Source organism: Dendropsophus ebraccatus, chromosome 2 (genome assembly GCF_027789765.1).
Source record: "Dendropsophus ebraccatus isolate aDenEbr1 chromosome 2, aDenEbr1.pat, whole genome shotgun sequence".
Lineage (NCBI taxonomy): Eukaryota > Metazoa > Chordata > Amphibia > Anura > Hylidae > Dendropsophus > Dendropsophus ebraccatus.
The window spans coordinates 39,246,253-39,390,431 of NC_091455.1; the positions used below are offsets into that span (position 1 = coordinate 39,246,253).

The 144,179-nt window shown below is 44.7% G+C and overlaps 3 protein-coding genes and 1 long non-coding RNA gene across 7 annotated transcripts; 2 read left to right on the forward strand and 2 right to left on the reverse strand.

Annotated features, from left to right (window-relative positions):
* Window positions 1-19,914: 19,914 nt before the first annotated feature.
* On the forward strand, window positions 19,915-35,360 carry LOC138783118 (cytochrome P450 2D15-like). Its single transcript, XM_069957392.1, has 9 exons — window positions 19,915-20,256; window positions 20,920-21,082; window positions 25,788-25,940; window positions 26,062-26,222; window positions 27,310-27,483; window positions 28,861-29,002; window positions 29,966-30,153; window positions 31,844-31,985; window positions 34,314-35,360. Exons 1-9 carry the CDS (start codon window positions 20,053-20,055, stop codon window positions 34,490-34,492), a joined length of 1,506 nt encoding a protein of 501 aa, XP_069813493.1. The 5' UTR covers window positions 19,915-20,052; the 3' UTR covers window positions 34,493-35,360.
* Window positions 35,361-37,358: 1,998 nt separating this feature from the next.
* On the reverse strand, window positions 37,359-63,021 carry LOC138784374 (Y+L amino acid transporter 2-like). 4 transcript variants are annotated; one of them, XM_069959917.1, is made up of 10 exons: window positions 62,938-63,021; window positions 57,775-58,291; window positions 52,863-52,988; window positions 51,358-51,502; window positions 43,688-43,811; window positions 43,487-43,590; window positions 42,444-42,540; window positions 42,201-42,350; window positions 40,282-40,465; window positions 37,359-37,508 (listed from the first exon to the last, which is right to left on the reverse strand). In XM_069959917.1, the coding sequence occupies exons 2-10, from the start codon at window positions 58,265-58,267 to the stop codon at window positions 37,435-37,437; spliced, it is 1,497 nt and encodes a 498-aa protein (XP_069816018.1). In that variant the 5' UTR covers window positions 58,268-58,291; window positions 62,938-63,021; the 3' UTR covers window positions 37,359-37,434. The 4 variants fall into 4 exon arrangements, with proteins under 4 accessions (XP_069816018.1, XP_069816016.1, XP_069816017.1 ...); XM_069959915.1 differs by lacking the exon at window positions 62,938-63,021 and adding an exon at window positions 61,829-61,926; XM_069959916.1 differs by lacking the exon at window positions 62,938-63,021 and adding an exon at window positions 60,800-60,870.
* Window positions 52,636-58,538, forward strand: LOC138784376 (uncharacterized). The gene is made up of 3 exons (XR_011361829.1): window positions 52,636-52,725; window positions 52,795-52,924; window positions 58,240-58,538. It is a non-coding gene; the product is annotated as an uncharacterized lncRNA (long non-coding RNA).
* Window positions 63,022-65,362: 2,341 nt separating the features above from the next.
* On the reverse strand, window positions 65,363-99,200 carry RIPK2 (receptor interacting serine/threonine kinase 2). The gene is made up of 11 exons (XM_069957393.1): window positions 98,867-99,200; window positions 83,572-83,725; window positions 81,735-81,890; window positions 78,414-78,565; window positions 77,146-77,195; window positions 74,574-74,735; window positions 73,365-73,444; window positions 72,301-72,393; window positions 71,242-71,314; window positions 67,104-67,178; window positions 65,363-65,834 (listed from the first exon to the last, which is right to left on the reverse strand). The coding sequence occupies exons 1-11, from the start codon at window positions 99,130-99,132 to the stop codon at window positions 65,542-65,544; spliced, it is 1,554 nt and encodes a 517-aa protein (XP_069813494.1). The 5' UTR covers window positions 99,133-99,200; the 3' UTR covers window positions 65,363-65,541.
* Between the last annotated feature and the right edge of the window lie 44,979 nt (window positions 99,201-144,179).

Genomic DNA, 144,179 nt, shown 5'->3' on the forward strand with positions numbered 1-144,179 from the left:
CGGTGCTGGAGTGACCGGGTCCCGGAGAAATGCTGGTCTCAGGTATGGGCCCCTCATTCTGATCAGCAGAGGCCGGGATGAAGGCCCGGCGAAGACTTCCGTCGTCCGACGGGGCAGCGGCCCAGCTGGTGTCGCTGTAGGATGGGAGCGGTGCTAGCAGGCAGGCAGGATTGCTCTCCAGCAGCTCCGGCATCACTGGTGCTGCGGCTGCAGGCAAACGTTTCTCGGGGGCCGCCATCTTGTCACGCTCTGGCCGGAACTTGTAGCAGGAAGGGGAGGAGCGCCAGGCTGGAGGATCAGGTTCCAGAATCTGCCCAGCAACAGTGACGTCATCTGGCCCAGGCAGCCAATCAGGAGCAGTCAATGGAAAGTCTATGGCGCCGGGCGATTCCCGCGCTTTGGCAGCATGGCTGTTAACCCCCTCCTCACCGGGGTATGGCACAGCCAGAAATTGAAGAAGACGGCGGCCATCTTGTGTACAGTTCAGGGCCCGAAAAACTTCAATCAACCCCATAGCAATCAGCAAAGTCTCTAGGGGGTTTCAGTACAGTTCTGGGGGCACTGACAGTTGGCACAACACAGTCTGAATCCTGTTCGTGACGCCAAAAATGCGATGCCCTGGCCCCTGGGGGCCACTTCCGCAGTGCTGGTGTTATGAGCGGGCAATGACCGGGGCAGCTGCAGGGGTTATACTTGTCACGGTATAGGCCTGAGAGCGGCACAGCTGTAGGGCCGGTCTGTGGAATCTGCGGGTGATGATGGGCATGCGATTCTTCGCTGCACTTAGTCAGGGCACCAGTTAGTGGACACCAATGCCAGGGTTCAGTAACAGCGGTTTTATTATAGATGAGGTAACTAGTAGCAACAGTCTCTCCGGATGCAACCGGGTATATAGCAGGCTTTGACAAATAAAGCAGGAGTGGTGCTGCATAGGCTGTGAGAATACGTGCCGGATGATGGGAGTAGGAGTATGAGAGAAATAGCGTTGCTGGGTGGATTAGCTTGAGAATAATACTTGCTGTGAATCCTTGTAGCGATGAGGAGAGATAACGGAATGACACCCAGATGAGAGAGAAGACTCCGGACACTTGAGCAGGCAGATACAGCCGAAGACTTGAATATAGCAGAGCACCTGATCCACACTTCTAGTGGTGAAGTGGGAGCTGCAGAGAAGAAGCCCAACTCCTCTGAGGCAGGAGAGGGACGACACACATCCTCCTTGCTTGGAAGCAGGGGGAAGACTAACTTGTTAGGAGGAAGTGGGAGGTCACATGGTTGCTCCTGGCCAGAGCTAGTCGGCCATTGGAGGAACCATGGTTACAGGTCACGTGATCAACAGCCTTGCATACCACTGTACAATGCAATAATACACAGGAATACATGAGAATACACATGAGAATGCACACCACCAGAGAACACCAGGGGAAAACCAGCAGCAGCCGCAGCGCACACACCCACCAGAACAGGCACCGACACAGCAAGAGAAATGGCCACAATAGGAGCAGTAGTCTGCATGCTCTGGGACACTGCAGGTGAATCTGCCCAATCTTTAGGGGAGAGAGGACAGTCTCTACATTAGAGCAGGGGAAGTTTTTAAAGGGAAACTATGAGCAGGTAAGACAAATCTAACCTGCTGATTACCCCCTAATGCGCCCAGGGCGCAGAGGAGGAAGGTATGTATATGTATATGGAAGTCAACAGAAAAATGGATCAAAACAAATGCATCCCTTTTTTTTCCACCCATTTTTTTCCCTTTTAATGGATCCGTTAAACAGACAACAAAAAAGACCCCGGCCTTACTTATATTAATATTGTGCATAAAAATAATGGTGAATCCGTTTTTCCTTATGAATATAATTTAGGCTGGGTTCACGTTACATTTTTGCAGTCCATTTAATGGATCCGTTTTTAAATGGTTACTTTTAATGTACACAAAAACGTGGCTAACCGCATTTTTGTAAAAAAAAAAAAAAATTATTTTTATATAATTGAAGTTAATGGAAAAAACTGATTTACACAAATGCACCCATTTTTGCATCTGTTTTTTTTTTTCAGTTTTCTCCATCAACTGGTGTCATAATGTTATATAGGTTTGTAATTGACTTCTGTTTAAAAATCTCAAGTCCTCCCATACTTATCAGCTGCTGTATGTCCTGCAGGAAGAGTGTCCAGTCTGACATAGCGCTCGCTGCTGCCACCTCTGTCCTTTTCAGGAACTGTCCAGAGCAGGAGAGGTTTTCTATGGGGATTTGCTACAACTCTGGACAGTTCCTGTCTCGGCCAGAGATGTCAGCAGAGAGCACTGTGTCAGACTGAAAAGAAAACCACATTTCCTGCAGGACATCCAGCAGCTGATAAGTATGGGAAGACTTGAGATTTTTAACTAGAAGTAAATGACAAATCTATATAACTTTTTGGAACCAGTTGATTTGAAAGAAAAAGATTCTCGCTGGAGTACTCCTTTAATCATGTAGGATGCATGTAGGATGATACTCTTCTAACCAGAAGAAAAACAAGGATTTTTTTTTTTTTTTTTTAATAGAGAACGAGACTGGACATCTGTAACAAACAACTTTATCTGGAATTTCATTGCAGCCAATGGGAGAGCAGACGCATAGACCTCATAGACCTCGGTATCAGTCCTTGGTGCAGCTGGGTGCACTGGAGGAGATTCTGGGGCCTCCTCAGACACGCTGATACCGACCAAGGCCAAATACTCCTCTGCAGACTGATTTATTAATCCCTGATACAAATGTCTGTTATCAGCAGAAAGAAAAATGTTTTCAAATACAGCAACAATTTTATTCTTTAAGAATCTAAATGATGTAAAATATCCCACAGTAAATATAAATGGCAGCTAAGCTGTCCTTGTCTCCTATCTACATGTAGGAAAGAAGAAAAGGAAAATGACTACTGTAAAGGTCATTGTATGTACGAATTATATCGGATAATTGGACAGTAAGAGAGTTTTTTTTTTCAGCAATAAAAGTTTTATATATATTTAGTTTACCTGTCGACCCCAGTAGTCATTTATCTTTTCTTCTTTCCTGTCTGTTATAGACACTGTGGAGACATCATTTATCTTGTATATCTGTGTCTCTGATTGCAATAAGTATACCCTCTCTACATGTGCAAGAAAAAGTAAGAAAAATCTTTTGGAAATTCCTAGATGTCTGCATTGATTGCTTATAAATGTGGACATACACAGTCTAACAAAACTAAAATATCACATTTGTACTGTTTGGGGGGCACTTATTAAGTCCAGGGTTTTTTACGCCGGACTGCCTCTACATAAATCCCGTGTGCGCCGGTGCGCACCGACGAAAACCTGCGCCAGCTGAGGACTGGAGTAGGTTTTCGGCGTACATTTGGGCGGAACGGATGGTAAATCGCGCGGACTCTGAGTCCGCGCCCTCTGTTCCGCCCACTACACGCCCCCTTTCCGCCCCCCTGGCATACTCTGCGGAAAGTGGAGATTTGCGAATATTTTATTCGCAGATCAGCCATTTGCGTATAAAAAAATACGCAAATCGTCACTTTCCGCCGAAAATCATCCGTTCACCGGATGATACATGTGGCCCTTTATGTCTTTTGTTTAGCACAATGAGTAAAAATCCACAGGGCAGAGAGAAAATGTAAGGAAAACATCTGTGTTACTGACTTCACCTCTCCTGCTCTGGACAGTTCCTGACATGGACAGAGGTGGCAGCAGAGAGTGTTGTGTTTGGAAAGAATACACCACTGCAGGACATACAGCAGCTGATAAGTACTGGAAGGCTGGAGATGTTTAAATAGTAGTAAATTATTTATTGTCCAGTGTTAGCATGATCTCCCTGCATGATCTTTGCAGAACAGGTGGGATACAGACGCTGGAAATACACACTATAAAAGACATAAATAGCAAAACTGTTTGTGTGTTTTCACTTTGGTTGTGTTTGTCTATAACTATAACTTAGTTAAAAATCAGATCACATTCGATTAGTTCAGCCTATTAATAATGTATTAAAAGCTTGCAGATAGGAATATGCCATCCCAAAACCCTAATTAAAATCAATGGGGTGAGGATTTTCTTTGGTTTTCAGTAGTAATGTAATAATTACCGTTAACCACTAGATGTCAGTATTAGTAAAATAATCTTCAGCCAGAGGTACCAGAATTGACTTTCTAGTTTGGATCCTCTTTAAAGGGGTTATCCAGTGCTACAAAAACATGGCCACTTTTCCCTCTACTGTTGTCTCCAGGTCAGGTGCGGTTTGCAATTAAGCTCCATTTACTTCAATAGAACTGAGTTTCAAAACCCCACCCAATCTGGAGACAACAGTAGGGGGAAAAGTGGCCATGTTTTTGTAGCGCTGGATAACCCCTTTAACACTTTCATACATAATTTGCATCTTAACCCTTTAAGTAATGTAAACCAAGTTTCCTATTATTCTCATCATTTCATCATGTCTATCATTGCTTATAACACACTGTAGTTAAGGAAATAACACTGGGGCAAGGCTTTTTGGCATAGTTGGAATTTTTCATGTTCTGTTGTTATATATATATATATATATATATATATATATATATATATATATATACATATATATATATATATAGATATATATATATATATATGTATATATATAAAATAAAACGTTCTATACTAGTGATAGTGTTGCAGATACTGCGCTCAATGTTTGGCGGAGTGTAGCTCGCTGCTAATGGATGCAGTCTGGAGATAGACCCGTTCCCTCCAAATGATAGTAATGTTAATCAATATATATGTGTGCATCCAGCGCCACTACTCTAACTCTGTTGATTATACGGCAATACAGTGTAATGGAATAGATGGGACTTACTTAATCCAGTGATTCGTGATGAGAAGATGTCCTCTGTGTAGTTATCCTTGGGTGCGTTGTGTTGATCGTGGCAGTATCTGAGATGATTGGTAGAGGCAACGAATCAGTCTATAGATTGTTATGCCGGGAGTGCGCTCCGGCCGGGAGCGCGATCTCAACCGGCTGCGGCGTTCCGTGTGTGTGAAGTGTGACGTCACAGTAACTCACTACGGAGTCTCAAAGGGACCATCCAACGTTTCAGCGTGACTTACGCCTTCCTCAGGGATAACGGCCCCCCTTTGCTCTCTCCTTTTGAAGATGTCAGCGGAACGTTACCAATCATATAGGTGATCCGTCGTTCATATTCTGTGTTTTCTTCTCCAAAAGTTCTTTTGTTACCATTATGTATTTATAGATTCCATATCCTAATTGCTTTCGTAGTTAATTTAAAAATGCAAAGAGTTCCATGTCTGCGTTCAGTCCATTTGGGATAATAGTGTTAAACTGAAAAATCATTTTGGTTTCAGCGCGTGACATTTGCCCAATAAAATTGCCCCCTCTCCAATGTCGCTTTATTTTCTTCAAACCCCCGAAAGTTGTATTTTTCATTTCTCCCCCATGTTTCTCTGTGTAATGTTTTGATAGCGGATGTCCTTGAAATTTTCTTTCTATATTGTATATGTCTTCCTGTAGTCTCTTACACAGCATACGTTTAGTGCGACCTATGTAGATTTTCTCACATGGGAATTTGGTGAAATAAATTATCCCTTTATCTTTACACAAAATATGTGATTTTATTAAATGGGTGTGTTCTCGATTTTTTAATTCTAATATGGGATTTCTTATTTTGCATTTTTGACAGGCTTTACATTTTTTACATGGGTAGAAACCGGGGGTTGTTCGGATATAATTATCTAAATTATTTTTGCATTCTCTATCGTATTTTATTGTTGGTGCAATCATGTTTCCCACATTTTTTGCTTTCCTGAAGATAAATGTCGGATTTTTGGGGATCTTTTCTCCTATGATTTTATCTCCCCTCAGAATGTCCCAATGTTTTTTTATTATTCTTTTGAGAATATGACTATGGGTGGTGTACGTGGTTACAATAGGTACTTTTATAAGATCGTTTTCATCTTCCCTATCTGTCTTGCTTTTCTCCTGTAATAATGTTCCTCTTTCTATCATGCCTATTGCTCTACATGTTGTTGTCATGTGTTCCTTGTTGTATCCTTCGGCTAATAATTTACTTTGTAATTTGGTTGCTTCTTCTTCATAGTGCTCTATATTCGTACAGTTCCTTCTGAGTCTGGTAAATTGTCCCTTAGGGATGTTGGTTAGCCATAGGGGTAGGTGGCAGCTTTTTCTATCTATGTAACTGTTACTGTCCGTAGGTTTACTATATGTTTTGGTTTGTAAGCAGTTGTTTTTAACATAGATAGTCAGATCTAAAAAATGTATTTCTTCTTTGCTAAAATGTGGTGTAAAGTTCAAATAAAATTCATTTTTATTAATTTCTTCTAAAAACACTTTTAGACTTTCTTCTCCTCCCTTCCAAATAAAAACAATATCGTCTATAAAACGGTGCCATATTAAGAGGTCGGTGATGAGCACTCCATTCGGATGGATGTTGTCATTCTCCCACTGTCCCACATACAGGTTTGAATAACTGGGTGTGAATTTCGTGCCCATCGCCGTGCCCCATGTCTGTCTGTAAAATTGTCCTTCATAAAAGAAATAGTTATGATGTAAAATAAATGAGATGCATTCTCCTAAAAACGTTATTTGCTCTTCTTCATATTTTCCTGATGATCTTAGAAAAAACTCAGTTGCTTCTCTTCCTTTATCATGCTGTATGATCGTATACAGTGAGGTTACATCTAGGGGGCATAGGATGTAACTACTTTCCCATTTAACCCTGATTTATTATTTGTAATATATGTTTTGTATCTTTAAGATACGTTGGAAATGATTGCGCACATCCTTGTAAAAATTGGTTTAAATACCCCGATAGGTTGGATGTTAAACTATCTATCCCCGAGATAATGGGTCTCTTATTATTTGCCCAAGATCCACAAGTCACTGGATAAGCCCCCAGGGAGACCCATTATCATTTTTTAGACATTTTTTAATTAATTTTTTAATACATTTTTTAGATCTGACTATCTATGTTAAAAACAACTGCTTACAAACCAAAACATATAGTAAACCTACGGACAGTAACAGTTACATAGATAGAAAAAGCTGCCACCTACCCCTATGGCTAACCAACATCCCTAAGGGACAATTTACCAGACTCAGAAGGAACTGTACGAATATAGAGCACTATGAATAAGAAGCAACCAAATTACAAAGTAAATTATTAGCCAAAGGATACAACAAGGAACACATGACAACAACATGTAGAGCAATAGGCATGATAGAAAGAGGAACATTATTACAGGAGAAAAGCAAGACAGATAGGGAAGATGAAAACGATCTTATCAAAGTACCTATTGTAACCACGTACACCACCCATAGTCATATTCTAAAAAGAATAATAAAAAAACATTGGGACATTCTGAGGGGAGATAAAATCATAGGAGAAAAAATCCCCAAAAATCCGACATTTATCTTCAGGAAAGCAAAAAATGTGGGAAACATGATTGCACCAACAATAAAATACGATAGAGAATGCAAAAATAATTGAGATAATTATATCCGAACAACCCCCTGTTTCTACCCATGTAAAAAATGTAAAGCCTGTCAAAAATGCAAAATAAGAAATCCCATATTAGAATTAAAAAATCGAGAACACACCCATTTAATAAAATCACATATTTCGTGTAAAGATAAAGAGATAATTTATTTCACCAAATTCCCATGTGAGAAAATCTACATAGGTCGCACTAAACGTATGCTGTGTAAGAGACTACAGGAAGACATATACAATATAGAAAGAAAATTTCAAGGACATCCGCTATCAAAACGAAATTGTTCCACTGAACAAGCGTTCATGAAAGAATGTGATACATTGTATCATAGATTCCTAAGTAAAGGATACCCCAAAAAAGTTCTGCACCGGGCCTTCTATAGAGCCAGAACAACCGACAGGAATAGCCTATTAAATAAAAACAAATATACGACCCCACCATCTACAATCATTAGATGTATCGGAACATTCGACTCTGGACACTACAAAGTTCGACAGACCATACAACAATACTGGCCGGTACTACAAGCCGACCCCGACTTAAAAGATGTACTATCTGCCGCCCCCAGCATTACATACAGACGAGGACGAAACCTCAGAGACCATCTAGTCCACAGCCATTTTTCACACCCACTAAAAAACTCAACCACGACATGGCTAAAGTCGGACATCAAGGGCTCCTACCCCTGCGGGACTTGCAGCTATTGCAAATATCTACCCAAGATCAAGACATTTACAAATCCTGGGGACCAAAAAAGTTACACGATCCGACAATTTATGAACTGCCAGACAAAGGCGATCGTATATGCCGCAAAATGCCCCTGCAACTTACTTTACATCGGTAAAACAGTCCAACAATTCCGCAACCGTATAGGTTCACACCTAAGTAATATACGGACCAGAACTGAAACAAGCATAGCCCGTCATATTAATGAACATCATAATGGTGACCCCAAAGGTCTGACATTCTGGGGAATCGAATCCATACGTCTCGGACCACGCAAAGGCGACCTAGACTTGAAGCTACTTCAAGCCGAAGCACGATGGATTTATCGATTGCGCACTTTGGCCCCGCATGGGCTTAATGAGGGATTTACATTTACTCCATTTCTCTAAAGATTATTGTATTGTAGCTAATTACAGTGGTTTAATGATCTGGGGATATCAAATGCTCCTTATACATCCATCCATCAATGGTCCTAATTTAGAAGAATATCACATAATCAATTTAACTAGAATATCATCTTCAGAATGATTACTCACATATTGGTTCTTCCGAATTTTATCCATCTTCCATAGACCAAGTCCGATGACATGCGCAGAAGATCCGAGATACCCAAATTCATCCCTCACAGACTAAGTCCAGTGACATGCGCAGGAGAGCCAAGATATCCAAATTTGTACTAAGTTCCCACGGATGAACAATGTGGGACGTATCGTCAAATCACTCTAAGTCTAGGAGTTTGCGCACTAGTAGTGTAGACACCTGAAAATGCACTAAGTTCCAACGCATGCGCACTGCGGGGACTTTCAATTACATTATCACTCTAAGTCCATGAGCCTGCGCAGTAGGAGCGCGAACACTTCCATGTACTAAGTCTACACGCATGCGCATTAGTACAGAGTAAATCTAGGCTCTTCTAAGTTCTTGAGTCTGCGCAAGAAACTAACTGCCAAGGAGGTGGAGTCAGTCAAATCCCCGCCAACTTTGAATAGGGATCCATCCCCTCCGAAGCTACGTCATCTGGATTTCACATACATCCGTCCCCTTCTCCACTACTCTGGACCTATGATTGGACCATGACCCCAGGATCAGGGGCGACGCTATCTGGCTGATGCATAAATTACCTGCCAGAGTCCCGCCCGCCAGCGCCAACTTTGATAAAGTCGGAGTATTGCCGACGAAACTAGTCAGCAGGGAGGCTATGGCTATTTTAGACTAGATATAAGCTCACCTATACACTAAAGATATACCTAATGTGAACATGTCTAGAGCGCTGCGCACCCTACAGTACCAAGACTTGGACTGAATAGCGTGTTATTGTCATAGGTGAATCATAGCATATACTGCTTGTTAAGACATATCACAGCCTGTGTGCGGTGCTCTTCTCATGTCACCGATCATCTACATTGCTAAATAGCATGATATCACCGTAACGGGCCGTAACACATACCGCTCGTTGTGACATGCCACGGTTAACGTGCAGTCATCTCCAAATGCTACTGACTACTACTACTATTATTTAATAGAGTGATATTGTCATAGTGAGTTAAGGCATATACTGCCCGTAATGACATATCAGAATCAGCATATAGCGATCCTCTTTTGTGACTGACCCCTATAAATCACCATTACCTGCGGGCCCGCAGATTCTAAAGATTACATGATATGGACAGTGATGTAACTTGTCTATAGTATAGACAGTGTCTCTATTGAACACTGTGAGAAGTCATAAGAGTTGCATACGCTCACCACAGTAGCATCAATTGTTTGGAGAACACTACGTAGCCCAAACTATACGGTATAATTACACTGGTACAGGAGCATATATCTATTTTAGTATACACTGTAAATACACTACCACCTATGTTCATATTTTATTAATAATTAATTAAAAGTTACGTTTTACCTTGGGGCAAGCCGGTATTCAGCCTTTGGGCACACCATTGATCAAAACATTACACAGAGAAACATGGGGGAGAAATGAAAAATACAACTTTTGGGGGTTTGAAGAAAATAAAGCGACATTGGAGAGGGGGCAATTTTATTGAGCAAATGTCACGCGCTGAAACCAAAAAGATTTTTCAGTTTAACACTATTATCCCAAATGGACTGAACGCAGACATGGAACTCTTTGCATTTTTAAATTAACTACGAAAGCAATTAGGATATGGAATCTATAAATACATAATGGTAACAAAAGAACTTTTGGAGAGGAAAACGCAGAATATGAACGACGGATCACCTATACGATTGGTAACGTTCCGCTGACATCTTCAAAAGGAGAGAGCAAAGGGGGGCCGTTAACCCTGAGGAAGGCGTAAGTCACGCTGAAACGTTGGATGGTCCCTTTGAGACTCCGTAGTGAGTTACTGTGACGTCACACTTCACACACACGGAACGCCGCAGCCGGTTGAGATCGCGCTCCCGGCCGGAGCGCGCTCCCGGCATAACAATCTATAGACTGATTCGTTGCCTCTACCAATCATCTCAGATACTGCCACGATCAACACAACGCAACCAAGGATAACTACACAGAGGACATCTTCTCATCACGAATCACTGGATTAAGTAAGTCCCATCTATTCCATTACACTGTATTGCCGTATAATCAACAGAGTTAGAGTAGTGGCGCTGGATGCACACATATATATTGATTAACATTACTATCATTTGGAGGGAACGGGTCTATCTCCAGACTGCATCCATTAGCAGCGAGCTACACTCCGCCAAACATTGAGCGCAGTATCTGCAACACTATCACTAGTATAGAACGTTTTACTACATAAGTTTGCTGGAGTGCATATACAGTACAGTAGTAGTACAGTCAGTGCACCACCATCTCCCATCCTGTACTGTATAAGACTGCCGGAGTGCATATACAGTATAGTAGTAGTACAGTCAGTGCACCACCATCTCCCATCCTGTACTGTATAAGACTGCTGGAGTGCATATACAGCAAAGTAGTAGTACAGGCAGTGCACCACCATCTCCCATGCTGGAGTGCATATACAGTACAGTAGTAGTACAGTCAGTGCACCACCATCTCCCATCCTGTACTGTATAAGACTGCTGGAGTGCATACACCGTACAGTAGTAGTACAGTCAGTGCACCACCATCTCCCATCCTGTACTGTATAAGACTGCTGGAGTACATATACAGTACAGTAGTAGTACAGTCAGTGCACCACCATCTCCCATCCTGTACTGTATAAGACTGCTGGAGTGCATATACAGTACAGTAGTAGTACAGTCAGTGCACCACCATCTCCCATCCCGTACTGTATAAGACTGCCGGAGTGCATATACAGTATAGTAGTAGTACAGTCAGTGCACCACCATCTCCCATCCTGTACTGTATAAGACTGCTGGAGTGCATATACAGCAAAGTAGTAGTACAGGCAGTGCACCACCATCTCCCATGCTGGAGTGCATATACAGTACAGTAGTAGTACAGTCAGTGTACCACCATCTCCCATCCTGTACTGTATAAGACTGCTGGAGTGCATATACCGTACAGTAGTAGTACAGTCAGTGCACCACCATCTCCCATCCTGTACTGTATAAGACTGCTGGAGTGCATATACAGTACAGTAGTAGTACAGTCAGTGCACCACCATCTCCCATCCTGTACTGTATAAGACTGCTGGAGTGCATATACAGTACAGTAGTAGTACAGTCAGTGCACCACCATCTCCCATCCCGTACTGTATAAGACTGCCGGAGTGCATATACAGTATAGTAGTAGTACAGTCAGTGCACCACCATCTCCCATCCTGTACTGTATAAGACTGCTGGCAGTGGCGGAACTACCGCCGTAGCAGCCGTAGCGGCCGCTACGGGGCCCCGCCGTATCGGGGGCTCGTGGCGCGGGCCCCCGGAGCTCACATAGCCTGTAGCACCCGGCGGCCGAGCAGGCCTCCCGGGTGCTACAGCTGTTTGGGGTCCAGGCAGTGGCCACGATCAATCACTTGTGACCGCAAGCATTGTTTTGCTTGCGGTCACAAGAGTCCGGCTCCGTCTTCCCCCGACTGCTGCGCGGCTGCCGGGGGTGTCGCGTCTTATCCCCGGCAGCCGCGCATCCCAGAACTCCCTGCGCGCCTTGGGCCCTGACTTCCGGTTCCGGCGCGCAGGGAGCTCTGGGATGTGCGCTGCCGGGGATAAGACGTGACACCACCGGCAGCCGCGCAGCAGCCGAGGACAGACCGAAGGAGTGAGGATCGATGTGGGAGCGTGTTGTCAGGTGACTTAAATTTTGTTTTTTATCAGCCTGCACGGGGGGTGGGGGGAAGGAGGGGGGCATCTATGAGGGTGGGGGGAAAGAGGGGGGCATCTATGAGGGTGAGGGGAAAGAGGGGGCATCTATGAGGGTGGGGGGGAAAGAGGGGGCATCTATGAGGGTGGGGGGAAGGAGGGGGGCATCTATGAGGGTGGGGGGAAAGAGGGGGCATCTATGAGGGTGGGGGGAAAGAGGGGGGCATCTATGAGGGTGGGGGGAAAGAGGGGGCATCTATGAGGGTGGGGGGGGAAGAGGGGGCATCTATGAGGGTGGGGGGGAAGAGGGGGCATCTATGAGGGTGGGGGGGAAGAGGGGACTATCTATGAGGGTGGGGGGGAAGAAGAGGCATCTATGAGGGTGGGGGGGAAGAAGAGGCATCTATGAGGGTGGGGGGGAAGAAGAGGCATCTATGAGGGTGGGGGGAAAAGGGGGCATCTATGAGGGTGGGGGGGAAGAGGAAGCATCTATGAGGGTGGGGGGGAAGAGGGGGCATCTATGAGGGTGGGGGGAAAGGAGGGGGGCATCTATGAGGGTGGGGGGAGGGGGGCATCTATGAGGGTGGGGAGGGGGTAGGGAGGGGGGCTTCTATGAGGGTAGGGGGAAAGAGGGGGCATCTATGAGGGTGGGGGGGAAGAGGGGGCATCTATGAGGGTGGGGGGGAAAAAGGGACCATCTATAAGGGAGGGGGGAAGGGGACCATCTATAAGGGAGGGTGAGGAGAGAGGGGGCCATCTATAAGGGAGGGGGTAGAGGGGGCCATCTATAAGGAGGGGGGAGAGGAGGCCATCTATAAGGAGGGGGGAGAGGAGGCCATCTATAAGGGAGGGTGGGGGGAAAGGGGGCCATCTATAAGGAGGTGGTAGAGGAGGCCATCTATAAGGGAGGGGGTAGAGGAGGCCATCTATATGCAGGGCCGTCTTAACAGCATTATGGGCCCCTGGGCAGAGGTGCGAATTGGGCCCCCCCCAACCGCCGCCATCAAATCCCCCACATCTTTGCATATAGTGCTCCCCATAGTAGCCAATTCCCCCATATAGTGCCCCCCATAGTAGCCAGTGCCCCCCATAGTAGCCAGTGCCCCCCATAGTAGCCAGTACCCCCATAGTAGCCAGTACCCCCCATAGTAGCCAGTGCCCCCCATAGTAGCCAGTACCCCTAAAGTAGCCAGTGCCCCCCATAGTAGCCAGTACCCCTATAGTACCCAGTGCCCCTATTGTAGCCAGTGCCCCCCATAGTAGCCAGTACCCCTATAGTAGCCAGTGCCCCCCATAATAGCCAGTGCCCCCCCATAGTAGCCAGTACCCCCCATAGTAGCCAGTGCCCCCATAATAGCCAGTACCCCTATAGTAGCCAGTGCCCCACATAGTAACCAGCACCCCTATAGTAGCCAGCACCCCCTATAGTAGCCAGTACCCCAATAGTAGCCAGTGCCCCCCATAGTAGCCGGTGCTCCCCATAGTAGCCAGTACCCCTATAGTAACCAGTGCCCCCCATAGTAGCCAGTGCTCCCCATAGTAGCCAGTGCCCCCCATAGTAGCCAGTGCCCCCCATAGTAGCCAGTACCCCCATAGTAGCCAGTACCCCCCATAGTAGCCAGTGCCCCCCATAGTAGCCAGTACCCCTAAAGTAGCCAGTGCCCCCCATAGTAGCCAGTACCCCTATAGTACCCAGTGCCCCTATTGTAGCCAGTGCCCCCCATAGTAGCCAGTACCCCTATAGTAGCCAGTGCCCCCCATAATAGCCAGTGCCCCCCCATAGTAGCCAGTACCCCCCATAGTAGCCAGTGCCCCCATAATAGCCAGTACCCCTATAGTAGCCAGTGCCCCACATAGTAACCAGCACCCCTATAGTAGCCAGCACCCCCTATAGTAGCCAGTACCCCAATAGTAGCCAGTGCCCCCCATAGTAGCCGGTGCTCCCCATAGTAGCCAGTACCCCTATAGTAACCAGTGCCCCCCATAGTAGCCAGTGCTCCCCATAGTAGCCAGTGCCCCCCATAGTAGCCAGTGCCCCCATAGTAGCCAGTGCTCCCCATAGTAGCCAGTGCCCCCCATAGTAGCCAGTGCTCCCCATAGTAGCCAGTGCCCCCCATAGTAGCCAGTGCCCCCCATAGTAGCCGGTGCTCCCCATAGTAGCCAGTGCTCCCCATAGTAGCCAGTGCTCCCCATAGTAGCCAGTGCCCCCCATAGTAGCCAGTGCTCCCCATAGTAGCCAGTACCCCTATAGTAGCCAGTGCCCCCATAGTAGCCAGTGCTCTCTATAGTAGCCAGTGCCCCCCATAGTAGCCAGTGCCCCCCATAGTAGCCAGTGCCCCCATAGTAGCCTGTGCCCCCCATAGTAGCCAGTGCCCCCATAGTAGCCAGTGACCCCCAAAACAACAAACCAGTTACTCACCCGTCCGGCGGCCCCAGCAGCTGATGTCTCCCGTCAGCGCGCACTCCCGACATCCTCCGGCACAGGCAGCGGGGTACAGAGAGACTGCCTGTGCCAGAAGTGACCTGCTGCACGACACATCCAGGACACAGGCAGCGTCTCTGTACCCCGCTGCCTGTGGCCGGAGGATGACGGGAGTGTGCGCTGCCGGGGCCGCCGGACGGGTGAGTAACTGGACTGCCCGCCCCTTCTATCGCCGCTTAGCTGAGCTGATCAGAAGCCCAGGAAAGTGCTGCTCATTGCACTTTCCTGGGCTTCTGATCGGCTCAGCTGAGAAGTGATAGAAGGGGCGGGCTGGCGGAGGGGGTGGCTCAGGGCTGCTCACTATGCATATGCATAGTGAGCGGCAATAGAAGGGGCGGGGGGGGGGGCTTCCTTGCGGTGCTCAGCCCTGCTTGGAAGCCGTCTTCGCTTTATAGGACGCACTTAGTTTTATAAGTGCGTCTTATAAAGCAAAAAATACAGGTCCCAGAGGGCAGGGGCCCCCTAGGACGCAAGGGCCCCCGGGCAGCCGCCTACCCTGCCCAATGGGTAAGACGGCCCTGTCTATATGGAGGGGGAAGAGGAGGCCATCTATAAGGGAGGGTGGGGGGAGAGGGGGCCATCTATAAGGAGGGCAACATGGGGGGAGAGGGGCCATCTATTTGGGGGGGGGGCAACATAGGGGGAGAGGGAATACACATGATGGTGATGGTTGTGGTGTGGCAGTAATGTTTCCTTCCTATATACTGGTATTACTGGTAATATTGGTCTCAGTATACAGGATTTGGTTGGGGGATATACAGGGGGGACATCTATGGGGGATATACAGGGGGGCCATCTATGGGGGATATACAGGGGGTGCATCTATGGGGGATATACAGGGGGGACATCTATGGGGGATATACAGGGGGCCATCTATGGGGGATATACAGGGGGGACATCTATGGGGGATATACAGGGGGGACATCTATGGGGGATATACAGGGGGGACATCTATGGGGCATATACAGGGGGACATCTATGGGGGATATACAGGGGGGCCATCTATGGGGGATATACAGGGGGTGCATCTATGGGGGATATACAGGGGGGGGCATCTATGGGGGATATACAGGGGGCCATCTATGGGGAATATACAGGGGGGACATCTATGGGGGATATACAGGGGGGTATATATAGGGGGATAATACAGGGGGCCATCTATGGGGGATATACAGGGGGGACATCTATGGGGGATATACAGGGGGGACATCTATGGGGGATAATACAGGGGGCCATCTACGGTGGATATACAGGGGGGACATCTATTGGGAATATACAGGGAGCCATCTATGGGGAATATACAGGGGGCCATCTATGGGGGATATACAGGGGGCCATCTATGGGGGATATACAGGGGGCCATCTATGGGGGATATACAGGGGGCCATCTATGGGGGATTATACAGGGGTGGCAATCTATGGTGGATTATACAGGGAGGTATACATAGGGGGCCAATACAGATGTGCAGTTTGTATAGAGATGAGGATGGTGCCATAGTGAGGAGCCTAATATGTTTCTCTGGCAGATTCTGTGGATTTGTGGCTCGGAGAAGTTCTAATGGCCCAGGAAGGATGAAGAATAAAATGAAGGAAACAACTCCGATCAGAGAAGACGCCCCCTCTGAGTCACTTAATATAACTGTACTGTAATTTATATGGTGTACAGAACCTGTGTAGAGCTGAGTGTGTTGATGGCGTAGTGGTCGATTGAGGGGGTGGGGGCCCCAATCAAAAGTTTGCTATGGGGCCCAGCCATTTCTTACTGCTGGAGTGCATATACAGCAAAGTAGTAGTACAGGCAGTGCACCACCATCTCCCATGCTGGAGTTCATATACAGTACAGGAGTAGTACAGTCAGTGCACCACCATCTCCCATCCTGTAATGTATAAAACTGCTGGAGTGCATATACAGTACAGTAGTAGTACAGTCAGTGCACCACCATCTCCCATCCTGTACTGTATAAGACTGCTGGAGTGCATATACAGTACAGTACAGGAGTAGTACAGTCAGTGCACCACCATCTCCCATCCTGTACTGTATAAGACTGCTGGAGTGCATATACAGTACAGTAGTAGTACAGTCAGTGCACCACCATCTCCCATCCTGTACTGTATAAGACTGGTGGAGTGCATATACAGTACAGTAGTAGTACAGGCAGTGCACCACCATCTCCTATCCTGTACTGTATAAGACTGGTGGAGTGCATATACAGTACAGTAGTAGTACTGTCAGGGCACCACTATCTCCCATCCGTTACAGTGCTGGGGTGGGGACGCTATACAGTAAAGGATGAGTGAGGAGTTAGTGACTACTGTACTATAATTGCTGGTTTTGTTGAACGTTTCTTGTATATAATGTCCTGTACAATATATCTGTTTAACCCTTGGTTAAACCTTGAACCTTCCCACCTGTGTTTGCTTATGGGCTGGGGTCTCAGACCCAGGAGGGAGCCATGTGCCAGTTCTGTAGCTCTGGGATTACAACTGTGTGGTGCTCTGTGTGGATGTGTGAGCTACAGGCAGTGCAGTGTGCTTATAGGAGAGTGTGCACACTGAAGAAAGCACATAATCCGTCTTTGTGACAACAGACTGATAACAGCAGCAAACACAAGACTCGGCTCCTCCAGCAAGTTGTATCCTGTCAGTGTGTGCTCCTCCTCCTCCTGCCTGTGCTGGACTCCAGCCCCTTCATTACTATAGTGTACAGACTGGGGTATAGTGCTGGAGGTGGTGGTATATAGCAGCACATGTGATATATACTGTATATGTACACTGGGGCATAGTGCTGGAGGTGGTGGTATATACTGTATATGTACACTGGGGCATAGTGCTGGAGGTGGTGGTATATAGCAGCACATGTGATATATACTGTATATGTACAGACTGGGGCATAGTGCTGGAGGTGGTAGTATATAGCAGCACATGTGATATATACTGTATATGTACACTGGGGCATAGTGCTGGAGGTGGTGGTATATACTGTATATGTACACTGGGGCATAGTGCTGGAGGTGGTGGTATATACTGTATATGTACACTGGGCATAGTGCTGGAGGTGGTGGTATATAGCAGCACATGTGATATATACTGTATATGTACACTGGGGCATAGTGCTGGAGGTGGTGGTATATACTGTATATGTACTCTGGGGCATAGTGCTGGAGGTGGTAGTATATAGCAGCACATGTGATATATACTGTATATGTACACTGGGGCATAGTGCTGGAGGTGGTGGTATATACTGTATATGTACACTGGGGCATAGTGCTGGAGGTGGTAGTATATAGCAGCACATGTGATATATACTGTATATGTACTTTGGGGCATAGTGCTGGAGGTGGTGGTATATAGCAGCACATGTGATATATACTGTATATGTACACTGGGGCATAGAGCTGGAGGTGGTGGTATATACTGTATATGTACACTGGGGCATAGTGCTGGAGGTGGTGGTATATACTGTATATGTACACTGGGGCATAGTGCTGGAGGTGGTAGTATATAGCAGCACATGTGATATATATTGTATATGTACACTGGGGCATAGTGCTGGAGGTGGTGGTATATAGCAGCACATGTGATATATATTGTATATGTACACTGGAGCATAGTGCTGGAGGTGGTGGTATATAGCAGCACATGTGATATATATTGTATATGTACACTGGGGCATAGTGCTGGAGGTGGTGGTATATAGCAGCACATGTGATATATACTGTATATGTACACTGGGGCATAGTGCAGGAGGTGGTGGTATATAGCAGCACATGTGATATATACTGTATATGTACAGACTGGGGCATAGTGCTGGAGGTGGTGGTATATAGCAGCACATGTGATATATACTGTATATGTACACTGGGGCATAGTGCTGGAGGTGGTGGTATATAGCAACACATGTGATATATACTGTATATGTACACTGGGGCATAGTGCTGGAGGTGGTGGTATATAGCAGCACATGTGATATATACTGTATATGTACAGACTGGGGCATAGTGTACATGTATATCCACTTGTGCTGCTATATATCACCTGAGAAGCTGAGGTGTGTATGATGAGGTCCTGCAGCAGCTGAGGTGTGTATGATGAGGTTCTGCAGCAGCTGAGGTGTGTATGATGAGGTTCTGCAGCAGCTGAGGTGTAGTATGAGGTCCTGCAGCAGATTGGGTGTAGTATGAGGTCCTGCAGCAGATTGGGTGTAGTATGATGTTCTGCAGCAGCTGAGGTGTATCATGATGTTCTGCCGCAGATGGGGTGTATCATGAGGTTCTGCAGACCATCATAATACACAATGTGAAAATAATTAATTTACCAATAGTACACAATTGATGAATTGATGGCGGGGGGAGGGGCACCGTTTATTTTTTTTTTGCCTCAGGCAGCAGAAAAGCTAGAAACGGCCCTGGCTGGGGTACAAAGTCTTATCATCCCTGCTCATGGCATTGCTGTCCAAATGGCATTTAAAATGTATGATTGATTCGCAGAACAGTGCCCCCCTGTCCATAGGCTGCTTCTGGTACTGCAACTTGTGTGCATCCGTTTTTATCCGTTTTTCCACTGACTTCCATAATAAAAGGAACGGATCAAAATGCATCAGTTTTTTTAACGTACACAAAAATAGGGTCAGCTACATTTTTTTGTATGTTAAAAAAGGATGTGTTTTGATCCTTTTTTTTTTTCAAGTCAATGGAAAAAATGGATCAAGGAGGATGCACACAAATGCATCTGTTTTTTTCCAAAAACATATGAGCAGTAGTTGTGGGTAGTATTTGGCAGGTTATGGGCTTGCCATTCACCTATGGTCTACTTTCTGATTTGCTTTATTAGTAATGTAATAGTATCCGTCCTCCAGGAATTTTACAGTTCACCAGCAGACTGAGAGATATAATCCAGTTTACAAGGGCCGGGCTGGGAACAAAGCCAAAAGGGAAGCACTGTGTGCTGTAGTGTTATACGTCACTGCGTCACGGCTGATAATATGCATGGGAGAGACAGGGAAGAATAGGTAATTCCTGCAGTGTTACCTTACACAAGTGTGACTATAAAGTCCTGTAAGAAGGAGCAGCACAGGATCCGACATGGAGCTTCTCTCCGTCCCGTCCTCCTTGCTGTCTGGTGGGAATGCTGCTTGCCTGGGCCTGGCTCTTGCTGTGCTCTGTCTACTGATTTTCTGGGTGAAGAATAAAAAAGGACACAATTACCCTCCGGGACCTTCACCCTTGCCCTTGGTGGGAAATGTCTTCCAACTGGACTTCAAAAACTTTCCCGAAAGCCTAACCCAGGTAAATCTGCTGTAAGAATGACCATGTTTGTGAGCAAAGAAGCAACATTATAGAAATGTTAGAATCCAGATGGGACAGAGCCGGTGGCATGGCTGGGGACAGTGGGTTACAGCTTGTCACATTTATGCTCAGGTTGGCAGGAAGGCTTCCACGTGGCTATCCGACGCTCCTTGGGCTGGTGCAGTAAAGTTGGGATAGGGCTGCACAGCAGATGGGGATGTAATAATTCCCATGTAACTGGCCATATGGATTGTGGGGTGCCCTTAATGTTAAAGCGACTCTGTACCCACAATCTTGGTTGCAGTGACAAGAGCCCAAGAGACCCACAACAAACTCGAAGGTTACCGACCATATGGGGACATAAACCGGCCATATACAAAACAAGTACCAAGCTCAGACCTTTGTGCTGACCTAGCACTGGCGTCGCGACAAATAACATCACCGGCCGAGTAGACCACCACACTTCCTCATTGCAGAAACATACGGATAGGATATTTTGGAATCTAGATTGTGAGCCCCATCGGGAGCAGAGACCATTGTGAGTGTGAGCTCTTGTCTGTGCAGTGGAATATGTTTGTATCATATGAATAAGGAAATTATTTTTAAGGTGGTTTAGAGCCATTGATACCACTTTAACCTCTTGTCATATTTCTCTCATTACAGTTAAGTAAAAAGTATGGAAGTGTATTCAGCCTGCAAATATTCACCGAGAATTGTGTTGTATTAAATGGGTATGAGGCTATAAAAGAAGGACTGGTGACGAAATCAGAGGACACCGCTGACAGACCCTCCATACCTATGTTTGAGCATCTTGGATTGCATAATGGTGGGTGTCCATACTTTTGTACAGGGGGTACCTACCTCTTCTTCCCTATGATAGTTTATTAGATTTGTGTTCATATTTGCCAAGGGGAGGGTGGATACATGACTGAGTCACTCCCAGAATTCTAGGAGTCAGTTTCCTTTAGTTTAATGCACTCCTGTAATAGAGGCTTCTGTCTGTAGCTCAGAGGTCACCGGCCTTTCTTGTATCACTAGTTGAATATGACTACTTAAAATTCGAATTTGAAAAATTTGGTAGGGGCCAAATGATGGCCCCTACCAAAGCACAAAATGCATTCAAATCCCAAATCAGATACAAAAAACCCTTTCATACAAAGCTCCCCATGCCCCCTCATATTGACTTCTGGCTCTCTCTTGCACTTCTTCCTCTGCCTCTTTTACCTAATCTGCCACTTGTGACTCCCCCCTCTCAAATATACTGCAACTCACAGGCCCTCTTGCTCTATCTTACATAGACTGCAACTCATAGTGCCCCCTATCTTGCATAGACTACAACTCAGAGAGCCCCCTATCTTTCATAGCCTGCAACTCTTAGTGCCCCCTCTCACATAGACTGTAACTTATAGTGCCCCCTATCTTATATAGACTGCAACTCATAGTGCCCCCTTTCTTATATAGACTGCAACTCATAGTGCCCCCTATCTTACATGGACTGCAACTCATAGTGCCCCCTCTCTCACATAAACTGCAACTCAATACTCATAGTGCCCCCTCTCTCACAAAGACTGCAACTCATAGTGCCCCCTTTCTCACACAGGCTTGCTTGGGTGGTTTCCTTGATTGGAGACAATTCCTTGGCTTGGTTGTTCCTTCCCGGAGGAAGGTCTGGCTAGTTCACTGACGTAGAGATATGTGATGGTGTCTCTGCAGTGTTCTTTTGCATATTTGATTTCCCAGGGGTCAATGTTCTAGAATACACTGACGTCGAGACACCGGATGGTGTCTCTGCGGTGTTTTGGTTAATCTCCCTGAGGTCAACCAGCGTCCTTTTGCATGCACTTACTAGGCATTGCTCCCACTAGCCAGATTCCTACTCCACACTGATGAGGGGCAAATAACCCGAAACAGCTGTCTGTGGATGGATACCTTGCTTGGGTGGTTTCCTTGACTGGAGACATTCCTTGGCTTGGTTGTTCCTTCCCGGAAGAAGGTCTGGCTAGTTTACTGACGTCAAGACATGTGATGGTGTCTCTGCAGTGTTCTTTTGCATATTCCCCTTCTCACACAGACTGCAACTCATAATGTCCCCTATCTTACATAGACTGCAACTCATAGTGCCCCCTCTCTCAGATAGACTGCAAATCATAGTGCCCCCTCTCTTACATAGACAGCAACTCATAGTGCCCCATATCCTACATAAATTATAACTCATAGTGCCAACTTTCACATAGACTGCAACCAGCGGCGTAACTATAGGGGTTGCAACGGTCGCCAAGGCGACCGGGCCCCTACGCTAGGGGGGCCCACCGCCCCCCCCTCGCCACTTTCTCCTGTGGGCCCCCAGCCCACGCACTATGTCCCCAGCTCCACCGACATAACTGATGGCACTTGCTGTCATCTGACTGGATCTCTTACCTAGTCAGATGACAGAAAGTACCAGTGTCCTCTCCTCCAGATATGGCAGGGGCCTCCTCCATGCAGGCGGCGCTTCATCTGAGAGGAAACTGAGAGGATCGTGCTGCTGCAATCCTCCTCTCATCTCCTCATCACTGTAAGTGGCTCCTGCAGGGTGGAGGCCCCTCCCCCAGGCCAGGTCATAACACTGTGCAGCAGGAAAGGAAGAAATCGGTGAGTATGGGGTCGTGACCTGGTCTGGGGGAGGGGCCTCCACCCTGCAGGAGCCGGTTACAGTGATGAGGAGATGAGAGGAGGATTGCAGCAGCACGATCCACTCAAGTTCCTCTGAGGTGAGGTGCTGACTGCAGGGACGCTGCCATCCTCCTCTCCTCAGTGGTGTATGATGGATCCTGCAGAGCTGAGGGGTATGGGGTTGGGATCCGACCAGGGGGAGGAGCCTCAGCCCTGCAGGATCCTACTTATACCATGGAGGAGAGGAGTGCAGCAGGGTGCACATGGAGGAATACTGGTCTGCTATATACAGGGGGACATGGAGGGATACTGGTCTTCTGTATACAGGGGGACATGGAGAAATACTTGTCTGCTGTATACAGGGGGCACAGGGAGGGATACTGGTCTGCTATATACAGGGGGACATGGAGGGATACTGGTCTGCTGTATACAGGGGACATGGAGAAATACTTGTCTGCTATATACAGGGGGCACAGGGAGGGATACTTGTCTGCTATATACAGGGGGCACAGGGAGGAGTACTGGTCTGCTCTATACAGGGGGACATGGAGGGATACTGGTCTGCTGTATACAGGGGGACATGGAGAAATACTTGTCTACTATATACAGGGGGCACAGGGAGGGATACTGGTCTGCTATATACAGGGGACACATGGAGGAGTACTGGTCTGCTATATACAGGGTGCACAGGGCGGGATACTGGTCTGCTATATACAGGGGGCACATGGAGGAGTACTGGTCTGCTATATACAGGGGGCACATGGAGGGATACTGGTCTGCTATATACAGGGGCACAGGGAGGGATACTTGTCTGCTATATACAGGGGGCACATGGAGGAGTACTGGTCTGTTATATACAGGGGACACAGGAAGGGATACTGATCTGCTATATACAGGGGGCACAGAAAGGGATACTGATCTGCTGTATACAGGGGGCACATGGAGGGATACTGGTCTGCTGTATACAGGGGGCACAGGGAGGAGTACTGGTCTGCTATATACAGGGGACACAGGAATGGATACTGTTCTGCTATATACAGGGCGCACATGGAGGAGTACTGATCTGCTGTATACAGGGGGCACAGGGAGGAGTACTGGTCTGCTATATACAGGGGGCACATGGAGGAGTACTGGTCTGCTATATACAGGGGGCACATGGAGGAGAACTGGTCTGCTATATACAGGGGACACAGGAAGGGATACTGGTCTGCTATATACAGGGTGCACAGGAAGGGATACTGATCTGCTATATACAGGGGACACAGGAAGGGATACTGATCTGCTATATACAGGGGACACAGGGAGGGATACTGATCTGCTATATACAGGGGACACAGGAAGGGATACTGATCTGCTATATACAGGGGACACAGGAAGGGATACTGATCTGCTGTATACAGGGGCACAGGGAGGAGTACTGGTCTGCTATATACAGGGGGACACAGGGAGGAGTACTGGTTTGCTATATATACATTAGGGGGTGCCACCTTAGAGTGACTACGGGGAGGGGGGCCCAAATTAAAATTTTGCACTAGGGCCCATCAGCCCTTAGCTACGCCCCTGACTGCAACTCATAGTGCCCCATATCCTACATAGATTAAAACTCATAGTGCCAACTCTCACATAGACTGCAACTCATATTGCCCCCTTTATTACATAGACTGCTGCTAGCCTATTTGTTGACAGCCCCACAGCAGCATAAGCAAAAAAAAATAAAAATAGCAGCATCTGTTGTTTTTCTGATACCTTTGTCTCTGTTTCCTCCCTATACAATAAACAGCAGGCCGAGCTTGTTAGATCTCCACCTTTTTCAACCCTTAAGACTGTAAATGTAAAACCTAAGCTGAGAGTCTTGTATCGGCACTTGTTTAGTCTGCACACAGGGAATAGCAAACATTATGTCATTCTGATATATTACAGATCGCAGCTCAAAGTTCAGCTCCTAGATCTATGATAAAATGTGCACTCATGCATTACATTACTGCTCAAATATGTATCCGTGACATCATTTCTCTGTTCATAATCTCCATCTCTTTGCTGGAGTAGCTGTCTTTCACTCTGCAGGAGCTATCTTATCCTGCCTTACTCTGTGAGCTGATAGTCCCATCAGAATGACACTTTGTGATCTGTGCATTGTTACGTACTGTAATTCTAATAAAAAAGACATTGTCCAAAGTGGAGAACTCTACTTTGTGTCACCATTTTAAAAAAAAAAACTAGAGATGAAATGGATTTTTATTTTTTTTTATATATTTTTGGAAAAAAAATGTCCCCCCACCCCAAGCTATCAGAAAACACACAAAGAAAGTAAAAACTTTATTTTTTTTTTCACATTTCCCACTCTTGACCAACAGAGGGAGCTAACATGGGAATCTGGAGGAATCAAAGAAAAGCAAACCTGTAACTTGGCTGCTGCAAATCTAGCCTCACCCCTCTCTTTACTGCTGACCACACAACTCAATTCCTCTTGTGACTGTGTGCACAACAGAATGGTGGAATGGTACTGGAGGTTTGGGGGGGGGGGGGATGTAGGGGTAGGTCACTGGTTTGCTTAAACTTTTAAACCTCACCACACTGCCCTGATGTCCTCCTGCAGCATCTCTGGGTCCCCCACTGAACAGTACAATGCTGTGGCCAGTGATTGGTTGAGCAGGCTGTCACTGTTAAGATGAGTTGTTCTCTGAAATGGTGGCAGGAGCATTCAGCGGGGGACCCAGAGACAACGCAGGAGGACATCATGGGAGTGTGGTGAGTTTAGACTTCATAAATCTCCTCCATTGTGTAAAAAGTATTTTTCCTGTGTAATAGGGGGCAGATGTGCTGTGGTCATTACCTGTGCACGTAGCAGAAGCTTCTGATAAGCAGTTGTTCTTCCTCAGGGATCGCCTTCACTGGCTATGGTCAACACTGGAAGGAGCAAAGGCGATTTGCCCTACACACTTTGAGAAACTTTGGTATGGGAAAGAAATCTATGGAAGAGCGTATCCGTGAAGAAGCCAGACACCTGTGCTCTACTTTTCAGGCCGCTGATGGTAACGGAAATACATATACAAACTATCATTCTAGTATTAGTATCAGTGTAACTAGAAGAGAAAAGCTAAGTGCAAAATATACTGTATCATGTGTGCCTGTTGTGGTTATGTCTCTTTCCAGCACATCCCTTTGATCCCTTTATGATGATTACTAATTCCATCAGTAATGTCATCTGCTCCATTATGTTTGGAGACCGATTTGAATACAGCGACTTGTCATTTCAGAAGATGATTTATCTATTGAAAGAACTGGCCGAGCTTCAAACCAAACCCATCACTCAGGTGAATATCTATCTCTCTATCAATCTATCTATCTATCTATCTATCTATCTATCTATCTATCTATCTCCTATCTATCTATCTATCTATCTATCTATCTATCTATCTATCTATCTATCTGTCTATCTATTTATTATCTATCTATCTATCATCTATCTATTTATAGTCTATAATCTATCTATCTATCTATCTATCTATCTATCTATCTATCTATCTATCTATCTATCTATCTATCTATTTACCTATCTATGTGCTGCCTAAGGGGAATTGACCTATGTTTTTATGGTGAATCTACTCAGCCATTGGACCCCCAGTTGTCATATAGTTATCCCTTATCCTGTGGATTGGAGATAACTTTTAATCTTGATATAACCCCTTTAACGGTGATGTTCAGTGAAAATCTTTTTCTTTTAAGTTAACTGGTGTCAGAAACTTATATAGATTTGTAATTTACTTCTATTAAAAAAATTCAAGTCTTCACATACTTAGTAGCTGCTGTATGTCCTGCAGGAAATGACTTTTTATTTCCAGTCTAATATAGTGCTCTCTGCTGCCAGCTTTGTCCATGCCAGGAACTGTCCAGAGCAGGAGAGGTTTTCAATGGGGATTTGATACTGCTCTGGACAGTTCCTGACATGGACAGAGGTGGCAGCAGAGAGCACTGTGTCAGACTGAAAATATAAAGACATTTCCTGCATGACATACAGCAGCTAATAAGTATGGGAAGACTTGAGATTTTTTTATTAGAAGTAAGTTAGAGATCTAAATAATTTTATGACACCAGTTGATCTGAAAGAAAAAGATTTTCGCTGCAGTACCCCTTTAAGTTCATCACTCCGTGCTGTATAGATCTGTGGGAGAACCAAACCAGTAGATGTCAGTGAGCAGGGAAATAAAACATAAGATGCCTTGTACTAAACCACTTGAAAAACATTTTTCAGCCAAGTTAAAGTGTTTGGAGGTAAAGAAATGTTGTACACGGTATTGTATGAGTTGTGCTCTTCATATACACATCAATCTGTCTATTGCACTGAATCTTCTAAAAGGTAATTTCATAATTCTAGATCTTCACAAAATGTCTCCTCTTTAGTTGTATAAACTCTTCCCGTGGCTCATGAAGGTGCCCGGACCCCATCAGAAGCTTTTTAGCATCCAGCGTACTTATCTAGACTTCCTAAGAGACATCATCCAGAAGCACAGAGACACTTGGGATCCTGCCATCAGGAGAGACTTCATTGATACCTATTTTGAGGAAATTGAAAAGGTAACTAAATGTCTCCTGTACTATAGATATACGACTGTGTACACATCCTTGTCACTTTATTGGTAGAGTTCAATCAAGTCTGTTGGTAGAGTTCAAAACTCTATTGGTAAAGTAGAGGTTTAGTTAACCTCCAATGTTTTCCATTGCTCATACACTAAGTATCTCTTTATCACAATTTCCTATACCTCTCCCCACCTCTTGTTGCACTCCCCCATTGTACTGGCTTCCCTTAAGTGTCAAATCTAAGGAATCCCCTGGTTTTAACCCCAACTTCTGTAAGGAAGTCTTTGCTGCAGGGTAATCCTCAATTTATCCTTAGGATTTAGCAATAGCTTCACAGCAGCCCCCATGGACACTGTAAACAATAAACTAGAGCTGACCCAATTTAATTCTATGGGAGTTTTCTATTAGTCATACTATAAAATCTGTGCAGAGAGGGGGAGGCTGAGCATTGAGCATTACCTATTGTGAATGTCCCGATCCTGTTTTATGTATACATATAGGTGTCGTTTTTCATTGTAATCCTACCTATGGAAGGAAGGGGATACTGCTGGAAAGTTTTCTCAGAACGGGATGTGTCAGGACATTATTAGCCTTAGTGGCCAGGCTGAAAAGGATTATTTGATCATACGCTCTCGCTGAATTTGTAACACCAAGAAGGAAGAATTGTGGAATTATAGAAATCACCGGATTAATAGATATAACAACCCTTTCCTGACCCCTCCTTTTTTGCACATTGGTTCATAATATTGTGAATCCAAAAGGTCTTCAATATTAAAGGAAAAATCCAGTGATAATGTTTATTAGAGTATTGTATTGCCCCCCCCCCCCCCCAAGGTTATAAATCACCAATATACACTTATTACGGGAAATGCTTATAAAGCGCTTTTTTTCCCTGCACTTACTACTGCATCAAGGCGTCACTTCCTGGATAACATGGTGATATCACTTCCTGAATAACATGGTCATATCACTTCCTGGATAACATGGTGATGTCACGACCTGACTCCCAAAGCTGTGGCTGCTGGAGAGGATGATGGCAGGTGGACACTGAGGGACACAGGGCACTGGAGGGACACTGAACATCCCCCTGCCATCATCCTCTCCAGCAGCCACAGTCCACACAGCTCTGGGAGTCGGGTCGTGACATCACCATTTTATCCAGGAAGTGACATCACCATGTTATGCAGGAAGTGACATGAGCATGTTATCCAGGAAGGGAAGTCTTGATGCAGTAGTAAGTGCAGGGAAAAAAGCACTTTATATGCATTTCCTGTAATGTGTATATTGGTGATTTGTAAAACATTTTGGGGACAATACAATACTTTAATTAAAATTTTCGGACTTCTCCTTTGACTATATTTCCTGTAATCTTAGAATAAGGATAATCCAAGCAGCAGTTTCACTGAAGACACACTTCTTGTTGTCTTGGCGGATTTCTTCGTAGCTGGGACGGATACGACATCTAACACTTTGCGTTGGTCTATCTTGATGATGTTGCTTCACCCACATATCCAGAGTAAGTATCGACTTGTCATCTTCTTAAAGGTGATGCCCCGTACCGCCGTTCTGGCCTCCCGGCGGTATGCGGCATCATTGCTGGAGCTGGGGAGGTGAGAGCATGTTACTTCTTTCAGCCTCCGCAGCACTTTTACAAAAAAATCACCCTACCTGGAGTTGTTCTTTAAAGACCGCCATATTTTGGGCCATAAAGTATCACTGTGGTTTGTAAAAACTTTTGACATGTCTTTTACGCCACTCTTTTGCCGTGCGCTGGCCTGCCTCTATGCACTGGAGGCGGGCCACAGCCATGCCAAAGGTGTATTGGCCGTCACTTATGGGTTAAAGTGGTAGTGGTGTTTTCATATCAAACTGGTGTCAGAAAGTTATACCGATTTGTCAAAAATATCAAGTCTTTCAGTACTTATCAGCTGCTGTATGTCCTGCAGTAAGTGGTATTTCTTTCCAGTCTGACACAGTGCTCTCTGCTGCCACCTCTGTCTGTGTCAGGAACTGTCTAGCGCAGGAAATGTTTTCTATAGTGTTTCGCTATTGCTCTGGACAGTTCCTGACACGGACCGAGGTGACTGCAGAGAGCACTGTGTCAGACTGGAAATATACACCACTTCCTGCAGGACATACAGCAGCTGATAAGTACCGGAAGACTTGATATTTTTGACAAATTGGTATAACTTTCTGACACCAGTTGATATGATAATAATTACACAGAATTACACAGACTTCTTGAAATCCATTGGCTGGGTCCTTTAGAGCAAGAGACGTTCTCTGTAGACATTCACTGCTTAGTGGCGAGGGTCTGAACTAAGGCCGTGTACTAAGCAGACAGCTCCCATACAGCATGCTTATACATATGCTGCCAATAAAAAAACAAAAATTAAGCAGTGGAACGTAGTAAAATTTCTTAATGAAACCTAATGCTGTATATAGTAATAATATAATAATTGAATGTTCCCCTTTGCAGCAAAGGTCCGGGAAGAAATTCATCATGTAGTCGGTGTAGACCGACAACCCACAATGGAGGATCAGTCTAAAATGCCATATACCAACGCGGTCATCCATGAATCCCAGCGATTTGGGAACATTTTGCCTATGGCTTTGCTCCATAAGACCTACAGAGACACCAATATCCAAGGATTTGACATCCCTAAGGTTGAGTAAGGTTGAAAATGTGTTTACAGTAAAATGCTGTTAACCTCGCACCCAACAATCCAGATAGCTGGTTAAGTCTTAGATTAGACATTGAAGAAACTATAAAGCCTGGTTCCTGTGTCACCCCCTCGGCAGTCCGCCATTGCTGGGAGCCACTGACTTGTCCTTGCAGCTGGGCATATGCTTTTAAGGTTTTAATAAAGCCATTGGTTGTTGACAAGCACCAATACAATTATAGAAGCGATCAATAAATCACATTGTGATGTCACCATCTCTGACCAGCCTACTTCATCATTATCCTGTCATATACACAGATATATTCATACATATCTCTACAGAGACATTTAGGGAGAGTGAGATTACAAAATGCTGCCTTGTGCTGAAAAATGCAGCAGGTGCTGCAACCTCAAAGATTGAGCAATGTTCTGCAGTGGAATAAGTTGATCTGTAATGGCTGTGGGTGGGGAACTGGCAGGAGTGCTGGACGAGGGGAGTAGGCAGTGTGGGAGGACTGTGATAAACAGCTGAGGGAAAGCATTGCATCATGGGAGTTGTAGTACTGAGGAACTGCTTAACTAGGAATGGCAACTACAGAATACCGAACTAAGAGCCCCAAAACTAATACATTTGTGGTGGTTTTAGAATTAGACTTTATACTTACTGCCCGGGGCCTCCTCTGCTTCTCAGTGCTGTTCCAGTTTGGCCATTGCTAAAAGCTGCCTTAAAAATCGAGTACTGATAGCATGTACTGCATTGATCCCTATGAGCAGTGATAGTATTGCTCATAGAAGTCTACAAACATGCGTAAAAAAACCCCCAGTTTTAATTAAAATATAAATAATCCCATCCCATAATAAAAGTTTAAATCACTCCCCTTTTTCTGTTTTTAAGTAAAAGAGTTAACAAAAAAAAAAGACATTGCTGCATGCAAAAACCGAAAACTATTAGAAAAACTGAAAACTATTAGAATATCACATTCCCGATCTTGCACGGTATACAGTGTAAGTGCAAAATTGCCAATTGTTGCTCACATCACACCCAGAAAATAAATAAATAAAAAGAGTTTAAAGAGTCCCTTGTGAAGTACAGGAAAACAGTACAGATTATGGCGCAAAAAAATTACCAACAAATAAAAGTGTTATAAGGAACAGAATAGAGCAATATTAAACACATTTTTTTAGATTAAAATTTTTTTTAGTAGTGAAATAAAATAAGAGCTATATTATATATTGCCTATCATTGTAATCAGACGTGGCTTTTTAAAGGGGTAGTCCGGCGGGGGGGGGGGGCATTTTTTCTCTGACACCGGGGAGGAAGTGGCTGAGGGAAACGACGTCCACTCACCTCCCCGGTTCCAGAGGCGGGTCCCGCATCGCGCCGCTTCCTGCTGTCTGACGCGGGCCCGAGATGTGACGTCTCAGGTCCGCTCAGCCAGTCAGTGAAGGAGGCGGGATCAAGTCCGCAGGATCCGGGGACCAGAGCGCCGCTGGAACGGGGGAGGTGAGTGGACGTCGTTTCCCTCAGACACCTCCTCCCCGATCCCAGGAAAAAAATGCCCCCCGCCGGAGTACCTCTTTAAACAAGGGGGGAAAAAAAATATGTGCAAAAACAAAAATTTGGGGTTAAAGAGACTGGTAACCCTTTAAAGAAAAGTATCCCATGATATTTATTTGCTTCTTTATCATTTAAGGGCACCACAATCATACCCAACCTGACATCAGTTTTGAAGGATATGAACATATGGAAGAAACCCTATCAGTTCTATCCAGAACACTTCTTGGACTCAAAAGGAAATTTCGTAAAAAATGAAGCATTTATACCGTTCTCCGCAGGTACAGTACTGATCAGTAATAGGTGATGATCTGGTGACTGGACAGTCAAGGAAGTGTTGCTGACAAATACCATCTGGAAGCCTTGAAAGACGGCACATGTGACTGTGGTGTCCCACTAGGGGTGTTACTATTATCCACACCCTTCGTAAAAGTCTGTACGTTTTGTAGTCCTATTGCAGCTGAAGTGTTACTAGAGATTACCACTAGATGTCGCTGTATTGTATAACTAAAGTGTGGAAGCTGCATGGCTGAAGTGTCTTAAATTTTATTGTATTTATATATGCCAGATTCTGTAGACCAGTAGGATCTTTCCTTTCTTCTGTCCTATCACCTCTTCCCTTTTGCTCTTCTTTTGCACCCTTTCCACCCAACCACAGTGCTTCTCACACGCTGGTTAGGAAGTTAGTCCCTTGGGTGAGGGAGGAGTCTTAGTGGAGATTCTGTGGAGAAAGGACTAGTGGGCATAAGGTGGTGTGAAGACTATAGGAAAAGTCAATACATGGGCACAGGTTGTTTCTTCTTCTTCTTTTTTTTCTACAAGTACTCTTCTAGACACTCTAACCTCCCGGCAGAGCACATTACTACTTGCGTTTAGACTCTTGCGGTACCCTCCTCTCTACTATGCTACCTCAGTACAACCTTATCAACTCTACTATATCCTGCTCAGCACTTATCACACAGATCTGGTCGTTTTATGTTTGTGTATTTATTGGAACTGTATAAAGTGTATGTCAAGATCCGTTGTATTCCCTGCTGCACATTTACAAGTAGGAAGCCAAGTCAACATTACCACCTGAGTCTGTGATTATTCACTACCACCTGCACAGCACTTGCACCGCAAGGGTACAACCAGCATGCCATCACACCTGTGTGCCCACCAGGCACTGGCGTCACGTGACAAAACCCTAAGGTCCGGGTGTCTCTCGGCCATCCTCCACAGTAGTGACATCACACTTCCATCTAGCAAGTGACCGGCCGTCCTACCAATACAACATCAGCCGGGGCTCACCACATGACTACAGGATGTCCTGTACATATTATTGATCTAGACCTACAAATCTCCACCTGCTGGAAGGAGGGGGGCTAACTAACTAAGGAGATGCCTAAATTAGGATACATATAGGGGCCTTACTACTATGTGAGGGCAAAGACTATCCTCTTAACTCTGCTTGCTGGCAGTGGTATAGAGAAGGGTATAGGGAGAGTAATCTCTACAGCAAGCAGAGTTTGTCCTCCCCTCTCCGTCTTTCCATTCTATGTCACTGCCAGCAAGCAGCTGGGGTCTATAATATGTTGGGGGTCTGATACTGGGGTCTATAATATGCTGGCGGTCTGATGCTGGGGTCTACAATATGCTGGCGGACTGATGCTGGGGCCTATAATATGCATGGGGGGGGGGTCTGATACTGGGGTCTATAATATGCATGGGGGGTCTGATACTGGGGTCTGCAGTATGTTCCCTCTGTATTGGGGCCTATAATATGCTGGCGGTCTGATGACGAGGTCTATAATATGCTGGTGTGTCTGATACTGGGGTCTATAATATTTTGGGGTGTCTGATACTGGGTTCTATAATATGCTGGGGTATCTGATACTAGGGGCTGCAGTATGTTCCCTCTGTATTGGGGTCTATAATATGCTGGGGTGTCTGATGACGAGGTCTATAATATGCTGGCGGTCTGATGCTGGGGCCTATAATATGCGGGGGGTCTGATGATGAGGTCTATAATATGCTGGTGTTTCTGATACTGGGGTCTATAATATGCTGGTGTGTCGGATACTGGGGCCTATAATATGCTGGCGGTCTGATGCTGGGGCCTATAATATGCGGGGGGGTCTAATACTGGGGTCTGCAGTATGTTCCCTCTGTATTGGGGTCTATAATATGCTGGGGGTCTGATACTGGGGTCTATAATATGCTGGGGGTCTGATACTGGGGCCTATAATATGCTGGCGGTCTGATGACGAGGTCTATAATATGCTGGTGTGTCTGATACTGGGGTCTATAATATTTTGGGGTGTCTGATACTGGGGTCTATAATATGCTGGGGTATCTGATACTAGGGGCTGCAGTATGTTCCCTCTGTATTGTTCTAACTGTAAGGCCCATACAATGAGGACAGATCTGGGAAAATTCAGGAAAAATCCAATGGCGACACACAATGAACCTTAAATATAAAGCAGTATCAGTTTTACTTCAGAAAATGCCCTTATAATCAGGTGACACGCAGGTTCTATGGATGACACTCATGTATGATATACTGTATAGGATATGGAGTCACGAGCTTGAGCTGCATTTTTTGTCATATTTCTTTTATTTATGTTTAGGCCGTCGGATGTGTGTGGGAGAGCAGCTGGCGAAAATGAATCTCTTCATCTTCTTCACGTCTCTACTGCAACATATTGAATTCCAAATTCCAAGAGATCAGCCATATCCCAGACATGATCCGGTGTTTACCTTCAACTACAGCCCTCATCCCTTCGAGGTTGTCTGCTGGGAACATTAATACTGAACAGCCAGACATTGCCGCGCTTATCAACCATCCTGCTATAGCAATTATTACATATAGTCACACGATCTAGTCTGGCCAATTATATTTCAAATTTCACTATCAAACACACCAGTATTAATATATAACAAGTTACATGTGGATTTAATTTGTTTGAAATATTTCTCATATACCAGAACTTGTTTTTTTTCTGTTTCTCGTGTGCAAAAATTTATTTTAAATGTATTTGTAAATTACTTCTAGTTAGGAATTTCCAGTACTTATCAGCTGCTGTATGTCCTGCAGGAAGTGGTGTATCCTTTCCAGTGGACACAGTGCTGTCTGTTGCCACCACTGTTTGTGACAGGAATTGTCCAGAACAGAAGCAAATCCCAATAGAAAATCTCTTCTGCTTTGAACAATTCCTGACATGGCCAAAGGTGGCAGCAGAGAGCTCTGTGTCAGACTGGAAAGGACACACCACTTCCTACTGGACATGCAGCAGCTGATAGGTAATGGAAGACTGAATATTTTTAACAAGAAGTAATTTACAAAACTGTATTACTCTTCAACAACAACTGATTTATACATTTGCCCCTTTAAGCCATCAGAGTAGGGTTAATGCCCTATGATTCTCACCCTACACTAAAATATCTTAACAGTACATTACAGATGATCTCATAACTGTTACCACTTATCTCTTAAAATAAGGCCATATGTACACACTTCTGTATATAGTACTTCCAATATCATATGAAGGTTCTTCTGTTGATTTCTATAGATGGCTCCATCTTACAGAGATATTTTCCTTAAAACTAATACTGCGATATCATATGCTATATGCTATTTTTTTTAAAACTCATTTTATTAAAAGTGTCCAATGACAAATGAGACAATCATGTATCATACATAAGTGAATATCAAAGATGTTAACAAGTGATTCCTATAAAGCCTATGCGATGCCCTGGCCCCTGGGGGCCACTTCCGCAGTGCTGGTGTTATGAGCGGGCAATGACCGGGGCAGCTGCAGGGGTTATACTTGTCACGGTATAGGCCTGAGGGCGGCACAGCTGTAGGGCCGGTCTGTGGAATCTGCGGGTGATGATGGGCATGCGATTCTTCGCTGCACTTAGTCAGGGCACCAGTTAGTGGACACCAATGCCAGGGTTCAGTAACAGCGGTTTTATTATAGATGAGGTAACTAGTAGCAACAGTTCTGTCCGGATGCAACCGGGTATATAGCAGGCTTTGACAAATAAAGCAGGAGTGGTGCTGCATAGGCTGTGAGAATACGTGCCGGATGATGGGAGTAGGAGTATGAGAGGAATAGCGTTGCTGGGTGGATTAGCTTGAGAATAATACTTGCTGTGAATCCTTGTAGCGATGAGGAGAGATAACGGAATGACACCCAGATGAGAGAGAAGAATCCGGTCACTTGAGCAGGCAGATACAGCCGAAGACTGGTATATAGCAGAGCACCTAATCCACACTTCTAGTGGTGAAGTGGGAGCTGCAGAGAAGAAGCCCAACTCCTCTGAGGCAGGAGAGGGACGACACACATCCTCCTTGCTTGGAAGCAGGGGGGAAGACTAACTTGTCAGCAGGAAGTGGGAGGTCACATGGTTGCTCCTGGCCAGAGCTAGTCGGCCATTGGAGGAACCATGGTTACAGGTCACGTGATCAACAGCCTTGCATACCACTGTACACTGTAATACACAGGAATACATGAGAATACACATGAAAATGCACAATACCAGAGAATACTAGGGGAAAACCAGCAGCAGTTGCAGTGCAAACACTTACCAGAACAGGCATTGACACAGCAATAGAAATGGCCATAATAGGAGTAGTAGTCTGCATGTTCTGGGACACTGCACCTAAGGCTATGGTCACCCGTAGCATGAGACCGGCCGTTCCGTGACTCGGCTGGGTCACGGAACGGCCGGTCTCAGAAAAGATCATCCCGGCCGGTACTGCTGTACCGGCCGGATTATATTTAGCACCGCTGAGTTCTGATACCGGCGCATCAGTGCACGCCTGCATCAGATCTTCCCACAGCACACCCCACATGGAGCGTATCTCCACAGTGTGCACTGACAGGGTTTTCTGTGGCCACTATTCAATGAATAGTGGCCGCAGAAAACTGATATGTCAGTTTTCTACGGCGCCGCTAGGGATCCCGGCCGGAGTGTATACTATGTGTATACATTCCGGACTGGTTTCCCTCAGCCTGCAGCACTACATAAGTACCGCAGGAATCACATGCAGCTGTGGCTGCTGGAGAGGATGATGGCAGAGGGATGCTCAGTGTCCCTCCAGTGCCCTGTGTCCCTCAGTGTCCCCCTGCCATCATCCTCTCCAGCAGCCACAGCCCGCACAGCTCTGGGAGTCGGGTCGTGACATCACCATGTTATCCAGGAAGTGACATCACCATGTTATCCAGGAAGTGACATCACCATGTTATCCAGGATGTGAAGCTTTGATGCAGTAGTAAGTGCAGGGAAAAAAAAACCTCTTTATAAGTAACTTTTGGGGGGCAATAGAATACTTTAATAAAACTTTTCGCTGGACTTCTCCTTTAAGAGATACAGTTAAGAGATACACAACTACAAATTCAACCCTCCTTGTGAAGACTTAAGTACTTTTTTTGCCTCTATTGTTCATGAGTAGAAGAAATATAAACCACTTGATTGTACCTCAGTAATATTACCACTAGAAGACATGAAATCAAAGAGGGAAGTCAAAGCATCTAAGATCCAAGGTAAATTCTATGCTAGGAGCCGCCTGCATAAATCAAATACACAAATACAATGTGAATGTAGAATTTTATTCAAAACAAAAATCATAAAACAATTTTCCAATTACATAAAAAATTTTACTCTGTAATTGTTGGGGTATAAAGTTCTAATAATCCTTCACCAGCGTCAGTTCAATTACACAGAATTTAGTAACGGTGGGCCTTAGAGTTTCTTTTCTTCATCCAGGTCTGTTAGACAGCAGTTGCACAGAATTTGTATGTACTTCGTGATCCAAGCTGCAAAAGTCAATACAAAATACATTGTGCACCAGTTCTCACTATACAGTACACCTTTTCTGTATATTTAAAAAACAAACCAACAAACAAAGAAACAAAGGTGAATTCTCTTCTGGGTACAGGGATCAGAGATAACTCCGGTTCTAGCCAGGGACGTAACTAGAAATGGCTGGGCCCCATAGCAAACTTTTGATTGCCCCCCCCCCCCCCCCGACTGACCACTAAACGGTCAAGTGAAGTCATAACTACATAACTGCTAGCTCTGATCAGGAGTGCTTGCAGTTAAAGGTACATTTGCAAAACCCAGGAGACCAGCAGGGCCACCCGGTGCTGCAAATGATGACGGCTCAGGGGGCCCAGTATATTGCAGGAGCAGACCATGGGGCCCCCTGATGCGGCGGGCCCCATAGCAGCCGCTATGGCTGCTATAGTTACGCCCCTGGTTCTAGCCATTTAATTCTTTAGCTGCCACCATTAAAGGAGAAGTCCAGCTAAATTTTTTATAAAAGTATTGTATTGCCCCCCAAAAGTTATACAAATTACCAATATACACTTATTACGGGAAATGCTTATAAAGTGCTTTTTCCCTCCACTTACTACTGCATCAAGGCTTCACTTCCTGGATGAAATGCTGATGTCACGACCCGGCTCCCAGAGCTGTGCGGGCTGTGGCTGCTGGAGAGGATGATGGCCGGGGGATGCTCAGTGTCCCTCCAGTGCCTTTTGTCCCTCAGTGTCCCCCTGCCATCATCCTCTCCAGCAGCCACAGCCCACACAGCCATGGGAGTTGGGTCATGACATCACAATGTTATCCAGGAAGTGACCTCACCATTTTATCCAGGAAGTGACATCACCATGTTATCCAGGAAGTGAAGCCTTGATGCAGTAGTAAGTGCAGGAAAAAACACACTTTATGTGCATTTCCCGTAATAAGTGTATATTGGTGATTTGTATAACTTTTGGGGGGCAATACAATACTTTCATAAAAATTTTTGCCGGACTTCCCCTTTAATAACGATCACATCATCTAAGTCATGAGTGTTAAACTGTGGCTCTTCTGTGGTTGCAGAACTACAATTCCCATCATGCCTGGACATCTAAAACTTAGCATGATGGGAATTGTAGTTGTGCAACAGCTGGAGGGCTGCAAGTTTGATCTAAGAGGTGAGACAGAGGTAAATGTCTCCTTCCTTCACCCAGTCATCCCCAGCATACACTGAAGACACCTAACTCTGCCCTGTTACCACTCCCAGTATAGTACACCGCAATTTGCATGCCTTTTATGAAAGTATTAAAAATACTAAGAGGAAAAGAAAAACTTTCCCATCATATACCAGAAATAATAAACTAAACATACTATAATTGGTATGTTCATGTCTATTAAACTATCACACACATTTACAGTACCTAATACAATGGGGGGGGGGGGGGGGGGGGGGGGAATCCACTTTTTTGTTACTTTGCCACCTTTAAAAAGGTGTAAAAAAATGTTATCAAAAAGTTTTAGAAAAGTAATTTTTCATATATTATATTATATATAAAACATAAAAGTTGTTTAAATTTGGTATCAACATAGTTGTATGGACCTAAAGTGAATATACCACTTAAACCAACATATAAAACTATTCATATGACCTGATGGGCATCGCAGCACAGATTCTGATGGTGCCCTTCGCTTTTTGAACTGACATCAGGTTCCCCAGATCTCCTCTGTTTTCTTTGTATGCAAATAAAGTCTTTTGGTGCACTGGAGGCGGGCCTAGCTCCTCCAGTGCACCAATGTCTCCTCTCGTGGGTGATGTGCGTCTTCTGCATTTCTCTGAGCTCCATCATCAGAGCGGGATATGAGTCTTACTGTGTAAATTCATACCCTGCTCTGAACAGAAAATTCTAAGGGCTCCCCCTCCCCTATGCACAACCCAAAGCACTGTATATATATATATATATATATATATATATATATATATATATATATATATATATATATATATATATATATATATACTTTGATGTGACCAAAAAATAAAATCTCTTGTGGCCAGAGACAGCAGAATCCTGGCTGCAGCCACAAGAGTGACTGGCAGAGCAGAGAGACAATGGCTGCTTGCTTTGTTAGTCCACTGTATTTAACTATAAGGGCTCATTAGAGGCCTTATGGTTAAACACATAGGTGCAGGAGCAGACTACCTGCTGCTTAACCTCTTATATACTTCAGTGTGTAAGTAGCCCAATGCTCAGAAAATAAGGAGATATCTGCTTTATTCTGCTGGTGCACTGATAACCCCTGACCTCTGCACATTTTCCTACTTGATTTTGGCAGGCAGCAACAAAGGTCAGGGGTTATCAGTGCAGTGAAGCAGAGATCTCTTTGTCTTCTGTTTATTAACCCTTTTTTGTGTTGCAGCATGTAAGTAAACACTGGGTCACTTACACACTGCAGTACATACTGTAAGGGGTTAAGCAGAAGGACACAGGAGGCTCTTATGTTTCCTGTGCATCCCTGGGCCCTACTCCCCCACGGGCCCCATAGCAACTGCCCACCCTGCCTCTATGGTAGCTCCGCCACTGGATACCGCTACCGAATTATAGGTAACTTTCATACAACCAATAATCAGGTAGCAGTATCAATGGGGCTGGCACTTCATAAACAACCACCATACAGGAGTGGAGGACAGTGGAGCCTACAGATAATCCTACATTACTCAAAACCAAGATATGATATTAGATATTGTGACATGGGAGCCTCCATAATCCCCGCAGGTTTCATACTCACCACTTAGGCAGGTCAGCAATTTCTGTCTCTTTTGGAGAGGCAGGTAAACACCAAGGAAGTAGGCGGGAATACCAGACAGCGCTATTCCGACACCGATCAGTGAATTAATAGTGTCACTATAGAGGGGAACGATGACAAGGAAAAGGCTGCAGAGGCAATACACAACAGGGAAGAAGAGGCTGACCTGTAAAGAAGCAATTCATTTATATAAAAGACATTATTACTGTTTCCTACTTTATTACCAGGATTGTCAGAACGTATAAAACTCATATGTAGTAGATAGACACAATCTCCACACTGGGTGTATACAGCAAGTATTCAGGCGGCTCCACACCTGATCTCCAATCTCATAGAGCACAAAAAAGACACAAACAAAAACTTTTTAGCTTTGGCTTGCCTTCACTTTAGTAAGGTTTATAGCAATAACACAATAAGACAGCATACAAAGCAGAGCATGACGTGTATATCACCCAGTGTAGTCACTATAAGCACAATAAGCATCTTCACTGTATTCATGGTAAGAAGCAGATGTCAGCGTGGTGTCTGCTACTTACCATGGACACTGTGAGGATCGTCTGAAATGTTGAAGTTTAGGGGCCAGAGCTGCAATGCCATGACATAGTGCTGGAGACTGGCACTGTGCTGCAGATTGGCACTGTGATGGGGGTGGTTTACAGTACACTACTATAGATGGAAGGTGGAGAGAGAATGGGTTACTGAAACATTGGCTTTGCTTGGTGTTATGTGAGGAGAAAGGAAAGAAACAGCAGCAACACGACAAGGAAGGGATTACACTAAACACTGAAGTGCTACTGTTAAAGGAGACCTGTCACCCCGGCTCCCAGGGTGAAGGTTGCCCGACCCCGCACTGGAGCCCCTTATACTTACCTCTTCCATGAAGTCCCGGTCCCGGACCGTGCGCGGTCACCAGAGATGAGTCTGACGCCCATAGAGAATGACTGCTCCAGTCATTCTCTATTGGTGTCGGACTCATCTCTGGTAAGCGTGCGCACGGCTTCCGACAGGGATTTCTCGGCGGCGGGACAGGGTCCGGGACTGGGACTTCATGGAAGGGGTAAGTTTAAGGGGCACAGCGGGGTATCAGGCGGCCTTCACCCCGGCAGCCCAGGTGACAGGTCTCCTTTAAGATGACAAAGAATCCTTGATTTCTCTTTTGGGCACAATGAAGATCCTGTGAAGGAGGCAGGCTCACATATTGAAGCTACACAGCCCAGGCTCATGTTTCTTCTCTCAGTAGCTAAATCCCTCCTTACTTACTGTGTTTCATCCTGATCTGTTAGTTACTAGAGACAGACTGAGCCTAGCAATAGGCAGTTGACAGAAGATAGCAGAGAAATGGACATCTAACATATATGTCTATTTCTGTCAAGAAATGCTGACTATAAAAGTAAATCCAAGAATCAGTTGTATATAATTATTATGCATGAAAGGTTTTTCTGAGTTTTAAAGGGGTTATCCAGCGCTACAAAAACATGGCCACTTTCCCCCTACTGTTATCTCCAGTTTGGGTGGGGTTTTGAAACTCAGTTCCATTGAAGTAAATGGAGCTTAATTGCAAACCACACCTGAACTGGAGACAACAGTAGGGGGAAAAGTGGCCATGTTTTTGTAGCGCTGGATAACCCCTTTAAGCTCACTGCAGCTCACTGAGTTCCACTAACATGCATGATACTGAACTGCAGGACCATGTACAGCCACTAGCAAGAAGGGAATGCTGTGATTGCTGGCAGCTGATCAGTGGGGCTGCCAAAAAAAGGACATACATTTTTAAGCCTTAAAAAACCATTATCTACCAATATAGTCCCTAATCGCCACCAAAGCTGCTCCTATCAATTTGTTAGAAATATCATCATATACTGTATTAAAAATTCCATATAATTCCATAAGTGGAGTATTACCTTCACAGGACGTGACCTTTGAGGTTGGGTTATTCTCAATACTATTAATCCAGCGACAGAAAGTCCAACAAACAGCCAGTAGCTGAAGCTATAGTAGTTGATGAGCTGGAAAACATCTTCAACAAGTAGATATAATATCGCCGTAAGTGCCTTAAAGAGTGCAATAACAATTCTAAAATATAAATTTCAAGAAATATAACTTGGTCAATGATCAATGAGTTTCTATGTAGCATTGTGTCTTACATTGAAGATGAGGGCAGGCACAGGAGTAAAATTTTGCAGGTGAATCAGGCTCAGACTTGCAGGTAGGTGGCCTTCACGTGCTCCAACATAAAAGAGTCTATGGGGATAAAAATACAGTCAATACAGGCAGGTATCTGTAGGCCACCATTCACCAGTGTATGCCTAAAGAGTACAGTATTATTCTTGCACATGCTGTACATTGACATGGTTTTTGTTGAATGTTTATAACAGTTTGGTAGTCTATGCTATTCTATAGTAAAAATAAATACTGTTCGGTATACATTTTATATTTATAGATTTCCTATAATTGTGGATCTCAGAACTGGAACTAATAGACATAAAAAGAAAACTTTTGACACCCACAATTAATAGAATGAGCAGAGAGAAACACTTGTCTCTGCAGGAGACAGATTCTTTAATAAGTTTATTGTGTCAGTCTCCCACATCCCTGCCCACATAGTAGATTGATTTGGCTGAATTTCCAGCTAGAGTGTACAGCTATGAAGCCAGCAGAGCAGGCACTTTGCATCAAAAACAGAATGAAAGCATAAAAAAATAATATATTGTATAGATGAAAATAAGTTTCATTATCAGACAACGCCTTTACTGCTTGTTCATAAAAATTGTTCATAAATTTTTTTTTCTTTCAAATCAACTGGTGCCTGAAAGCGCCAGAGATTTGTAATCTACTTCTATTAAAAAATCCTGAGCCTTCTAGTACTTATCAGTTGCTGTATGTCCTGCAGGAAGTGATGTATTCTCTCCAGTCCGGTACAGTGCTCTCTGCTGCCACCTCTGTCCATGTCAGGAACTGTCTAGAGCCATAGCAAATCCCCATGGAAAACCTTTCCTACTCTCTAGACTGCAAAGAATACCACTTCTTGCAGAACATACAGCAGCTGATAAGTACTGGAAGACTTGAAATTTTTCAATAGACAAAAATTACAAATCTCTGGCACTTTCTGGCACCAGTTGATTTCAATTGGGTATGAATGAGGTACTCGCAACTCTATCCACCTGCTCATCACTAGATATTCACTTACCTGGAAGCGGCGATGATGGATGAGTTTAGTCCTCCATAACAAGACATTGCCACGGCTATTGGAATAAGCCATTTGGCGTGGCCAAGCACTTCGTTTCCAAAAGTCTGTGACAATAACAATAATAATAATAAGTCATTCATACAGTTACCAGATGGTAATAATACTAGTCACTATTATTATACTATGTATAAGAGGAATTACCACAGCCACTGCGTCACTTGCGAGAACAGACGCCATATCCAGAACCACATAGTAGGCAATATTGGTCAGCAGATATATTATAGTAACTATCGGCATTGAAATAGCAATAGCAAGGGGGAGGTTCCTGGGTGTAGAAAAAACACCATGTTAACAAGCATGAAGACTTATCACACACATCTAACACATATGGCGCATATTAGACCTGTGTTTATTGTTTTATATACATTGTTTATTGTTTTGAATAAATCTTTTTGCATATTTTATTTATTTATTTTTATATAATTGTTATTGTAGTCTATTGTAGTCGTTTAATATATATATATTGTAGGGATCTTCCCGGGGGATGGTGTGTTTGGACACAGTTCAGACAGCAAACTTGGACTTATAAAAAACAGCTGGGTGTTTATTAGCAGCATAAACAGTCCTCAACAGAAATGTAGCAATACCATGCTTTTCAGAACAAAACCAAACAAAAAAGGTCCTTGCCCGTCTGGGCACTTACTAACACAGGTCTCCTGTCTAACTCTTCAGTAGGCAGTATCACAGGGTATGAATAGGCCCCAGCGGCGGCAGTATTCGTTGCTCCCAGGAGATACAGCATGCAAGCTGTTCACCCCTGGCTGAGAGCAATCCCCTGTAGCACTGTGAAGCTTTTAAGTTGTTGCAGGCTAATCAGGGCACACCTGATTGCAACAACCGAACTGGATCGGGGGGGAAGGGAATGGCAGGTCCCACTACCAACCTACCCACCATTCCAGTAAATCCGGCCCGAAAAATGTAAAGAACAACTCAGCAGCATAATACTGCTGAGTAAGAGATCTTTCCCGGATTTACCATCTCACCGTAAGCAGTAGCCTGGGTGAGATGTACCTCCCCTCGCACACTTTACCAGTGACATGTCCACATATCCCCCCCCTCTTTTTCAGACCGGAGGGCTGAGCATTTTGTCCCCACAGACAGTGTACCCTTGATAGGGCGTCCGCATTTGCCTGTAACTTTCCTGGCCTGTGTTCCACGGTAAAATTAAAGTTTTGGAGGGACAGAAACCATCTAGTCACCCTCGCATTTTTCTCTTTATTAACCTTCATCCATGTTAGGGGGGCATGGTCGGTCACTAACTTGAACTTTCTGCCTAGCAAGTAATACCTCAGGGACTCTAGGGCCCATTTCACTGCCAGACATTCTCGCTCCACAATGGCGTAGTTTTTTTCGGCCGGGGATAGCTTCCTGCTTAAGTACATCACCGGGTGCTCCTCGCCATTCACGACCTGTGAGAGAACGGCGCCTAACCCTGTATTAGAGGCGTCTGTCTGGACCAGAAACTCTTGCCTAAAGTCAGGGGTAACTAGTACAGGTTGTTGACACAAGGCAGATTTAAGGCTTTGAAAAGCCTTCTCGGCCTCTGGAGTCCATGTCACCATTGCGGACTTATCTCCCTTTGTCAGGTCAGTTAGCGGGGCTGCAACTGTGGCAAAGTTTGGCACAAACCTACGGTAATAGCCCGTAATACCCAGGAAAGCTCTGACCTGTTTCTTTGTGAGGGGTTGAGGCCAATTCTGTATTGCCTCGATTTTATTTAGCTGTGGTTTGATTAACCCCCTCCCAATAATGTAGCCCAAGTATTTGGCCTCCTCTAAGGCTAGTGCACACTTCTCTGCATTGATGGTTAACCCTGCATCACTTATGGCCTCTAACACCGCCTGGACTTTACAGAGGTGACTTTCCCAATCAGGGCTAAAAATGACCACATCATCGAGGTAGGCAGCGGAGTAATCACGATGTGGTCGCAGAATCAAGTCCATCAACCTCTGAAAAGTGGCAGGGGCTCCATGTAACCCGAATGGCATCACTACGTATTGGAAGAGCCCATCAGGGGTGGAGAATGCAGTCTTCTCTCTAGCCTCAGGAGTGAGTGGGATCTGCCAGTAGCCTTTTGTGAGATCGAGGGTGGTTATGTACCTGGCATTACCCATTCTTTCAATCAACTCATCTACCCTGGGCATGGGGTAGGCATCGAACTTGGAGATCTCATTTAACTTTCTAAAATCATTACAGAACCTCCAAGTTCCATTGGGCTTTGGGATTAACACAATCGGGCTGGACCACTCGCTCTGGGACACCTCAATGACTCCTAGGTCAAGCATACGTTTTACCTCGGCTGACACCGCCTCCCTCCGTGCTTCTGGTATCCTATAGGGCTTAAGGTTTACCCTGCTTCTAGGCTCAGTTTCAATGTGATGGTGAATGAGATGCGTACGCCCTGGAAGGTCAGAAAACTTGTCTTTATTTTTCTGCAAAAACTCTTTAGTCTCCTGCTTCTGTGACACTGATAGAGTATCACCAATCTTGACCGGAGGGATTGGTTGTGACAAATTATTAATAGAGTTTGTCGCCACCAAGGATTCCCTGTCTTTCCAGGGTTTGATCAAGTTTATGTGATAAACTTGAAAAGGCTTCCTTCTACCTGGTTGGTGTACCTTGTAGTTTACCTCACTGATTTTTTCTACAATTTCATAGGGACCCTGCCACTTTGCTAAGAATTTACTTTCTACAGTGGGAACAAGAATGAGTACCCGGTCACCTGGGCTAAATGTCCTGATTCTCGCAGAACGATTGTAAATTCTGCTTTGGCTCTCTTGCGCCCTCTGGAGGTGTTCCCTTACTAGGGGCATTACAGTGGCTATACGGTCCTGCATTTGTGCTACATGCTCAATAACACTCTTGTATGGGGTGGACTCACTTTCCCATGTCTCTTTCGCTATATCCAACAAACCCCTAGGGTGACGACCATAGACCAACTCGAAGGGAGAGAACCCTGTGGACGCTTGGGGTACTTCCCTAATAGAAAACATCAGGTAAGGAAGTAAGTGATCCCAATCCCGACCATCTTTTTCCACCACTTTCTTTAACATATGTTTTAGGGTTTTATTAAACCTCTCCACTAATCCATCTGTCTGGGGATGATATACAGAGGTACGTAGGTGGGAGATTTTAAACAGTTTGCATACATCCTTCATCACCTTTGACATAAACGGGGTACCTTGGTCGGTCAAGATCTCCTTGGGGATCCCCACCCTGGAAAACATATAAAACAATTCACGCGCAATTGTTTTGGATGCAGTGTTTCTTAAGGGGACAGCCTCAGGATAGCGGGTTGCGTAGTCTAAGACTACCAAAATGTACTGGTGTCCCCTTGCCGACTTTACAATGGGACCCACTAAGTCCATTGCAATGCGGTCAAAAGGTACCTCTATGATGGGGAGCGAAACCAACGGACTGCGGAAATGCGACACTGGGGCGCTAAGCTGACATGTGGGGCACGACTCACAGTATTTTTTTATGTCAGCATAAATCGCAGGCCAATAAAACCTCTGGAGGACTCTCTCCTGCGTTTTATCTGTCCCCAAGTGGCCCCCAAGGACATGATTATGGGCCATGTCGAGTACCTGACGCCGGTACGACTTAGGCACCAGAAGCTGTTCCACAACCTCATCATTAATTTTAGTGACTCTATAGTAGAGATCGTTAGTCACAGAAAAATGTGGAAACTTTTTCTCAGCTTCTGGTTCCTGAGGTACCCCATTCATAACAGTGACCTGCTCTCTCGCATTTTTGAGAGTGGGGTCCTGCAACTGTGCAGTACCAAAATTATCCCTAGACACCTCTAAGTCTGGAACATTCTGCTCAGTGGGAGGAGCCTCTTCCTCACCAGCCAGGACCTGCAAAGGAAAAGCATCATTTTCATCCTGTACATTTTTATCATTTACCGTGGGTAATGCAATAGACTTAGGGGTCTCCTCACTCCTTTCAGGGGATTGTTGTTTTCCCCATAGAGCCCAGAACAATGGAAAATCACGCCCCAATATCACACTATGCATAAGGTTTTTAACCACACCCACTTCATATTGTACAGCGCCTAGTTCAGTCCCGACATTAGCCAGTACTATAGGGTAAACCTTTGTATCACCATGTATGCATACCACACTCATATGTCTTTTTGGCACAAAGTCCCCAGTCACCAGGCTGGCATGCACCAAGGTGACAAGGCTTCCTGAGTCCAGCAACGCCTTAACAGGGAAGTTATTGACAGTAATGTGGCAGACTTGCGGTTCAGTCTCTAGTCCAGTGACCGCAACAAAAGACGGTTCCGCAAATAGCGACTGACGCCGGCTAGCGTCACACTCCATGGGCTCAGCGGTAAGAGGGCAATGGGCAGACACATGTCCCGTCTCATGGCATCTCCAGCACTGGATAGGGCCTGGTCTCCTTGGCAAGGAGTCCTTTTTAGGGCCACTTAGCCACCTGGGACCATCACCAGTCTTTTGCCCTTGAGACACCTCCTGAGCGCTCTTCCCTCTATCAGCACCCCTCCACACTCCCCCAATAGATGGAAGTCTCTTACCAGATGATGGCACAGATCTGGCACTCCGTGGAGGTGAAGGTGCTGCAGGAACATCACGGAGGTAGTCCTCGGTCGCCTGGAACCTCTCCACAAGGCTGACGAGTTCGTCGGCACTCCTAGGGTCACCTTGTCCTACCCAGCGTTGTAGATCAGCAGGAAGTGCACGGAGGTAGCGATCCATCACGACCCTCTCTAGGATCTGGGCAGGAGTAGAGGTGTCTGGCTCCAACCACTTTCTTGCCAAATGGATCAGGTCGTACATCTGGGACCTCGCTGACTTGTCCAGACTGTAGCTCCAGTTGCGGACCCTCCGGGCACGGACAGCAGCAGTAACTCCTAGTCGGGCGAGTATCTCTGCTTTTAGCCGAGGATAGTCTTTGACCTCTTGCTCACTGAGGTCATAATAGGCCTTTTGAGGTTCGCCTGTTAAATAAGGCGCAATCACTTCTGCCCACTCAGTGGAGGGTAACTTCTCTCTCTCAGCCACCCGCTCAAAGACAGTTAAGTAGGCCTCAATATCATCATCAGCAGTCATCTTTTGCAGCGCACGCTGCACGGCTCTTTTCACAGACAAAGTCTCTGGCGCGGCTGCTGCCACCAGCTGGGGATTAGCACCTGCAGACGCCTCTTGCTTTGCTATCAGGTGCTCAATAAGTCTCTGTTGTGCAGCCATTGTCTGTTCATGGCGTAGGTTAGCGTCTGTCAGAGCCTGTTGTTGCTGCAAACTCACTTGCATTAACTGCTTCATCATCTCCTCCATGTTGCTTGGCTGTTTTTGGAGTGAAGCAGCAGCCTTCACCCAGGACATACGCAGCTGTAGCCAAGTTGATGCACACCGTTGCCCCTAGCAACCGTTTTGCCCGCTCCGCAGCACCAATTGTAGGGATCTTCCCGGGGGATGGTGTGTTTGGACACAGTTCAGACAGCAAACTTGGACTTATAAAAAACAGCTGGGTGTTTATTAGCAGCATAAACAGTCCTCAACAGAAATGTAGCAATACCATGCTTTTCAGAACAAAACCAAACAAAAAAGGTCCTTGCCCGTCTGGGCACTTACTAACACAGGTCTCCTGTCTAACTCTTCAGTAGGCAGTATCACAGGGTATGAATAGGCCCCAGCGGCGGCAGTATTCGTTGCTCCCAGGAGATACAGCATGCAAGCTGTTCACCCCTGGCTGAGAGCAATCCCCTGTAGCACTGTGAAGCTTTTAAGTTGTTGCAGGCTAATCAGGGCACACCTGATTGCAACAACCGAACTGGATCGGGGGGGAAGGGAATGGCAGGTCCCACTACCAACCTACCCACCATTCCAGTAAATCCGGCCCGAAAAATGTAAAGAACAACTCAGCAGCATAATACTGCTGAGTAAGAGATCTTTCCCGGATTTACCATCTCACCGTAAGCAGTAGCCTGGGTGAGATGTACCTCCCCTCGCACACTTTACCAGTGACATGTCCACAATATATATATATATATATATATATATATATATATATTTTTTTTTTATTATTTTTTTTTTGCAGAAATCAATAGTACAGGCGATTTTAAGAAACTTTTTAATTGGGTTTATTAGCCGAAAAATGTATTTTTATCATGAAAAAGCAGTTTGAAGCAGTCATGGTTCTCTGATGGAGAGGGGGGGGGGGGAGGGAGATGAGGCACCAAAACAGGACAACAAAGAGTTAATTTACAGCTACATCATCGGGCTATTTCCTCTGAAGTCAGCACTGACCTCTCTGACCTCTGAATACCGGCTTTCACACAGGTCCCGCTGTGTAATCCTTGGATCTCTGCTCTCTGCTGCCGACTAATCTCCCTCCTCCCCCTCCCCTCTCCATAGAACAGACAGGGTCTGACTGATGTAAAAGAGTTGAGATTTCCTGATAATGAGCAGTGAATGTGAGAGAGGAGGGAGGGGGGGGGACCTGGGGAAAGTCTTTATGAATGCAGATAATGGCATATGTGTCTAATAAACCCAATTACAAAGTTTCTTAAAATCGCCTATACTATTGATTTCTGCAGAAAAAAAAAAAAAAAAAACACGACAGTGACACTTTAATATTTTATTAGTTTTTGGGCTCTGGTGTTGGGTGACTTAGGGGTTAATGGGTTGTACCCTGTCCTCTAAAACATACTTTGCCCTTTAGTGGTTGTCGGTCTTCGCCTTAGTGTTGTAGAGAGGGAGTTGTAGAATGGTGGGGACAGAAGCAAGCCGGCAAGGGGGACATTGCAGGAGAGGACAATGGGGCCATTATAGTCAGTGTCAAAAGAAGAGAGAGAGCTTGAAGTTCAACATCAGCAAAGTGTGTTTTGCTCTGTAACATTTAAAGTGTCAGTGTCTCTTACTTAGAACTTAGAAGAGTAAATCTTCCGTTCTATATTTTCAGCTATACTATAACAGGTTTGCCTGTCTGGAGTATTAGGCTATGTTCACACTACGTAAAAGACCGTCCGTTCATTGAGTGAACTGACAGGGTTTCCTACGGCCGCAATTCACTCAATTCACAGAAAACTGGCGGAGCGTATACGATGGCAACAATGGCCATACTTTTACGTAGTGTGAACATAGCCTTAGTCTGCTGATGGTTTACCAGCCTTACAGGAGTATAGGGCACAGGCAAGTTTTTACAGCTTTTACTTACTGTCCGTGTGAAGGGTGTTGTCTCGGACATTGTGCGGGCAGGGACATGTAAGAAGACGGGCCCTAAAGATTCCCATACAATTAAATAAAATGACAGTTCTCCCCATACACAGGAACATTCAGCATGGCCGAGCATTCCTCTGTTGTCTATGGGAAGTGAGAGGGTAAGCTGCAGCCAGAGAGCTCTCATTGTGGCTTATATCTCCTAAAACAAAGGGGTTGGCTGTGATTTTCAATCACACTCGACGCCTATCATCACTGGCATTGTGTGTCAGTGGATGGTCGGGAGAACTCCTTACACCTTAGACTGATAGTCGAATCCACAGTGAATGGCAGGTTCAGCCGTCTAAAGTGTATGGAGAGCTTTAGCCAGCTAGTGTGCCTGTCAGATCCCAGACATCACAGGTTCTCCACTTTCCTTCCATACTCCCTATGGATTACCATACAAATGTCCCTAAACAGCATATGCATTAGATCATGGGAAACAAGATTATGAACCCCAGGAGAGAGACGACTACTGTAAGTGATCATATAGTGTATATGGTACTGCAGGTTATATGGTATAAAATATTAAATAAACTATTTGTCATCAGATATTTTAATTCTATAGAGCAAAGAGATAAAAACCTTTCTGGATTTTGCATTTCTTCTGTGACAAAGTTCAGCGTGTCCCATCCGGAATAGGAGTACAGAGCAGAATAGAGAGCAAGAGCCATGAATCCCACATTAGTGGTGGAGTCTTGAAATGGAGCCTGTAGATTAGCAGTTTCACCTGCGGAAAGAGCAGAGAACATGAGTGTGCCTCCTGCTATCACCCTGGGGCAACAGACTGTAAGGGCCCCATTACAGGGAAAGATTATCAAGCAAAAAGTCCTTATATCGTTCGACTTTAACCCCTTTAGGACCGGGCCAATTTAGTTTTTTGCGTTTTCGTTTTTTCCTCCTTGTGTATATAAGGCCATAGCACTTGCAATTTTTCACCTAGAGACCCACATGAGCCCTTATTTTCTGTGCCGCTAATTGTACTCTGCAATGACAACCTGAATTTTTGCATAAAGTACACTGCGAAACCAGGAAAAAATTCAAAGTGTGGTGAAATTGAAAAAAACAAACAAACACATTTTGTTTATTTGCGGGGTATTTGTTTTTAAACCATTCGCTCTGGGGTAAAACTGACTTGTTATATATGTCCGTCAAGTCGTTACGATTACAACGATATATAACATGTATAACTTTTATATTATGTGATGTCTTAAAATATATGTTCCTTAAAATCGCTCCATTCCCATACTTATAGCGCTTTTATCCTTTGGTCTATGGGGCTGTGTCAGGTGTCATTTTTTGCGCCATGATGTGATCTTTCTATCTTTACCTTGATTGCGCATATGCGACTTTTTGATCGCTTTTTATTTCAATTTTTCTGGATTTGATGCAACCAAAAATGCACAATTTTGCACTTTGGGATTTTTTGCGCTTACGCCGTTTACCGTGCGAGATCAGGAATGGGATAAATTACTAGTTTGGGCGATTACGCACGCGGCGACACCAAACGAGCTGAGAATATTCTTTCCCTAAAAATTATTTGGGATCGAAAGATTGTTCTTCCAACTATAATCCAAAAATTTCCAACACAGTTGACTAAAATGATTTTTTATTAACAAATTTTAACCGATGAACAAACATTTTGGTTGAAATTGTTCACTTTCTTTGAACTTTTCTTTCGCTTTCTAACTTTGATCTAAGGACCATGGCCACCTTCAGTCAATGACAAAGTGACAGACAAGAGGATCTGGTCCACTCATAAAGAGACATAGGAGGAGATTTATCTAACATGGTGTAAAGTGAAACTGTCTCAGTTGCCCCTAGCAACCAATCAGATTCCACCTTTCATTTTCCAAAGAGTCTGTGAGGAATGAAAAGTGGAATCTGATTGGTTGCTGGGGGCAACTGAGCCAGTTTCACTTTACACCATGTTTGATAAATCTCCCCCATACAGTATGTAATTATTGTTTTCTTTTATTTCCTTGATTTTTCTTGATGTTATCAATTGGAATATATTTTTAGTTATTTACACTGTTTAGGAAAAACACAGAACACTGTAGTGGCAGAAGCCCTGAAAACGTATACTGTACCTTGGCCGATCTTCACAAGACCTACGGAGATGATCATGAGGAGAGCCAAGATCTTGGCATAGGTGAAGACGTCTTGAACTCTTGTTCCCCATTTTACATGAACACAGTTTATGAATGTTAAAGTGCCTAAATATGAAACCAATAGATATAATACACATGAATGTCTAGGAGTCTAGATAACATTATAAATATACATGTACCCTCCCATGTAATACTAACACTACATTATTTAGAGCAGGCATGTCCAAACTTTTTTCGAAGAGTGCCAAATTTGATGAAGTGAACATGTGCGAGGGCCGACCATTTTACATGCTACATGCTATATGCTTTATAACACAGGCAGATAATAGCAAGCTGGAAACCTGGGGGCCGTAAAAGTTCGGAACGCGGGCCGCAAATGGCCCTCCGGCCGGACTTTGGACATGCCTGATTTAGAGGGACTGTGAATAATAACTAATGCAATGTCTATAAGAGGCACCAAGTATTCCTAGTTATTGTACAATATGGGGGATCTCTCCTGGGGATGAGCCCAGGTCACTGCTGTTCTAGGCATAAAGTAATAAAGTATACCCACAGTGACTGACACTGTACTTGGATCATGTATCAGTGAAGGGAAATAGACTCGTCCTGTTTACAATACTTAGAAGCCATTGACAGTTCTATTCTGATACCACTGGTGTTCATGTCACAGTCTGGGGCTGGGAAGTGGTGGAAAAAATAACGCAGAACATAGCAAATGGGTTGGGAACTCCACACAAACAAGTAAAAGTATATAGATATACAGCGAACCTGATAAAGATATCTAAGAAAAATATATCACTTATACAGCAGGGGGCGCACACTAAATAAATAGTAATGTAGAGGAGGAGTGCGAGCTACTTCAGTATAAATAACCAAGACAAACAAAAGAACAAGCCTGAAGATAAAATACTCAGCACATCCAAAAATTATACACAAAATATACTTTATTAAACATAAACAGGTAAAAACACACAAAAAATAAAAAAGCGCTGTATACAGGAATAAAAACTAACTACAAGGAGGGGGACCAAGATAAGTCAGCCCTCCAACCGAGATCCTCCACATGAATGTAACATGTTTAAAAATCTGGTATCCCTCACTAATGTCTGAATACAAATATGCAATACATACATGAAAAATGGTACAAATAGAAAATCATGAAAATATTATACATGCACAAAATAAATAAATACATGCAGTATTGTACAAACCAATATACCGGGGTCACTCTCATCCCTCTACCATTCCTTTATTTTGGTTTGTACAATACTGCATGTATTTATTTATTTTGTGTATGTATAATATTTTCATGATTTTCTATTTGTACAATTTTTTATGTATGTATTGCATATTTGTATTCTGACATTAGTGAGGGATACCAGATTTTTAAACATGTTACATTCATGTGGAGGATCTCTGTTGGAGGGCTGACTTATCTTGGTCCCCCTCCTTGTAGTTAGTTTTTATTGCTGTATACAGCGCTTTTTTCTTTTTTGTGTGTTTTTTACCTGTTTATGTTTAATAAAGTATATTTGGTACATCATTTTTGGATGTGCTGAGCATTTTCTCTTCAGGCTTGTTCTTTTGTTTGTCTTATCTAAGAAAAATATCTCGGATAGCGTTACAAAAAAAAGTTGTGTTAATTGCACAAAAAAAACTTGTCCCGGTCCAACATTAGGAACATTTTCAAGCAGTGCAAGTACTGTACATGTCACAACGTGACTAATATTTATAAACTTCTCGCAAAAATAAAGGGAACACTCAAATAACACAGATCTGAATAAATGAATGAAAATGTTCTGTACAAAGCTGAATGCTCTGACAACAAAATCACACAAAAATTATTAATAGAAATCACATTTACTAACCAATGGAGGCCTGGATTTGGAGTCACACACAAAATTAAAGTAGAAAAACACACTACAGGATGATCCAACTTTGATGTAATGTCCTTAAAACAAGTCAAAATGAGGCTCAGTATTGTGTGTGGCCTCCACCTGCCTGTATGACCTCCCTACAACGCTGTCCTGGACAGTATGTTGTACAATGTGACGTTGGTGGATGAAGGGAGATATGATGTCCCAGATGTGCTTAATCCGTTTCAGGTCTGGGGAATGGGCGGGCCATTCCATAGCTTCAATGCCTTCATCTTGAAGGAACTGCTCACACACTCCAGCCACATGAGAAACTGCTCACACACTCCAGCCACATGAGGTCTGTTCCTCCTTGCACGAGGTGATGGTCCTGCTGCTGGGTTGTTGCCCTCCTACGGTCTCTTCCACGTCCCCTGGTGTACTGGCCTGTCTCCTGGTAGCGCCTCCAGCCTCTGGACACTACGCTGACAGACACAGCAAACCTTCTTGCCACATCTTGCATTGATGTGCCATCCTGGATGAGCTGCACTACCTGAGCCACTTGTGTGGGTTGTAGAGTCTGTCTCATGCTACCACAAGTGTGAAAGCACCACCAACATTCAAAAGTGATCAAAACATCAGCCAGAAAGCATAGGTACTGAGGAGTGGTCTGTGGCCTCCACCTGCCTATATGACCTCTCTACAACGCTGTCCTGGACAGTATGTTGTGCAATGTGACGTTGGTGGATGAAGGGAGATATGATGTCCCAGATGTGCTTAATCCGTTTCAGGTCTGGGGAATGGGCGGGCCGTTCCATAGCTTCAATGCCTTCATCTTGAAGGAACTGCTCACACACTCCAGCCACATGAGGTCTAGTGCTCCTTCTGTTCCTCCTTGCACAAGGACGGAGGTGATGGTCCTGCTGCTGGGTTGTTGTCCTCCTACGGTCTCTTCCACGTCCCCTGGTGTACTGGCCTGTCTCCTGGTAGCGCCTCCAGCCTCTGGACACTACGCTGACAGACACAGCAAACCTTCTTGCCACATCTTGCATTGATGTGCCATCCTGGATGAGCTGCACTACCTGAGCCACTTGTGTGGGTTGTAGAGTCTGTCTCATGCTACCACAAGTGTGAAAGCACCACCAACATTCAAAAGTGATCACAACATCAGCCAGAAAGCATAGGTACTGAGGAGTGGTCTGTGGTCCCCACCTGCAGAACCACTCCTGTATTGAGTGTGTCTTGCTAATTGCCAATAATTTCCACCTGTTGTCTTTTCCGTTTGCACAAGAGCATGTGAAATTGAGTGTCAATCAGTGTTGCTTCTTAATTGGACAATTTTATTTCACAGAAGTTTGATTTACTTGAAGTTATATTTTGTTGTTTAAGTGTTCCCTTTATTTATTTGAGCAGTGTAATAGTCATGAAAGACTTCCTTGATCCATACAATATGTACATCAACCAGTGGTATAATACGTGTTCAGGTTATTATACATAATCATTAAATCATTGTAAATACGCAAGACCGTGGGAAACGCTCAGCAGGGATAATGTCAGCAGTGATCACTATATACAAACATCATAAGTCATACAGTACCAAAGTCCTCACTAGCATGGTGCTGCTGGTAATTGCGCATGTCTGTCACAGCAACCAATCAGAGAAGCTCATGGGCGGGGCTAGTTTCATCATTGCTCCAACACAACTTTCACAAGTGTTAACTCTATGTGTGCTGGGTATTGTGGACATGAGTGCAAACATAGAAAGTCGTCTACTATATATTATAAATTAGGACAGTGCTGCAGGGAAAAAGTAACCAACAAAAGGTCCCAACATAACTCATTCATACATTTTTATGTGGCACATTAATGGATACAGTAATACTAAGAATTTCCACACTGAAATACCAGGAAGAAGCTATGGGGTACAAACTTGAGGATCTTCTGGTGAAGAAAAACAAAAACCCATATGGGGTATAGATAAAATACCATTAGTTTCTCAGTATTGTAGTATTAGGGGTCAAGTACCAAAGACCATACACATTGGCCCATTTTAGAATGTAGCTTTCCACAATAAACCACTCATGCCATATACAGTAAGAGAGCCCCCAATTTACGAGAATAATTAGTTAAAACTGAGGAGAGGAAACAGACACGATCTACACTATTTTTGTTCGGCCTATTGAGAAGGGTTGTGAAAGAAAAATGTGTCAATTAAAAGTATGTCTGTAAAAGTGATACATTTATACACCCTTAGACGGGTAAAGAATATAGGATTAAACAGCATATTGCGATGTAGATGATTAACATTCTTTGGTGTCCTTGCGGGCTTCTATATGTAGAGGAAACTACCTATGACGTAAGACATGCCTGAACCAGCACAGGTATTCTATTCGAAAGAGGAAACTAGATTTACCAGAGCTCAAACATTTCTCTTGGCAGCTGGATCAGTGCTCTGGTGGTAGTAGTCCCGCCCTTAGTGCTCCAAGCAGCCTTACCAGACACAAGTTTATACTCAAAACTGCATGAAAATGGCGCCAAGGATGAAGGTAACAGGCCTATCTTCATCCTCAGCACCCCATGTACAGTAGGGAGCTATCAGCAGGTTACATTTATCTAACCTGCTGATAGTTCCCCTTTAAGCACACATTTTGGGCATCTAACACCTTTTTCTTGAATTTATTTTACAAAGTTTTTTTTTTTTTTTTTTTTGGGGGGGGGGGGGGCGGAGGATGACATTAATTTCTCATTTGGCATTGCAATTTGAATAGGCTATACCTTGCTCTTGTTGCGAGCATTAACTGATTAACTGTTTTAGTGAATGAACCTACACTCTATCTTTTCTTTGTTCGGACCAGACAAGCTAGTGATCACTCTCCACATGTATAGGTAAACCTTGGGTGCCCATGACCTGTTGCTGGTTCACTGTTTGCCCTTTCTGGGCCACTTTTGTTAAGTATAAACCCCTGCATACTGGGCACACCCAGTGTAGATACAATTATAGACAACTGAAATTAAATGGTTAAAACGTTTCTACTTACATATACAAGCTGCCGCAATGAGTCTGACTGCTGCATAAGGTGGTTCACAGAATGGGAAGATTGGTTGTACAATATAATTAGCAAATGTTATTGCAATAACAGCCTGTGTGGTGGGTTCTATGATCAATAGTGAAGACCAGAGTCTGATGAAGGCTATAAATCCTCCAAACGCCTCTAGTATGTAGGCATAGCTGGCCCCAGACTTTATAACAGAAGTCCCAAGTTCTGCATAACACAAAGCCCCAAACATGGAAAAGATTCCTCCCAATGTCCAGATGATCAGGGACAGTCCATACGATTCACTGTACATCAGGACACCCTTAGGAGACACAAAGATCCCAGATCCAATCATGTTTCCGACTATTAAGGAGACTCCATTGAACAGAGTGATCTCTTGCTTCATCTTCATCTTATCCATCATTCCTTTACTTGTATCTATTTCTTTTTTTTCTCTATTGTGATTAGAACAAAATAAAGTCCACGGAGGAGCCATGATGGGTGGTCTTCACAGCTTTACCTGATGAAGGAGACAACAGAATATTATCCACATTCAGAAGAGTATGTACACAGAACGCTTCTTTAGTATGTCCTGAGCAACATGACCCCCGGTGAACAGGCGGAATTTTTAAAAGTCATGTTTCAGATTCTGAGAGCAGATGTCACCAGTTCTTGGAATAAGTTCCTTTAGTAAATAATGATGCAAAACAACGAGAGGATCACTTTATTTGGTATCCTTGCCCCCTCTAATTTATTAAAGCTAATTTTTCCAGGTATTTGTTTACAATTTTTTGAATCTAGAAACCTGTGGGAGGTTATATGGTTAAACGTGAGGCTTCTGTTTCTCATTTCATATGTAAAAGATGTAGAACATGTTTAAAAGAGAAGTCCGACCAGACCCATTTTTTTTAGCGAGTGCGTGGGAGGGGAAGGATAAAAGAAATAATATGCTCTTACCTCCCCTGCTCCAGCGCTGGTGACTGCATACTGCCGCTCTAGTCCTGGCCTGAGCAGGGACCCAGGTTGTGACGTTTGAGGTCCGCTCGGCCTTTCAGTGGCTGGGGAGGACCCCACTATGGCTCCTGAGTGGACTGAGCGGACCGTACACATCACAACCCGGGTCCTGTACGAGTCCTGTGCATTGGGGAAGCTTCAGGCCAGCGTGGGGTTGTTTGCTGATGTGGTATCAGTAAAACGAGAAGCTAAAGCTACTTCTACACTGCAGAAGAAGCAACATGCTGGAGCCAGAGTGTGTCATATCGGGTCAGCAGGATGCTGCATAGTGAGTCCACTTGCAAACTTTTATGGGAGACCCATGGTAAGAGCTTTGATCTAACTCAGGCCTGTAGAATCACAAGCAGCCTTGGGGAAATTGTTTTTACCTTTGTTGGACTGGGATAGGCTAGCCAGCTTTCAGAACTCTGTGCAGGCTATGACTGAGGTGGCATGGCTGAGTCCATTTGTAGGACCAGGAAAGCAACAGCTGAATCAAGGAGGGATTTTGTCAGACAGCAGCCTAAGGGAGGTTTGTAGCATTACGTTAGCAGCCCTGGGGTCAGTGGCATAGCTACCATAGAGGCAGGGTAGGCAGTTGCTATGGGGCCCGTGCAGGAGGGGGGCCTGGGGGAAAAGGTAAGAGCTTGTGTCCTTCTGCTTAACCCCTTATGTACTGCAGTGTGTAAGTGACCCAATGTTTACTTAAATGCTGCAACACAAAAAAGGGTTAACAAGCAGAAGACAGAGATCTCTGCTTCACTGCACTGATAACCTCTGACCTCTGTTCTCCAGCTGCGCAATCAAGTAGGAAAGGAAAATGTGCAGAGCTCCATGCAGAGGCCAGGGGGTTATCAGTGCACCAGCAGTAAAGCAGATATATGCGCAGTGCTTTGTGTTGTGCTTAGGGGAGGGGGCCCCTTAAAATTTTTTTGCTTCGGGGCCCCGTGAATTTTAGCTATGCCCCTGCCTGGGGTGACGTATGGCTCACTTTTGAGACATGGTAGACTGAAGAGTAGTGTGATAGGTAGGGACATACAGATGTGACAGATCTGATATCATAGTTAAATAGTTAATAGGGTTGAAAAAAGTGTCCATCAAAGGCCCATTAATGGCTCATCCTAAGGAAAACTTATCAATAGGAAAACATGTTTAAAAACTGTTCTAGAGACAACTTAAGGAAAACTGCAACCAACAAGCTTGGATGCCCTGCATGAGAGTTGTAACAGCCAGAGATGAACGGATCTCCAGCATGATCGGGTTCATGCTCACCAGAGTGTTCTGCATTTGATTATCAGTGGCTGCAGAAGTTGGATGCAGCCCTAGAGAGTCCGGGAAAACATAAAGATATGAAGACAGCCATAGGCCATAGGCTGTATCTATGTTTTTCAGCACTCCCTAGGGCTGCATCCAACTTCTGCAGCCACTGGTAATCAAAGGCAGAGAGCTCGAGCTTCAGACCTAACTGAGCGTGCTCAATTTTTGCTCATCTCTAGGAACAACCAAACACATTAGGGGAGATTTATCAAACATGGTGTAAAGTGAAACTGGCTCAGTTGCCCCTAGCAACCAATCAGATTCCATCTTTCATTTTCAAAAGAGTCTGTCAGGAATGAAAAGAGGAATCTGATTGGTTGCTAGGGGCAACTGAGCCAGTTTCACTTTACCCCATGTTTGATAAATCTCCCCCATTGTGCCTCTGTACTGTGAAGAAGAGAAGTAAATCTCATGTTTGATCCATGTATAATTGTTTCTTCAATAAGAAAAAGCGTCAAAGCCGACATTTTACAATGAAATATTCTGCAGACCAAGAGAAAAGCTTTGGTGTCTATGTACTTCATCATTATTGACAACATTATAGTACTACTCATTTAGGGTCCTATTCCACGGGCCGATGGGGGCCCGATCAACGATGTAAACGAGCGCCGATCTGCTAGATCGTTTACTGGGCCTATTCCACAGCCCAACAATCGTTTAGCGAGGGCTGCAAGGACATTGTTACAGATGTCCTTGCAGCCCTTGTATTATACTTTACCTGTCCAGGCTTCAGGTCTTCTCCTTCTTCCTCCTGGTCCCGCGCCGCAGCAACTTCAGAGTGGCCTGTTTGAACTAACAGACCGCTCAGCCAATCACTGGCCGCATTGGTCCTGACCAGTGATTGGCTGAGCGGTCTGTCAGTTCAGACAGGCCACTCTGAAGCTTCTGCGGCGCAGCAGCGGGAGGAAGATGGAGAAGACCTGCGCCTGCACAGGTAATGTAGGGTGCTGCTGAAATTGTCGGTCACCCGCCGTGCCCGCTATTCCACGCAGCGTTGCGCCAGTGGCGACCGATGATTTTAGGTTTGAACCTAAATGAACGATCAGCAGATGACACGATCATCGGCTGATCGTTCTCACTATTCCACAGAGCGAGAATCGGACGATTATACTAAAGGAGAAAGCACTATGGAACCCGAGACCGAGGGAAACAATAGAGGCCTGTATTCACCTTACCATCAAGATTGCAGACATTTTTCCATAGCGGATCTAGGAATGAGTAATGTGATCCCATTGGTTGCCTTCATTTCTATATCCATGTGGGCCACTATGATTGTTCCATAGATAAGAGCTGCTCAGCCGGTGCATGTAATCCTCCGACCACCCACATATGTCCACATCATGACCATAGCAGCCAATGTTTATAGATAGTAAATATGAGCAGATATATCACAAGGACACATCTGGTTTGTGAGATTTACAAGTTATGGGTGTTGAAATGATATCTCCACTATCCCATTATTGCTGCAGTATATTTATTAGTTGATGCAACCGGATGGTTCTCCAGCTTCAGATTTCTTTGCTATACAGTCCTGTATGAAGTTGCAATCTATGCCCACCCCCCCCCCTGCCCGCCATAACCACTGTATACTGCATACAAATCATACAGGGTTAAATAGCACCGCCAGCCACTGCAATGAAAGACATATGTAACATGACATAATACTCTGTACAGACATATGCAGAGGAGGCTCAGATTTCTAAACGGAGAACCAGAGATACGTCTAAGAAACTTAGATCCATCTTACCTTCATGGTCATTGTACCATCAGGTCCACTTGAGAACAACCCAGGTTTCCTTCTGTGATGCAGCAGAAAATGAGTGTTTCATTTGGCTTCTAACAGGGAACGTGTATTGAACCAAACAGCTGAGGGTAAATGATATGGGCTTCACTTTCTTGTCCTGATGCCATGAGCCCTCTGGTTTATTTTGGGCATACAGCATGTACTGTATGTTATGACCAACAACAACAAAACAACTGAATGATAGCAGCACCATTATTCAGGGCAAATTTTCCTATAGCTTAGGATATTAACAGCCAATGTTTCTGGGTCATGTCAGTGCGTATGCGTACATAACAGAACAGTGATATTCCATAGTAATATTCTATTTCATACCAGAGATACGTTTTATGAAAACCAGGGAGCAATAATTCTATATGTTCTTGGTTGAATTTCCTAGGTCTTGAGGTCCAGACCATTTGTAGCCTTGACATTACTAGTGTTTTTTTTTTACCCTGTGTTTTGGTGGTTATTGCGTATTATTATTATTTTTTTTTTAACTATTTTACAATATTTATTTATACAACATTTCTTTGTTTGTTTCTGCTTTGTATTTTTATGGTATAAATGGTTTTCTTTTTTCCTCTTTTCTATATTCTAAACATATACTTTTAAGTCCTGCATATAGACTAGTAGACCACATGCAGTCCAGTGCTGTCAATGTGTCTATCATGGGTATGTTGCAGTGCATATAGGCTTACCTTTTTGCTGGGATACTGATATCCAGTGATATCCAAGTGTCATGTTAAACCAGCTATACTTGCTCTAATGGATTTGGATCCATAAGAACACTGTCTGGCTTAATCTGGGCCTACTCTGCATAAATTGCCAAAATGCTACCCTATATAGACTCCTTTCTGTCCCCCTCCACCAGCATTATGGCACATCACTTAACGCCACAACTCACACCACTAGGTCAAAAACAGCAATGTCTTTTGCCTTCATTTCATATATTCACAAAAGTATAGTATGGAAGAGGGCAGAACAGAAAGAAAATTTGGAGAACAAGTTGCTGAAGCCTACACTTGGGTTGTAAAAAATGACTTCATATTTATGTTACCAGTATAGAACTGTACCTGCCCAGAAGAGTGCAATACTGTAACACTTAGCAGGTCCAAAAGTCATTTGAAACCTTGGGAGAAACAGAGGAAGAATCAGGCTACGAGACGGCAGTGGATGGACTAAGACTGCGGAGAGAACTTCACCTGACTCTTCACCACACTCTGCAGGAGATTAAAAGAACGATTGACCTGTCTGACCTATATTTTCACTGTGCTCAATGTTGGCTGGAAAGTTACCAGCTGGGATTGGTGACACAGACTTTAACCCTTTCCATTTGATACACACGCACGTCACCATAGAGAGCTCCATGGTGGATGTCAGATATTATTTACAGAAGACACTAGGATCTGTCAGCAGCTGGGATCATACATCTCTTGACCAAACCCACCCAGCCTATCGCATTGGGGTGTCAAGCAATTTAGATTTTTTTTAATATGCTGTTTAAGTCTATTAGGGGACTATTACAAGCAACCATTAGATTGCTTATATTGTTTAATGCTATGCCATTGCACCAATACCAATAGGTGCTCTGCATGTAGAGATTGATCAGACCACACCAAGGTATGTATTTTAACTCCGGCAATCAGGGAAACCTATCGGGCAGTGACAGAAGCTGCATATTACTATCATAAAACCACAGGGGTTAACAACACCCCATCATCTCTCCTGCACCCCTCTTTTGGAACTATGCTTGGCAAGTAAAAAAAAGCGAAAACATCTGAAAATGTTTCCAAATCGTCTTATTATGCTGTAGACAATTTCTTTAAATATGAACACTGGCATACTTGCGCTAAAAATATTAAGTAAAAAAATAGCAAAAATAGTGTAATATTATTTAGTATCCCTTAAACCATAGGGCCCTACTAACCCAATAGACTGTACTATGCATCGTCCAGGCCGGTATGTTATCAAACATTTATTGTGTTGAATGTGTTTATTCCATACAAACGCATAAAGTGAAAAAATAAAATAAAAAATATCAATTATATGTTAAGTTTCTATCACTTTATCATTGATCAAATGGTATGGTAACCTTGATCCATGATTAAGTGATAAAAAACCAACATGAATATTATGTTGTTCATTCTTCGGGGGGACGGCGGAATCTGCCTGAAAATAGAATGGAGTCTATGGCACAGGCTGGGAGCGGGGGTGAGCTGCGGAATTCCCGGCAGGTAATCCGCCCAGATTTCTTAGTTTACACAGATCCTCAGAAGGCATATGTATCACCATAATACTCAGTCATGATTACATATGTCAGATGAGATTGGAGGCATGTAGGTACAGTGGGACTCCATCGAATGCTATTGGCCTCATGTTTCAGCTCTGTACAACTCAGGTCTTGTATAAAGTCATATTTTACCTGTGTAGATATGTTGTATATTTCTACAGATTCATTTCAAATTTTAAGGTGTACATCCACCTTATACTTCAGTCGGCCAAATGACTGAAGGCCCTAATTACACCAGGCTTACCCCTCCTCTGCGCATAGAGGAAACATGAACATTCAGCTATGCCAAATTTTCATGTGTATGGGGAAGTCAGAAGACAAGTTCAGTTACTGAAAGTGTATGGCCATCTTTCACCAGTATATCAACAACCTCAGACTTTGACATTGTCTTTTTTAGTAAAATAATAGCCGTTGTTTTCAGTCTTCAATGATTTCCATTGAAGTCAATGGAAACAATGGTCGTTAGTTGACACCATGCATAGAATAACAAGTTATTTTTCGCTGGGACGTCCACTCACCTCCCAGGTCTGCTCAGCCAGTCAGTGAACGAGGCGGGATCCGTTTCAAGTTAGCTCAGATCCCGCCTCCGTCACTGACTGGCTGAGCGGACCTGAGACGTCATGTCACGGGACCCTCTGCTGGAACCGGGGAAGTGAGTGGACGTCTTTTCCCTCAGCCACCTCATCCCCGGTCCCAGCGAAAAAGTGCCCCCCTGCTGGAGTACCCCTTTAAACTTAAAGAGATTATCCACCTAAGAGCTAAAAAATTAAATGCTCCCACACTTGCCAAGTATTTTGAGCCGTCTCTTGTCTTTCTAGCTGCTGCCACTCCTGAATTAAAAGTGTTTTCTAAAAGTCGATCTATATCCAAGATGGCGCCAGCCGGAAAACTACATTTTGCATCATGCATTTCCCCTATTGGTCCATTTGCGTACCCACCCTCTTAGCTATCTTTCCTGCCCACAGCTGTCATTACTATTGCACAGTAACAAGTATAGAAGAAATCCCAACAATCGCTGATTACTTCGCTGAACAGGATTTCTTCTATACTTGATACTACGATCTCTCCGAGCACCGCAACACAGAGTGTTACAATTTTTTTCACTGATTTTGCATTACATTACCCCAGTATGTATTCCATACTAGCTGATGATGTAGCAGAGCTGACGCACGCATGGTGTAGCAGAGCTGACACACGCAGAGTCAGAGTGGACACAGAGAAGATGATTTTAGACATCCAGAGTGGGTATGGGAAAAAACAGGGAAAGGTGCACTACAACCCCACAAACACGGAGCATACTCAGTCTTTGGTGGGAGACCCACTTTAATGTCTAGTTGTGATTTTCATGGATGGTGACATATTTGCAGGCCAGCTATTGACAATTCCTTTAGAATTCTGGAAATGGTTGGAGGTCATTTTGACTGTTTTCTTTCAGTTTTTGCACAATAATCCTTGCAAACATTTCTCCTTTCAAGTCACAAGTTTCAATAAGGTTCCGGACCTTTCCACTCCTCGTACACTGTGATTTTATAAGTTCATAATCTTCCTTGAAGATGATCATTTTGGATATGAGAGCATCCAGGCACTGGTTCAGACAGGCGTCCGTCATCTGATTGATAATTCGATCTCGTTTCTGCTGGACCCACATGAGCACTGTAGAGGGTGACTCCTGTTCTGGATCTAATAGGATACATTGGGACAGGGATGAGTAAACAATGCTTTGGAATACTGTATAATGTAAAACAATAAAATATATGCATGTTGGTAGCATGGGCCCAATGTTCTAAAATATTGGCCATTTTACCTTTATCAACCATCCATGGACCAAATGGGATTTGTATGTCCAAGAGGCTGAATTTAAAGCATAACTGTCATCCCAGGGTCATTTTTCTGAAAACAATAAATATCTATAGTTCAAGCTATTTTAAGAACCTCTGTAATAAGTTTTATTAAGAAAAAGTTTCCTTCTGTACTCAAAAAGCAGTTTCCCAGCTCTCCCCTTACTTCAGATGAAGCAGGATTTCTCTGTCCATTCTATCCTATGGAGAGAGGAGGGGTCGAGAGGAGGGAGTTGCGCATGTAGGACTGAAAACACAGTCTACATCCTGCAATCTTATCTACCCTAGCTGCTAGATAAGAACTGACCTTTCTGACCTGGTCCTGAGGGGGAGGGGGAGAAAAAGCCTTTTGAGCACAGAAGCAGGCTTTTTTTCCTAATAAAATCTATTACAATGTTTCTTAAAATTGCTTGTACTATTGATTTCTGCAAAAAAAACAAAAACAAGAAAAACCATGACATGTACACTTTAATGGGCAATGTATATGGATCTACTGTGCCACCCAACCAGTATGGCTTTGGGCCACACCAAGGTGTTTGAATGAGTAGCCCCTCCTATGAGGATCTGGTGTTCTCACATTTTTGTGTGGGTTCTTTTTAAGGGGTTAGCAGATTGCTATCTCTGGGAGTGGTCAAGGCATTGGTGATGGCTGGACAAATGGACCAAGAGACACTGGTGCAAGGCAGAGACAGGTTCAAGTACTAGTCGAGGTCATGGTGTGGCAGTGTACTTTTGCAGTCAGAAATAGGACAGGGTAGGCAACACAGGCTCATAGTCAATGTAGTCAGGTCAGAAAAAGGAGGGGCAAACACATTCCATGATGGCAGACAGACGTAACGGCAATTATGCAAGCTGAGGTCATACACTGAAGAGCAGCATATGAATCCGGATCCGGTACGTGTGAAGCTACCCTTATAGGCAATGGCAAGGGACTCGTTTTTGGTGTGCACATTGGCCCATTGGCTACAAAGGGTTGGGGGGGGGGGGGCAATGGACAACAACAAATTTTTATTTTTTTGTGATGCTGTATGATTTTTATAACTAGATTATTCAAACAATATTATGTTCTTATTTATACAAAAATAGATATAGCAGTTTAATGCTTACTTACGCATGCAAATAGAAGTACCGGTAAATTGCGTAGATGAACTGCTTGGATTCCAGCCCGCCCTTTTGATAATTTCATCTTGAAAAGAGCAGAGAACAAATGTATTATTATACAGTAACAGTTTAAGGATCATACTGTTTTTTATGCACTTTTTTGAGACAAAACTAGGAGTAGATAGTAAAGGGAAATGTATTATATTAGAAAGACTCTGCTTTTTCCCCTTTTCATCCTCTACGAGTTTGGCTTCAAAAACTCCATTTTAAAAAACAGACTGCAGTGAGATGGCACACGTGAGAGCAGTTCCCGGACTGATTCCTGAATGAATGTAGAATTACATATAGGCAGGTGCAGTAGTGATTGGAAAGTAAAGGCAATGCTATGTTTGGTAGGTATGGGCATAATTTTGGGATACTTTACATGGATGTTGGATGAGGGGGTGGAGGTTATAGTTACAGCATCCTTGCTTGTATTGTATAGATTTAGGCACAGGCAGTTTAGGAGGAAGAAGGGAGTTCCTAGTGTCTAGTGTTTTACTATTTGAAGGTTGGTATTTAGGAGTAAATGTAACTTCCCGTCTTGTGTTTCTCTTCCTCTTACTTTGACCATAAGAAGTGTATGAAACACTTCCTTCCTGAAAGCCCTGTTTTAATTATTATTCTACACCTGTTTATTATGTGTATAATGAGGCATGTATTCTTCTGTCTCTTATATGTTTGATATTATCATTGTAATTTGAATTTCATGGTTAGCATTAACCCTTAAAGGTAACCAATCACACTAAAATTGGGCATAAAGGTAAGGAGAGGTGCTGGTACATCAGCCAGCACGCTTTCTAACCATCCCCCTGTCCCCCCCGTCCCATGAACATTCAGCCCGCAAAGTTAGTTTAATCGTGTCCCGCACTCTATGCAAATTACCATACAAGTAGTCATGGTGGGCGGGATGACTGTTCGAGTAGTCACGGTGGGCGGGGTCTTCGTCAAGTAGTCACTGGGTCCTGGGCCGGCTCCGGCGCTGTAATCACGCCCCTCCGGGTGTGTTGTAAAGCTGCGCCTGGTGACGTCACTTGGGGGGGCCGGCATTGCTCGTCGGCCACGCCACGTATGCGCAGAACAGTGGGTGAAGCTGCTGCTGTATTACGTTGCGCAAGCGCAGTTCAGCAGCGTCTTCTCAGCTTAGTAAAGACGTCAGCATGGCCGACGTGCAATGCTGCCCCCCCGAGTGACGTCACCAGGCACCGCTTTACAACACGCCCGGAGGGGCGTGATCACAGCGCAGGAGCCGGCCCAGGACCCAGTGACTACTTGACGAAGACCCCGCCCACCGTGACTACTTGAACAGCTGTCCCGCCCACCATGACTACTTGTATGGTAATTTGCATAGAGCGCGGGACACGATTAAACTAACTTTGCGGGCTGAATGTACATGGGACGGGAGGGACAGGGGGATGGTTAGAAAGCATGCTGGCTGATGTACCAGCACCTCTCCTTACCTTTATGCCCAATTCTAGTGTGATTGGTTCCCTTTAAAGCCGGAGGAAAGGGCAAACCATCAGCCTTGGTTCCCTAGAGGTTTTCTCCACAGGGTTTTATTCCTTCTCCTAAATGCTAAATGATGACTCTTAATGAGTCTATGATTTGCCTTGTTTAGTGCCATTTTCATCAATTCTTATTTGACTACACTTCCCGGGAACCTCATGAGGCATCTTCATGCCCCTGTTAAATGATCCTGCTGCAACTTTACAGCTAGAATTATCTCGGCAGTGACAGCCCACTCAGCTAATCACTGATTGAAGTGGGACAACGCCACTGCCAGTGATTGGCTAAGCAGGCTGTCACTGCCAATGCAAGTCCATTGCAGAAGTAGCAGCAGGAATGTTTAGCAGAGGACCACAGATGCTGCAGGAGGACCACAGGGCAGCATGGTTAGGTAAGAATAGGATGTCTGTTATTTTTTATTAAACAAATTTATATGTATGTAGTACCCCTTTCAAGTTATATGTCCATAGAATTTCAATAAGCATGAAAAACATATGATTACATAAAAATACATGGCCTCTTTTATACACAGTCACAGCTTTGGTTTGGCAATTCAGGAGTCAGGTGGACATTGCAGACCAACTGTATTTTCCTGCATATAAGACTTCTCTTTAACCCAGGAAAATCCTCTGAAAAGTCAGGGGTCATCTTAGAGGGCAGGTGCTGAAAAACCTGGAACCAGACTAAAGAATCTGCTGTCGCCGCATACAGTGGGGGGAGCTAAAAAACAGCCATATGCAGTGACCATATAAAGGGCAGAGCGAGCTGGGGTCCGTTCGGCAGGTGATGCAGTTATTGTTCTAAAAACAAATTTTAAACTGGCAGCCCTGTGCCCAACGGCCGTGGCCTAGATTGTGTATGCATTAGGCTGGCACACCCTCTCTGTCCCTCTTCCCCGCCCTCTGCATGTTTAGGAATGCTCCAGGCAGATTGTCTCCTATTCATCACCTGTGTCAGCACAGGACATGGGCTGGATCATTAAGGCACCTGTGCAATGTTCAGCATAGAGAAAATATTCCAGTGGCATTCCTAATGATGAAGAGGGTGGGGAGAAGGGACGGAAGGGTGGGGCAAAGTTAGGGCACAGACACTCCCGTTGGGCACGGGGCAGCAAGTTTAACCCCTTAACGACACAGGGCGTACATTAACGCCCTCACTGCCTGGGCCTTAACGCAGGAGGACATAAATGTACGCCCTGGCGCGGTCCCGGGCTATGGAGCGGGCTCACGAGCTGAGCCCACCCCATAGCGGGTGAGGATCGGCTGCTATCTGCAGCCAGGCCCTAACCCTCAATCGCACGCGATCGCACGGCCGCCCGCCATTAACCCATATACGCTGCGATTGGAGCATCTCCAGTCACTTAGCGATCAGGACCCCCGCAGCGTGTCTGCGGGGGTCCTGATCGCATTTCTCTTACCTTCCTCCTTGCAGTTCTCGGTTCAGTCATCAGGCAGGCAGAATCAGAAGATCACAGAAACACTGATCCCTGCAATGTTATGGCATAGCAGGGATCAGTGTTACTGATCCAATATATGTAAGTGATAGTTCCCTAAGGGAACTATAAAAGTGTAAAAAAAAAAAATCAATAAATGTTTTACAAAATGCCCCAAAGCCCCTCCCCAATAAAAGTGAAAATCACCCCCCCCCTTCCCATTTCATACATAAAACACATAGAAAGTAATAGAGGTTATTAACATATTATATACCGTAGCGTGCGTAATCGTACGATCTATTAAAATAAAACAATACTATCCCCGCACGGTGAACGGCGTGAACAAAAAGCAGTAACAAAAAGCAGAGATTGCTTTTTTAAATGCCATTTTTTGTATAAAAAAAAAAATAAAAAGCGATCAATAAGTTTGATCTAGAAAAAAATTTTACTAATAAAAACTAGAGATTTTGATACAAAAAAATTACACCCCATAGGTGAAAAAATAAATGCGCTACAGGAGTCACAATAGGGCCATTTTAAATATGCCTATTTGCAAAAAAAAAAATGTTTTACTGCTAATAAAAATAGTAAAACGTAAGAAAATCTAGTAAACTTGCATATTGCTGTGTTCAGACTGACCTCTAGAATAAAGGAAAAATGGCACTTTTACTGTTAAGTGCATTACGTAAACATGGAACCCCACAAAAATTTGCGGAATCGCATTTTTTGACCCAAGTTCACCCCATAAATGATATTTTGAGGGCTCTGTTATTCATTTTACGGCAGATTGTAATGCCATTACAAAGTACAGCTGCTCCTTAAAAAACAAGCCCTCACATCGCCCTGTAGGTGGAAAAATGAAAGAGTTATGGGTCTTAGAAGGCGCGGAGGAAAAAACAAAAAATGCAAAGGCACAATTGGCCCGGTCCTTAAGGCCATTTCAGGCTCTGTCCTTAATGGGTTAAAAGTTGTTTTTTAGGACAATAACTGCATCACTTGGCGAATGGACCCCAGGACAGATCTTGGATTACATGCAAGGTGTCCCTAGAGTCACATGTACTGTACCTGCCAAGTCACTAGATGGGGAACACAAAATTGTAGCAATAAAACAACATTGTCGTAATAATGTACATAGGCTTTTATGTTAAAGGACTGGCTGTTAAATACATACCTCCTGTATCATGTGGAGAGCATGCAGAAATTGGATATCTATTACAATCAGTAGGAAAACCACTGCTGGACATCTAATGCAAACAAAAGATGAAGGTTAAGCTCTGTGATATATTTGTTTAGAATAATTATTAGTTTTACTAATCCTCCCCCTCTCCCTCCTCATCGATGCAGAACACGCTATGTAAAAGAGCCGGGTCTGTTTTGTAACACATTTCCTGCTATCATACCCTCCTCCATCCAGACTATTATTAGCTTTCTTGTCTAGTGAAATTAATCATGACATTGCTTGTGTAACTCTTAGTCATGTTTTTCATGTGATTTTGCCAACCAACTTTTTTTTTTCCTTTTTGTTTCGAAAGAAGGTTCACTTTTAGGAAGTGATAAAAAGTAGAAGTAAAGATCTGAAAGAAAAGTCGACAGTCATTTGGCCCGGGGAAGGATAAGGAGCAATACAGTTCCAGAAAGTAAGATAATCAAAAGGGGTCATCCCAAAATCCTGAGTCAATAAGACTGCGTTTTTGCAATCCGCTTTTTTTATCCTTTTTTGAAAAAAACGGATGAAAAACGGATTGCAAAAACGGATGCATTTGTGTGCATCCGTTTTGATCCATTTTTCCATTGACTTCCATTATAAAAAAAAAAACGGATCAAAAGGGATCCGTTTTTTTTTTTTGATGGACACAAAAACACACTATTTTTTTTTGTCCGTTAAATGTATGCTAAAAACGCAGTGTGAACCCAGCCTAATATGGGACAAATAGAACAATAACACACATGTAGACAGCACTCCATCTATGGAGCTTGGAAAGCAATGACTATTCTTATTACTATATTTCATAATTTTCATAAAAAAAAGGACCTAAAAAATCTAAACTGTGCCTTCTAGGTAGTCGTTATCAATTTCAATATTCTAGGTATATCCATGGAAAAATTGACTGGGCACACTTCTATCTATAGAAGGACACCCCATATTGTTCCCTACCCTGGTATACTTTATAGGGAACACCTTTTACATATCTTTATGCATAAACACATAAAAATGTAATTTACCACCTACCGGAGGACTGCTCTCCGTTGGGATTCTATTTGGACGTATATTTTCTTCCACTGGCTGACTATGTGCTGAGCTATAGGATATATTGTTTCTTGTCTGGAAATGAATATACAATATGTTCATATATAATAAGATAATAGCCACATAACAGGTAGTTGTTAGCCGTTTTTCTGGCATAAAAAGTTAAAAATTAAGGGGCACATCATATTCGCACTAAAATGTAGGACTTTTGACTGTTTTGTGATTTTTAAATGTAATGGAAAAATCGTGCAGTGTTTAGCAGGAGGGGATGTGGCCTGCCATGGACTGATAGATTTGCCATAACTGCCGCACTCCTCTTTTTTAAAAACCTGTTAAAAGTGTCTGGTGAGACAGAAAAAGTGTGTAGTTCGAGGTTAATACCCCTGTATTTAGCATTTAGCTTAGCAAATCTACCCATATTCCAGATGTGATGTCACTAGAGCTCTATACAGCGGGATCACAATCTCCCTCTTCCTTCTGGTTATACCTCTAGCTATACAGCCCAGTATACTATTAGCTTTCTCCATCGCCTGGTTAAACTGGTGACTCATTTTTTAAGGCTGTCAGAAATCACTTCCCCTAAATCCTTCTCTTCTGAAGTCTTCACTAACACACAAGAGACCATTACACCATCTTCATGCGGTCCTACCTAAAGGGGACAAACTACCTTTACAGGGGGCCTACCTAAAGGGGAAAAAATTGTTACATGGGGTAGACCATCTACTGGAGGAAACTATATAGTGGGGAAACTACCTGCAGGGGATATTATCGTCCTGGGGGAAACTACGTATTATATATTGCGTCTTTTTGGCCATTTGTGTTGTGTTAACAAGGTGGGAAAGGTTGGGAGACACGACACTGCTGTAACTCATCAAATTTAGGATCTGAATGTTTGGTTTGTTGCCTGCTATATACTACACCTTGACAGATATCATTATCGTGAGATAATCAATGCCATTCAGTGTTTTACTGTCACGGCTGATCTGTATAGTATAAAGTACATGTCAGTATATCCCATCTTTTTGCTAGTGTAACTTGTAACTTACTTTTTTTATCTGCAGAATCCCTTCCAGCATTAAGATTTCATCATACATTTTGATCACTGGCTCAAGCTCCAATATACATTCTGAAAGCAAAATCAATAAATGAAATGTAAAAGCATTAATAAAAAAAAAAAAGATGGTTGGTAAGTAACATAAATCACAGTAAAGGGAATATGTGACCCTGGTGATAGATCACTTACAATTAGATTAGATTAAACTTACAATTCACATACAAACTCATTATGTATATGTGATTGATAACAGTCACATCACATTCTCAGCACTGCTGACACCAGTATACAGTAATGTACTGTATATTCTAATGCTTAAAGAGGTACTCCAGACACTCCCTCACTTCCAGAGTTCCAGACACTCGAATCTCCCTCACTTCCAGGTTCCAGTGAAGAGAATGGGAGAGAAAAGACTACTGGTGCGCATTCGCACACGGCGGCCTTTAAATTGGCTAGATCGCATTACATGGCTTCCAGCTTGCTCAGCCAATCAGGGCTGAGCATTCTGAAAAACATGTGATGCGCTCTAGCCAATGAAACGGCTGCTGGTGCGCAAATGCACCAGTAGCCCTTTCTCTCCTAATCAGTTCTACAGGAAGACGCCGAGGAGGAAGACCAGGCCCGACCCTCGCTCTGATGACACAAGATGGCGCCACAAGAACTTTGTTTGTAATGTGTGTTATTTAAAGGGAACCTGTCACCCCCCGTGCCGGGGCAGAGCCTGGCCGACCCATCGGTGTAGACACATATACTTACTGCTTCCACGAAGTCCGGTCCCGAAGCCCATCCTACCGCAGAGATATCCCTGTCCGAAGCCGTGCGCGTTCATCAGAGTTGAGTCCAACGCCCATAGAGAATGACGGCTCCAGTTATTCTCTATGGACATCGAACTCATCTCTCGGGAACGCGCGCGAGCGAGACCAGGACTTTGTGGAAGCAGTAATTATATGTGTCTGCACCCGGGGGTCGGCCGGGCTCTGCCACGGCATGGGGGGTGACAGGTTCTCTTTGAAAAAAAAAAACATTAATTGCCGGAGTTGTCCTTTAAAACAATGTATTAAGTAAATCTCTATGGTATGCCCCTTTAATATATATATATATATATATATATATATATACACAGTATATATATATATATATATATATATATATATATATATATATACCACTCATCATATGGTCATCTGGTCCTTATACTCACTAAGAAAAGCAGGTCTGTCATTGGGGTCAGCAGCCCATCCACTCTGCATCATAGACACAAATAAGTCCCGGTGGGGGATACCGGCGGGCAGGCTTTCCACGCTGATGTCCGGTCTGTTGCCTTTTGCTACAGTGTACATGATCTGCATTGGGTTTGTGGCACCTGTTAAAATAATCACATTAGAAAATATTACGGTAACGTTGATATAATCCCCTCTCCTTCATATAGGACACACAACAGTGACCACCTATAAATACTCTCTGTAATGTATATATGATAAGGATGACAGGGCTGAGTGTTATTAATAGCGATATGCTCTGTGTCCCTTAGTTTTTCTGCGACTATATATAACACTGAAAAAAAAGCATGTGGGAATCAAAATCCAAGTTTATTATGCAAAAAACTAATAATATTTTTTTATATTATTAGACAAAAGAAAAAATTTATAAAAACAACATCTATAAAGTACTAGATCCATGGGAACCTGAGCACAGCAGAGGAAAAAATAGTAGTAGTAATAGTTTAGTAGTAGTACTACTATTACTTAATTAATTAATTAATTAATTAATTAAAATTATTTAATGAATTTTTTTCTTTTTGAATGATCAATTTTTTTGTATAATAAACTTTTTATTCCCACTTTTTTTTCTTTTTGTGTTATACAGTATATTGCATTGTATTGTGGGACGATACCTTGAGGGCATAATAAGTTACCATTTCTTACCAGTGTGAACCCCGCCTCATGCAGATTTGTAAATTACTTTTATTTTAAAATCTCAAGTCTTCCAGTACTTATTAGCTGCTGCATGTCTTGCAGGGAGGGGTGTATTCTTTTCTGTATGACACAGTGCTCTCTGCTGCCACCTCTGTCCATGTCAGAAACCGTCTAAAGCAGGATAGGTTTTCCATGAGCATTTCCTACTGTTCTGGACAGTTCCTGTCATGGACAGAGGTGGCAGCAGAGAGCACTGTGTCAGACTGGAAAGAATACACCACTTCCTGCAGGACATACAGCAGCTAATAAGTACTGGAAGACTTGAGATTTTAAAATAAAAGTAATTTACTGTGCTCAGCCAATCGCAGCTGAGCAGCTGATGACGTGGCCGCGTCATTAGCTGCTCAGCCGCGATTGGCTGAGCACAGTTATGGTCAGCCAATCGCGGCTGAGCTTCGGATGACGCTGCAGAGGGCGGCCGGCACTCGGGAAGATCCGCTGGCCTCCCGAAGAAGACGTCACTGCTGAGGATCGGAGACCGTGGTCAGCACGTGACAGGTATGTATAGCGCACCACACTTCCGGGTACACGGGTGGGGGTGGTGGGACACGGGGAAGGGGGCCATTCACAGACATAACATACATTACAAAGTTGTATAACTTTGTAATGTGTGTTATTCTGTGAATAATTTTTTAGCGCCGGACAACCCCTTTAACAGGCAGTGAACTACAGATTACAGGGATGTCAGATACCCAGTGACCTATCCTTTAGAGCTTTTTTTCCAGGGGTAATAAAAGTAATTTCCAAATATGTTACGGATCACATAGACTAGCAAGCTGTAAGGAAGTTGTAAAACAACAGAGATTATTTAAGCCCAAGTTTACATGTCCACACACCCTGCATAGCGAAGGAGTTTATGTTTCTACTGACTCATTCAGGAGGAATAAACTCCCATTCATTTCCTCTGCTCCAGATGAGCAATTCACTTGTTTACTTGCATTTATTTCTATGAAATCCTTCAACCACGTACAGAATGTTAGGCATGTAATGAATAGAAAAGTGGCTTACATTAGTCTTCCGTTACAGAGATCCCTCAACCATTGAATACATGTTGTAAATGCAACTTAAAGGGGTTGTCCAGGATGAAACAATTCATAGCCTATCCACAGTCAGTTACTGCAGGCACTTAAAGTGACTCTGTATCCACCAACCCACCCCACCAAACCGCTAGTATGATCCGTTGGAGTAAAGTAAATCCTTACTGGTTGTGTCTTTTAAAATGTGCCCAGTGCCTTCGTTAAAGAAAAAAAATTATCTTTTAATCTGCAGCGCTGTGTCATACTGATGCGGCCTAGAGTGTCTGTGCCCCAGGTCTGTGACGCCCCTCATTTCTTCCTCTCCTCCCTCCTCATCATTAGGAACACCCCCATGCAGGATTTATAATCATTGCTCGTCTAAACAGTGAACCTGTGTCGCTAGGGCAAAGAAGAAAGGAGAGGCGTCACAGACCTGGGGCACAGACACTGTAGGCCATGCTAGTATGACACAGAGCTGTAGATTAAAAGATAATTTTTTTGCTCTAACCAAGGCACCGGGCACATTTTAAAAGACACGACTGGTATAGATTTACTGTCATCAATCGGATGGTACTAGCGGTTTGGTGAGGTGGGTTGGTGGATACCGAGTCGCTTTAATACCCATGCCGATTGGCTTGCCGTTATGGACTGTCTTTGGTATTGAATTTTACATGCTGTTTTAAGGTATCAAGACCAAGGAAAGACTAAAGACATTGTAACCCGAGGCTACGACTTGATAAACCATGGTACTAAAGTTTGCAATGTTGTAATAGATAATTACCTTCGTATGGCTGTTTCCTTGATAGAACCTCCCACACTATGATAGCATAGCTAGAATATAAAAACAGAACATAAACATTGCAATTATTTATAATCAACCACAATATAATATAATCACTATCAGCTTTCTACTAGCTTTACACATTACTTACTGATGTGTAACATGAGTGAAACCATTTTTTCTGCTCTATATGATATTCCCTGATATATGATATCTATCGGTCAAGTTACATTATGTATCATCTTGGGGACAATGGAGTCTTGTCTTCTAACAGACGAGATCATGGTCACAGACAGTAATACAAAATGGAACCGCAGGAAGATCAAGGTAGAGAGATCCAAGCCGTGAAGGCAGCCAGAAGCTGTACTGTATGTAAGGGAGGTGGGAGACTTAACTTTATCCTCCACATTATACACAAAAGACTGTTAGTTGATATAATGCTCTAATTGTAGACCTGGTCCAGGTCCAGCCTGCAGTTTACAAGTGCATACGATAGCCCCTGTAGTTCACGCAGCAGAGAAGAGTGCACACAAAGTGCTGAAAGGCTGTGTTTCCATTTCACATTTTTAACATAAATACAATCTAAGAACACAGTCTAACATTTACTACTTCCTGCTTCTGTCTGTATGGCATCTTCCTCTGCACTGCAGCCTCCGGTGATCATGTGATGGTTACCAGAAGCTGCAGTGCAGGTGAAGACACTTCCAGGAGGGGTAAGTGCAATGTTTCCCTTCCTCACTGGGCTGGGCGCATGGCACCAGTGGTGGTGTCGGTTTGGGACGTCAGCATGAACTTTAAATACAGGCCTGGGACTAACCTATCTCACTCTGTGAAGAGGTAAGGTGAGGTGGGAAGTCGCGAAAAGGGCAGCAAACAGACAGGGAAATAGAGTTATCAGACAGGCTCATGGCTCTTCTGGTAGGAAGGAGGAGAAGTGAAGTCTTAAAACAAACAGCTGCACTGACATAGTGGAGGAGTGTCGAATAATAATATAGATATAGATAATAGTGAGTGTCCAATATTAACAACCTCCTCCTCTCTATTTGTTAAGTTTCTGTGTAAGCCTCCAATACTCTAACTTCCCGAAGATACATATAAAAAAAAATCTTTTACATCCTCCTGAATCAGTGCAAAGGACACATTCCCTTCTAAGACCGTACGTAGGTGCTACCCTCCCATAGGTGCTACGTAGGTGCTACCCTCCAATAGGTGCTACGTAGGTGCTACCCTCCCCCAAATAATTATAAGCTCCTCCCTTCTATCCATACCTGTACATATCATGTTTAACACTTCCTCTGCTGTTCTTGATGCTGGGCTCATACATCTCTGGGGGCATGTAAATTATTGTTCCGCCCGGTGGATTTTGGTCACTGAATGACTGTGATAACATGCGCCACTTTGAAAGACCGAAGTCAGCAATCTAAAATAGGAAGTAGAAAAATTGTCAAGTAATAACGACAGCTGTAATTATTGCCACAACGTTGTATATTTTCTAAAGGATTGCTAAAAGAACCGTCATTAGATATGTGTATATATATATATATATATATATATATATATATATATATATATATATATATGTATTTATAAAAAGCCTGTAAGCAAGCATGTATCTAAAAAAATAAATAAATAAATAACATGGAAAAAGTTTAAATCATTCTGGCTCTGGGTCCTAAAACCCCCACTGATATCTAGAATAAGCACTTGACTAAGAAAAACTATGGAGCCCGTATGAGGAAACATACGGGGAGAGAAGTGCTCTTCTCCAAATTCGTTCTAGGGATGGTGGGGGTCTCAGCACCAGGACCCCGGCCAATTAAAACCTTTGACACCTCTTTCAGAAAAGTCAAAAGTTTTTTTTGTTTTTTTTAACGATAGTATCACTTTAACTTGAATAACAACAATTGGGTATTTTGTTAATGATTACCTGTAAAGGAATGCAACACTTGAAGTCTTATCTCATTTTGCTGTCCAGAGTAATCTCTCTAAAAAAGCTCTTATAGTTATTATTGGGAAGGGCTGTCTGTAGTGTTCACTGCATGATCACTCATAATGAGGTTTAGAAAGTTTCCTCTCTGATGACTGCTTTATAGAGATGAGCCAACTTCAAACGTTCGGTTTGGTAGGTTTGTCGAACTTTGAAGCAAAGTTTGGGCTTTGTCTGATCTGTACCTTAGACAAACTGCACTAAAATAGTCAAGTGGTTGCAGGCATTTAACTGTTTTAGGCTATGTTCACACTGCGTAAAACTACGGCCGCAGTTCTCACCGCAGAACTACGGCCGTAGTTTTGCGGTGTGTAACATAGCCTTATGTGCAACAGGATCCCGGCAGGAGCGTACACACATCGTATAGCTCCGGGCCGGGATCACATGCGGTGCCGGAAAAAACTGACAGGTCAGTTTTCTGCGGCCGGAATTTACCGAATTCCGGCCGCAGAAAGCCCTGTCAGTTCACACAGTGAAGCGAGCGGCTCCGGCTCTGATGGAAGCTGGAAGCTCTGATGCGGGCGGGCGCTGACACTTAAATACCCGCCGCGATGATCCTGGCACAGACCGGCCATTCTGTGACCCGGCCGGGGTCACGGAACGGCAGGTCTGATACGCCATGTGAACATAGCGTATTTAGCTGTTCGCTCATGTCTCCTTATGTGTCCACTATCCCCCAGTGTCATCCTTCTCTGGTGTCTCCTGCAGCCTCATTCGGCCGATTTAGCCAATCACTGACTGAGACAGGACAGCACCCTGGCCAGTGATTGACAAAGCAGGCTGTCGCTCTTGTCTCCAGCCAGTCACTGGCCATGGAGCTGTCCTGTCTCAGTCAGTGATTGGTTGAGTGGGCTGGAGGAGGCTGGGGACACCAGAGACCTGTTATGCTGTTAACCAGAGACCTGCTATCCTGGCACTTCTCTCGTCCGTCCAGCTGTCTGTGTGTGACTATGACTAATATGGAAGATGAATGCGGTAGTATGTCTCATCTTGCCACAAACTTCTAAAGAAAATTACCAACGCTCAGCTCTTGGTGGGTAAAGGGAAGTTACTGACGAGAGCCATTCATGACATTTCCTCCTTTTAGCCTCAGGAACTATTAAAGGGGTTATCCAGTAGTTCCAAAACATGGCCACTTTCTTCCAGAGACAGCACCACTCTTGTCTTCAGTTTGGGTGCAGGTTTTTTTAAGGGTCCATTTACACAGAAAGATTATCTGACAGATTATCTGCCAAAGATTTGAAGCCAAAGCCAGGAATGGTTTTGAAAAGAGGAGAAATCTCAGTCTTTCCTTTACGACCTGTTCCCTGTTTAGAGTCTGTTTCTGGCTTTGGCTTCAAAGATCTGTCAGATAAATCTGTCTGTGTAAACGCACCATAACTCAGTTCCATTTAAGTAAATGGGGCTTAATTGCAAACCACAACTGAACTGGAGACAAGAGTGGTGCTGTCTCTGGAAAAAAGTGGCCATGTTTTTGTAGTTCTGGATAACCCCTTTAAGGCTGTTATGCAGACTGTGCACTTTCAGAATGAATATCATTGTATATGTTATATTTGAATTCATTTCTTTCTTAAAGGGGACAGGGAATGGAAGAGAAAAGAGACTTATGTGCACCCCTTTGGCTGCTTCCTGTCCAATGCCGCTGCTGTTCCACGGTGTCCTGCGGAAGTGCCCTGGTGATGTCACCATACACTGTGTAAGGGATTCTGTGACCAATCACTGGCATCAGCAGTCACAAAATGAAGTGCACAGGTATTGGCTACAGTGTCCCATGTACAGTGTATGGTGACATCATTAGGGGCTGGGATACTGTACTGGGAGTGACCTGAAGGGTGAGTATATGTTTTTTTGTAGCATTGGCATAGTGATCAGCTGATCTGCAGCGTGGCAGTGGTGAGTGTCATTGATGGTGGAAAGCTGACTGCTAGAGTTAGGTTATTTAAATGGAGTTGTATATTTCTGCCCTGGGCAATGCACACATGCACTAGTGGCACCCCTGTGTGTTTCCTGCAGGACGGCCGGGTCATGTTCATGTCCTGTCACATTCCGTGGAGATAAAACTGGACAGGACAGGACAACTAGTTACACCAGCTGTCCCCTGTCCAGAGTGCCTGAGGCTGCCTGGGGTTGAGTGAGAAGACCATCAGCGTACGTGCACATGTGCACAGTGCCTTCCCCAAGTATTCATCCCCTTGAGATATTTTTTCAAACGAAAATCTGGAATTTAAATGGATTTTACTGACATTTTATGAATGGTAAATTATAGTTAATCTGACAGGTTACAGAACTGATTCCCCATGTTGCCAAGATTCTCTAAACTAGCGCCAGTATAACACCAGGAAAAAAGTTGTAAAGCCTGTTTAAAGTTTTGTGAGTTTTATATGCCATTTTTTAATTAATAGTTTTTTTTAATTTTTCTACTATATCTTATACTGGATATATCTAAACCATGTAAACGGGGGACACGTCTGGCCCGGTCTTTGTTTAGGCTTTGTTAATACTGCACATTTTAGTGAATTGAATCAGAATTTATGTATCAGGTTAATGGATTTCGCTGACATTCATGAATCGTTAGGAAGATTTAAAAAGCAATTGCACTTACCTTTACATGGAGTTCACTATCCAGCAAAATATTTTGTGTCTTTAAATCATGGTGCAGCAGCGGAGGGCTCATATTGTGCAGAAAGTTAACTCCTAAGGCAATCTCGTAAAGCATGCGGAACCGTAACGGCCAAACGATCGTTGTTAAAGGGTTATCCTAAAATGAGAAATAATAATTATTATTACTATTACTACTACTACTACTAATAATAATAATAATAGTTGTAATAGAGAAAGCATACATATTTCTGATTAGGCTGTAAATTTAAACTCCCAAATTAGACCAGCTATTGTTTGTCTATCCTTGTCATTGACACTAGACCTCTGGCAAAAACAAATTATGTATTTCCACATCCAATTTGGGCATTAAAAAATAATTAAGCAGGTGTACAGTTTCAAAAAGATTTATTGGAGAAGATACTTCATCTATATTAGGTCTGTCATTTAGTGTAAAGAAATATTCCAAGAAAATAAACATTTCCCATATCCACAGGATAGGGAAAATGTAGGAGATCCAAGGGGTGGGGATGGGGTGTCCAACCTCTCTTCACGTTGGGCCGCTGGCTTCTGTATTATGTCCTTCTGTTAACCCCTTATGTACTGCAGTGTGTAAGTGACCCAATGTTTACTTACATGCTGCAACACAAAAAAATGGTTAACAAGCAGAAGACAGAGATCTCTGCTTTACTGCACTGATAACCTCTGACCTCTGTTCTCCAGCTGCACAATCAAGTAGGAAAGGAAAATGTCAGCTCCGTGCAGAGGTCAGGGGTTATCAGTGCTCGAGCAGTAAAGCAGATATCTCATTGTCTTCTGAGCTTTGGGTCACTTACACACTGCAGTACATAAGCAGAAGGTAGTCCGCTCCTGCACCTATGTATTTAACCATAAGGGCTCCTAATGGGCCCTTATAGGTAAAAACAGTGGACTGTCATAGCAAGCAGCCTTTGGCTCTCTGCTCTCTCTCTCTCTCTCTCTCTCTCTCTCTCTCTCTATATATATATATATATATATATATATATATATATATACGCTATGCTTTGTGTTGTGCGTAGGGGAGGGGGGCCAATTAACATTTTTTGCTATGGGGCCCCGTCAATCCTAGCTTCGCCCCTGATTCAGGATACAGAAGTCTAAGGCCTGATACGGAGATTGCTGAGGGGAACAGAGGTCAAACCCCTGAGTTCTCCCTCTTTTCCTCTATCCTGTGGATAGGGAAAAGTTGATTTTCTTGGAATACCCCTTTAAATTCCAATTCAGGTTTCCAACTTTGGAAGAATTCTGGTTCTAAATGTTTGTGCAATTGTTTGGAAGAACATATGTGGACATTGAGAATTTATTGGTTAGTCCATGGCAACTGGATTAGTCTTCTGCATTCAACACTAAGGCCCTGTTCACATTGAGTAAATTCAATGGAATTTCACGACGGAGCTCTCCGCCCCGGAATCCCACCTGCCTCAGTGTCAAACGGAGACTCTATGGGAGGGCTTGCATGCCTCCACTCTCCTCCGCTCTCTCAAAGAATTGACATGTCAGCCTTGATGAAACTGCCTGCTCAGCCAGACACTGGCCATAGTGTCCTTCAGGGTCAGAACACCAGCAACAGCAGGAAGAAACATTGCCTTGATCACTGATGCTGTAGGATATCCCACTACAACTCCATGCTGCGTTGGGTTAATGCAGTCATTGGCTGTTTCTGTATGGCAGCTGTGATGGATCAAAGTTGTTTACTTCTGGCTCTATTCTGTATGACAGGTCATCAACATATTTTATTTGGAAACCCCTTTAAATAGAAACCATATCCCGTTATTAGCAGGATCCTGAGCTCCTACACCTACCTCATGTAACAGCTGGTTCAATGATCCGCCTGGCATGTATTCTGTCACAATTCCAATGTTATCTTCATCGTTGCAAATTCCCAGAATTGGAAGTATATAGCTGAATCTGGCCTTGTGCAAAATTTCTGCTTCTTTTAAGATTTTAGTTCTTTCACTGCAAACATAATAAATGCATAAGAATACAATTCTATAATAAATGACTTGCTATAAAACAGTGCAGTAACCTGGGATTGCTAGGTATTGTTAGCGGTGGGCTAGGTGGTCGTGTTTTGACTGGGCACTTGTCACTGTGGTGATGCCGACCCCCGGGTATACCGGGTGCACTGCCCTATCATAAAGGGTTATCCAGTCTCATTGCCCAATTAGATTCCCCCCGAAGGGCTAGTATATATATTGGGGTTAGGACTAATTGGTTCAGTTCAGATGAGATCGGTTCTGGTCAGAGTATTAAATGAGCAAGTGTGTATGCCCAGAGCCTGCTAAGGAGGTTCTTCCAGGGCCTGGCCAGGCGGCCAGGGCCCATGTTGGGAACTATTGTCTTTTTCTCCTTACCTTTGCTGCCTTAGCCATGTCCAGCTAGAGTGCTGCGAGTGAGAGGCTGTGGTGAAAACGGGGACTATTCGTATTCACGCTGGGTTGCTGTTTCTCTACCTCTGATTACTACATAAGACACCAGTACTGTACAAATCATTAGTATAGCACAGTGCAAAGGCTAAGTGTCTTATGCAAGCTGATTGGATTCCTAATGAATACCCCAGATGGCTAGTTCTTCCACTAGGTGGGCCTGTAATGCTTGATCGTGTGTCACTCAGTGCCCATAGGATAGCTCAGGCAGATGTTCATTACCATGGATACAGGACTCTCTTCTTACAGCCCCAGCTGAGTACCACATTGTCTGGATAGGATCCCAAGTTTACAGTTCAAAGACCCCAAAGTGCCTCAGCTCCACACCTCAAGGTTATTTTATTCCAAGTATCTATTGTATTCAGAGCCTAGGTCAACAGCTAATCTTTATATTAGTTCTTCAGTAAGGACTTTAACTTTTTAAGTGCTTGCGACACTCTACAAAACAAGAATTACTGTATCAATGTATCCAGGGATGGGCAACCTGCAGATTTGTGGTAGGCTGAAGGATAGATATCAGAGGGTTGTTGTTGATGGTGTATATTCAGAGCAGAGACTGGTACAAGTGGTAGCCACAAGGGTCTGTTCTGGGTCCTGTTCTTTTTAATATGTTTGTAAGTGACATAGGAGAAGGTTTCATAGGTAAGGTTTCCTTGTTTCAATTTAACAGAAATGTGTGCAAAGAAAGAATGTCCTGACTGAGTGGGAGAATACACAAGAGTACGTGGTTTTGACCCACACTTCTAATAGAACAAGACAATTTTGATAGTCTGAAAATAAGAAATGTTTTTAAATATAATGCATTTGAGCATAACCCTGCGGGAACTTTTTTAAAAGCTGCGGTGGTTCATAAGTTTCAATGAAACAGAAAGGAAGTCAAGGATAGTTCCATTGTAACTATCTGCTGGACGGCTACAAGAATCTGGTGTTACATCATCTCACTCAACATCCACAGTCAGTATAATACATGCACATACAACATGCATGCAAAACGTAAACTTCATATGTACAAAGCAATAAGAACCTCCACATTTAGTACATGTTTGTAACACCTGGAGTAGTGGATCCACTGGACCGTCACCAGCGATGGCACTAACCTCACCAGGGAGCGGAGTCTAAGGGGCCGCTGGTTTTCACCAGAGCCCGCCGCAAGGCGGGATGGACTTGCTGCGGCAGGCGACCCCCAGGTCGCTACCCCTGGCTTGGTTGCTGGTGACGGCAGGCGAGGCGTGGCAGGAGCAGTAGGCAGGAGATGGCACTGGCAAAGGTCTGCAGGTGAGAGCGCACGTGACAGGCTGAACGCAGGAACAGATGGAGTGACAGGGAAACAGGAACCAGGAACAGGGACTAGGGACCGGGTAACGGATAGGACTCAGGAACAGGGACTGGGACCAGGTAACGGATAGGACTCAGGAACAACAGGGGGCTGGGCCAAACGCTATGGGAAGCATGTAGAGGCTCCAACACTAAGGACAGGGCATGCTGGGATTTATAGGGGAGTGATTGGGTGCAACTACCAATTAGGAGCGCACTGCCCCTTTAAATCTGAGACAGCCGGCGCGCGCGCGCCCTAGGAGGCGGGGACGCGCGCGCCGGCCGGCACAGCGGGAGACAGGAGCGTGGAGAGGTGAGGCGCCCCCCGGGGCCGAGGTGACAGCAGCGCCGGGTCCCCGACTATGGACACCGGCTGCTGCATAGGGCAGGTAGCGGTCGCGGCGGCGGCCCGGAACGCGGGACGCCGCCGCGGCCGTAACAGTACCCCCCCCCTTTGGCCTCCCCCTCTTTTTTGCCTGCAAATGGCACAGGAAGCCACAAAGTCTTTGACATCTTGGGATAGGCTGGGCCACCAGTAGTGGCGAGAGATCCGTTGGCCGGTCTTACGGACTCCCGGGTGCCCGGCCTCCAACGAGGAATGTCCCCAGTTCAAAATACCTCTTCGAAGCGCAGGGTGAACATGAGTCTTTCCGGGGGGTACTCTCTGAAGAGTGGAGGTGACGACTGGTACTAGGCGATCAGGCGGTATAACGTGGCAAGGGACCTTCTGTAAGTTCTTCCGGTGGTGAGAGGACACGACCTTAGTCTTGGGTACGGGGAGAGGGTACACCTCGGCAGAGAAGGCATCCGCCGAGTCTTGGTCTTCTGCCGGTAGGCCGGATAGAGGCTTGGCCGGGACAGGAAATGACAAAATACACTTGGTCTGAGGTGACTTGAGACACTGGTGGGAACAGTCCTGACCCCAACTGAGAATCTCCCCGGTTCTCCAGTCCAGCTGAGGGGCATGTTCTTGTAGCCACGGGAGTCCCAGGAGGACCGCGGGGGAAGAATGGGGCAGAACGTAGAAGGATATCTCTTCTTGATGTGAAGGACCCACCTGGAGGACTAAAGATGCGGTCTGGTAGTACACACGGTCGGTAAGAATTTCGCCCGTGACCGAGGAGATAGTCAGGGGCCTGGCTAGTCGGGTCACGGGTAGCCGCCATCTTTGGACCAATGTTGCCGCAATAAAACTGCCTGCTGACCCAGAATCGAGGAAGGCAGTAGTCAGATGATTTTGTCCTGAGGGAGTCCGGATGGAAACTGGCATAGACAGACTTGGAATGGTGGCATTTACACCTAGGGACACCTGTCCCACCGGACCTAGGTGCGAGCATTTTCCGGATGTTTGGGGACGTAGGGGACATCCCAGCCGGAAGTGATCGGAACCACCGCAATAGAGACAGAGATTCTGCTCCAGGCGCCGGATTCTTTCATCAGGCGTCAGGTGAGCCCGTTCCACCTGCATAGGAATCTCAGGAGAGGGTTGGGACATCGAAAGGTCAGGATTCTGGAAAACTGGCGCCAACTGGGGATGGCGACGGGAACGGGTTAGTAAATGTTCATGCCGAACCTCCTCCTCCCTCTCCGAAAAACGAGTATCAACTCGGGTGGCCAGTAGAATGAGTTCGTTCAGGGAGGTAGGCAGGTCTCGGGCAGCGAGCACGTCTCTCACACGACTAGACAGGCCCTTCTTGAAGGTGGCCAATAGGGCGGCCTCGTTCCAGTCCAATTCAGCTGCCAGGGTGCGGAACTGGATGGCGTAGTCACCAACAGAGGAGCTGCCTTGAGAGAGGTTGAGGAGAGCAGTCTCGGCTGAAGAAGCACGGGCAGGTTCCTCAAAGACGGAGCGAAACTCGAATAGGAAGGCCCGGAGATTGGCAGCAACAGGATCATCTCGGTCCCACAGTGGCGTGGCCCAGGCCAGGGCTCTACCCTCTAATAGGCTGATGATGAAAGCCACTTTAGAGCGCTCGGTGGAAAACTGACTACTCAAAAGTTCAATGTGCATGGTGCACTGAGTCAGGAATCCTCTGCACAACTTAGAGTCCCCAGAGTACTTGCTTGGGAGGGCCAGTCGGAGTGAAGAAGCAGCGTCAGGAGATGGTGTGCGCTGGGCAGTAGTCTGCTGCTGTAAGGCGGCAGTGAGTTGCTGGATCTGCTGTGACTGTTTCTGGATTTGTTGAGCCTGTTGCGCGACCACTCTGGCGACGTCACGGAGATCTGGCACCTCGCCGGGATCCATGGTTGGAGCCTACTGTAACACCTGGAGTAGTGGATCCACTGGACCGTCACCAGCGATGGCACTAACCTCACCAGGGAGCGGAGTCTAAGGGGCCGCTGGTTTTCACCAGAGCCCGCCGCAAGGCGGGATGGACTTGCTGCGGCAGGCGACCCCCAGGTCGCTACCCCTGGCTTGGTTGCTGGTGACGGCAGGCGAGGCGTGGCAGGAGCAGTAGGCAGGAGATGGCACTGGCAAAGGTCTGCAGGTGAGAGCGCACGTGACAGGCTGAACGCAGGAACAGATGGAGTGACAGGGAAACAGGAACCAGGAACAGGGACTAGGGACCGGGTAACGGATAGGACTCAGGAACAGGGACTGGGACCAGGTAACGGATAGGACTCAGGAACAACAGGGGGCTGGGCCAAACGCTATGGGAAGCATGTAGAGGCTCCAACACTAAGGACAGGGCATGCTGGGATTTATAGGGGAGTGATTGGGTGCAACTACCAATTAGGAGCGCACTGCCCCTTTAAATCTGAGACAGCCGGCGCGCGCGCGCCCTAGGAGGCGGGGACGCGCGCGCCGGCCGGCACAGCGGGAGACAGGAGCGTGGAGAGGTGAGGCGCCCCCCGGGGCCGAGGTGACAGCAGCGCCGGGTCCCCGACTATGGACACCGGCTGCTGCATAGGGCAGGTAGCGGTCGCGGCGGCGGCCCGGAACGCGGGACGCCGCCGCGGCCGTAACAATGTTAACGCAACAGGATTTTGCGGCCGTCATTACTCACGCCATCAAAAAGAGATCCGTTATTTGACAATGATGAACGTCTATAATGATCATGATCATTATAGACGATTGTCATTGGCAAATAACGAGCGTCTTTTTGACAGCCATCGGCAATGACGGATACAAAATCCTGTCGTGTGAACTGAGGCCTACAGGTGTATATTACTCACTTTGTACACACTCATCTGGATCTTATCCTCCAGAACTTGGCTTGTGTGATGGGATACGCTTTGACTAAAACAATCGCTACTAAGGCTGCATGGGTCCTCTAGTAATGGATAACCACTGTTGGTTTTAGTATAGACAGACTGATAGAATTCCTTATAAAGCTTTTACTTTGAACTTCACAACATGAAAATGTTCTGTATTCAACTTAATTGAGTTAATTTTGTAAAGATTTAGATGTTTTGAAGTTTTTATTTAATTCTAAATATTTTTGTCATTGTAATTTTGTATTTTTTATGTTTGTAATATGGCCGCAAGCCTTGGCCTGACAGCAGGTCTGCTGACCTGAGCTGACACACTGATCAAACCCACGGTCAGACCAGGACATGCGGCCATAATAGAGATGCAAAAAGGAAACAGAAAAGCAGAAGTAAACAAAGTAAATATACTGGGAGTCAAGTGTCCATCTAAGTCAGGGCAGGGGAGATGATTGTGTCCCCTAATGTGGTATACTGTCAGTGGGGCCTTGTAGGGGTGCCCGACAATCAGACCCTCCACAACCACATACTTATCACCTATCATGGGGATAGGGATAAAGTAATTTATGTTGGAAAACCCCTTTATCAATTCTTTGTGCTTAGAGTCATCTTGCTGTATGGTTCATGTTTTCTTAAAGGGGTACCCTGAAGAATTTTTTTTCCCCAAATCAACTGGTGTCAGAAAGTTATACAGATTTGTAGATTACTTCTGTTAGGAACCGGAAAGCAGGACAAGACAAAACAGTGAGCCCTAAGCTCAGCCCCGCCCACTGTCCTCTACCTACTTGCCACTATCCGCCCTAAGATGGCGGCGAGCAGCTGGGCGGCAGTCCCTGCACTGGCTAGGTGGAACACAAATACAAGACAGACAGACAAACACAATGAAGAATAGTCCACAATCCGGGTCACAACAGTCAGGCAGCAAAAGTACAAAATCAGGATCCAAAGGCGTAATCAGAAAACAGGCAATATGATCATGGGCAGGCAGCAAGCAAGGGAGGTCAGAGATACAAAGCAGTAGTCAGGAGATGCAAAGAAACAGAATCCACAAGCTGGCAGAGACTAGTGGTGCGTTTACACAGACAGATTTATCTGACAGATTTGGGAAGCCAAAGCCAAGAATGGATTTGAGAAGAGAAGAAATCTCAGTCTTTCCTTTATGATCTGTTCTCTGTTTATAGTCTGTTCATGGTTTTGGCTTCAAAAATCTGTCAGATAAATCTCTCTGTGTAAACACACCATAAGTCAATAACCAGCAATGATATCCAAGACTGAGGTAGTTATATAGGAGGCCAGGATTCTGGTCCAGAACATAATTGGACCATCCCCCTGATCTCCAAGCACAGACACCTGAGAACAAAACAGATCCACTGGCAAGAAGACCTGTCAGTCACAGCAGAACCAAAACACAGATTAACCCTGACATGGCCAGACAGAACTCAGCAGGTGAAGTCGGGTGTGTCTCCCAACAAAAGTGAGCATATAAACCAGCATAATCAGAAGGAATTCTGCCTTGAACTATTGCATATCATCCTTACAAAAAATTACTTTCTTTTCGGGGACCAATACTATATGCAGATAGCCGGGACAGCAATGGGCTCGAACGTAGCACCTCCATACGCTAACGCGTTTATGGCCCAGTTCGAGAATGAGGTCATCTACACACACCCCCTAAGCAACAACATTCGCATTTGGAAAAGATTTATAGACGATATCTTTTGCATCTGGACAGGCACCAACGATTCCTTACAACAATTCTTCAGTGACATTAACACCTACAGCCCTAATCTCAAATTCACCATCCACTCTGACACCACAACTATTAACTTCCTTGACACTCAGATCTCCAAGGACACTACAGGACACATCAGTACCGACCTATATGTGAAACCAACGGATAGGAATAGCCTTCTTCACTATAGCAGTTGTCATCCCCGAGCAGTCAAGAACTCGCTGCCCAAATCACAATACTGTAGAGTGCATAGGATAGTATCAGATGACATGACAAGACAATCACGACTCAAAGAGATGGCCAATAAATTTACCAATAGAGGTTATCCACCCAGCTCTACGGGTATTTATAGATCCCTGACCATTAACAACAGTAGAAGTACCGAACCGAAACCACCTAGGGTGGCATTCGTCAACACATATCACCCCTTCTCACCACTCATACAAAAGAACATTTCAGCACACTGGGATCTACTCGCCAAAGCCTACCCAGACATTGCAGAATTCCAACAACCACCACTCATGTGCCACAAACGACCTCCCAACCTTCGTGACCGTCTAGTCAAAGCGGACATTGGAACCCTGACTAAAACCAGCAGACAAACCTTCCTCACTTCAAAACGGAAAGGCACATACCCATGCCTACATTGTCACCAATGTTCCAATGTCACCAAAGGACCCTTTGCTACACACCCCCACACAGGCAGACAATTTCCCATAAAAGGCTTCTTCAGATGTGATAGCTCCTACGTCGTATACCTCATTAAATGTCCATGTGGCTTGGGTTATGTGGGTGAAACGACACAACACGTTAGGGACCGTATCTCCCAACACAAGTCCACCATCCGCTGCGCCAAAACACTGCTACCCATACCCGCCCACTTCATTACAACCAGACACAACATCTCACAACTACGCTTTCAAGTACTCGAACAAATCCCCTTGGCTCGCCGAGGCGGCAACAGGATCCAGAGACTGAAAGAACGTGAGGCCTTCTGGATCCACACTCTAGGCACCTTGGAACCCAATGGACTTAATAGAGAGTATGAACTGTTTTATTAATTATCACACCACATGCATTGTTATTATCATGTTTTATTGTCATACTGATGTGGATTCATCATATCTATATTTACTTCTCTTTAGGCCAGACCATGACTTCTAAGTATCCAGAACAGGTAGTATGGGCATTTAGGAATGATAGCACTTCTTCTATGCATGTCTTCTTTTCATATATCTTCCTCATCTAACTCCTTTCTCCATATACTACAGCCCCTATACTACTGTCAGTATGTCTAATATCATTGTCCTCTACTATACCCCTTAGGCCCGCCCCCTTCCCCTGTGCCTCATACACACATATATACTTACAGCTATCCCTAGTCCGCCCCCAGCTTGCTAATATGCTGTATTGCTGTTCTCACCCATTCCATAGTCCCACTAGTGCGCACACTAGTACCTTACTCCGCCCCCAGACCGCCCTGAGCTTATCATTATTCACCCTGCATGCGCCCGTGTCATCTGCTCAGTACACACCCATCTCCCATCTCACCATAACACATATGCAGCACCTCAGCTCCGCCCTTAGTCCGCCCCCGGTTCGCCGCTATCCCGCCCTACTGCCGCGTCACTGCGCAAGCGCAGTACGCACCTGTCCCGGGCTCTCACTAATGCGCATGCGCCGCCCCTATAAGACGTCCGGACGTCACTACGTCCGCGTCATCATTGCGCGACTGAGCTCCGCTGGATCCAGATCACCACATGGTCTCTGCCTGGGTAACTATCACTTCTCTCCACCACAGCTCCTTTGTATAGGGTTAGCGGTTTAACCGGCCTCCTCTCTTGCAGTTCTACTGTCCGGCTCCCACCAGCCCCGACTCGGTTCGGACCCCAGCCGCCACGGACCTCTTGTTACCAACGAGGTAACAACCCCAGACCATACACCCCATTGCCACAATACCCTTTATTACCTATAACTTAGCCCTGACTTTACTCTCATTTACAGCAGACCTAAACTACTCCGCTACCAATATATTGCAACCACTTACACAGGTACTACCCATCTGTACTCTGAGTCTATATCTTTGCATTATCTTCACTGTCCTCTATCCTATACCTTCTAGCGATTCTGCTGCATGCATTTATACTAATATTGCCCTACTACTGTGTTACTGTTACTGTTATTGTCATATATGATTAAGGGCCCTATTCCACCGGACGATTATCGTTAGCATAATCGTTAACGATTAACGATCTCAAACGACCGCTATTGCGAAAGACCTGAAAACGTTCACTCATTTCCATGGAACGATAATCGTTACTTATGATCGTAATTGCGATCGTTTCTTCTTCCGTATTTCTTCGCTATTGCGTTCGTATCTATTGCGAACGACCGAACGATGTCTTATTCAATGCGAACGATTTGCGAACGTTTTGCGAACGAGCAACGATAAAAATAGGTCCAGGTCTTATAAAGCGATCAACGATTTCTCGTTCGGTCGTTAATCGTTACTGCATTTCAACCGAACGATTATCGTTTAGATTCGAACGATTTAACGATAATCTGAACGATAATCGTCCGGTGGAATAGGGCCCTAAGTCTCTCTAACATCTATGTATTCCCTCATAGCTATGGAATATGCCCCTGCCTTCTCTCCTCATCATCCTCCAGATATTCTATCCAGCAACTATTGTGTTATTGTTATGTATATATCACTTGTCATTTTGATGTTACTTCCCCTATGAGTCATGTACCCACACCCCTTACCCTCTTATCCTACCCTAGCCCTGTGCACGTTACTACCTTTTGTAACCATATCTCATTGTAATATATATATCTTTCATGTCCATAGACCCCTGATAAAGGTGTCACCACCGAAACGTCGGAACTTATGTCTGTGACTTCACTGTATATCAAAATAAAATTGTGCACAATAGCACTTGCATCAAAAGCATCTCTTCTATGATCATTGTCTACATAGTGGATAATTTTCTGAAAAGCATATAAACCAGTGTTCACACACTGCAAACAAAAACACAAACAGAATACAAGAATTTCAGCGCCTTCTCGGCCGCACAGCATGAGCCGAGGGGCGCATAATGCGCTGCAAAGATACCATCCTGACAACTTCTATTTAAAAAAAAAAATCATCCAGTCTTCCAGTAGTTATTAGCTTCTGTATGCCCTGATGGTAGGGTTGTATTCTTTCCAGTCTGACACGGTGCCTTCTGCTGCCACCTCTGTCCATGTCAGGAACTGTCCAGGGACATAGCGAATCCCCATAGAAAATTTCTACTGCTGTGTACAGTTCCTGACATGGACAGAGGTGGCAGCAGAGAGCACCATGTCAATATAACGTTTCTCATTTAAACCAAAACGCTCTATTTTTTCCTTGTTTGTCCCAAAAAAGTATCCCAATAGCCTTCTGGCTTGTCCAGATGACCTTTAACAAACTGGAGAGAGCACATGCTTTCTCTCTGCAATCCTGCCATACACATTATTATAATGGACCTGTGAACATTAACATTAGCTGCATTTAGTTGCTTAGACATGACTGTTATACCAATAACTACCAATGCCCGACAGTCTTACAACATATACAGTATGTGATTGCACACCATGTCGCACACTCAGGATCACCCCTGAGGGTACAAACCCACACACCGTATATGCAGCTTATTTACTGCTGCGATACGCAACAAATACGCAACAAACACGCAACAAATACGCAGCAGTTTAGATCTAAATAACTGGACACAGCATCAAATCTGCACCACCAAATCTGCTTCAAATCTGCTGCGTTTTTGCTGCGTATCTGCTGTGTATACGGTGTGTGGGTTTGTACCCTGACCCAGCAGCATGCTGATTGTGTCACTCTTGTTTCTTCCTGTGCTTCATGCACATTTACTCACTCTTCCTGGAAGAAACTGCATGCTGAATTCACTCATGTGATAGTACTGGCAATAAAAACCCCAAAGAAAATATAGAGCTTGTAATTGGGTAGTGTAGCATAGCAAAGTATCAAAGACACTATTAACTATTTGACCACACGACCGTAGTAGGTGGGGATTTAGTGTAATAGGGCCAGTGCTCGCTCGATGACTGATCTCTCACTTTTGAGTGATGTAAAAAATGATTCTGCTGCCGGTCGCACATCTCTTTGTGAAGGGTATGTTCACACTGAGGAATAGGCGAAGAATTTCAAGCTGAATCCGCACCTAATTTATGCGTATCCCTGTAAAATATGTATAGAGCGATGTCCAGTTGTGTTCAATTGGATTTCCGCTCTGTTGTTCACACGGCGGAAGTGACGTAAGGAATGGTCCACCGCATATCCGCAGATTTTGCTAGAGAAAACCCATAGAAGTCATTGGGGCTTCGAATTTTTTATTCGAATTCCTTACCTATCCCGCCAGAGCTAAAGAAGAGGAAATTTTCCTTTTTTAATTCCTCGCCTATTCCTCAGTGTGAACATATCTTTATAGAACATGTGTAGCTGAGAACTGATTGACACCAGGGACGCATGAAGTATCGTGCTGCCTTGGCCACATTATAATTGAACAAATCTAGGAGAGCGGCACTCGTTTATAATGCCTTTAATATGGCCTTTGGGCAGATTGGTTAAATTTTTTTCACACTCACTGGGGGAGAGGGTAGCATCCTCAGTATCGTTTCTGTGATATTAGCAATTTAATCCTTATGCTAATTAGGTGTTTTAGTGCACTGGGGTCGCCCCCACTGTGCACTGGGGATGGACTGGTTGTGAGATTTGACATTACTTCTAACCTGCTAATAGTTTCCCCTTAAAGGGGCTTTCAAAGGGGCTTGATGAGTTCTCGATCAATAGGCGACCAAGCATACGCGACCAATAGTTGATCAGTGAGGGTCAACACCTGGCACCCCACTGATCAGCTGATAAGTGTCGTTCTGTTCCCATACACTGTTTTACTGTTTATTTTTGCTTTTTTTGCTCTGACAATCAGCTACTGGTGACCAATACCATGGATCTGCATGCAACACTTTTAGGTCCTAAAACCCCTTTAAATATTTTATGGTATGCCTCTGTATAGAAAATGCCACTAGACCCAATGGACACCTAAAGTAGAGCTATCAGCAGGTTAGATGAATCTAACTTGCTATAACCCTGCTGCACAGGAGATGTTGAGGAGGAAGGTATGTGTCTTACCTTCCTCCTTGCCGCCATTCCGGTGCAGTTAGTAGTTTGCTCTACGGTCTGGTGAGACCCTTGGGAGCACTGGGGCACCCTTTTGGAGCACTGCCTGCCCCTATAGTGCCAATCCAGTCTGCCCACTCTATTGATTATAATTAGAAAGGAGCGGGTGGGCTGGAGGTGAATCAGCACTATGGGGGCAGGCAGTGCTCCTAATGGTCTTACCGATCCATGGAGCAAAACACTAACTGCACCAGAACGGCACCGAGGAGAAAGGTAGCAGACATACTGTACCTTCCTTTTTGGCGTCTCCTGTGCAGAAGGAACCTATGAGCAGGTTAGAGTTCTCTATTCTGCTGATAGTTCCCCTTTAAGTGATGAGAGGCATATGGGTATGTTTGGCAAATCTGCCAAACAAAAGAACATAGCTTCATGGCACCATGCTCCACGTACTCTATATAGAATGTGTGAAAGCTGTCTCCGATGACAAGCCACACTAAACATTAAGCTATATTAGTACTATTCACTATTATGACAGTAGTATTGTATCAAAACAAGTGAAACTGGAAGAACAGGCTCAACTAGGGAGAACTTGAGAATTTTTTCAGTGTCTCTGTATCATTATGTAATAGGATTGATGTCAGGTATCTGTGGTATTCTATATATTCTATAGAGAGAGTATTACCTGCACTGTTCTGATATCTAGGAAAAGACAAACAGTAAAATCAAGTTAATGGTGATAATCTTAATGATGAACAATATTAATTTTGGCACAATGTGTAGGTCTAAAAAAAAGCAGACTAAGGCTGGGTCCACACTACGTTTTTTGCAATCCTTTTTTTTTCATCTGTAAAACGGATGGAAAAAACTGATGCATGTGTGTGCATCCGTTTTGATCCATTTTTCTATTGACTTCCATTATTTAAAAAAAAAAAAACAAAAACGGATCAAAACGCATCAGTTTTTTAAACGTACACAAAAACGTAACTGACCTTACTTTTGTGTACGTTAAAAAAAGGATCTGTTTTGATCGGCTTTTTTTTATAATAGAATCCAATAGAAAAACGGATCAAAACAAATGCACACACATGTATCCGTTTTTTTCATCCGTTTTTCATCTGCTTTTTTGCAAAAAACGGATAAAAAAAATGGATTGCAAAAACGTAGTGTGAACCCAGCCTTAGGGATGGTATCAAAAAGAGAAAAGCGATGTCATATCTAGCAATAGGGACAAATGTACGGTAGTGATACCGTGATTGGTTTACCGTAGTTTCAGGCTCACTTGCCAAGTTTCTTGCTGTCTAAATTTATGACAGGAGTAATAAATCTGCCCCATTGTTTCTATTACTTATAAAGAGTAGTCAGCAATAGAGGAAGTCACTGACAACTGGGCAGGAAAAGGCATTCGAATATGGGGAAAGGAGAACTGAAAGGAACAGAAGCAGTAAGCAAGGTGTTTATTCAGTTATTTTAATAAAGGAGTTGTCCAGGATAATTAAAACTTAGTTTCTTTCTTTCAGATACAGCACCACTCTTGTCCTTAGTTTGGGTGTGGTATTGCAGTTCAGTTCAGTTCCATTGAAGTGAATGAAGCTGTAATGCCACATACAACCTGAGGACAGGGGTTGTGCTGTTTTTGTTGTCCAAAACTTGACAACCCCTATAAGAAAAATAATTTTGCAACAACAAGGCCTTAATATACAGTATGTATAAAAAAAACTGTTTTTTTAGGCGGCACGTCTGTGTCGAGGGTGGTGCTCGCAGCAAAAGAAAATCCTCACAGCACTTCAAAAGTCCATTCTCAGCACTCACCATATCATGCTTCAAAGTTATTTTATTGTAGAAAAGTCATCAAAATACATATGACGGAAATGTATATATGTATAGACACACAGAGGGAGATTTATCAAACATGGTGTAAAGTGAAACTGGCTCAGTTGCCCCTAGCAACCAATCAGATTCCACTTTTCATTTTCCAAAGAGTCTGTGAGGAATGAAAGGTGGAATCTGATTGGTTGCTAGGGGCAACTGAGACAGTTTCACTTTACACCATGTTTGATAAATCTCCCCCAATATGAACCCCATCTTGGACTCCCAGGGATCAGCCGTAATCTGTGGAAGCAATTGGCAGTAACTGCTCCCCTACAGGCGGAATAAGGCATTACACTGTGCTCATTCAAATAAAGAAGTTGTCTTGAAGTGAGTAGCCACTGAACAGGAAGAGGACACTAAACTAAGGCATCCTTGGGACTACAATTCTTATACCACAATGTTTGTTAAAACATATATTCCCGTCTTAACTAATATATTTTTACTTGTCGCACTTGTCAAGATAAATATTTTTGTAAATACAATCATTTAGTAAACTTGCCTCCTTCTCCTGATACACTGCTCTTTCACCCCTACTCTTGACACCTCGTTGTCTAGGTTACCGACCACCACTCTGCTCTAAAAGGAGTGGTCTGACTGACGAATATATATACAGTACCTATAATGTAAGTGTATACATATACAGATACAGTGTATATATAATAAACTATATATAAATATGTACACTATAGCTATGTATACACCAGCTAGACCCCTGCTTTTAGAGCAGAGTGGTGGTTGGCAACCTAGACAATGAGCTGTCAACAATGGGAGGAAAGGGGCATATTAGGAGGAGGAGACAAGTTTGCTAACTTAATGTATTGCCAAAAATAGTATAACTATGTTAATTGAGTTGGGAATAACCCTTTATTGACTAAATCTTTCTAATGTTTTGTCTGCAATTCTCTCTCTTTTACCAATTTAGCTCCGATTTTCCAGGGAAAATTTATTGGTAGCCTAATATCAAGAAAGGTCATCAATATCAGATCAGTAAGGTTGGACACCCAGCACCCTCACAGATCAGCTCAGTGTTGGACTCGGGTATCTGGGGCCCACCAGAGTAAATGATCCTGGGGGCCGACCAATGAAGAACCAGTGAGAAACGACATGTTAGTCAGTGTTTGTGCAGGTTCTAAAGCTGGGGGCTCACTGGAGGTTCTCCGGTCCTCTGGTGGGCCATTCCGACACTGGATCAGCTTTTTACCAGAGCTGTCATATTGATGACCTTTCTTGAGGATAGGCTACCAATATTTAAATAGATAGAGCAGGGATGGGGAGCCCTCCAGCTGTTGCAAAACTACAATTCCCATCATGCCTGGACAGTCAACGCTTTAGTATGTAAATCTTGACATAGAAAAAATTTGGGTGACACTCACCTCTGCACTAGGTGGCGCTCTTTTGGGAAGAACTTCACAGCAACACATATCCTCCAATCAGAATGGAAGGCTCTGTGTACAGTCCCATACGCTCCCTTGTTGATAAAATGGAGATCAGTCAGCTTGTAATAGGGAATGTCTTGTAAGTTACTGCTGATACATGAAGTCCTTGAATATAAGTTCTCTTCAGGGTAAAGCGCTGGAGATGAGGAGCCAAGCTCTCGACTGCCGCTGCCACTGCTGGCATTACTGCTGCTGCTGTTCATGGTCCTACAAATCTGTGTCCCAGCCAGGAGCCAGTGTGTCAGGGACCTGTAACACTCATTGAAGTCAATTCTTCTTCCTGGATCTGCTACTATAGCACTTAGTTCCCTCCCCTCTAGCTCTCACGTAATACAGCAGGCTGCTAGGTGAAAGTGAAAGGAAACAGAAGTTTCTGTCGAGAACTTTTTGTCAATGACTGAAAGAATAACACATTTAAAGACAATGAAATGTTATGTTATTACAAGCCTCTGTATGGCGGATATAGCTGGGGGGGGGGAATACAGTGGGATAACACCTATAGAAATCAGTGTGGGAGTAGAAAGGGTCTCAGTCCCATCATACGTCACAGCTGGAGGGACGGTCAGGTAATCCCCTGTCTCAGATTGCCGTATTCATAGACGCAAGCTCTAGGTTAGCAAAGGCTGAAAGCTGAAATGTATGAGAAATTCCCTGATTGTGAAACATGACCGAATCTTATTATTTTAGTTAGTTTTTTCCTGAATTATGATGTAGAGAAAAGAATGAGAAAACATAAAATCAAAATCAAATCTATCTATCTGTCTGTCTGTCTGTCTGTCTGTCTGTCTGTCTGTCTATCTATCTATCTATCTATCTATCTATCTATCTATCTATCTATCTATCTATCTCCCTGTGCTTTATTTATTTAGGATATAGGGGCAGAGGGGCTGAAGTCAAACCCAGGCTGGGACACTCATTGTCCAAACAGAAAAAATTAAATAATAATAATGCTTTCAGAAATTTCGGATTGTTACAAAACTCAGCATGCAGTTATGCAGATATGTAATGATTACCGGCCGGGCCGATTTAATTTTTTTTCTGCTGCCTGAGGCAAAACCTGAAATGCTCCGACCCAGACTCTATATAACATTCACATAGGTAATATGTACTAGGTACATAGGTACTAATAGGAACAAACATCACTGACAAAACCTGCTGTACAGAAACCTATATAAATGAATGTCAAACACTGCCATGACACCATCAGCATATATTACCACCACATAGTGACTAAATATTTTTTACCATACTAATATCACAGAAAGTCCAGTATACCAAGGCCAATAATAACACTAAAGAAGGGACATGTAATACCTCCACTACAACCTGAGCACATATTTCCTCTGCCTAATGATTGAATAATATCACAATATTGTTATTATATAAACCACTGTACACAGACCAAAATTACCCCCATACAGTTACAACAGTATGTGGGTAAATACAGTGCAGTTACATCCAGTTACTCCCAGGTGACATCTTCTCTGGTCTTTCTCTTTACTTCTCCATCCAGCCCAGACCATCATGTCTTCCAACCCCAGCTTATCTCCACAGGATCTGTTAGACAAACATTTTAGGTTCTGTAATTTTCCAACTCCATCCTCTCCTTTCGCCCACTCAAAGTGTTCTAAATAGTCATAAAGCAACTCCCCTCAGTAAGTACACAAGTACCCCATAGTGAATAAAGAGTTGTACCAAGTGCAGCCCCGCCCACAGTAGGCAGAGCTATTGATCAGTAGGTATAATTGCTACCGAGTAGCTAGGGCATCCCCCAGTAGGTATTGTTGCCCCAAGTAGCTAGAGCTTACCCCAAAAAGTTTATGGTTGTAGGTATATTCCCCCTCTCCAAGTAGAGCTACCCCCATAACATCTAGTTGCCCCTAGTATTGTTGTCCCTAGTTAGTATAGTTGCCTACTTGTAGCTAGGGCTGCCCCCAGTAGGTATAGTAATCCCCATTTGTCCCAGTAAATAAATGCTGGCCCCTTCTAAAAAAAAAAAAAAAAAACCCTGCCCACTAAAACGCATAATATGCTGGCCAAAGAGCCAGGCAAACATACCCAGGAAACTACAGTGCATTTCTGCAGACAGCCACCGATTGTAGATGATGTGTGCCTACAGCGGGGTGGACACCTCCTTACGTGCCCTCCTCTTTCCCTGTCACCGCCGATCCCTGCCACCTTTCTCCTATTGCAGCATTCGATCAACTCTATCTATCTATCTATCTATCTATCTATCTATCTATCTCCCTGTATTTTATTTATTTAGGATATAAGGGCAGAAGGACTGGAGTCAAACCCAGGCTGGGACACTTATTGTCCAAACAGAATAAAATAAATAATAATAATTCTTTCAGAAATGTCGGATTGTTACAATACTCAGCATGCAGTTATGTCTCAGGCAGATATGTAATGATTACAGGCCGGGCAGATTCTATTTTTTCTGCTACCTGAGGCAAAAACTGAAATGCTCAGACCCAGACTCTATATACAATTCACATAGGTACTATGTACTAGGTACATAGGTACTAATAGAAACAAACATCACCGACAAAACCTGCTAATATAACTTAAAACCCAGTATACCAAGGCCAATAATAACACTAAAGAAGGGAGATGTAGTACATCCACCACAACCTGACCACATATTTACTCTGCCTAATGATTGAATAATATCACCATATTGTCATTATATAAACCACTGTACACAGACCAACATTACCCCCATACAGTTACAACAGTATGTGGGTAAATATAGTGCAGTTACATCCAGTTACTCACAGGTGACATCTTCTCTGGTCTTTCTCTTTACTTCTCCATCTAGCCCAAACCATCATTTCTTCCAACTCCAACTTATCACCACGGGATCTGTTAGACAAACATTTTAGGTTCTGTAATTTTCCAACACCATCCTCTCCTTTTTCCCACTCAAAGTGTTCTAAAGTCCTGAACCCGATCATACACTGCGACAGTCGGCAAGGACCAGTGGTGACAGGAAGAGAAGAGGGCACGTAAAAAAGGCATCCACCCCTCTGCAGGAACACATCATTATGGCTGACGGTTGTCCGGGCTCTGTCATTGTAGTTATGTCAGACTGATATACTAAAATAACAGGGCTTAAGTTGCCACCCCCTTAGGGTCCCTAGAATCTGTTTCATTCCGCCTGATGTCAGCAGCAGCCCTGATTTCCGGTCTGTTTTGATTAAATACTGGGTCTTGCCACAAGAGGGCATAACAGTGCCCCCCCACCCCAGTTGACTTCAGAAGGTTGTAACAATGGGCTGAGAGAAGCAGGGTGGCTGTTTCAAGTAATTGCCCCCCAAACTGTTAGGAGGTAGTGGTTATGTGAAGGCAAGCATACAAAGCAAACAGGCTCCAGATGGCCCAAGCAATAAACCATAGAAGACCATTGGAGCTGCCGACAATCGCAAACAGCTTCTTCAGTTTCTATGTCCACCATATAGACATAGGTGGCCCCTTAATTACACCCCCTATCTTTGTAAAGACCATTTTCAGGTGCTTACTGGATGAAAACCTGGTGTAGCATCATCAATTGTGGCGCCTGCCATTGATGGCAGTGACCATTGCTTTTCTTTACAGTGATTTTCTTATGCCATGAATCTAGGGGTTGCCACAAGGGTCTTGTCACAGACACGGGCGCCAACCTGCGCCGGCCCTCACAAGGGGGAGGGGAATCCTAACCACACCAGGCGGAAAGGATCTAAAACAAGGACCAAAAGGGGGGGGGGGGGAGAAGGACAAGACAAGGGAATCAAAGGAACTTGGGGCTCTGGACTCCCCTGGGTTGCTCTAGCCCTACAGGTCGATTCACCTCACGCACTCACGCTTTACGCCCTGCTCCCGGGCCGTAACTCGAGCGTAAATCGCCACCTGCCGCCTTCCGCACACCCAGACACCAGACACCCACTTGGCCACGAACACTGCCTGCTCGTTTGCCAACACAAACACAACACTTCGCTGTATCTGGACCCACCAGTCGCTGTCATACACGTGACCCACTGACCGCAGCCAGACACACATCCACGAAGCATGCACACAGAACTTTGCTATGTTGGGACCCACCGGCTGTCGTCATACACGTAACCTTCCAGCCGCTGCCAGACACCCAAACACAACATACATACACAACTTTGCTGCCACCACCCTATCTATTACGTTACTGGGGAGACAGGGAACCCCAAGAGTGTTCCACCCGCAAGCAGACACACCCACACGGTAGAGTAAGCCACCCAGTCATACACTATACGGTCACACACCGCACATGCACTCTTCGTGGAGCTAACTAGGTTAGTTTAGGCTACAAGACAAACCATCAAACTTTTAGGTTTAATGCATTGAAATGGACAGTACATGGTTACAAAAAGATGGTTACAAAAAGACATACAGACACTGCAAACAAAGAAAACAAAAAGGATAAAATAAGAAAGTTCTAATACTTAGCACAGGATGCGTCGTATAGGTTCTTCCTTCCCAGGGGATTTGGGCTTAGAAAGTGGTGCACAAACCAATTCGATTGGATCCCCAACTTTGTGACAATTACATGTTCCCTAGGTCTCACTTTTATGTAAGACCTGAAAGGGTTGGGCTGAGGGCGTCACCTGACATCTGTAACTCAGCCCCTTTGGGCAGAGCTTCAGCTGCCCCCCTCAGCCCTCAAGGGAACACACTTGGACATATCAAAAAGATACTTTCCCAGGCACCATATCAATGGTACGGGCCCCAGCCCTTCTTCATAATTCATATCTCGCCGTTCTGATTCCTGGCATATCAAACATCATATGTCTCGGACACTCAGAAGGTGAGATACCCCTTATGGCATGATGAGGACAGGTAGACAGGCCATGTTTGGACTCCCCGCGATGTCCTCATCATAACCGACGCTACGAAATTGGTTCTGTGGCTCTATGTTTTATTTGAGTAAAGTTATGGGAGATTTCATATTCCTATTCCTTTCCTCAAAGAGAGTCCACCCCCTGCTGGCATGGAGTCAGTGAGCCTGCCTCAGAGGTGCGAAGTCAACACTCTAGTCACAATCTACTCCACCATCTTCTTTACAGCTCCATGCTTATTCCCCCATGCAGAGAGACTTTTGGTCTTTTACACAGGGTAAACAGATGGCCTGACTCCAAGCTAATCAATAAGTCCATATGATTAACTTGCATCAGCTATGGGCTATTGCTATTAGACTAAATCTATAAAATATCAATCACAATCTATAAAATATCCACTGCATGAATACATATAAACCACACCACACCTAAAACCACTTTACATATTCATGAATAAGGACAGGGCTGTCCATATTCCTTACAGGTCTGTTCTAAGTCCTGTTGTTATTAATATGAGGGACAGAGGGACAATATTACTATATGGAGGCACAGATGGACAATATTACTATATGGAGGCACAGAGGGACAATATTACTATATGGAGGCACAGAGGGACAATATAACTATTTAGGCACAGAGGGACAATATTACTATATGGAGGGACAATATGACTATATGGAGGAACAGAGGGACAATATTACTATATGGAGGCACAGAGGGACATTATTACTATTGAGGTACAGGGGACCAATTATTAGTATATTGGGGCACAGCAGGAGATCCTACATGTATGGGTCCACCAATATACCTACAAGCTTTACTGCACATGACACAAAAAGAGGAATTACTACTGTATGGATTCAGCCTATGGGTGGGAAAAAGAGAAGAAAGTTGATGGAAAAGTGCGGAGCCTAAGATGTTTGTCTGGCAGGTTCTGAAGAGGTGAATTGTAGCTGTAAGAAATCCCCATAAAGGTCCCCGGTGCCCTGATGAGAAAATTGTTGAAAAGCACTGCTCTGCTACAATACACACATTGCTTCTTCCAAACTTAACCCCCCCCCCCCCTCTCCTTGACCTCACTCAATAGCGACCTCACTATGTAGTGGTACAGTCACATAAGACAGTATTAAAATACATGTGTCAGGAATCTGCCTTTGCACTCCTCTGTTAGGGGCGTGCAGCGCAGAAGGCATGGAACCTGTTTTTATCTGTTCAGCCACACACGCCTTGCCTCTCAGGCATAGGGTTACTCTGTTGCCTCTCAGGCATAGGGTTACTCTGTTGCCTTTTAGGCATAGGGTTATTCTGTTCTCTGCTAGCTAATTCATGCAGCTCAGCAGTCTTGTGTTGCCTTGTCTGGCAGGGTCTTCTGCCAGTTAGGGTGTTTGCTATCTGAGTGCCGGTCTAATGGGGATCTGGACCGGACTCCTTCACCTCATAAATAGTCAGTGTGGTCAGCAGCAAGTCGCTGGCTATTAGTTTGTCTAGGCTAAGTGTTTTCATACTGTTCTTATTTATCATTGACCTCTGCTTGATTCATTCTATTGTTGTGTCTGCCGCCCGTCCTGACCTTATTTGCTTGACTCTGACCATCCGTCTGTTGCACGAATTTGTACCTTTGTTGTCCGTCATTATCGACCTGATCCGTTCACGTATTGTGTTTGTCTGTCTCCGTTGTGTGTATTCACTTTAGTACTATAGGGACTGTCACCGTGGTTGCCCACAGTTGTTTAAGTCTTGAGGCAAGTAGGTAGGGCAGTAGTGGGGTCCAGTTCAGGGCTCACTGTCTTGTCCTGTCCTATACCTGATTGACTGTCCCTGACAATACGTCTTGTTTTGCATCAGGCCAGTGCTCATACATACATATGTGGTAAGGTACAGGTATAGGTGTTGTTGTGTCAGCTCAGCCAAAGATGGTATTGTCATGACACCAGTGCTTGTCCAGCACACAGGTGGGATGTTAGTACCTCCTTTGTTTATGTGGCTCGCTGTGTTCCCCAATGGTCGGTGACCTGCCCGGTTGTAGTGGGTCCCTTGGGCTCTTGTCACGGTAGTCCTGAGTGGCAACTGATCCACCCGGACTATGGGTACCGCCACCCAGAGTCCAGGGAAAAAATTACCCAAGGTGTTCGGTTAGTGTGTATGGGTGCTGATGCGTGCGAGTCCCAGTGTTGAAAAAATAGAACAGCTTTACTGTAAAGTTCTTCAGTAATACACTTTTGTGGAATAGATAAATCTTTGATACAGAGTATTGTGCTGGAGGTGGTGCTTAGAGAAGTAGAGTAGAAAAGGGGTAGTTGTAGCGGTGCTTGGAGAGTTTAGAGTAGAGGAGAAGAGTTTGTCAAAGGAGCCCCAAACCTGTGTAGCAATGTACTCTGCCGGAACTTTGAGAAATACTGTATAGTTGTTAGGAACCGGACAGCAAGACAAGACAAGACAGTGAGACCTAAGCTCAGCCCCGCCCACTGTCCTCTACCTACTTGCCACAATCCGCCCTAAGATGGCGGCGAGCAACTGGGCGGCAGTCCCTGCGCTGGGTAGGTAGGACACAAAGACAAGACAGACAGACAAAACACAATAAAGAATAGTCGACAGTCCGGGTCACAACAATCGGGCAGCACAGTACAAAATCACAATCCTATAATCAGAGTCAACAAACAAGCGAAATGGTCAGGGGCAGGCGGCTAGCAAGGATAGTAAGAAAACAAGGCAGAAGGGTCAGAGAAAGACAGATAATAGCAGAACCACTAGCAGGCAGAGACAAGCTCAATAACCAGCAATAAGTGCACAGACTAAGGGTTGGTTATATAGGAGGTCAGGGTTCTGGTCCAGAACGTAATTGAACCATCCCCCTGATCTCCAAGCACAGACAGCTGAGAACAAAACAGATCCACTGGCAGGAAGACCTGTCAGTCACAGCAGAACCAAAACACAGATTAACCATGACATGGCCAGACAGAATTCAGCAGGTGAATTTGGGTGTGTCTCCCAACAAAGGTGAGCGTATCAACCAGTGTTCACACACTGCAAACAAAAACACAGAAACAGAAAACAAGAATTTCAGCGCCTTCTCGGCCGCACAGCACGAGCCGAGGGGCGCATAATGCTCTGCAAGGATACCATCCTGACAGTACCCCCCCCTTTTACAAGGGGCCTCAGGACCCTCACAGGACTCAATTTCACTTAGAAGATTGCCATCTGACTCCCATTCATCAGAAGACGAGTCCATGGCATGGAGAACAGGTTTACTAACGGAACGAGCAGAAGAACATGATAAATTCACATCAGCTATGGGCAAATCAGTTACAGTAGGACCTGAAATATTTATTTCACATGAGGGTACCTGTGCACCCAAGTGACCTTCCTGGGAGTTACCTGGACGCCGATGATCCGGGAGCCGGTTAGCTTGCCGCTTGGGACGCTTGTGGCAGAAACTGATGAAGTGGCTACTGTCACCACAGTAATAGCACAGACTGTTGTGTCTACGATGTTCTCGCCTGGTGCTGGCATCCAATTGTCCCAGCTGCATGGGCTCGTCCTCATGAATATCAGGGATAACAGAACGTAATTGGACCATCCCCCTGATCTCCAAGCACAGACACCTGAGAACAAAACAGATCCACTGGCAGGATGACCTGTCAGTCACAGCAGAAACAAAACACAGATTAACCATGACATGGCCAGACAGAATTTAGCAGGTGAATTTGGGTGTGGCTCCCAACAAAGGTGAGCATATCAACCAGTGTTCACACACTGCAAACAAAAACACAGAAACAGAAAACAAGAAATTCAGCGCCTTCTCGGCCGCACAGCACGAGCCGAGGGGCGCATAATGCTCTGTAAGGATACCATCCTGACAATAGTAGTTGTGTTTAGACTGTGTCAGACCAACTTGTGCCCTACAATGTCGAGTGACCCATCCTGTAAGGATACTACAAGCCCCAGCTGTGGTTATCTGGGCTTAGCTAAGTGTCTGGAGGTATCCCAGTTACCTGCACTGCGAGATAGGATACGTAGACCTTCTTTACGGTAGCTTTGTCCTATCCAGGCTAGTTCCACTAGTGTTCAGGATACTGCCCTGCTCTTTTTAGACGTGTTCTCGTTGTGGGTTACGGTGTTCCTAGATTCTTCTCCCTTAAAAAGTCCTTAGCACTGCATACTAAACGTAGTGGTAGTAGTAAAAGAACTGGTTGTCTCTAGCTGCATCTGTACACACTTGTGTCTAGACTAGACTGAACTGCTCACTTCCTCCCACACGGAGATAACTAACTCCTCCTACAGGAGTGAGTGTGTGTGTGTGTGGAGAGCAGGGATAGGTAGAGGAAGAGAAAGCACCTCTTATAGGTTAGCACAGAACACATGGTACAACAATAACGTTAACCCATTGCCTTCCTCAGCTGTGCAATACATAGAAATACAAAAGACTGACATCTAGTGGCGAAACTGCAGACCACTTCACCACTGTTAACCTGAAGTGAAAACTTTGCAACAGGTGCATAAGGCACTGAATAGTGGGACACCACACATACACGAGTCTCTTAACATCAAATGACAAGTATCCTAGAAGGATGCAAAGTGGCAAAGGCTTCACACATGATAGAAAAAGTGACACGCGGTGCAAAAGTGCAAAATGCTGCATACTTTCATAGGTGTGTTACGTGTTCCTGTTTCACATTTATATAAAGTCCATGTAACAATAGGGATAGCCGGAGGTGTCAATATCTACAACTACCTACGTGAAGTGTCAAATTAATGACTGCAGTTACTGTTCCATACAGATGTCTTCTAAAAAAAAAAAAAAAACATGTCATTAGAACATACTTTTAACATGTCAGTGTTTAGACCCATATTGATCTCTAGATATAGCCATTGTGCGCCTCTCCCTGGACCATGACTTTATCGCTGCAGAAGATGAGCTCCATAGGCTTATTATAGAGCTTTGTCTTGTGCAGAGAGACAGAGATCACAATGATCATCTCTATCTGTGGTGAACAAGGGGCTGAAAGATGGTATATTTAGAGCCAGTAGGTGTACCACTGCGGCACTTGCCTTGGGGCTTAAGTGGTACCCTAGTTTTTCTGACACACACTGTTATGATCGTGTCTGATAAGGCATCAGTGCCGTTCCTGTTTTTTCTATGTTCTTTGCTTTTGTCTTTGCTCCAGTTGACATTCCATGTTTTTCCATGTGTCTCCCTGCTCTGTCTGCTGTGTTTTAACCCCACTTAACACCACTTTTCCCCCCTCTCTTGTCTCCAGGTTGGGTGTGGTTTCAAACTCAGTTCCATTGAAGTGAATGGAGCTTAATTGCAATCCACACCTGAACTGGAGACAAGAGAGGGGGAAAAGTGGCCATGTTTTTGTAGCACTGGATAACCCCTTTAATGGACAGGTCTCTCTGTCCTTCTGTGCTTGGTGTCTGGGACTTGGTTTCCCTCATAGGTAACTCTCTTCCTTCAGTCTATGCAAAAAAGAGAGCCCGTGGAGCCTCATTTAAAAGTTTCAAAACATAGGACTAGCCAGATATCCCTCCGGGAAGGGCCCGGCCTTGACCTTGGTTTTTCCCTTGTCATTACATTGACTTATAGGGCCACTTAATATGGTGGTTTCCCTACAGGAGCCACCCTTTGGCTAGGCCCTTCCCAGAGGGATATCTGGCTAGTCCTCTGTTTCCTTCAGTCTAAACTCTCAATAGCCTTGTCCAGCTTGTCTGGTCAGCTTGAACCAGCTTTTTGTGTTTAAGTCTTTATTTCTGGTATCCTAACCTTCTGCCTGTTTTTGTGACTTGCCTTTGTCTACTGCCATTATACTTTGTTCACCCACTCTGTTGCTGATCCGGATTGTCTGACCATTTTATTCTGTGTCTTTTGCCTGTCTTTTTCTCTGTACTTGTCCGTGTTTTGTCCATCTGTCTGCACTAATTTTAGAGCAGGGTCTGTCGCTCAGTTGTGGACAGTCATTTAGGACCTGCTCTGCAGGTAGACAGGGACAGTAAGGGGGGAGTGGGGGAACGCTAGCTATAGGGCCAACTTGTTCTGTGTCTCTTTAGGTGTACTCTACAGTGCACCGAAACGTCGTGTATCACTTCTGTGAAGTTTGTTGTGTATTGTTATGGAATAAATTCTCACTGCACATTTGCAACTGATTTGAAGTGCTGCGGAGTCTATCTATCTATCTATCTATCTATCTATCTATCTATCTATCTATCTATCTTTCTAGACATGATGCCAAATCTAAATATGCGCCAAATTGATCAAACAGCCTGAGTCTCTGTGATAATTCTTGAATGTTTTAGACTGTCTAGTCTAAGTTTACACTGGTAAAGCTATTACACACTATTAGCAAACACTATTAGTATTATTAAGAACCCGACTTAGTCAGACTTGATAATTCCTCTCTCTGGTGTCTAAGCTGGATTGACAAGTCTTATTGACAAGTCTATTTTCATATGTGCATGGTTTATGTAGCAGCTACCTCATTTATAGGTATATACTGTTAATTCTTAGAGATGAGTGAAACTTGAGCATGCTTGGGTCCGTTCGAGCCTGAGCGTTCGGCATTTGATTACCGGTGGCTGAAGAAGTTGGATGCAGCCTTGAGCTGTCTGGAAAACATGTGTGGTGTGCGCCTGCCTGGGCGTTTGACCGGTCACTTGCCAAATGGTGCTGTGTGATACCACTACTGTGGTGGTTGATTGGACTATAGCTCAACCTGTAGTTGTACTGTCGTGACGCCAGTGCCAGAGGGGCACACAGATATGGGAGCTGGCTATATCCTTTTCCCTGTGGTCAATGACCTGCCGGGTTGTGAGGGGGTCCCTTGGGTACTTATCAGGGTGGTCCGGACTGGAGTTGTGACCCAGCCGGACTATCAGTGCCACCACCCAGAGAAAGGGGAGATGACCCAAGGATGTGGTAACTACTGTGTAGGTGCAGGAACAATAATCACTGAGTCCTGTTACCATAAATAAACCTTCTTTACTGAGAGAATACAATAGCTGATGGCATACTGTAGACGTGAAAGAACAGAATCTGTGCTGAGACCCTCTAGGGTAGAAGAGCTTAGAGTTGTAGAGAGGAGTTTGTACTGAGAGTCCAGAACAGTGGAGAGAAGTTGGTACTGAGAGTCCAGAACAGTGGAGAGGAGTTTGTACTGAGAGTCCCAGCCCAGGGTAAACGTGTGCTCTGCCGGAACTTTAGAAGAAGGAAAAGAATACTAAAGATTTGAAAGTAGAAGTATGCCCTAGAGTGTCGGGTGACTGGTCCTATTAGGATGACACAGCTCCAGACCTTGTTACCTGAGTTGAGCAGAGTGACCAAGTTTACCAGGTTACACCTGCTGTGTACGTAGGCTTCTAGCAACTTTGCTCTATCCGGATCAGTTCACCTTTTATTCAGGATACTGTCCCGCTCTGTTAGAGATGTTCAGGGTGTGGGTTGGGGTGATCTCTGACTTGATCTCTCCTTTAGTGGCTTAACACTGCATAGTGAGTAGAAGTGCTGCTTTCAAGAAACTGGTGTCTGCGTCTCCCATGTACATCTATTCACTACCACCAACTAGATTACAGTAAACATTGACTGGAGTGGGGACCTGGCAAAACCAGGGCCCAGCTGGACTACAGCAGGGACCGTCTTACCTTGCGTCCTCTCTCCATCAAGAATTAGGCAAGGCTCCCTAAGTGTCAGTGTCTACTTCCTCTCCCCATGTGACAACTTCCTACAGGAGGTGAAATGTCCCCTGTGAGTGATGGAGAAGAAAGTGCAAAGAAAAAATAACATAGAAAGGAAAGAACAGCTCTCATTGGTGCGCAGATTATAACAAACAATAACCCCTTAGTTACTACAGCTGTACAATATATACGAGGACAGTTACATACAGTTACAACACTACTTCATTACCACTTTTACTTGAAGTACAGACTTTTGCAAGGGGTGTAAAATACTAATAACACCCATGGGGGGACACCTCATATGGTTTTTTCTAGTACTCTCTAAGGCAGCATCCAACTTCTTCAGATACCATTAATCAAATGCTTGAGTTTCGCTCATCTCTATTTATTATACAGTGTCAAGGAACCTTTCAATCTACACAATGTATAAGCCAGGAGGGATAACAAATACTTTTGCATTTAAATTCATTCCGGTAAATCTTCACTGATTCTAGAAATAGCTTATTCTACTATACAGAATTTTTTTTCTTAAATCCACCTTAAGGGCTAAAGTAGACTTGTTGTTTCCAGTAACAGGGCAGGAATTGGTATTTCTAGAAAAGTCACTAACAGCAATGGGATCACTAAAAATAACACCAAAAAATGCAGATAAGGCAGAAAGCTTCACGGCTTGGACTGGGATTCCGGTCTGGAAGGACTTTTAGTTTAGGCCCTGTTCACATTAGCTATGACAGATCCATCTTTTATAATGCAATTATAAATTGATTCCCTTCTGGATAGGGAAAACAGAAAGTCTTCATGGGGGGACAAGCTGGTGGCTGCAGTCAGCCGGAATCTTATGTTTTTATGCATTTACAGCAGATATGTAGTTTTTTGTTTGAAAAGTTGCAATTACTATAGAGTTGTAAAGCAGCTCTCTTGTGCCACCTTTTGGTTGTCTATGCACATTGGCTGGAAGGGAAAACTACTTCCAAAAAGTGATGCAAGACAAATGGTTTGTATGTCCTTTTTCCCAGAATACTCAGTGGAGCATAAATGGACTATATATAGAAGGTCTCCACAGACCATTATAGTGCTCTCCTCAAGGGGGTGGAGTCGTCCAGTGAAGTGGAGGGTTGTAGTCCTGCTCGTAAAGTTTCTGGTAATGTCACAAACTGCCTTTGTGGTCACTAAACCTGTATGACCACATGTAGACCTACAACTTATAGAAAATGGGGATGTGCACATTTGTAGAATGAGGTGTCTGGGGGGGAGACAATCCAGACACCCAGGTAATGTTCCTGGGTCGTCCACTGTGCACAATCCACCCAAAAACGTTTCCTTACACTACAGGGTTGCAAGGTTTCAGAATAGGGAGGGCGTAAGCGGGCGCAGTATAGCTGCAGCCCGGACATGAAGGGGTGGGCAATAGGGGGTTAACAGGGCTTAGGCGAGGTGAGCATGGGGGAAACGCGTGGTCAGGCTGTGGGGCAAGGGGATGGAGCAGGGGGAGTGGGGATGCGGGCAGAGGCCAATAGGGGGGCAGGGGATAGCGTCGGGGAGGGGAGCACGGATGAGGTATAAAGGCAGGGGGAGGGGTTTTCTTACTTACCAGCTCCTCTGTCCCGGACCTGAAGCGACGTGCTGCTCCTGCTACAGGATGGACCGAGAGGCTTTCTCTGCCTCCCTGTGGGAGGCCGCGGCGCGCCATGGGGCGGAATGGCTGCAGGAGCAGTTCTTGCAGGTACTAGGGGGAACGGGGAGGGCGGCAAGCTCCCAGGGTGCGCACCCCCCCGTACGCCGCCGGCGCCCGCCGGAGCGGCTGAGCCCCGAATTGCCCCGCCGCTCCCGCCGCGTAGGGTGCCCTGTCCAGGACCCTCCAGCTCCTGCTGTCCGGTCCTCTCCTCGCCGGTCCGGCAGGGCTGCTGGGAGGAATCCCGGAGCGCGGAGGGGTTCCGGTGCGGGGAGAGAGGCACGTGCAGCAGCCTCTGCCTCCTCGGTGCCGGCTGCTGATTCGGGACCTGTTGCGGCTGGCCCCTCCCACCGGCTTGTGCAGGGGGCAGTCAGAGGACGGAGCGAGTCCTCCTACAGGCCCCATAGGAAGTCTGGGGCGAAGGTGAGCACCCGGGCCCGGCGCCAGCCTGAGGGGGTTTCCCAGGGGGTGGCACCCCTGCCAGCGAGGTCGGCAGCAGTGCGGGGGGAGGTCAGGCGGTCCAGGCGGCAAGGGGCCTACCGCAGTGCTTCTCCAGCGACCGTCCCCATGTTCAGCGGCAGCCCTAATTCGTTGCAGGCGCAGGGGCAGGGTGGGAGCCTGGCCCCTGGCGCCGGGGGCATCAGTGAGGACCAGAGGGCTTCGTCACCGGATGATGACATCGAGGCCTTGGAAGACGGCGAAGTTGTCAGCGATTCGCCGAGGCGCGTAGCATCCTCTGTCGCGGCTGTTCCGGCGTCCGTCCAGAGTCAGCCTGGTGAGTCACGGTCCATGTTGTTTTTGCCTGTGGCGTGTGGTGTAAGTGGTGGGGGTGCGAGTGGAGCCGGGGTTCAGGGGTCTGTTGGGGGTGGGGGTCAGTTTGTTGGTATGGGTGAGGTAGTTGCGCAGTTTTTGGCTGGTATGCGTGAGATGTGGTCGCAGGGAGCGGGGGCCCGGGGGGATGTAGGGTCTCCGGTTACTGCCTGGGTGGGGGGTAGCGCTGCGCCTGCGTTATCGTCGGCGGTCGGGGCGGCGGGTGGTGCGCGGGTGCCAGTGGCAGCGGGAGCCTCCGGGGGAGCGCAAGCAGTCGGAGCAACGACCGCCGGGGGGGGTCACGGCTTCGGAGGTTTCGGTGCGGTTGGATGACGCGGCGCGTGGGGAGGTGTACGTTTGCTTTGAGGGGCCCCTGGGGGCCCACCTCAAGCAGGAGGTACGGGAGAAGATTTGGCGGGGGGAGTACGTGGAAATATTTTCCCTGCTTCCCCTCGACAAATTTAATTTAGACAAAGGAAAGCCTGATGACAGCAAGAAGGAGGAGGAGGAGAAGCGGCGGTATCGGCTGATACCGCGCACTTTTTCTAACTGGCTTCAGGCTTTCGGCATTTTGGCTAGCGTAGTGGGGGAGAAGGCTCCTCAATGCTGCTCGGCCCTGTTTTGCTACCTTGACTCGATAGGCGAAGCATATCGGGTTTATGGTGGCACGGCATGGCTGCGGTATGACGAGCAGTTCAGGCAGCGCAAGGCGGTTCGCCCATCCCTGCGGTGGGACCATAAGGATATAGCCTTGTGGATGCGGCTCATGACAGCAGCGCGCGCTCCGTCGCAGCCGTTTCGGTCTGGGGCCGGGGGTTCGGCGTCATCGACCGGAACCTCGGCCGGCCAGAGGCCAGGGTGTTGCTGGCAATATAACGACGGGCACTGTCGTTTTGGTTCCTCGTGCAAGTTCAAGCATGAGTGCGGAACTTGCGGGGGGAACCACCCCCAATCGCGATGCTTCAAGAAGCAGAGAGGACGTGGTGGAGAGACTGGCGGTAAAGGGTCGGACGCCAGTGAGCCTAGAGGCGATGCGTCCGTATCTAAATGAGTACCATGATCGGGCGGCGGCGGAATTGTTAGTGACCGGCTTCCAGTGGGGATTTCGGATCCCCTTTTCGAGGGAGGCTCCGATTTTTCGCCCACCAAATCTGAAGTCCGCACGGTTGCGTCCGGACGTGGTGGGCGAAAAATTGGGCAAGGAGGTGGCCCTGGGGCGGATGGCGGGTCCGTTTACGGACCCGCCGTGGCCCCACCTGCGGGTTTCTCCTTTAGGGCTGGTGCCCAAGAAGGAACCTAATAAATTCCGGTTAATTCACCATTTGTCGTATCCGGCGGGGTTGTCCGTTAACGATGGGATTGAGCAAGAAGTTTGCTCGGTTTCATACGTGTCGTTTGACAAGGCGGTGGAATGGGTGCGTCGGTGCGGGCCGGGGGCGCTAATGGCTAAAACCGACATTGAGGCTGCATTTCGGCTCTTGCCGGTGCATCCTGAATGTTTCCATTTGCTGGGGTGTGTTTGGGAGGGGGCGTACTATGTGGACTGCTGCCTTCCTATGGGGTGCTCAATCTCTTGTTCACATTTCGAGACATTTAGCACCTTTGTGGAATGGGTGGTGCGCAGGGAGTCGGGTTTGCAGTCGGTGTTGCATTACCTGGACGACTTCCTGTGCATTGGTCCGGCGCAGTCCACTTGTTGCTCCCTTCTGTTGCATACGGTTGAGCAGGTGGCCCGCAGGTTTGGCATTCCGTTGGCACCGGAAAAGACGGAGGGCCCGGCTACGGTCATCCGTTTTTTGGGCATCGAGATCGACTCGGTGGCAATGGAGTGCCGACTTCCTGGCGACAAACTGGTGGAGCTGCGGGAGTTGGTGGGTTGTTTCTTGGAACTGCGCAAGGTTCGCTTGCGACAGTTGCAATCGCTGCTGGGCAAGCTGAACTTTGCTTGCCGCATTATGCCAATGGGGCGCATTTTTTGCCGGCGGCTAGCGCAGGCCACGGCGGGGGTGCGTTCGCCGATGCATAGGATGCTGACGGCGGATCACAGGGCAGACTTGCAGGTGTGGGCGCAGTTCCTGGTGTGTTTTAACGGCCGGTCGGTGTGGAGGGAGGAGTGGATTCGGACTGTGGATATGGAACTGTTCACTGATGCGTCTGGGTCGGTTGGGTTCGGAGCGTACTTGAGTGGTGAATGGTTTGCTGGGGAGTGGCCGGATTGTTGGCGGGAGAATGGATGGGTACGTAACCTGGCCCTGTTAGAACTGTTCCCGATTGTGGCTGCGCTTGAAGTGTGGGGTGACAGGTTTCGGAACAAGCGGGTTCGTTTTTGTTGCGACAACTTGGCGGTGGTGCAGGCTGTCAACAGTCTGACGGCATCTTCCCCGCCGGTGGTGCGATTGCTGCGGCGCCTGGTGTTGCGTGGGCTGGAACTGAATGCGTGGGTGCTGGCGTGTCATCTGCCAGGGACTGCTAATTCTATAGCCGATGCACTTTCTCGTTTGCGGTTCGATCGGTTCCGTTTGTTGGCCCCGGAGGCGGAGCAACAGGGGAAGCCCGTTCCGAGCTGTTTGTGGGAGGTGGTAACCGGACAGCGTTTGGTTTGATGCAGCAGGCCGTATCAGGGAGTACGTGGAGGAGTCGTTCGGTGGCGTGGCAGGAATGGCTGAGTTTCTGTGGGCAGTGGGGGGTGGATGGTGTGCGTGGTGAGCTCGTTCCCTTGTTATTGTGTTTTATTGGTGATTTGTTTGGGGCCGGGGTGTCGGGTGCGGGGATGGTTCGGAAATTGTCAGCGTTGGCATATTGGTTTAAGTTGCTTGGGGTGCGTGATTGGACTAAGGAGTTTGTAGTCTGGCAGGCGGTGAAGGGGTATCGACGGTCGCGGGTGTCTAGGGACGGGAGACGGCCGGTGTCCTTTGAGGTTTTGGGACGATTGGTGGGGGATTTGGATGGTGTTTGTTTTGATGTTTACGAACGCCTTTTATTTAGGGTGGCCTTTTCGCTCGCGTTCTTTGGGGCGTTCAGGATCGGGGAGTTGGTCAGCTCGTCTTGTGCGGCCCTGGGTGGGATGCAGCTGGCGGATGTGGTGCTGGGGCAGGGATATGTGTCCTGTTTGTTGCGGCGCTCCAAGACGGACCAGGCGGGCAGGGGGAGGAGGGTGCTGTTGTACGCTGTTCCCGGTTCGGTGGTGTGCCCGGTGGAGAGCGTTCGGTTGTTCAGTGCGGTTCGACCTAGGGGTGCGGGGGGTTCCTTCTTGATTCATAGGGATGGGAGAGCGCTCTCGCGCTTTCAGTTTGTGTCTGTGTTCCGGAAGTGCTTGGCGAGACTGGGCCTTCCGGCACGGGAGTTCGCTTCCCACTCCTTTCGGATTGGGGCGGCGACAGAGGCAGTTCGCTGGGGGTTGGGGGAATCTGTTGTGCGCCAGATTGGTCGGTGGGAGTCCGCTAGGTTTCGGTCCTATGTTAGGTTAGATTTGCTTTGAACATGTTGATTTTCCTGGGGTGTTGTTTTTCATGCTGTTGTTGTTTTGTGTTTTGTTTTAGGCCCGGCATGCTTGGTGTGGATTCTCGGCCATTCGTTTGTTCGGAGGGGGGCGTGCCGTGCTGACATCCGGGCGGAGGGAAGGCAACTGGGTTTCCCGCGGGCAGAGGTTCAGGTTCACTGGATGGGAATAGGAGGCATGCTGTGGAGTGGAGTTCTGCCAGAAGTCCACTACTATTCCAGGTTGGATAGGCCCCCTGATATTCTGGCCCTTCACGTCGGGGGCAACGACCTCGGCGTCAGATCTTCTAGGGATCTGATAAGAGACATTAAGTGCGATCTGTTGCGTCTTTGGTCGTTGTTCCCCGGCGTGATTGTGGTATGGTCCGAGATAGTGGCAAGGTTCGTGTGGAAGCACGCGCGCTCGATTGACAAGCTGAATCGGGCACATGGGCGGGTTAATCGCGAGGTGTCTCGCTTTGTGGCTCGCAATGGGGGCATTGTGGTCCGTCATTGGGAGTTGGAAATCCCTACTAGAGGTTTTATGGACAGTGATGGGGTGCACCTTAATGGGGTGGGGATGGATCTGTGGTCTTGTGACATTCAGGATGGGTTGGAGAAGGCCGTTGAGGTGTGGCGGGACTCGCGAGTTCAAGGGGTCGAGCTCGCTCGCAGTGGCGGAGGGGTGGTCGTGGATGGCACTGTGTGAGGAGGTGTTGGAGGTGAGATCTTGAAGGTGGCAATCCCCTCTCCTTTAGGTTGCAGGGAGATGGGGCATGGTTGGTGGTGCTTACCGCTTAGGCGGAGGAATATTTGTTCTCTGGGAAGCAGTATTGGGGCATATTTGCCAGCCCTGAGTCGGCGCGGTGCGACAGGGGGACCAATATTTCATACTGCTGCTGGGCCATCCATGACCTCCCTGATGGGTATGTTAGTAGGTTGGGTGGGAGTTATCGGGGTTTAAATAGTTGGTATGTTTGACATGTTATTTATTGTTCAATAAAAGGCTGCTGTGGCCATTATTCCAACGTTAGCAGGTGTCATGTCTTCTTTCAAGGTAAAAGGGAGGTGATGGTGGGAGGGGTAAGTTAAGATAATGGTGGGGATGTGTATTAAGGTTATCATTTTATGTAACCCCCGTAATTTGCCTTGCCCCTAGTCAAGATCCTTCGAAATTTGTCACAGTTCCCTTTTAGTTGCTTTATACACAGTTATACTCAGTCTTCTGGTAGATTCTAATAGAAACTAGTCTGAGGGAAGGTCATGTGACCAAAGTTCATCTCTTCTACAAGTATAGCTTACCAGTAGTATCAGGAAAAGCAATATTTAAAGCAGTGTTCTGCTGGAAATAAATTTTTAATATGTTGCTGCTCAGGCGCAAAACACAACAAACATGATGGGGGAGATTAATGAAAGGGTGTAAATATACACCAGGTGTAAACTGCTCACAGCAGCCAATCACAGCTCCTTTTATATGTTACCAGAGCTGAAAGCTGAGCTGTGATTGGTTGCTGTGAGCAGTTTACACCAGGTGTATATTTATACCCATTCATAAATCTCCCCGGATATTCTTACCTTTCCGCCCTCCCCTTGTGTCCCACTGCGTCTTCTTCGGGGCTCGGCTAAATGATCCTGCCTCCACTCCCGAGACGGCCTCGTCTTGGCAGTGAAAGCCCATTCAGCCAATCACTGGCCAAAACGGGACAGCGTCTCAACCAGTGATTGGCTGAGGGGGCTTTCACTGCCGGATGACTCCGTCTCGGGAGTGTAGGCGGAATCATTCATCCGGGACCCGAAGAAGACGTTGTAGGACACCAGGGAGTGTGGAGAGGTAAGAAGAGCAGATTTGTTATCTTCTGCGCCTGGGCAGTAACATAGTAAAAGTTTATTTTGAACAGAATACGGCTTTAACCCTTGCACATCCTCATACAACAGAAAATCTGAATTTGGAGAGAGATTCAGCCATATGACAACTTCATACTACAGCGGCTAGGTACTAAGACACAGCATAACCCCTGATATACATATACGTCCTATTGTCAGGAAAGAAGTATGACGTGGGCTCAGTAGCCTAACCTGCCCTATTCATGGCAGGTCACGGCTGTGTATTACAGCTTACTCCTACTGCCATTGGCTGGGATCGGTAGCCACCTCTCACTTGGAGAACAGTGTAAAGTTCTGTGAGATCCAACTCCTATAGGGTAATGATTAGACTTATGCACAATTTTAGGCTCAGAGTATTGTCGGGTTAATACATGCATAGTCAGTGAGATGAAGGAACTGCTCCTTGTTGGTTTGGTGTTTAGGCTCTTCAGTGATCAAAAGGTTAGGAACCACTGATGAAGACTATAGACAGAAGTGCCATAGATCCTTATTACACATATAACCTACTTAAAGGGGTAATCAGCTCAATGAAGAGAAGAGCTCAGGCAGTTTATTTGTGTCTTCAGCAGAAAGCAACAGCTGAGAATTGGGGGAAGGAGACTGAATAGATAATAACTAGAGATGAACGAACCTGGAGCATGCTCGAGTCGATCCGAACCCGAACTTTCGGCATTTGATTAGCGGTGGCTGCTGAAGTTGGATAAAGCCCTAAGGCTATGTGGAAATCATGGATATAGTCATTGGCTGTATCAATGTTTTCCAGACAACCTTAGCGCTTTATCCAAGTTCAGCAGCCCCAGCTAATCAAATACCGAACGTTCTAGTTCGGATGGACTCGAACCTGAACGCGGTTCGCTCATCTCTAATAATAAGTATGGATGAATTGTTAGTCTCACCATAGGCAGCAACATATGAAAAGTTATGTTTCCGCGGAGTAACCCTTTATTATTAAATACTGTACCGCAGCTAAACCAGTCCAGCTAAGAAGCGTAAAACCAATTATTAACCCCTTCCCATCAGTAATACATATATATACGTTCCTACTGCACATACCCCGTACAGTAGGAATGTATATATACATTCCTGACTGAGGGGCTTACTGATGTGTGCGGGACAGCTGCAGTGACAGCGTTCCCGCACACATCAGTGTGTCTGGGGGCGGAGGTAATGAGAGGAAGCTGTCATCCCGCAGCTGTGTCTCATTTACCCTTAAACGCTGCGATCTATAGCGATTGCAGCGTTTAAGGTGCGCAGTGACAGAACAAGCTTCTGTAAGTGATCGGGACCCCCGCAGCCATGCTGCAGGGGTCCCGATGGCTTGTGCCGACGGGCGAGGGTAAGCCTCTTACCACCGTCCTGTTGGTTCAGCGTTCTATGTATAGAGTCTCCTCTCAGGCCGGATCTATACATAGATGGCCGATAACACTGATCGCATGTTTTACAGTGAAAAAAAGTGCAGAAAAAAAGTTTTTAAAAGTATTAAAAAAAACCTTAAAACACCCCTCCCAATAAAAGTTTAAAATACCTCCTTACCCATTATAAAAATAAAAATATGAAAAAATATATATAAATAAATAAACATATTACATATCGTAGTGTGCGGAATTGTCCCATCTATTAAAATAGCATTATTGTTCCTGCATGGTGAACGGTGTAAACAAAACAAAAAAAGAAAAACACACAAGGATTGTTGACTTTAATAAGATACAATATATCAGAAAAAAAAAAAAGATCAAAATTTTTCTGTTACACCAATATGATATTAACCTCTTAGAGACATCTTAGAGACGTTGTCCCGGAGGAGCGATCTCCGTTACTTGTGCCGGCCGGGGTCTTCGCCAAAATGGCGCTGATCCCGACTCGGCACTTGGATGCTTTCGGTTGCAGCAGCCGAAAGCATCCGAGTGCCGTTCTCATTGATCTTTGCTGTATTACTATACAGCCAAGATCTCAATGCGCTTATACTAGAAGTCCCCCAGGTGGAATAACCTTAACCCCAAGGGGAATAACCCTAACCCCAGGGGGGCTTCTAGTATAAGTGTAAAAAAAAAAAAGTGTTATTATAAGTAAAAAGCTCCCTCCCCTAATAAAAGTCAGAATCACCCCCCTTTTCCCATGTTTTTAACAAAAATAAATAAATAAACATGTTTGCTATCGCCGCGTGCGTAATCTCCAGAACTATTAATTAATCACATTCCTGATCTCGCAGGGTAAATGACATAAGAGCAAAACAATCCCAAAGTGCAAAATTGTGCATTTTTGGTCGCATCAAATCCAGAAAAAATGTAATAAAAAGTGATCAAAAAGTCGTATATGCGCAATCAAGGTATCGATAGAAAGTAAACATCATGACACAAAAAATGACTCCTCCCACAGCCCCATAGACCAAAGGATCAAAGAGAGCTTTTAAGGAATGGAGCGATTTTAAGGAACGTATATTTGTTAACAATGGTTTGAATTTTTTACAGGCCTCAGATAAAAGAAAAGTTATACACGTTATATATCGTTGTAATCGTAACGACTTGAGGAACATGCATAACAAGTCAGTTTTACGCCAGGGTAAATGGCGAACAAACAAATACCCCCCAAATAAAAGAAATTCGTTTTTTTGTTCAATTTTACCACACTTTGACACACTTTTTCCTGGTTTCGCAGTGTACTTTATGCAAAAATTCAGCCTGTCATTTCAAAGTACAATTAGTGACGCAAAAAATAAGGGCTCATGTGGGTTTCTAGGTGGAAAAATGCAAGTGCTATGGCCTTTTAAACACAAGGAGGAAAAAACTAAAACGCAAAACGCTCCGTCCTTAAGGGGTTAATAAAAACTAGAGATCATGGCGCAAAAAAATTACACCCCAACCAGCCCTGTATGTGGAAAAGTAAAAGTGCTATGGCTCTTAGAAGGCAAGGAGAAAAATTGCATTAATTTGACCCGGACTTTTGTGCATCAATGAGCTTGGTCTTGAAGGGGTTAAGAGTTTTTTATTTTATTTAAATAGATATTTTTCTATTGATGTTTTTCTCTCTATAATAGATATGAATACTTCTGACTAGACCTGTGTATAAATAACTCTTCAGTGACATTGGTCTTGTCCTGCAGCGCCATCTAGTGGAATTTCTGGAATAAACTCTAGTGAGATACAATGTATAACAGTAGTCTAAAAACAATTTAAAAAAAGATTGTAACATGTTATAATGTTGTTTTTTATAAGGGAACTACACAATTTTCTAAGTAGATGCCTGATTTAATGGTATACAGTGAAATAAGTAATAGCAGAGAGAAACCTCAGGAAAACAAAAAGGGCAGACTAGATGGACCAGATCTTTTTCTGCCGTCAATCTTCTATGTAAGGGTGGGTTCACATTGAGGAATTCTCGCGGATAAACTCAGCGGAATTCCGCCCGCTGTACGCGTTTACGGACACGCGTCTTTCCGCCGGCTCCATAGACACCATTCTATGGGCCGGCTGATTCCACATTCCTCTAAAAGAATTGACATGTCAGTTCTTTCGGCAGAATGCGGAATCAGCAGGCCTATACAATGGTGTCTATGGAGCCGGCAGAAAGGCGCACGTCCGTGAGCGCGTACAGCGGGCGGAATTCTGCAGAGTTTATCCCCGAGAATTCCTCAATGTGGACGCACCCTAAAGCTGAATCCCCTGCTGTGTTCTTACTCCACCACTGCCTCACTCTAAGGATGTGCTTGTGTAACCATCACAGATGCTAGGAGTTGTCAGGAGAAATGTAGAAATGTAACTGCTGTATCCATGTGGGGGTTATTTTTTTAAAGGGATTATTCAATAGTAGAAAAAAACGTACGTGTCGCCCCCCCCCCCGGGCTCCATTAACTTGAAAATAACTGAGCTGCAAAACCACACCCAAACTAGGGACATGGGTGGCGCTGTTTTTAGAAGAAAGCGCCATACTTTTCTAATCCTGGACAACTGTGAAGGTAGAAGGTTGCTGTAATAAGTTCAGTAATAAGTTTATCGGAGACAGTACAGAGAGAGAAGACTCTGTGCAGAGTCCTGCACAGCTGCTGGTGAGCAACGCCCAAGTTGCTGACTGAACTGACCAAGAAAGCCTGAACAGCTCTGAGTGCAAGGGCACCTGGTGTAGGAAGACACTGATCGTGAGGGATGCTCCGCAGCTGCAGTATTAAGTCAGAGCCTGTTTTTACATCCTGAGAGAGAGGCTAACATATCATGATTTGCTATTGCATGCTTATTGTGACCTGAAGACCCTGTACCTTGAGGTCCTATTTTATTGGGTGATAATCTGCTGAAGAGGCTGATATTGCCTTATGTAACAGGCCTGGCAATCAGGTTTAAAGGGGTTATCCAGCGCTACAAAAACATGGCCATTTTTCCCCCTCTCTTGTCTCCAGTTCAGGTGCGGTTTGCAATTAAGCTCCATTTACTTCAATGGAACTGAGTTTCAAAACCCCACCCACACTGGAGACAACAGTAGGGGGAAAGTGGCCATGTTTTTGTAGCGCTGGATAACCCCTTTAAAGGGGTACTCAGGTGAAAATCTTTTTCTTTCAAATCAACTGGTTTCAGAAAGTTCTTTTCAGTCTGACACAGTGCTCTCTGCTGCCACCTCTGTGGAACTGTCCAGAGCAGTAGCAAATCCCCAAGGAAAACCTCTCCTGCTCTGGAAAGTTCCTGTCACAGACAGAGGTGGCAGCAGAGAGCACTGTGTCAGACTGAAAAGAAAACACCACTTCCCGCAGACCATCCAGCAGCTGGAAAGTATGGGAAGACTTTAGATTTTTAAATAAAAGTATTCTTTAAAATCAACTGGTTTCAGGAACCTATATAGATTTGTAATTTTCTTTCATTTAAATATCTCCAGTCTTCCATGACTTATGAGCTGCTGTATGCCCTGCAGAAGGCAGTGTATTCTCTCCAGTCTGAAACAGTGCTCTCTGCTGCCACCTCTGTCCATGTCAGGAACTGTTCAGAGCAGTAGCAAATCTTCATAGAAAACCTGTCCAACTGTGGACAGTTCCTGTCACAGACAGAGGTGGCAGCAGAGAGCACTGTATCAGACTGGAAAGAATACACCGCTTCTTGCAGGACATACACCGCTTCTTGCAGGACATACAGCAGCTGATAAGTATGGAAAGATTTGAGATTTTTAAATAGAAGTAATTTACAAATCTATATAACTTTCTGAAACTAGTTGATTTGAAAGAATAAGATTTTCGCCAGAGTACCCCTTTAAAAGAAATGCCAAAAGAGGGAGAGAGGCAACTCCATTATTACTCTATGGTAGGGGTCGGGAACCTTGACTCTCCAGCTGTTGCAAAACTACAACTCCCATCATGCCTGGACAGCCAAAGCTTTAGCTTTGGCTGTCCAGGCATGATGGGACTTGTAGTTTTGCAACAGCTGGAGAGCCAAGGTTACTACCGCTGCTGTATGGTTTTGGAATGAGATGTCTGACTGGTTCCTTTATGTTATGTTATACAGTATTTCCTGCTATATACTCCGTCCTTCTGTCTGTATATCTGAGCACGTATTTCATCCCTCTTTTCCATTAGTCTCTCCTTGCTCGGCGTTCTGCTGATGATATTTCCTATCCGTGTAGAACCAGTGTGAAGAATGACCATGCAAATGTTAATGAATCTTGGCATAAGTGCATACAATCTTGGTTTAATTAGAGGAATGACAACTCATTTCGGAAAGTGCTGAGCACTCGTACTTTGGGAGATTCATACCACCCTGTGGGCTCGCTTGTTATTTGCTCTTTGTTAATTTTCTCTCCTCTCAATGCTCGGAGGACACAGTATTTTCCGCTGGCTTCATTCACTCTTCCTGCATCTTTTGTGGAAAATGTGGCGTTTGCCAGGAAAATCTTGAGAGTTCTGATTAAACGCACAACATTTCGCTTCCATAATCTCACCAGAACCGACCAATAAAAGTAAATGATATGCGGCCGGTGATTTGCAGCCTCCCATTTGTTCGGATGGGGCTGACTTGCATCGCATTTCTCTGCATTACTAGCCAACAGTAAACTTTCTCTAAGCTAATGATTTCAGCAGGGAACCGGCTTCATTTGCAAAGTTTATGTCCGGGAACCGTCATTCGTTAAGCTACAAACACATTGTAAAGTCGATAAGGCATTTTCTGCCACAAAAAAATGACCTTTTTATCATTTGTACTGTATGTGTGAATGCAGACTAAGCTCAGTGCATAGAAAATGTAAGGTCTTACTGTAGAGAAGGAGTAATATTGTTTATCCTCAGTTAGTTATGAATACAGATGAATGCAACTGGAGCATGCCATCTGTATAAAGTATGTAACTTTTTGGCACTATATTGTCTCTATATGCCTATGCAGGCTGCACCTTGCAGTTCTTATGGTTTTGGTTAGAACACAAATGTTCTAGAGATGAGCGCAACTGAAGCATGCTCAAGTCCCATCATTCTGCATTTGATTACCGGTGGCTGAAGAAGTTGGATGCAGCCCTAGGGAGTCCTGGAAAACATGGATATGGCCTATGGTTGTATCCATGTTTTCCAGGCAGCTTTGGGGCTGCATCCAACTTCCTCAGCCACCGGTAATCAAATGCTGAATGATGGGACTTGAGCATGCTCCAGTTGCGCTCATCTCTAGTTATGAACATTTGTATTCTAACTAGAATCTTAAGAACAGCTATGAATGGCCAGCAAGGTGCAGCCTGCATAGGTATATAGAGACAATATAGTGCCAAAAAGTTACATACTTTATCTACAGAAGCTAAACTGTGCAAAATAGTCTTCCTGATCTACTGTACAAAGGGCAGAACAATGCCCAGGGTGGGTCATATTTTGCATCAATATAAAGTTTATTTGAGTGTCTATATAAAGGGATTATACAGGCTTAGGCTACGTTCACAATACATAAGTTCCGTGGAAATCATGGCCGTTGTTTCAACGGCCGTGATTTCCACGAAACTTACGTAGCACTGCAAGTTGAAGGGATCCTGGCTTGAGTGTATACACATGGTATACACTCCGGTATACACTCCCTAGCGGCGCCATAGAAAACTGACATGTCAGTTTTCTATGGCCGCTATTCAATGAATAGCGGCCACAGAAAACTCTGTCAGTGCAAACTATGGAGCGAGCGGATCCGGCCACTCGCTCCATAGTGTGCTGTGGGGAGTTCTGATGCGGGCACGCACGGATGCGCCCGCATCAGGACCCTGCGATGCTAAAGATCATCCGGCCGGTACTGCAGTACTGGCCTGGATGATCTTTTCTGAGACCGGCTGTTCCGTGACCCGGACGGGTCACGGAACGGCCAGTCTCTTACGTAGTGTAAACATACCTTTAGGGTGCGTTCACATGTACAGGATTTGCAGCAGATCTGCAGCAGATTTGATGCTGTTATCATTTATTAAGATCAAACCTGCTGCGCATCCGCAGCAGAAAGTCCGTTGCAGTATGGTGTGTGTGAAGCTACCCTTAGGGTGCGTTCACACCTACCGCATCCGCAGCTTATTTTTCCGCGGAAATACGCAGGTCTGGTAGTGCAGATTTCAACCTGCGAGAAATCCGCATATGTGTGCGTTTTGCGTTTTTTCTGCAGCAAGTTTATCGCAACTGAAATGTCAGTTTAAAATGTCTCTCATTCTAAACGGACATTTCAGTTGCAATAAACTTGCTGCAGAAAAAACGCAAAACGCACACATATGCGGATTTCTCGCAGGTTGAAATCTGCACTACCAGACCTGCGTATTTCCGCGGAAAAATAAGCTGCGGATGCGGTAGGTGTGAAAGCACCCTTAGGGTATATTTGCACTGAGGAATAGGCAAGGATTTGAAGAGGAAATTTTCCTGAAGTTGGCGCAGAATTTGTCCGGCATTTGATCAGAACGCGGAAATTCAAAGCCCCGATGACTTTTAGAAGATTTCTCTAGCAGAATCAACATGTCAATTTTGGGGGTGGAAAGCAGATCCGTGGTGGAAAATTCTGTGAGTAAACTCCACCATATGAACCACACCCGGAAATCCCATTGAACACAATGGGAAATTGCTGTGGACATATTTTACAGGCGGAATTTCAAGCTGAATAAATTTTTTAGAAAAAAGTGGGGATTCGACTTGAAATTCCTTGCCTATTCTTCATTGTGAATATATCCTAAGAATAACATGGCTGCGTTCTTCCAGAAACAGCATGACTCTTGCCCTCAGTTTGGGTGTGGGTTTGTAGCTTAGTTCCATTAAGTTAAATGGAGCTCAATTGTAATACCATGCACAACCTGAGGACAGGGATGGTGCTGGTTTATTTTTCTAGAAAGTAACATTTTTTCTAATCCTGGATAACCCCTTTAAAGTGAATCTGCATCCGCCTCCCTCTGCCACCCAGCAAACCACTGGCACCATTTGTTTGCTGACATAACTTCCCGGCTGTATATATAATAATGGTGCTGGTGCCATCTTTGGGTCTCTTTTATTCAGCAGCAGCAGTGTCAATGATATGGGGCCTAGTGCGTCCGTGCCATAGGCTTGTGATGCCCCTCTGGTCCTCCTACCCACCTCGTCTCTAGCAATGACCCTGGGCGCCCTTGTGTGGCACAAGCATGGTGAGAGATTGAAGTCACTCTCATCGTGCTTGCACAGCACAAATGACAGATCCCAATGCTGTTAAAGAGGATGGTGCAGGCAGAAAGACATGGTAGCCTGGATCAAAGAACCTAGCCACATTAGTGTGCCTGCGCCGCTTTGAATCGCAACTGTCCATGCACAGACTTTTGTCGGCTCTGAAGAGGAGAAATCCCACCAAGGGGCATTGCCTGAGACAAAGAGAGTGGAGAGGAAGACCCAAGAGTTGTGGCAGGCCTAAGGCACAGAAACTCTAGGCGCTAACTCATTGACACAGCTGCTGTTGGATGAAAGGGCTTTTCTTTTTTTTTCAACCCAAAGACGTCACTAAGAGCCTTTCAAAACCCACAGTGGGGAATGACTTAATACAGATATGGGTGGATACAGATATGCCAAGTAGAGCCATAAAAGAAACAGATCACTGATCTCAGGGAGACCAGCCAAAGATAACACTGCCGGCTGCTGGTTAAAGCGCTCAATGTAGTGAAATCTATTTTTATTGGTCAGGGTATGAGTGTTTCCTGGTGGCTTGAGGTCCTATTTAAAAAAAATGATGCTAGCAGCAACCAGCAAAACTAATAATCTATGAAAACCAAGTGTAGCCATAGGATCCATATCCAATGTTCCATCCTTTATTGGTCCGGTGACATCAATGTTTAAGCGCTTTACAGATGAGTCTTTCACAAGTTCTGCTGCTTGATAATGATCCTGCTGTTGAATTATAGCTTACGTCTTTGCATATTCCTCGATCAATAAAAGATGGAATATTGAATATACAGTAGAAGCTGTGACTACATCTGTTTTTCCTGGAGTATAACATCAGGAACAAAATCCATCCTATAATTAACAGGATAGAGCACCCTGCCTTCCCTCCCCCCGCCGGCCTCCATAGCCAGGAAACCGGAAGCCTTAGGCTTCCGGTTTCCATGGCTACCATCTGGGCTCTGCGATCACTTTGCAGAGCCCCAATGGACACCGGACAGAGAATTCTCCTTCTGTAGTGGGAGAATTCTTTGTCTGGAGCCCTATAGATACTGTGATCGTTCTGATCGCAGTAGTATAGGGTTATCACTGATAGCCGGGATCCACTGTGGATGACACAGGCGCAGCTTCTGCGCCTGTGTTATCCTCAATCGTAAATTAACGTCACTGCAGCATCAGGCATAGGCTGCAGCGACATTAATTTACAGTGCAGCGGCGGGAGGGGGTTAATAAAAGCATTTAGAATAAATCTTTGTTGCCTATACTTATAGCAAAAGAACATGCGAGTTCAATGAGCAAGAGGCCCGGCCTAAAACATTTGTCCATATAATTTCGGTAGAGAGTCAGATAGTCTGCATTTTTAGGTCAGTAATTATAACCCAGCAATGCTGCCTTATATTCATCTAATCCCCCTCATCGCCCTCCCCCATATCCTCATCAAATGTAAATTATAGGATACAATTTGGTATTTAGGATATATAGGACAGAGCTCAGGGGGCCTGAACCATTTGACAATGGGGTCCAGATATTTAGAATGCGGACCTGTCATGCAGTAATGAATAGTAAAGTATGGCGGATCTCCTAATTGTCTGATCAGAATGTAAACCGCAGAATTATGCCCTGGATGTGTAGCTGCCTTCTGATTCTGAATTTCGGCAGACTACTTCTTTTCTTTTATTTATGGTGGAGAATATTCCTTGCTGCGATGTCTATCAGGATCTATGAGCTATCACGCTATTAACTTTATTGTTTTCTAGGCTACATTTACAAAGCAGTTTAATAAAACATTTGTTTGGATGAGTTGTTAATAAAAAAAAAAAAAAAAAAAATCACTGTGTACTAATAATAACACGAGGGTGACTGATTCCCTGTCATTACTACCTGCAGGACGGAGACACCAGTAAGTAATTCTCATGCCGAAGATGTAACACGTCTCGCAGGGAGTGGTTTACAATTCATGTTTTCTTTTGAAAATACTTCTATTTCTTATACTATAATATGATCCATTTATCTTTTATCTAGCTATCTATTATACTTACCACTTTGGTCTATATGGACCGTTTGTCTGCAGCCCATCCTGACTCACACCCCGAAGCTGCTGAAAATCCTCCTTTTTTGGTCCACTCTGTCTCCACTCCTCTGTCCTCCCCCCTCCCTTCTGAGACAGAGGTCACATGATCTCTGTTTCTTCAGTTGCCAGGTTACAGTCATCTGTAACCCCCACCCACCACTGACATCACACAGTGATCCCCTGGCCAAGCGCAGGGAAACAACAGCCTCTTCTAAACATTATTGAAAGTAGTGATGTATCTCAAGAAACAAAAAATCATCTTCTGCAGATATGTTTCTTGCTGCTATGTAGCTATAGAAGTCCCACACTCCTATGTGTGTATATATATGAAAACTCTTACAACTCTTGTAAAACAAGCACTACAACGAGTTGTAAAATACAGCCTTTTTTTTCATCTGTTCCCACATTGTTTTATTTGTACTCAAAATTACGGTCATTTTTATTTTTCTGTGTGTGACTACAGCCTACAGTGACTACAGTCGTTATATTATCAAGTATTTATTGGGAACTTTTGTCAAGTGTGTTTCAAGTGCTTTAACTAGAGAAAACTCATATCTTTGACTCTGTATTACCTGCTGCACATTTACAAATAGTAAACAGGCTTAACTAAACTTAAGAGACTCTGTGATTACTCGCAAAAAACACTGACACGGCACACACCGCAACCTTGGGACACTTCCTCTTTCTGTGGGTGGCAGGTCCTATCCTCCAGGAGAGTCACTACACCACCCTGGCCATCTGTGATATTATCCCAAGGGACCCGGTAGCAACCCGGCAGGACACTGACCACTGTGGAAAAGGGTACAACCGGCCTTCCAAGCTAAAAGCAGGCTTGCTATCACACCTGTGTGCCCTCCAGGCACTGGCGTCACAAGACAACACTACAATGTCCGGCTGTATTTCTGCCATCCACCACCGGAGTGGTGTCACACCTCAACACTAAAGATGAGCGGAACTTTCGGACTTTCGGTCTGAAAGCCGCTCACTCTAGTGCGATGCCTGCGATCCCGGGAAAATCCAGGGAATGTATCTTGAATTCCCTTGAAGATCCTGCCCGCAGATTCCCGGGAACGCAACTATGCACTCGGGATCGCAGGCATCGCCGGCATAGTAATTGAGCGAAGATGCCATCGGACCAAAAGTCCGGCGGTTCGCTCATCCCTACTCAACACCTAGCAAGTAACCAGCCGCTCCTCCGATATACAGTAACATCTCCCTGGAGGTACACCACACAATTACACTCTAAATAGCTAAGTATTGTAAAAATAAGGGCAAATAACAGCCATGATCATCATGATGATTAATAATGGCCGTTATTTGCCCTTATTTGTACATTGTGGAAACATAGCCTAAAAGCAATTTTTCAGATGCCCTTACTGCTTTTGGCCAACCTGCAATGCATGGCAACCACATTGTGTGTTTTTACTCAGTTTTACCAAAATTAGCAATATCAATATTAAGTAAATATAGTCAGATTATAGTCACAGCCTTTTAATTGGAACATTGAAGCTCGTCTGCCAGTAGACTAATGCTGCGTTTACACGTAACGATGATCTTGTGAATTTGCGCGATAACGATTCGAACAATAATCGTTCCGTGTAAACACAGCAAGCGACGAGCGAAAAATCGTGCATTTTGATCTTTCAACATGTTCACAAATCGTCGTTCATCGTTTGCTAAAAATTTGCAGATCGCTTTGTGTAAACAGTCTTTCAAAGATTCACCCTATGTAAAAGATGGGCTTAAGCGATCTTAAAAATGATCGCAATAACGATTTTTCTTACGAATTTTCTTACGATTTTTCTAACGATTTATTCATCTAAACACTGATCATTATAGTATAGTAGTTTTTACCGCTACTACTCCAGGTACAGTATATTTCCTTGCCACAATAAAATTTGGCTATTTGTCTTCCCCGAACAAGAGTGCAAAGGACCTCACCTGTGGGTGATCAGGCGTTGCAACATGGATTAAAAAAAACGTATCCGGTCACCAGGGACGCCATTGACAGGTCAGCAGCATGGGCCAGACGTGCAGGTTTCTTTCTAACAGGTGTCATTGCCATTACACAGTACTGAATCTGTTGTAGAATTGATACCAATGTCACTTGACAAACCCCACTGACTTACATTGAGTTCTGTTTTATGCTGGGTTTACACGGAACGATAATTCGCCCAATCGAACAATTAACGATTTTGAAGCAACGATTTGGTTTTTATAACGATCAGCGTTTAGATGGAGAAAAATCGTTAGAAGATTCGTAAGAAAAATTGTTATTGCGATAGTTTTTAAGATCGCTTAAGCCCATCTTTTACATAGGGTGAATCTTTCAAGACTGTTTACACGAAGCGATCTGTGAATTTTTAGCGAACGACGAAAGGCGATTTGAGAACATGTTGAAAGATCAAAATGAACGATTTTCCGCTCATCGCTTGATCGTTCGCTGTGTTTACACGGAACGATTATCGCTCAAATGCGATCGTTATTGCGAAGATTCGAGCGATAATCGTTCCGTGTAAACGCACCATTAAAGAGGTACTGCAAAGGAAAAAAATGTTTTTAGGTACCAGAAAGTTATATAGATTTGTAAATTACTTCTATAAATTTTTTTTTTTTTAAAAAGGCTGTAAATTAGGACTGTATTTTTAATATAGAGGTTTTGTTTTTACTGCTTATGAAGGTTCAGATCATCTGTCATCATCTCCATCGCAATAGTAAAGCGTGCCCAACAGATACTTAAAGGGGTACTTGGAAAAAATGTTTTTAAACCTATTAAATCCTACTGGTGTCAGAAAATTATATAGATTTGTAAATTACTTCTATGTAAAAAAAAAAAATCAAGCCTTCCCATACTTATCAGCTTCTGTATGTCCTGCAGGAAGTGGTGTGTTCTTTTCACTCTGACACAGTTATCTCTGCTGCCTCCTCTGTCCATTTCAGAAACTACTAGAGCAGCAGCAAATCCCCATTTAAAAACAAACAAACCATCTCCTGCTCTGGACAGTCCCTGACATGGACAGAGGTGGCAGCAGAGAGCACTGTGTCAGACTGGAAAGTATACACCACTTTCTGCAGGGCATACAGCAGCTGGAAGACATTTTGCATCAAAGTAATTTACAAATCTATAGACGTTTTTGACACCAGTATATTCAAAACCAGTTTGCATTCTCTGGAGTACCCCTTTAAGTATCTGTTGTGCACGCTTTACTATTGTGGTGGAGATAATGACAGATGATCTGAACCTTCATAAGTACAAAACAAAGTACGAAACCTATATATTAAAAATGTAGCTCTGATTCTACTACCTGTATGTCACATATCCATTATAAATTGAAGGAAACGTCTTTTTGCCTGTAGGGTCCATTGGCCTACAGGAAATACAGTGTACATTTGATGTTATAAAGATGTATGACGATCAGTTCTATTGAATTATTAGCTAGTAATTCCTGTATCGTCTCCAAGAGGGCGCTGCCGGGCCATTGTAGGTGCAGAGATAACAAGTGTTTTATTGTGTATAATTATAATGGAGAAGAAATCAGTCCTGAAGACGATTAATAATATATGAGATATGGTAAACATAGCTGATCACACGCAGCAACCTCACTGCCTCCTACACTAGCTGATACTCAGTCTACAGCTAAAAAAGCTTAGAGGCTATATGCCAGGAATGATAGAACGCAGCTTCAACTCAACTCTATGGCCAGCCTGGGACTTCTAAGCAGCTCCGGCACACAAATCCAGCCTGTATATCCATATGATGGAAAAATAGTGCTGCACAGTGCACGTCAGATAGAATTCTGCTTTGAAATGTATGTGTAAAGTGACAACTAATTGTCAACTTGTTTCTGTTCTATTTAACAAAGGGGTGTGCCCCTCTACCCATAGTCTGATTGTATCCAATCACTGCCCACAGTATCAGACTGTGTAACATAATATCTTGGGGGCATTTATGAAGACGAGTATGCCAGTCTTAAAGCCCCACCCCCAATTGCCATGCTTGACCTGCGCCTGCTGTTTGGTGGGCACAGATATCCACACCTGTTCCTGAGCAGGTGTAGATTTCTGCTATGATTTATGTAAATTGTGGTAAGTCAGGCACAGAAGGAGGTCACGCCTCTGCCCCGCCTTGCTGCGACCCCTCCCCGCCCGCCTATGTGGGGAGCAGGGGATTCCGCTGGCATATGCCAGGGAGAAGAGACGAGCCTGCGTCTGCTCTCTGGCGTATGCTTTCATAAATGTCCACCCTTTTCTAGGTGCATGGTAAAGCAAACCTGAGCTAGACAGAAAAGTATTGATCCCGATGGACCTCTCACAACCAGTTGTCTATGCCTCGTCTCTCACAGATTTCTAATTCAGACTGCTCCTAGTGGTGTCTATGCTATCACAGAGTGTTGAATTTGGGGTGGGGGTTGTGGGGAGGGGCCGAGGGGGTGAGGGCGACTAGCAACGAAGTCCATGGGGAGTTCTCTGCGAGAATTCCTTGATGTGGACATACCCTTAGTGCAGTATAACATCCTTCATCGCACAGAATTACCTGTTAAAACTTAAAGGGAACCAATCAACACATTTGTGTCAACGCATCCTGTGCCCCCTGATTGGCTATAGGGTGTTCCCTCCGATGCCAGACATCTTGGTCATGTGATCTCCCCTTCTTCCTGGTTTCCTGCTCTGCCATGAAGCCTTTCACTGCAACAAACCAGAAAAAGTCTCGGCTCCACCTGAACTTGATCCTAAAGTTCAGGTCGAACTGGGGTTTGGATTGCTTATCTCTAAATGTTACCAATAGATTTCCTAGCCAGCTTTGCTCTTCTAAGTAGACCTTCCAGTGGATGTCACCAGAAATTTCCCGTCCTAATCTCACATACTGTAAACCATTCTGCAAAGTCAGATATTTTACCAATCACCTCCACGTCTATAAATCCCTAGGTGGCAGCAACTGATAAAACATTGCCGTACTTGGCTCTTATTATAAACGATAGAGATGAGATCGTACCCTTCTTGCCAAAGAACTTTTTGGCTGAGCACAATAGTAAAAATAGTTTGCAGTTAAAATAACTGCAAAGAAACAATGTGCCCTGCTCCAGAGGACAGAGGTACCTCTCCTCACTCCATCTGAGCAATTTATTCCCCAGAACGCTTCTATTCGGGTATTTTATTTTTCACAAAGCCAGCACATACGGTGTGACATGGGTCGTGAAAAATAAATGGCTAATCCCTTCAGAAAGAATTCAATTTGATAGAATTTGCAATGTCATGTGTCCTAGATAAAACATAGTAGGTCTTTTATCTTTGGCGTGCAATAAGGCCGGGTTTACATATGTGCGGCGGTGCGGCGGCGTTTCCATCCGGCGCAGGAGAAAAGCGCCGGAGGGAAACGCATCTTTGAACTGATCCCATTGTTTTCAATGGGATCGTTCAAAATGTGCGGCGGGAAATAGTGGCCGCCGCATCACCGGACCGTCGGTGCGTTAGGACGCATCTTGCAGCGTCCTGGCGGACCGCCGCTCCGGTGATGCGGCGCCGCACCAATACAATCGAATAGAGCGCCGGATGCCTTGCCGGGCAGGACGCATGCCGTTCGGCCCTGGCATCCGGCGTTCAGGCAAATAGTACACAAAATAAACATATATCTCCCCCTGTGTGCTCTCCCCCTCCCCTATAGTCCCCCCTTGGTCCCCCAGTAGTATATCACCCCCCCCCCCCCCTGTTTCTCCTCCAGTAGTATAAGCCCCCCTGTTGCCCCCCCCCAGTAATATTTAGCTTCCCTGTGTGCTCTCCCCCAATTAGTATACAGCATTGCTGTGCGCTCTCCCCCAATAGTATATAGCCCCCCATGTGCGCTCTCCCCCTCCCATATAGCCCCCCTGTGCGCTCTCCCCCTCCCATATAGCCCCCCTGTGCGCTCTCCCCCTCCCATATAGCCCCCCTGTGCGCTCTCCCCCTCCCATATAGCCCCCCTGTGTGCTCTCCCCTTGTAGTATATAGCCCCCTGTGAGCTCCCCCAATTTAGTATATAGCCCCTGTGCGCTCCCCCGCAAATCCCATTGAAAATGACAGGAAAACATACTGGGGAAAAAAAATGTCAACTGATGAGCGCAACTTGTGACAACTGATGACAACTGATGGAAACTGATGGCAACTGATGGTTTTTAATGAAAAGACGGATAGAAAAACTGATGACAACTGATGCATTTTTGGCATCAGTTGTGACATCAGTTGTGGTCAGTTTTTAGGCAAAAAACGCAACTGATGCCAACTGATATATGTAAACCCAGCCTAAGACTATTTTATTTTTGCTGACACGTTTCAATGGAAAGTAAATGTTCCGGAGTCTGCTACATTGCCTTTCCACTGATCACTGCTACAGCTCCATTGCAGAACAAGTGAATCATAGCGCACGCCGGCCTTCCAGGAGCGAAGGTTTCATATTAGAATTGGCTACTTCTTGCATTGTTTAATGAACCTGAATTGTTTTTTTTTTTCCTTTACACATCTCTGTCTGCTTGAATTTAGCATGCTACATAAACTTCGGAAAGTAATTTCTTGATTTCTGCTTTAAAAATTCCTTTGGGCGTTCGTGGATCGTAGGAAACCAAGGTATCTAAAGGTCACGGTAAAATAAAGAGTAAAGGAAAACTTAGAGCTCTGATACCACAACAGAAGGTTAGCTTAGAGCTCCTGGGCCCGGGTTGAAAGTATACTCCTGGGCCCACTGCTGTCAATAGCTCCACGTTATCCCATATGATGTCATCATCATACTGTATTTCTATAATACTGTTATGGGATTTACATGGAGATGCTATCTAAGGTCATTATACATTTGAGAACACTGAAAGCTGACCATTGTGTCCGCCACTCTCCGATTCCACGACTACTAGCTCCACTAACCAGTTATAGAGCAGGGGCCAATCACATTTAGCCTCATAGTCTCATACTCTCACACCCCAGGCGTCTGTCTATGGCAGATGCCTGTCATTGCTTGACTTACCATTTTCTTTGTTTTCTTGGACTACTTGTGTTTCGGATCCCCTGCTTATATCTTTGGTTACACTTTCCTCTGCTGATTTTGCATTGTCATGATATCTTGGATACTAGACCCTTTGGACTCAACCCAGACTATATTCTGCTTGCCCGTCAATCCTTTTGAAATGTGACTTCTTGGCTAATAGACCCCGAGGGGACATTCACGAGTTCTGTAATTACGATTCTTGTGTGGACGATGTGCTATGGACATTATGTCACTACAGTACCGCGGAGAAGGTTTCGAAGCTCCTGGCATCATCATTCATTATGTCCGAATTTCTCTCCATAGCAAATTGTCCGTACATATATGGACCGAGCATGGAACATGTGAATGCACCCAATAAAGCACTGCCTTCTGATACTGATACTAAAGCCCCTTCAGGTATTGACCTGGGGTTTTGACTTTGATTTCCTTTCTTCTAGTCCTATTTGTACCATGGGCTTGACTTAGAAAGAGAATTTAACCATGGTGGGGTTGCCCATAGGGGTGAGTGCCCTAAGAGGCATTGACAGAACAGTTTATGTTTCTTATTCCTCTCCTCATCATTACAGTGTGCTTTCCAATGGGTATATTTGGCAAATAAGTGAGTAAAATGCACTTATCATGGTGGCTACTATAGGGACTCAAGCAGAGATGAGATTTAATAGCTGTGTTACTGCTAACGGAGAGTGGGATAAGAGCCTGTGCTATGCAAACATTTGCAACAAGACCTAATAAACATCGCTAGGAAAAGTTTAGGAACTCAGGTCCTTTCTGGGTTGTTCTTCAACTTCAAGGAGGCCAACAAATGATGCAGTCCTAATATTCAGAGTATATTGTAGGGTACTGCTGCCTTGTGGGCTGACTAGTACTATCTGTCATAGAGGAGGGGCTAACAATGCCAATAAGTAATCCTGGGAGTGGCACTTAAGTGAAGGAGGGAGACCTCTTCCAATTTAAAAGAATAGATACAAGGATGCACACCATGAGTCCCTCTTACTAATTTTTTCTTGGTTCCCCTCCACCATGTACACCTTTGTGGGTACATGCAAGAGTATAAAGTCTCAAGATACCCTTTTATTTCAGAAACAGAAGGGAAATTGACATATTTGAAAGCCCTAGCAAGTAATGGGTGAGGGAGTCTATCTTTTAGGTTCTGTCCAGAACATGGCCACCATCTTGAAAGCCGCCATGTTAGATTAAGGGCACATTTTTCCAATGGGAAGGCTGTCATGTAACATATAGTATCAGAGAAGACCAGAATTGTTTCAGAAATGGAGTGCCACAATTAGACTTGCAATATCCCTTGTGGTTCAAGAAAGTTGAAACAACAACCAGGAACTTTCCCTGTAATGCACAACTATTTTATGTATTCTGTGTGTTTTCCATGGTGCTGAACACAGAGCTGACAGCGCTGGATCCAATGTTTGTTGCAACTTTCTGTGCTTATAACTTTTCAACCACAAGATATATTGCAAATCTAATTGTGGCACTCAATGTCTGAAACCTATCCTTATTTGATATGCTACATAATTCGCCCTTGATTCAATATGGCAGCTTGCAAAATGGTGGCCATGTTCCTGACATACCCTAAAAGACATTACTGGGATGTTCAGAAGTGTAATTTTTTTTTTTTTTTTTTTTTTAATAAAAGGGTTCCTGAGACTTTTGACTCATCCTGTATATAAAAGCAGTCCTCCGAAACAGGCGAGGAGAACTATAAACTAGCACAAGGAAAGCCCTAATCTGTTCCATACAATTCTGAGTTCTAGTGATGTGTTTTCAGACCAGAGTTCATTGGATTTCGATCTAAAGTGCCTATTACAGAGGCAGTGGCTTTGTAGAAGGATTTTGCAGCCTAGTTAAAAGAATAAAAGCACAGTGGAAAAGTTATCCTAGTGATGCAAAATCTAATCTGGAAAAAGAAAACTGAATGTAATTGTGTGAACATCGCATATCGGGCTGCAATAAAGAAAGGAAATGATGATAATGTGCAATGTGCAATGAACTCACTAAAAGGGGAAATGTTGCAGAAGCAAACAAGAGTTCTTAATGAAGAATTCACAGACAGGAGGAAAATAGACATAAAGGGACAGTGATGGATTATTGGGAAGGCAGAAGGGGCAGTTTTCCAGAGATCTGCACCACCTTGTGGTTTCATCTCAAGTTTACTGCTTGGGTATCTAGGCAGGTATCTACTTGTGGTTACTAGAAATGGCCAAAAGTCCTTGCTCGACTTCCCCTTTGAACTCAGAAAGTCAACTTTTTGGGTTACTGGGCTGATTTCCACTAACAGTAGAGGTTCCTTTTTATTACTGTAGAAAGTACTCCAGAATAACTTTCTATCTCTCTCACACTCTCACTTCTAGGTGTCCTCCTTCTGCTGCTCAGCTTGTCCTCCTTCCCATTGATAGCTTTCCCCCCATCAGTAACAGACAGATCGTCTGGCTGACCAGGCTTTAACTGGCCTACTGACTACCCAGTTCCTGTTACAGCTGGGTTTTCATGTGGAGCCTATTAGCATACTCCACCCACCCAATAGCATGTTCTAGAAATTGCTGGCAATGTCTACGTTACATAAAGTAGTTTCTACATTACACTGTGAGTGTCACTGTTGCCTAACAGTTTAGTGGAGTGTGCGTAGATAGGCAATGTACCCTATTCTCTGCCTGCCAGTTACGCTGGACCAGGGAATACATAACATGACATATAATAAACAATTGGTAAACAGGTGCCATCATAGGCTGAGCTGCAGGAATTGAGCTCTGGGACACTATCAACAATGTGGCTAATGCTACTAATTGACTTATTTGGCAATTATTTTGCAGACTTATGGTATCCATACATGAAGTCTTAAAGAGGAACAATCAGCAGGTTAGACAAATCTGACCTGCTGATAGACCCATTGCACAGATGGCGCCTAGAATGAAGGTATGTCCATTATCTTCATCCTCAGTGCCGTTCCCGTGCACTTAGTTGTTTTCTCCTTGGTCACGTGTTTTATTAAAACCGTCAAACCTACGCCTGTTAGAGAGATTGTGCAAAAATCTACACCTGCTCTGGAGCAGGTGTAGATTTTTGCATGTTTTATGCCTGTTGCTAGGTATAAACCATAATAAATTGGGGATGGGAGCATAGGCTTTCAATTTGGTTAATCCAAAACTTTTGAAATGGTGTCCATACTACTATGCTTATACAACCATACCGTGCACATCATGTTCTCTGCTGAATTGCTTCTGCTGTGACCTTACCCTGTACAGGGAAAATATAATAAAAACTCAACCCTAAAAGACATCAGAGTGTAAGACACAATATTTCAGGACAATCTGCACAAATTTATTTAGAATAAATTAAATCTGACTACAAATTGTATTGTATCAGAATCAAAACGAGTTTCAGAGTTTCCAATAACTATAGAAACACTCCAGTCACTGTCCTAGGTGTCTGGCAATCCATGGATGTGTGTAGAACGGAGATGCTGCAAAAGTATTTATAGACCTTTAAATTAATAACACCTTTTTATCCAGCAGAGGTGCGAGCTGCCTCTGGGTGACTGGTGGATAGGTGATATATTTGTTGTATAAATGAAGCAGGGATGACCCTAGATAACATTAGACAATTTTTTTACCAAACTTTTTATAATTTATTTTTTGCATAAAATGTGCCTTTTAAAACCTGAATTTGTGCATTATTGAGGCTTTTCTTCTCACTTGCCACAGTCCATCACACACAATGTCCAGATGCCTACATGTTTTGACCTAAGTTCTTTGTATACTTAATGGGATTTGCAAAACCCATTTATCATGTGCCATTTAATAAACTGGTGTCTTTTAATATGGCAGAGGGGTCTTTTGGCCCCTTAAGTCACCAGGAGCTTCTAACTCTGTATTCCCTATAGTCCTGATTGGCTCTCACTGAGTTATAACAGAAATAATGGTTGAGAATGGCATTAACCAATCTTCAACTTTCAGATCTGAAATAATAAATTGCATTACAAATGTATGGTCATGAGTAGTTTTTTTTTATGTGGATTCTAATGTGGATTCCTCTTTTTTGGTAGAAATTTGGGACCATTAAGACAAAGGACAGTTGCAGCCCTAACACTGGCACCCTCCCTGCTGTCCCTGCCTACTTGCCACAATAGTCCCAAATGACAGTGGACAACTGGTCGATAGTCTCTATCCTATATAGTGTGAACACGGAACAATAGACTAAACAAACGCAACACAATATGGCAAGGTTAGAGGTCCAAGTCATAAACAAGAGAGCAGCGCAGTGCAAAACATAATCCAGGAAAATAGTGGAAGTCCAAAAGCCCAAAGTCAGAAAACCAAATACACAAATGCAGGGGAAGAACGCTAGGTCAAGATACACTAGTAAACTAGCCTCTATCGCTGTCAAGGAATGGAACACAGGGAAAGACACTTATGGAGCCTGGAGTCTAAACCCCAGGCATGATTAGGGCTGATGCTTCAGGTCCAGCAACACTTTGACAGCTGACTGGTGGTGTCAACTGTCAGTCATAATCACTATATAGACAGCACCTTTGCCGATTGGCCTCGGCTACATGAAAGGTAAGCACAGCCACGCCTCCAGCAACCTGTCCGGCTGCTAGGGACGCCTTCGGTGTGTCCCTAGCAACCGGACAGGCCAATCGCTTCCCTGTGAGGCCGGCCGCATGCTTCTACAGAGTCGGGAGCTGAGCGTGCGGCTCGGTTCCTGACATACAGTCTGAGATTTAAGCTAAAAAGTTACTAACTTGACAAGAACCGGGATTGTGAATATGGTCCAAGACTAATACAGTATATGCTATATAACCAAACAAAAACTAGGTATTTAATGGTGGGGGCACAATTAAAATAAGAATGTACAGATAAAGAGGACCTATCACTAATCCTGACCTACCTGTTTTTAGCAAACACATGCAATACCAAAAAAATAACACTTCTGGAACATCTTTTCTTATGGCTCTGTGATGTCTAGTTCCTCTGTTATTCTTACTAAAAATGTATAATTAAATAACCAACTGGGTGTTACCAGCTGAGGGCGTTTCTCTACACTGTCTGGCACTGTCAGCTCTGATTGGATAGTGTCAGACAGTATAGGGACATGGCCCTAATTGGTAACACCCAGGTGATTATTGAGTCATACATTTCTAGTAGGAATAAGAGAGGACTGGCACATCGCAGAGCTATAAGAAAAGATGTTACAGAATTGTTATTTCATGGGGAATACAAGAATTTGCTAAAACATATAGCCCTCATTAAAATCTGACTTTGCACTTTTAACTTGGTGGGGAAAAAAGGAAACTCATTTCAGTTTTCAATTGCGCTCTATGTCAATACAAGTTAATTCTATTATAATTCTGCTTATATTTCATTGTCCCTTTTAGGCTATGTTCACACTGCATAAGTTTCCGGCCGTAGCGCGCTCCGTGAATAAGCGGCCGGAGATTTACGTAGTTTGCGTACAATGGAAAGTATAAGATCTACGGCTGCACAGTTCACACTACATAAGAACTTAAGCCCGGATCGTATGCGGCGCCGTAAAAAATTTACCAGACCATTCTTTCGGGACGGAAATGCTGTAACTTACGCCCGTAGCGTAACATGCGGTCCCGTAAGGAGTGGTGATTTCGTCTTTTTTACACTTTGATTTGCCGATCCAAAAGGTTCTGTGGGGTGTCCGGGGCTAGCCGAAGATATCCTAGTAAAATACCGCTGTCAGATCACTACGTACGCCGCTCGGGAAGCGTACGTACATTACGGGCGTAAGTTTGCGGACCGTACGTAGCCGGCCGCAACTTGCGTAAATCCCGGCCGGAGTTTTACACGTATATGTCCGGCCGCGAAAAATATGCGGCCGGACATATACGTAGTGTGAACATAGCCTTAAGTTGTTTTTAGCAGATTTTGTTTACTTCTTTCTTGTCTTCCTTTTAGTGTTTTCTTAGTGTCCCCAAATGAACACTTATGTTGGTGCAGGGAGAAACTAATTTTGTCTTTTTGGCCTAAGATAGTCTTGTGCAGATTAAGAGCCACGAGCAGAGCTGTCGTTAAACCACTCAGCCTATAGTTACCCCGTAATGGCGGCTTGTGTAATCCACCAACAATTACCAGGAAGCATTTGAAAGTTTAGAAAGAGTGATAAATGTCGGGAACTTGTCCATTTAGTCGAACTTAATCACTTGCAATCATGATTTGATTACCTCATAATAGCTTTCTACTTCCAGTTGCTATTTTTGAAGCGAAATAATCAAGAATGCAAACTAAGTATTTGCTCTCTCGAATGATTTACTGGTTCAGCACATTTAAACTGCGACAGCAATCAAACGTAAAGAAAGCCGATGTTACCGAATGAATTATCCTTATCAGATGGAATAAATGACGCCATTTAACTCCACTGACATTTCACAAAAGTTTATCTGTCTTTCAGTAGAGAAGGTAAAGAGCACAAAAACCTACATCCAAAGTGACACAAAAAGACATTTCGGAGGCCTGAGAAAAAAAAAAGTAAGGTAATTCAGCCTGAAAATGTTAATTACTCATATTATTTCCTTGTGGAAAAGGAAATCTTTGTTGCAGAATTACCCTGAACAATATGGGAGATTCCATAAATCACTAAAATGTCATCAATTTGCCAATGTGTTTGCTCGGAGGGCCTGAATGCCTGTGGAGTCAATAGAAGAGATGAATTTGTGTGCTCATCTATAAATCCTTCTCTTATTCCTATTGTATATTGTTATGAAATTTGCCCTGTTTTACAAAATTTGGAATTTATATCTTGTCAAAAGGTTGTTGAATATCAAGACTAGAAAGTAACTATATCGAGTGTTGGCCAATGACATCCATTTGGCTTTCATTATGAATGAGACTTGAAGGTCATGCACATGGCTATGTTTCAGCTATGTACTGGTTCCTAGTTGCATAAAGCTAAAATACAGCACCCATTGAAGTCTATGAGGCCATAATAGATCAGCATATGCCTAAAAATTGATTCATATTCATAATTTTTAAAAAATATATTTTATCCATAAAGGTTCCAACAGCTAAAGAAATAGAGGCTGCTACTTTCAATGGAGCAAGGCCACCAGCACAGATGCGGATTCTTTACTGTAAGAGCAGTGGAACATGATGTTGCATGCTTTTCTCGATGAATATAATATGATAAGTTAAAGGCATTCGATTTCTGGTAATACGCTGATCCAGGGATTATTCTGATTGCCATTGGGGTCAGGAAG

Excerpts from the sequence above, each read along its gene's own strand:
- RIPK2 (XM_069957393.1), bottom strand. The coding sequence starts at position 99,132 with ATGAACAGCAGCAGCAGTAATGCCAGCAGTGGCAGCGGCAGTCGAGAG. Across the intron at positions 83,726-98,866 it reads GAGCGCCACCTAGTGCAGAG|TGAAAGAACTAAAATCTTAA; the intron begins GTGAGTGTCACC and ends TTATGTTTGCAG. Across the intron at positions 78,566-81,734 it reads ATAGTGAACTCCATGTAAAG|ATTGCTGACTTCGGTCTTTC; the intron begins GTAAGTGCAATT and ends TTCCTATTTTAG.
- LOC138783118 (XM_069957392.1), top strand. The coding sequence starts at position 20,053 with ATGGAGCTTCTCTCCGTCCCGTCCTCCTTGCTGTCTGGTGGGAATGCT. Across the intron at positions 20,257-20,919 it reads TTCCCGAAAGCCTAACCCAG|TTAAGTAAAAAGTATGGAAG; the intron begins GTAAATCTGCTG and ends CTCTCATTACAG. Across the intron at positions 27,484-28,860 it reads ATTTTGAGGAAATTGAAAAG|AATAAGGATAATCCAAGCAG; the intron begins GTAACTAAATGT and ends CTGTAATCTTAG.
- LOC138784374 (XM_069959917.1), bottom strand. The coding sequence starts at position 58,267 with ATGGCTCCTCCGTGGACTTTATTTTGTTCTAATCACAATAGAGAAAAA. Across the intron at positions 51,503-52,862 it reads TCTTGTGAAGATCGGCCAAG|GTGAAACTGCTAATCTACAG; the intron begins GTACAGTATACG and ends CTCTTTCCGCAG. Across the intron at positions 42,351-42,443 it reads TGCCTGCCCTCATCTTCAAT|GCACTTACGGCGATATTATA; the intron begins GTAAGACACAAT and ends GCACTCTTTAAG.